This window comes from Myxocyprinus asiaticus, chromosome 39, assembly GCF_019703515.2.
Source record: "Myxocyprinus asiaticus isolate MX2 ecotype Aquarium Trade chromosome 39, UBuf_Myxa_2, whole genome shotgun sequence".
Classification (NCBI taxonomy): Eukaryota; Metazoa; Chordata; class Actinopteri; order Cypriniformes; family Catostomidae; genus Myxocyprinus; species Myxocyprinus asiaticus.
The window spans coordinates 13,146,694-13,268,589 of NC_059382.1; the positions used below are offsets into that span (position 1 = coordinate 13,146,694).

Consider the following 121,896-nt stretch of genomic DNA (forward strand, 5'->3'; position numbering starts at 1 on the left):
GAGGCCTTCCTCGGCATAGACGTGCTGGCACACAGCTGGTCCCCTGGCATTCGTAAATATGCGTTTTCCCCCAGTGAACCTGCTCGCACAGACCCTGTGCAAGGTCAGGGAGGACGAGGAGAAGGTCGTCCTGGTAAGCACCCTACTAGCCTGCCCAGACGTGGTGCTCGGACCTCACACTCCTCGCGACAGCTCCCCCCGGGCAAATTCCCCTGAGGAAGGACCTTCTTTCTCAGGGTAATGGAATCTATATCTTCCGCTAATTCATTTCCCTGCTGGCAAACTGCGTCTTCCTTGGGCAGAGCCCCTCTGCCCCAGTCTCCATGTTGTAGTAACTCCTCCCCCATTGGGCAGGATCTACCTTGAAGGCTCTCCACATGGTTGGAAAGACCATGTGATGTATTCTTCCACTTAAATATCCCCCCCTCTCTGGTGGCAAGTTGTGGTCTCCGCGGTGTCCTCCCCTTGGGAGGGACACCCCCTGACTAGACCTGGTGGCCCAGTCGGATAATCCCCCTTCTTTTTTAGGGAGTGGAAAAAGAGAAGGGGAAAGAGGCCACGACTGGGTTAAGCCTGTCTCTATCTCTGGGTAGTCGACTTGTCTCCAAAAAGGGCCGTTCGACACTCATAACTGTGTTGGGGGAGGTTACGTGTCGACTTGGTGTGCTGGCTATGAGGCACACAGCAAGTCTGCCCACCACACACTGCCAGTTCACGTAACACAGTTCAGCCTTGCGGCGTTTTGTATAGGGATCCCTAGTGTCACTACATCGACACCAGCGTCGAGTGAGTGACAGATAGGGAACGTCATGGTTACTGGTGTAACCTCCATTCCCTGATGGAGGGAACGAGATGTTGGTCCCTCCTTCCACAACGCTGAGCTACCCGCTGAAATGGCCGGACCTTATATCGGCTCCTCAGCATCAAACCTGAATGAGTGGTTGCATACCAGCTCCTTTTATACCCGTATGTTCGGGGGAGTGGCATGCAAATACCACTCGCCAATTTTCATTGGCCTTTTATCAAAGACCAGAGGTGTCTCGGGCTCCCAAGAGTGACCCCTAGTGTCACTACATCGACACCAACGTCTCGTTCCCTCCATCAGGGAACGGAGGTTACACCAGTAACCATGACGTTATAATATATCCCTATTCAAAGTTATACTTAAGAGTATAGTGCATTATAACACAAGCAACATCCAATTTTAATGCAGCAGAAGCTAATAAAGTTAATCGTATAAGTGCTGTCATGTAAAAGCAGCATAGTGTATGCAGTCAAAAGGCTTTATGAAATGATCATATTATAAGTGGTCTTTGCCTGCTTTAAGTTACAAAAGCAAAATCTTCTTATAAACAGCCATAACATAAACTTTTAACATACAATATATTACAAGTGGAAGTTACTTATAAAATAAGTCTCCAAAAAAGATTCACAAACAATAAAGTTTACTAAATAGAGTCCAGTATATAGTTTGATTTTTTAGATTTTTTTTATTCTTGGGTGTGTTTACATGTGTGATCAACATACATACGTTTCAGAAATATTTTAACCTTGTAGATTTACTAGTGTTTTTTCGTAATATCTCAAAATTTACATCGAATGGGTGTTATTTTGTATTTTGTGAATGTGTAATATATCTATAATTTCCAGCATGAGAATGTCTTATAACCACTTAAAAATATTATTGATGTTTATAATAAGACATTGCTTTTGTCACTTAAAACATACCTATTATATACAGTATATTACAAATATACAGTACACATAATACATTATAACTTCTGCAGATAAAATTGGATGTTGCTGGTGTTATAATGCATTATACTGTAAGGCAGTGGCTTTCAACCTTTTTTTGATGAACGCCCCCTTACTTCATTCCCTTACCCCAAATAATGAATATTAATTTATTCATTAAATATTGATTTAATAAATATGGGTTTATTGTTTTAACAGTGGTGTTTGTAACAAGACCATAGTAAACACATGGAAGCATGGATCTTCTTCACTACCATGGTTAGATGTAACATTATTTCTATAAAATAAATTATGGCATTTTTGTAACTATAAACAGTAGACCTACTCTAAACACATGTAAAAACAATAAATACAAAATATAAATTAAGTTGTAAAAATGTTTTATTATATTCCCTCACTTCCCTAATGTAGCATCAAAAATGACAAATTTAATAGAGCTGAAGTAGTGATATGATAATGTGTATTATGAATCTATTTCTGCCTAAAGTACAGTTAGTGTTACTAACAAATTCAAGGGTGGTGATGTAGAATTCTGTGCCGAATTCAAATGGTTTCTGCTTCTCGCACCTTGCTTCTCACTTATTCTCGCAAAGCTGCTCGAGCTCGAGCTTTAAGAGCTTTGCGCTCGCGCTGTTCTGTCCATTTTCCTTAAGCAAAAAGATGGCATCAATGACCCAGTGGGCGATCCTCTGTTTGGAGACAGCGCTTCCTTTCCTCTGTCCACCAAAGCAGACAAAGTGCTGCTCGGAGCTTCTAAGGCTCTGCGTGCAATCCAAATAGATGTGTAAAGCTCGCACCAGACACAGCAACGCCAAGGCTGGGTCTGCCTCCTCCTGGGGCAGCGCTTGCAGGTTCACCACCTGATCCCTAAAAGGGGTCGTGGGAACCTTGGGCACATAGCCCGGTCGGGGTCTCAGGATCACGTGAGAGTAACCCAGACCAAACTCCAGGCACGATTTGCTGACAGAGAACACCTGCAGGTCCCCTACCCTTTTGATGGAAGTGAGCACAGTCAGGAGGGCAGTTTTCAAAGAGAGTGCCTTAAGTTCAGCTGACTCCAAGGGCTCAAAGGGAGCTCCCTGTAGACCCCGAAGGACTACAGAGAGGTCCTACGAGGGGACGAGGTGCGGTCTGGAGGGATTCAACCTCCTAGCGCCTCTCAAGAACCTGATGATCAAGTCATGCTTCCCCAAGTACTTACCATCTACTGCATCGTGATGAGCCGAAATAGCGGCTACATACACCTTCAAGGTGGAGGGGGACAGCCACCCCTCCAGCCTCTCCTGCAGGAAGGAAAGCACCAATCTGACTGCGCATCTCTGGGGGTCTTAGTGTCGGGAAGAACACCACTTAGTGAACAGATGCCACTTCAAGGCATACAGGTGCCTCGTAGAGGGAGCCCTAGCCTGAGTGATCGTGTCTACCACCGCGGGTGGTAGGCCACTTAGGTCTTCTGCGTCCCGTCCAGGGGCCAGACGTGGAGATTCCAGAGGTCTGGTTGCGGGTGCCAGATGGTGCCCTGTCCCTGAGAAAGAAGCTCCTTCCTCAGGGGAATTCATCAGGGGGGGCTGTCGCGAGGAGCGTCTGGGTGGGCCCGTATGTTGCTACTAGGACAACCTGCTCCTCGTCCTCCCTGACCTTGCACAGGGTCTGTGAAAGTAGGCTCACTGGGGAAAATGCGTATTTGCAAAGTCCAGGGGGCCAGCTGTGTGCCAGCGCATCTATACCAAGGGGTGCCTCGGTCAGGGCGCACCAAAGAGGGCAGTGGGAGGATTCCCGGGAAGCAAACAGATCTACCTGTGCTCGACCGAATTGACTCCAAATCAGCTGGACCACCTGAGGGTGAAGTCTCCACTCTCCCCTGAGGGTAACCTGATGTGACAGCGTGTCCACTGCGGTGTTGAGGTCGCCCGGGATGTGAGTGGCTCGTAGCGACTTGAAGCACTGCTGACTCCAGAGGAGGAGATGGCGGGCGAGTTGTGACATGCAACGGGAGCATAGACCGCCTTGATGGTTGATGTACACTACCATCGCTGTGTTGTCCGTCTGGACCAACACGTGCTTGCCCTGGATCAACGGCCGGAACCTCTGCAGGACGAGCAGTACTGCCAACAACTCTAGGCAGTTGATGTGCCAACACAGCCACGGGCCAGTCCAGGAGCCGGCGGCTGTGTGCCATTTGCATCCGGCGCCCCAGCCCGTCTTGGAGGCATCTGTTGTAACCATGACGTGCATGGAGACCTGCTCTAGGGGAACCCATGCCCGTAGAAATGCAAGGTCGGTCCAAGGGCTGAAGAGGCAGCGACAGATCGGCATGATGGTCACACGATGTGTCCCGCCATGCCATGCCCATCTCAGGACTCGAGTCTGAAGCCAGTGTTGAAGCGTTCTCATATGCATCAACCCGAGTAGTGTGGCCGTCGCTGAGGATGCCATATGCCCCAGGAGCCTCTGAGAAAGTTTCAGTGGAACCGCTGTCCTCCGTCTGAACGCCTTCAGACAGTTCAGCACCAACTGCGCTCTCGTTCATGAGGCGTGCTGTCATCGAGACTGAGTTCAAGTCCAAACCGAGAAAAGAGATGCTCTGAACCGGGAAGAGCTTGCTCTTTTCCCAGTTGACCCGAAGCCCCAGTTGGCTTAGGTGCCGGAGCACGAGGTACCTGTGTGCGCACAGCAACTCTTGAGAGTGAGCTAGGATTAGCCAGTCATCAAGATAGTTGAGGATGCGGACACCCAATTCCCTTAGCGGGACAAGGGCTGCCTCTGCAACCTTCGTGAAGACACGAGGGGACAAGGACAGACCGAAGGGGAGGACCTTGTACTGGTACGCCTGGCCTTCAAAGGCAAACCGCAGGAAGGGTCTGTGTCGAAGTAAGACCAATACGTGGCAGTATGCGTCCTTCAGGTCTACTGCCTCGAACCAATCTTGATGCCGGACGCTCGTTAGAGTACATTTTTGCGTCAGTATCTTGGACGGGAGTCTGTGCAAAGCCCGGTTCAGTACTCACAGGTCCAGGATTGGTCACAACCCACCGCCTTTCTTTGGTATGATGAAGTAAGGGCTGTAGAACCCTTTCTTCATCTCGGCTGGAGGGACAGGCTCTATCGTGCCCTTGCGCAGAAGGGTAGCGATCTCTGGACGCAAGGTAGCGGCGTTCTCGCCTTCACCGAGCTGAAGCGGACTCCGCTGAACCTGGGCGGGCGCCTGGCGAACTGAATTGCGTAGCCGAGTCGGACGGTCCGGGTCAGCCATCGCGACGGGTTGGAAAGCGCGAGCCATGCGCCCAAACTCTGGGCGAGGGGGACCAAGGGAATGATCACGTTGGACGTACCGGCGGGTGGGGCCTCGCAGCAGGGTGGAGCTCGAGGTGCCACGTCGAGGGGACTCGAGCCCCATGGCCGTGCTGAGTCCAAGGACATCGAAGCACTTACTTGGCTCCTGCCGCACACCATAAGATTGGCTGAGGAGGGGGGAGGAGGAATCTCGTCCCCGTAGTCCACTGGAACCAATCCCGTGTGGGCGTGTTTGTGCCACAGCTGGGCGCACGGGGCAGGGGGTCCGCCGCTGGAGTGCCATACCTGCCAAAATGGGACAGTGGACAGTGGCTGTGACGATGGCCGTGCGCACTGGATATGTGACCCAGGAGACGAGGTTACCATTCTTTTGTCAGGCTTTTTTGTTACCGCAGCCTCCTGGGCATGCGGCGACAAAAGATTCTCCTCCTGGCCCTCCACCGGGGGATGGAGTGGTCTGTCACCCCTGGATCACTCGTCTCGGGGGCGCTTCGAAGCCTTCCTCAGGTTCTTAGCGGCTGGCCGTGAGATGGGTGGCGTCTGCTTCCTGCGGAGGACTCCACGCCGGAGCTGGGCCATGGGGGCGGGCTGCAGAAGAGCTGGTGTTGTTGCTGCAGGTGGTCACCCTTGGCGACGAGCAGACAGGGTGCGGGGTCTTAAGCTGCGTCGGGGCAGGATATGTTGTAAGGCCTCTGTCTGCTTCTTCACCGCCGAGAACTGCTGGATAAAGTCCTCGAAGGCATCACCAAACTGGCCATCCTGGGAAATGGGGCTGTCAAGGAACCGTGCCTTGTCTGCCTCTCCCATCTCGATCAAGTTGGGAGCACCGCAGGCCACAGTCATCAGGGATGATGTAAACCTACAGGCCCTGGACGGGAGCTTCGGGCGCCCGCACCAGGTGGCGGCACTCTGCGGACACAAGTGCACCGTGAGTGCCTTATCCACCTGGGGGATCACCGAATACCCCTGGCAGCTCCACCATCGAGGGTAGTGAGAGTGGTGGAGCTGAAAGACCGGGACTGGGCAGTAAAAGGTGCCTCCCACGATCTTGTCAGCTCCTCAAGCACTTTTGGGAAGAAAGGAACGGGGGGTGGGGTGTGGCCGTGGGTGGCGCCCCGAGCCCAGGAACTGATCGTCAAGCCACGAGGGTTCAGGGGAGAGTGGAGGGTTCCATTCTAGCCAGATGCTAGCGGCCGCCCGGGAAAGCGTGTCCATCATTTCCGCATCGGCGTGAGACTGGGCGACCGTTCCCGAAGGAGGAAGCCCAGCCGAAGCCTCTGCGTCAGACTGGATGAGCCCGCTCTCCGATGCTGCACTCGATAACTCACCGTCTTCCCGAGCTCCGAACGAGAAGTCGAACTCACGCTGAGACGAGCCGGTGGTCTCGTGTGAGAGCCCAATCAGGGCAAGCGAGCGTGCTGAGGAATGGGAGGTCCGTGGGGGATACCTGGTGGAGGTGGTCCCATTGATGTCCCCAAATCGCCCCCAGTGCTAACCGACGCGGCCTCAAACCCGTGGGTAGAAGGACCGGTGCGGGGAGCCGCTGGGGTGGATTGCTTTTTTACGAACACAAGCCGCGACCGCTACGTTGCCATGGTCATGTTCTCGCAATGAGGACATGACTCATCCACGAACTATGTCTCCACATGGGCAGTGCCCAGACATGTAAGACAGTGATCGTGGTCGTCAGAAGCGGAGAGATAACGACTGTAACCAGGAATAACACACAATCTTTAAAAAGACGTTCCGTGCGTGCCGCTCTTTTTGTGAATGAAAATATACTCTTTTAGAATATACTGTCTTATTTTCGCTCTGCCGAAGTGCCCAGGGGCGTTCTCTGCACTCTACAGGTGCAGAGGGGGAGAAGCCACTGAAATGCGCTGTAAATCCAGCAGTTCTGAGTTGCGTCTTTGGAGGGAATTGAATTCATTGCACTGAATACAACCGCTCAGCTCCGAAGAGAAAATCTGAATGAGTGGTTGCATACCAGCTACTTTTATACCCGTATGTCCGGGGGAGTGGCATGCAAATTCCACTCGCCAATTCTCATTGGCCTTTTTTCAAAAAAGCAGAGGTGTTTGGGGCTCCCAAGAGTGACCCCTAGTGTCACTACATCGACACAACTTCGAGTGAGTGACAGATAGGGAACTTTAATCGTACCACGAAAATATCGAAGTGCAGTTGTGAAGCCTTTAACTGAATGCAAGATTATCATTGAATCTCTTCATTAAACATAATATTATCATTAAATAATCTCTATCACTTGGGCAGCCGGCAAGAAATCTTCAATGGTAGAACCATGGCATTGTTCTTTCCCTGCTGTCCACGACCCATTCCGAATAGACCTGCGACCCACTTTTGGGTCACAACCCACCAGTTGAGAAACACTGACTTAATGCATGGAGAACAGTAACTGTCAGCAGATAAATGTGGAACTGATATCATTTTGCAACACATGAAAGACGTGTTAGAGTTGCAGTCACTGCGGGTCAGTAGTTTGAAATGATGCCACGTGGTTCATTTGCTCATCTTGTTGCCCTGGGATGTTTTGGAGGAAATCTAGGCCATGTCATCTGTGAACCCATCCTCTCCTGCTTCATAATTACCAAGTCAAACACACACTTGTGTGAGCCTTGCATCTACGCTAGCACAACCAACTATACACACCTACAATCAAAGAGTGAGAAAACATCAAGCAGACATCCTTGCCTCTTAGCTGTCCTCTTTGTTGCATCATCTCTTGGGTAGTTCTCTGCTTGAATTCTGAACAGTGACATCTGAAGCCCCGTAGATTCACAGCCATCAAAGCGAAGTGAATTTTAAACCATCCTTACTGCTGTTAAAGACCAGTAGAATGGTATTTTGCCATGTGAACAGTAAGAATAGAGGTAAATAATACACTGTAAAAATTAATGTTGGATCAATGGAACGATCCAGACAAAATAATGAAAGATACTTAATTTTTGTAGTTTTTTTGGTTACTGTAACTTTACTTACTATTCTAAAGTTCCAACAACTTACAACTGTCAGAAACACATGTAATGCATCTGCAGCTTTTCTATGATATATACAGTAAACAGGCTGGTGAGTTGGTCAGTGTTTTATCCCATGTGTGTTTGGGCAATGATTGTTAATGTGAAGTTGTAGTTTAAAACAGCAAGCACTTTACTAGAAAACATTCAATTAAGTTGAACATAATTTATGTTCTAAATGTATTCTGTTTAAATAATACTTAAAAAATTTGTAATCCAAGAAATACTTAAAATTAATTAACTTAATTGAAAGTTAGTAACTGTAAATTCATTTTAAATGTAATGTGTTACACAGATACAGTAACTAATTACTTTGTTGTCTAAACACACCTGACACTGGAACAATTTTTTAAGTAAATGAATTCAACTAAAAAAAGCCATGCAAACTGTTGCCTTCATTATTTTAAGTTCTATAAACACCATATTTTGTAAGTGTAACTCAAAAGTGGACAAAATGAAACCCTTTAAACTTCCCTTTGAACCTCACACAGCAATAAAACTGAATGATACAATTAAATGACAGCCTGAAATATAAAGCTTTTAATGGAGAGAGCAGCAGGATCAAAGATAATGCATTACACTGAGATTATATCACTTCATGATGTCACTGATGGAGGCTGCATTGGAAGCTTCCAGATAACACAAAGATATGAATGTGCTCTGACTGAGGGAGTGACGAAGTGGATTCTTTCTTTTGAGAGTTCAGGGCTATGATGGATAGCTCAGAAAATGCTTGTCTATACATTGAGCACAAAAGCATCTGCCACCATCTGAGCTTTTTTCAATCTGTGTAGGTGTTCTCTCGGATGGTGGGTTTTTAAGGATAAAGGAGCTTAAAGGTGCAATATGTAATATATTTACTGTACTAAAGCATAAAATTATCATAATATGTTATCAGAGATTTAGGAAACATGCTAAGTTGAAATACTGGCTTCTCTGAAAACAATGCTACAGCCAGTATATTCTACTTTGAAATGTCCATTCTGAGCCGGAATTTCTGTTTGTGTTTTGGCCTGTGTGATCCCGACCACTTCCCATTTCCCAATAGTATTTCGACACCCGAGGTTGCCAGATTTAAAACAAGTTAGCGGGCAAACACAGCATGCTGCAGCCATGGAAGCCAACAATACATCTAGCTAACATTGACAGAGTTATAAAAAATCCACATGAGCTGGTTTATAATTTGCAAACAATAAAAACATTGCAAACTTATACATTAGCTGATCAACTTACAGTGTAAGGCTTGTAGCTTGCCATTGTCAGTTTGCTCATTCCTGTTGCGTATCCTCATCCTGGCAACCCACGTGAGCTTTGAGTCTGGGGAGGAGGGGGCGGGGAAACAACTCTCTCCAATATTTTGAATTTGGACTGCAGGACCCATTTTAAATGCATGATGTTAATGTTACATATTGCTCCTTTAAGCAAGCAGGTGCTGACATAAACACTCAGTTATTGTTGCGGCTCATTTACAGATGCATCAGTCAGCCTTGGGCTGCAGATACTGTATAGGTTGTGGTCCAGATCATTGCCCCTTTGCCCTCCTGTGCAAAGGTGCCCCTCTGAAGAAAGTTATTTCATTTGCATAAATTAATTTTGCAAATGCTTTTTATCCACAGCGTCAAAGCGACTTATATTTTACGAATATTGCAACAAGGTCTGCATGATTTAATTTAATTTTTTTATGTAAATATGTGCTAGACATGTTGTGTCGCATCTCTGTTTTTGCAGGGCAGCTGATCAGGTGCAACGGGGAGTGGAGATGGGTCCTAGTGGGTCCATTGCTTGACATTTGTGCGGGTTAAAAATTGGCATTAAAGTGCACCTATTATAGTTTTTAAAAGTGCCTAATTTTGTTTTAAAGGTGTCATACAATAGATTTACATGCATCCAAGGTCAAAAAACACTTTAATTTGCTCATAATTGTTTTTTTTTTTTACTTTTTTCCCCGTATCAAAAACGACTCCTTCAATGATCCGTTCTAAAGGATTCATTCTAAACTCCTCCTTTCAGAGAGCCTACTCTGCTCTGATTAGTCAGATGTCCCAGTCTGTTGTGATTGGTCTACCGCTTACAGCGCGTGTCAGAAAGGAAACGGCCACTACCATATCCGAGTTTCAGCTCCGTCTGAAAAAATGTCTGTTTTACCTTACCAATTTGAGCCCAAATCCGATAGTGATACATCAGAATATCAACCCGAACCACCATCGCAAGCACGACGAGAACAGGACGTTTCTCTGTGGTAAGTTTATATGTAGTTTGACAATAACGTGAGTTAGCTGGTTAGCAGAGGCTAACAGCTAACAGGCCAACAGCGTGCACTGGCTGTACATGTAAACAGACCAGAGGTGGTTTTTTGTTACCAAATTACGTAGGTTAGTACAGGAAGTAAGTCTGGAATTACTAACGACTCATTTTAGGTGTTCAGAATCGGTTCTTTCTTTTGGGTGTCAATAACTCCATTTATCGTGGACTTTTTTGAAAACTTTGCTAGTTTTGATTTTTGAAACTTTGCAGGCTTTTTTACATTCACAAACAGCTATATAACACACTACATGAAAGGTAATATTTGAAAAAACATAATAGGTGCTCTTTAATTACTATTGACATTGCTATAGTGGGCCCAGATGCGTTAAAAACTTGCATTATTTTATGTTCATAAAGACCTTTCGTGTTTCAAAGTCATGAGTTTCAAATTTTTCATGAAAGTGGGTAGATAACAGAATTTTCAGTTTAAAGAAAATTATCTGGATGAGGTGCAACTTGATTGGACTGACCAAATTTAGATATGCAAATAGATGATTTCTGCCAAAGAGCAGAGCTCTGATGAGGGGAGACACAGGGTTCACCTGAGGGGAAACCAAACAGTGGAAACACATCATACGGGATTACCGAGGGGGGAATCACTACGTATGGAGCACTGAGCCCAAGTACATGGGCTCACCTGAAAAGGGGCATACCACGAGTACTGGGCCTGGCAGCGTCACTCCTCCACCGAGTTCGCCACCAAATAGTGCTTAAGGAATTAAAGAGGAGTCCAGTGTTCACCAGTTACGGGGAACTGTTGTGGACAAGATAGCGCACACTATCACATTATGTAAGGCTCTGTTCAAGGCACGCAGATCCAGGATTGGGCGCAACCCACCCACCCCCCACCCCCCCTTGGGCACGATAAAATTAGTGTTCTAAAAGCCCTTGTGTGACACGGCTAAGGGGACGGGTTCTATTGCTCCCTTCGCCAGAAGGGTGGCGACCTCCGCCCGAAGGACTGAGGCATCCTCGCCTCACACAGCGGTGGAGAGGATGCCACTGAACCTGGGTGGCGAACTGGATCGCGTAGCCGAGCCAAGCCGGCTCGTCCTGATGAGCCATCGTGATGGGCTGGAAAGCGCTAACCAGGCTTCCAGCCTTTGCGCTAACGGCACCAGGGGGACGATTGGATTTATCATGCCCGGGGTGGGTGGTTCGCGGCAGGACAGAGCAGACGCCCCACCGGGAGGATCGTCCAGGGGAGATGAGTTGCTCCGCTATCCCGCAATGGTGGCCGGCGGCTGGGGTGGGCGAGCGGCCTCAAGAATCACCATACTTACCTGTTTGCCAGCTTTCTTTCGACAGAAAACAAGAGAACACGAGATACTCGCGTCTCGCTCGCTGACCGGAAAGACTTTCAGCACCTGGCCGTCGCGGGTGTGAGGGCCGGAAGGGCCGAGCATTGGAGAATGACCCAGGGAATGAGGAAACTGCTCTTTTATTGACAATTTGGGTGCCGAAGCCCAGAAGGCATCCGCCGATGTTAAGAAACCCACCTCGTGCTGACCCAGGGGTGGGAGTGATTCGTCCGCTTCCAAAAGCAGAAGCCCATCCTCTGATGTTGCAACCGATAACTCATCCTCGTCATGAGCCCTGAACGAGACATTAAATCCATCCTGAGGCGGACCGCCTACCTCGCTTGTGAACTCTACCAGGCAGAACGAGCATGCTGGGGGCTGGGAGGTCCATGGGGATTAAGCCAGCAGAAACGCTTCCATTTCCACATCCAGATCGCCCGCGGCGCTCGCCGATGCAGCCACCTGAGTTTCAACGCAGGACGGACCAGGTCGGGAAGCAGCCGCAGTGGGTCTCTGCTTCACAAAGAAGGAAGAGAGCCACGACCGCAACATTTCATGGGCATGTTCTCGCAGTGAGAACATGACCCCTCCACGAAAGCTGCCTCGGCGTGCTGGCGACCCAAGCACTCGAGAGAGATCTCATGGCCGTCCAGTGGGGAGAGATAATGGCCGCACCCAGTAGCACAAAGGCGACAGTACATCTTTAAAAAGGCACCAATCGTTTGTGCGAGCTCTTTTAGAGAAAATATACTCTTTTGGAATATACTCTTTTAATACCTGTGGACTCAGCTGCTGAAGCACCCAGGGGAAGCACAACACTCGACCGTGCGAGGGTGACAGCTGATATGAGCCATAAATTCCAGCAGCAAGGAATCAGGTGATGGGACGAACACACACACACGTGCACTCGGCTCCGAAGAACAAGTCTGAATGAGCGGTGCACACCATCTCCTTTTATACCCGTATGTCCGGGGTGGAGAGTGGCATGCAAATTCCACTCGCCAATTTTCATTGGCCTTTTCTGAATAAAGCAAAGGTGATTGGGACTCTCAAGAGTGTACCCCTAGTGTCACTACATCGACACAATGTCGAGTGAGTGACAGACAGGGAACCATTAACAAGCTCTTAGACAAACATATGGAACATGTGTTATTAAATAATTTTACACTTATCTTCAATGCCCACATGAGTGTTCTCAATTAAAAAGAGTTTAAATTTGGTCAAATACAAAATAGTCTATCCAGCAGCCAAGTTGCTCTTACAAAAAAATAAATAAAAATAAATAATTGCTACAAATTGGATTCTGCAGTGCTATCAGTTTCATCCCATTAGTGCGTAATTACTTTGAATCCTTAGACTGTATGAATAACCATAGGTCTCATGGCAACAAGGTTATTCAACATTATCTTTGGAAAAATGCTATTTTAAAATAATACAGTTGAATTACAATAGAATTGCTAAGTTTTTTTAGCAATGCATGTTTGTTCAAGGTAGAACCTGAGTTTTAAAAGACATTTGTAAGCACCAGAATGTCTACAACCAAAAGGCGCCATTTCCGGTAAAAGTCAAAGTACTCTGCGAGAATCAACGTCATAGAACTCTCTCACAAAAGCTGAAATCTACACCTGAATATCACAATATGATAAATTGCAAATCACCTTGCTGCTCCCCCTTCTCTCTCCCCCTTCTCCCCTTCATCAGCTCTGGACCAAAACAAAAGTCACAAGATTTATATGTAAAAATATAACAAATACCATGAAAACAAAGAATGCAACTGTATGTGTTTGATATCATTTAAGAGGTCTCTGTGCGACTGGTATAGTGGTCTCTTTCCCATGTTGATAAAACTAATGGTAACAAAGTTATAAGGTCTTTGCCAAATACTGCATAATTTTGGAGGTGTCTCCCCCTCCTTGACCTACAATTGAAATGATCTCCTGTATGTTAACAAAGTTAAACCCCAGGAAGTCAAGAACCCATTCACCCCCAAATCCTCATTGTTCAAAGGATAATACCATTTGGTACACAATGTTTATTCTGTCTAGATATTTAAGGAAAGTTGGCATGAAGCTCTGGGGATCTGTAAGCAGATCTCCCATGCTGTACTGCTGCATGTAGTTTTGTCAGGTATGTTTCTTTGACTTGTCTTTTATTTTTAGTAATGCTTGTTTATTCTGATCATGTGAAATTGCCTTTGATTTGAATTTCTGCAACAATGTTTTATATCCTACCTGACAAATAAATTGTTATTATTTGATTTATTCTGAATTCCTCTGAAATCATTACTGGAGCTTTAATATAGGAGGAAGCCATTTAAAGACTCTCAGTTTGAATTTAAACCACTCAGGACAACCAGGTAGGACAACCACCTAGAACAACCGGGTAGGATTTGAATTTCATTAGACCAGGGTAGACCATACTGGAGCTTTAATATAGGAGAAACCACTCAGGACAACCGGGCAGGAGAAAGCCATTTAAAGACTCTCAGTCACTGCTCACCGCCCGTCTTAGCAAGTTGTATGTACGTGACTAAGCGGCAATATCGTCTGGTTATGAGACAAGCCAAACCAGACGATATTAGTTAACCCTACAACCGCTGACTAAGAACGGAACTGGCTATCCATTTTCGGGAGGTTTACGTAATTTAATAACGGCCGGTGTAAGTCTCCAAAGATCAAAAGGACAATGAATAGAAGAGGATTTAGAGTAATCAATAACCTAAAAATGTTAAATTAAAAGAATGATCAGAAATTAATTAGAGCTTAAATATAAATTAGAGGTCAACTTAAAATTGGAGTCAGATTAATATAAAATTGGAGTCAGATAAAGTGAATAACAGAATCAAATGTGTGAATTAACAATAATTCTTTACTTCAGTGCTCAGAAAAGACAGAACAACGCAGAGACCTTCAAGGGCAATTTATTGAAGTTCCACTCTGGAACGGATAGAAAATTATCCTTCTTTTTTTACACATTCCTGGTATATTTTTCTTCAGTCCTTTGAGTTGGAGGTGCATAGCTTTTTCTTCCCTGTTCTGGTGTGTTTCCAAGAAAGGAATTTGGGTTGTTCACATTATAGACTTGACAATAAGTCTCAGGAGATGTGAAAGGTTACAGGTTTGAAATTCTGCCCTGAGACAGAGTGTTGGATGTCTGTCCTCTAAAAACTGAGAGCCGAGAGCCAGTAGACTAAAAGGAAATTTGTTTAAACTTTATGAGAAAAACTGTGTCTATGTCAAACCAAAATGTCAAGCAATGAACAGCAATCATAGCCAACAAACACCTCAGTCTACAGCCTTTGGCTATAATCAAATTTCCCATACTGATTAGAGGAAATGATCCTCTCGACAGCATATCCATGGTCAGAAGTTCTTTAAAGTGTCTGTAAATTTTTTATCACATGGTTAATAGGGGAGAACCAACAGTGCTACTGATCAAAAAGACATCTTTTCGCAGTAACTGCCATAAAATCCATAAAAGCAGTAAATTTACAGGGGTTCTTGGCTCTCAGGTGAGTTCCACATTTGTGAACTTCATTATTTCAGATGATGTCTGCAATTGGGTCACACCTCTTATCACCCAAGATTTATCATGAATATGCATTAGGCCCATTTTCTCATGGTCAAGACTGTGTTGGGACACTGTCATTATTACCACCATTTTCTGCTCCACTGTTCACCACCTTCAAGGGTCAAAAGATGTCCCACTTTTCTCACATCAAATCAAACAGGCCTGATATCATCATATACATTTATATTTGTAATATAACAGTTATAGCAAAGTAATATCATAGTAATAACATAGTAATAGCATAGTACTAATGTTACCTCTAGATATCTTAGTGAAACAGTACTATTTTAACAAAATTTTTCAATTTCCTAAAGAAAATATGAGTAATGCTTGTCTCTGCAAATGCTGATGCCTCAGTACTAGGGTGTTTTGGCTGGTTGACTAGGAATTGCCATGTGGTTTGCTGGTGGTCTGAGTTTTTAGCGTTTTGCTATGCATTTCTAGGTGGCTTACTGGCCAAAGTAAAATGATCCACTAACCACTGTGATATTCTGTTCCCTAGATATGGCTTAGCTGCCCTGTGTCTTTGTAAGCTTTTTATGCCAGTTATATTGTTCTCTAGGTTAAGATTATAAGTCTGATCACTTAGAAAAAGTAATAGCACACCTCTCCCACATGAATATATATACAAATAAATAATATAAACATGAATAAAATAATAATAATAACAATTTATTATTTATTTTTGTTCAAAATATCTAAACACCATTAAAAAAATGACTTGAGAAGCAGAATGACATAAGATATTAAATCTTGTTTTCAGAGAAATCAAACAAAATTTAGTTGGGTTTATGCTTCAAACAAGAAAAACTGTTTGCCAATGTAGTACGAAAATTAAACTTGTTTTCACTCTGAATGTTTTTTGTTTTTTTTTACCATATCATTGGATTTTATAGTTAAAAACATAAACATTGCTAAATATAAATGTAAGAATGTTTAGATATTTTTTACTGGAAAACAAAAAAATAGATTTTTTATTTGTATGTTTTATTTGTATTTGTATTTTTTTTTTTTTTTTTGCAGTGCTGAAGTTCAGTTCTTTGGGTTAGGGTGTTTTCCTTGAGCAATAGAAATAGTGATGCTTGCCTTACCAAGCACCACTACAGCATGTTAAAATTCTAGTGCATTAATGCAAAATCTATTGCATTAAAGACATAATTTCCACACTGAAAACTATCACATGGTACTTGGCAACTCTTGAGAGGAGGTTTCCATAACAACACTGAGACCCTCTTTTCAAAGAAAGCCAGTAATTTCTCCAACAGAGTATGGATCCTTTGTCTCGTAAAACATTCAATCTGCAGACACTAGCAAGGATAATGCTGGTAGTATATGGTGCTTCCATTATTGCCTTTGCTGGCAGCAGTTTAAAATAAATCAAAAATTATAAAGAATACTTTATATTAAGGTACTGTTTTTTTTAAGTGTTATCAGCTTTTACAGAGCATAGTCAGTCATTGGCTCATATCTTTATAGAAATTCAGAAAATAATGGAACAAGACAGATTTTTATTTTCTAACCTTGTAAGACTACAAAAATACAACACTTATTATGGTGTGCTTTAACCACACCATACTTTATAAACATTTGTCTTTCCATTTGATTCTCTGGGAAATTTAGGGTCCTTTTGGGCAAACTAGCAGTTTGAATTCAGACAACATTCAGCCCCACCTAACGCTGTCAATATGCCGTTAATTTGACATTCATGTCTGGGTGGCCATTTTACCTCACTGTTCCAATTACTCTGTCTAGGCATAGGGACGCAGGGGAGAGGTCCTTATCAGCAGAGCCTGTGGGGGTGCTGAGCAGTGCAGTAATGAGTCACAGTGGAACTCAACCTCCTAACACCCCCCACCCACCCCTGACTGAGTAATGCTCTCAGTGTTGTTTTGGTTCCACCTGACTGGACTAATATGCTCTGACATATACCCAAGGCAGAGGTGGTGCGTAGGCCAAGGCATTAATGGTAGAATAAACATTCTGTGTTGTAATTGTGTAAGACCTTGTTATGTTTAAAACACATCAGGTTGAAAAGTGACAATTTTAAACACTGAAACAACTCATTACTGAGTGAGAGTAGTTTGGAGTTGTTCCTTTAGGTTTATACTGCCCTACAAAGCCAACATGCAGTAACTACACCAACACTGAAACTGAGAAAAATGGCTTCAAAGTTGATTGTCCAGGCAATTGTGGATTACACTGCAAAAAAGAAACAGTTATACAGTTTTTTAATTGTTTTCCAGTAACAATGTCTGTCTGAGAAATTTAACTAAATTTAATAAAGTTTATGTTTATAACAAGAAAAATAAAATTCTTCAAACTCTTGATTTAAAGGCAAAACAATTTTTTTCTTATCCCTTTGGCATATTTTTTCTTTATTTTTCTTTCTTATTTTAGGCATGAACCCCACAAAATGTCTATTTGATTTTTCTGAAAATACCACAAAACGTCATTCTGTCATTTTTTTTCTTGTTACTCAAAAAAATACAAAAAACGTTTTATTTTTGCAGTGTATAAAACCATCTCACTTAGTTCTCTCTAAATCTGAATGCAGTTGAGCCAAACCCATCTGTCAGGCCACATCCACACTAAATACGTTTTCGATTGAAAACTCAGTTTACCTTTATAATGAAATAATTTTCCAAAGTATGCGGTAGAAAATGTTATTGAAAGTCATAATTTTTAAAAATACTATTCCAGTGTGGACAAGTGATGTAAATGTAGTACAATCTATGTGTTTTCAAATTAAAGGTGTATTGGTGTGTCCTAACTCCTAAGAGACCCGATTTCTGCCATAATTTAATATATATATATATTTTTTCTCCCCAATTTGGAATGCCCAGTTCCCAATGCGCTCTAAGACCTTATGGTGACGTAATGTCTTGCCTTAATCCGGGTGGCAGAGGACAAATCTCATTTGCCTCAGCGTCTGAGACCGTCAATCTGTGCATCTTATCATGTGGCTTGTTGAGCGCGTTACCACGGAGACATAGCGCATGTGGAGGCTTCACGCTATTCTCTGCATCCACGCACAACTCACCACGCACCCCACCGTGAGCGAGAACCACATTATAGCGACCACGAGGAGGTTACCCCATTTGACTCTACCCTCCCTAGCAAGCGGTCCAATTTGGTTGCTTAGGAGACCTGGCTGGAGTCACTCAGCACGCCCTGGATTCGAACTCATGACTCCAGGGGTGGTAGTCAGTGTCTTTACTCGCTGAGTTACTCAGGCTCCTTATAATTTAATTTTGACCAAATGTGTAGTTACTGAAATTTAGAACAAAGGTTTTGTGATTGCCCAGCCAAATGTGGATAATAAGAGTCTCACTCTATTCTCGGTGAATCCGAGCATAATTGAGCCAAACCCATCTGTAATGAAGGCCATATCCAAACTAATACGTTTTTGGTGAAAAACCTTAGATTTTTGTTTGCTGACATCAGTATTTCGTAAACTAGATACTAGGTACTAGATATCATTTTTGAAATTCTCATTAAAGTGTCATTCCAGTGTGATTGAGAGGTGTAAACATACTAAAATCAATGCATTTTCAAACTAGGAGAAATTATTTCTGTCATAACTCAATTTTAACAAAATGTGTATTTACTGTGTTTTGCCTTGTAAATCCAGTGCATTGCAGACAGGATCAGGTATTATTGTTCCTTTAGCTCTATAGTTCACTCATCTTCAACTATATGATAAAACAATGGTAAATATCTCAGATATTTTATCGGCAAAGTGCACACATAGTAAGAGCCACGATGGAGGAGATAGGAATCTATTCCTCATAAATGCTGAGAGAAAAAGGATCTCAAGAAAAGTATTGATTTTCTCAGGCTGTGAGAATCCCACAAGTCACTCCGTTCACATGTCATCTCCAGCCTCACGTAATCACATATACTCATCAGCAGACATATGCTCATCAACAGAATCACATATGCAAATCAACACTAGCCACTGACCTTGAAATTGAAGCCAATGGCTGCAGTAATCATGTAATGGTTCCTGTTTGCTCGCACATAAGTACAAAATTGGGTTTTGTTTTTGTCCTCGAAACATGTATAACAATATAGAGAAATGCATGGATGACTGTCATTTTATCATATTTACTTATCTTGGCACAATGGACCTTAGTCTTGGTAGATGCTATATATATATATATACACATATATTGTGAAGAGGAGGAGGGTATGGCCGGGCTGTGAGGATGCATGCCCCATGTTGAGTTGCCCAATCAGCAGGAGAGAGATAAAGGAGGAGCCGGGGACGCCAGATAGAGAGAGAGAGAGACACACACACGCAGCAGTGTTCATGTGTGTGTGTTGTTATGTTTCAGTTAAGCGTTTTATGTTGTAATTAAAGTGTTGTTGATTGTTAATCTGGTTCCCGCTTCCTCCTTTCCCGACCGAACAGAGGTCCTTCACACTGGTGCCGAAACCCGGGATTGGAGGAAGACGCACTGTCAGAGAGCCCTCGCCGCTGATGGAGGATCATGACGCCGAGGAGAGGATTGGTACGATGTTACTGGAACGGTTCGCCAGGAGGCGGAGGAGCCGGCTGCCATCCGCCAGGAAGCAGAGGAGCCGCTGCCGTCTGCCAGGGGATGGAGGAGTCCATTGCCACAGAAGTGTGTGTGTGTGTGTGCACTTGTTTCTCCTATCACCAATAAAGTTCATTCTGATTCAGATTCTGATCAGAATCAGAATCAGAATGAGCTTTATTAGTGATAGGAGAAACAAGTGCACACAGAACATTACAGTGAGACACAGAATATAAAACAAGTTAGGAGTGTGGAGGATTTCTCCTGAAGTCCACTATCATCTCCACTGTTTTGAGCGTGTTCAGCTCAAGGTCGTTGTGACCGCACCAGACAGCCAGCTGTTCTTCTGTAAGCAGACTTGCCACCGTCACGAATGAGGCAGATGACCATGGCGTCATTGCAAACTTCTGGAACTTGACAGAGGGGTCCTTTGCAGTGCAGTCATTCATGTACAGGGAGAAAAGCAGTGGAGAGAGAAAGCATCCCTGAGGAGCACCAGTGCTATTAGTGAGGGTCCCAGATGTGAGTTCCCCAGTCTCACTAGTTGCTGCCTAATTTTCAGAAAACTGGTGATCCACCATCAGTTTGGTTGAGAGAAGATCAGGCATGAAAAAGTCCACTATATATATATATATATATATATATATATATATATATATACTTTTGTGCTCAAAAATTTGCATACCCTTGGAGAATTGGTAATATATGTACCATTTTAAAAGAAAACATGAGTGAGCAGGCAAAACACATTTCTTTTATTTCTTATGGGATTCATATTCAACTGTAGGTTATAACAGAATGGCACAATCATAAAACAAAACATGGCAAAAATGAAAAAAATGAAATGACCCCTGTTCAAAAGTCTGCATACCCTTAGTTCTTAATACTGTGTATTGCCCCCTTTAGCATCAATGACAGTGTGCAGTCTTTTGTAATAGTTGTCTATGAGGCACCAAATTCTTGCAGGTGGTATAGCTGCCCATTTATCTTGGCAAAATGCCTCCAGGTCATGCAAATTCTTTGGTCGTCTTGCATGAACCGCACGTTTGAGATCTCCCTAGAGTGGCTCGATGATATTAAGGTCAGGAGACTGTGATGGCCACTCCAGAACCTTCACCTTTTTCTGCTGTAACCACTGGAGGATCAACTTGGCCTTGTGCTTAGGGTCATTGTCATGCTGGAAAGTCCAAGAGCGTCCCATGCGCAGCTTTCGTGCAGAAGAATGCAAATTGTCTGCCAGTATTTTCTGATAACATGCTACATTCATCTTGCCATCGATTTTCACAAGATTCCCCGTACCTTTAGAGCTCACACACCCACAAAACATCAGTGAGCCACCACCATGCTTCACAGTGGGGATGGTATTTTTTTCACTATAGGTCTTGCTGACTTCTCTCCAAACATAGCGCTTATGGTTGTGACAATAAAGCTCTATTTTGGTCTCGTCACTCCAAATTACAGTGTGCCAGAAGCTGTGAGGCATGTCAAGGTGTTGTCAGGCATATTGTAACCGGGCTTTTTTGTGGCATTGGCACAGTAAAGGCTTCTTTCTGGCAACTCGACCATGCAGCTCATTTTTGTTCAAGTATCGTCGTATTGTGCTCCTTGAAACAACCACACCGTCTTTTTCCAGAGCAGCCTGTATTTCTCCTGAGGTTACCTGTGGGTTTTTCTTTGTATCCCGAACTATTCTTCTGGCAGTTGTGGCTGAAATCTTTCTTGGTCTACCTGACCTTGGCTTGGTATCAAGAGATACCCGAATTATTCATTTCTTAATAAGTGATTGAACAGTACTGACTGGCATTTTCAAGGCTTTGGATATCTTTTTATATCCTTTTCCGTCTTTATAAAGTTCCATTACCTTGTTACGCAGGTCTTTTGACAGTTCTATTCTGCTCCCCATGGCTCAGTATCTAGCCTGCTCAGTGCATCCATATGAGAGCTAACAAATTCATTGACTATTTATACACAGGCACTAATTGCAATTTAAAAGCCACAGGTGTGGGAAATTAACCTTTAATTGCCATTTAAACCTGTGTGTGTCACCTTGTGTGTTTGTAACAAGGCCAAACATTCAAGGGTATGTAAACTTTTGATCAGGGCCATTTGGGTGATTTCTGTTATCATTATGATTTAAAAAGGAGCCAAACAACTATGTGATAATAAATGACTTCATATGATCACTATCCTTAAATAAAAGTTTTTTCACATGATCAGTCATATTTTCAAATGACTGAAAGAACACTCTCCAGTTCTCTGCCTGTCCAGACCTAAAGAACAAAAATACAAAAATCAATTAATATCATGAAACTTTAGTCTTGATTTATATCAACATGACATCTAAGCTACAAGGGAGAGAATCCACTCTCATCAACCAAGGTTGAGCATCATTCAGAATGGACTGAGATAGAAGTTACTTACAGACATATCAAATAAAATTCAGAGCAAAATATTTACACATGTTATAGTTGTACATAACATAATTTATTTTAAATGGACGGGTCAAATAAAGTTGCTGGTATAACTGCAGTGCATCAAAATAAAAATTAAATAAAAAAACATGGTGTCCAACGAGTTGTGCCAGTTCGACCAGTGTATATTTGTAACCGGTCCTGCTCAACCCGCTCCGAGCGGGATTTGTACTGCCGTCAGCTGGCATGGGAGTCCGGCGTGCTAACGTGGAGGCTAAAGGCTACAGCCTCTAGCATAAATCATTAGTGCGCCTTTTGAGGCCAGGGGAGTGAGGTACCGCACAGCTATCATGTACCAGCTGGCTCCCGTTACAAATACAACAACATTTGTTCACAGACAAGTTAGTTTGGTTACTTAGTATTTCAAAACTTGTAAGTGCTTAATGTAATACTAAACAGAATGGCCATTATAACAAATGCTAGTATCCGTTTGAGAACGTAAACTTTATCGTTACAAAGCTACTCGTCAAAAATTACATGCAGATCTTCTTTGTGAAATTATGAATGTTTGAAAAAATTATTTTAAATGGCTAAAAGATGTTTTGTGTGATTTTTTGGTACTCACCTGATTCAGTCAAAAAGAGGTCACTTTGCTTCTGCTCCTCTCAAGGCTGAAGTGACGAGGAGTCGAATGCAGGCTCAACGTTCATGGGTGCATTTCCGTAAAGTACTAATTTTTATGTGATTGTATGAGTAAGTCCAATGCAGAGAAGACATCTTTTTTGATAATAGATCACTGAATAATGCCATAAATTTCCCCTCTAAATTGTATATGTGCAGGTTTGATATTTGGCCAGTTCTCATGCAGTTTAACAGTAAATTATGTAAATCTTTTTTTCCTAAAGAATACAGCTCAGTTTTACAGTAACATACTGTAAACAGTTTCTACAGTAAGGACAGTAAAATACAGACTAAGTAGTCTGCTGTAATGGGTTTACATTTCACATGACATATAAGCATCTGTTCGTATAAGAAAGATCAGGGCTTAGCTTGGATATCTTGGCTATTGAACATTTTGAATGCATTACAAGGGTCAAAGTATCCACATCTAGAAATCATCTTTGCTTTCATTCACTGAAAAAAGAAATAAATTTGACCCTTAGTAAATTGTTTATCAAATTTAGCTCTTTATATTCATTTAAATTATGATTTCTTTAAAGCAATAAAACTGTTGTTTTTAAATGTATTATCTTTTTTAACAGACTTATTTCAATTATTTGATGTCAATTCTAAAAAAACAAAAATTATTTCAGCTGAGCTGTGTTTGGGGAGTGGCCAAAGACTCTTGCACCCAAATTTTTAACTATGTGGGCCCGATTAATGTATGGAGCATACAGTATGTGGAGCGTAAAAAGTTGTTATTGGTTATTAATAAGGGTTTTAGATATGTTAACAGTTCTGTTTAATGTTTCCCATGCTATTTTGTGTTCAGTTATGGTGTTTTTTGAAGTAACCATCATGGAGATTAGTGTTCCTTCTAACTAAACTAAAACTGGTACTGATAAATTAGGTTCTGAGTTACTGATCATGTGGTCAAAGATAAAGCAGACACTATATCTCTCTTTATATGAGTTAATTTTTGACAACCAAGTTATTCTTTTGATAAAACATGACTTTGCTGCACAAATATTTTAGCCTATTTTTAAAATTAACAATTTTCAATTTCATAACAAAATTCAGTAATATTGATTGATGTCATATAGATTATGCAATTAAATCTGTGGAATTTTGTTTCGTACTTAAAATGTAATATTATTTTTTTTTATTATTATTTATTTATTTATTTTTTATGGGGTGGACTATGAACTAAAGTTGAAAAATACTGAATTAACTTTAAAAATAGTACACAAAATGTAATGCATGTATTTTATTTACGTAGAATGAACAATTATATTTTGTTGGATTTAACAACAAAATCTAATTTAGTTGATAATACTGTATTTATCTTAAATGTATATAAATCAATTTTGTACAACCATGTCATGAGGAATACATTTTTTCTTGATCTTCTGACATATAAGAGTTTATTGCACTATAAAACATACAGTACAGTAAGTTTCAGAACTTAAAACTTCCTCCCTAGTCCGAAAAGAGCATGTATTGATACCAAGCTGCAAAAACGGCTCGTTCTCTACTTATGTGGCTTCCCTATGTTACTGGGGGGGGCTTCATTAATGCATGACCACCTTTACAGCAAGAGACTGATGCCTCCTTTTACATCATCGCCTCTTTGGTCCACCCACTGGTGCCCAGTCAAAGTGAATTATGAGAGAGCTGGACACAGGTACAGCCATTCCTACACACCAAGGGACCATTGCTGTAGTTGTTATTTAATTAACAAAAATATTGCAATGTCGGGGAAGATTAAAAAATTCCTACACACCAAGGGACCATTGCTGTAGTTGTTATTTAATTAACAAAAATATTGCAATGTCGGGGAAGATTAAAAGATGTTGTGCCATTCCTGGCTGTGGAAATTTACCTCTGCATAGACTTCCGAAGGATGACAATGAGGAAAGATTCGCTAAAAGTATTTTGAACGAAGTTCCTGATCGATCAATGTGGGATTGCATGTTTTGTTTGGCATGTTTCTCTGTGGATAATTTTGAGAGCTATTATGATTCAGACTTTGCAAAGAAACTTATATTGAAAAACGGAGCAGTGCCAACTATACTGGACACAACAGTAATGTCTGTGAGAAACAAATGTAATACTATTGTTTTATTTGTCTGTGTTTGTGTTATATGTAAGGAATTGTATAGTAAGCAGTTTTCATCGCAAATAAAGCATGATAAGGACTCCAATGCAGAGAGGATCATGCTTATTACATGGTTACTTACCAAAGAAATGCATAATTGCTCATCCATCAGTCAGATGCACAGGTAGCTGTCTAAATCTGCTGGGCATTATTGCCTGCCGCACCTCCACCAGTGCCTTCAGTCATCCAGCTACAGGGCCATCAGCTGGCAGCCACCCATCACAGATGTTTCGCACCATTAATCCCAGAACATCTCCTGGTGGTGGGGCAGCATTTAGGGATGTCTCCCTGCCACCCTCCGCAGCTGGACAGTGGACATTTTGAATTCCTTCTAGTTCTTGCATCTCCATTATGACCTTCCTCCTTTACAGGTCATACAGTGAGAAACATATCAATATTTAAGTCCTATTTTACTATCATTCTCCATTTCACTTTCATATCCCTCTTCTTTTGTTTTTGGTGATTCACATTCTTTGTGCATATCACCACTTACTGGGAAGGGAAGAAAATTTATATTAAAAAAGTACTTAAATAGTGAGCTCTTTCTCAGCCAAACCTATCAGATTGCTTATGAAAATATAGATTTAACCACTGGAGTCTTATTGATTACTTCATGCTGCATGCAGGAGCGGATTATGACTAGCAAGGGCACCGGGGCCAAATTTCAGGGCCCTCACTAGTCATAATCCGCCCCCTGTGTGTAACAAAATAAAAAACTACTAATCAAATTCTTTCAAATATTCACACTGCTTTATTGCTTATGTTTAAAGGATATTTGCTGGAACTGTATATTACTAACTTTCACTTTTTTAAGGTACATCCAACAAACTCTGCAAAGTGTTCAGGCAGTTCTGGCTCATGCTGCTATATCTGTTCTTAATCATCTGAATTATGGGGTGCGTTCTATTCAGAAGTGATCATACCTATGCCCTATTCCCTTCAAAACTTCACCCTCCACTGTGACAGCTTTGGAGGGCTGAAAGGTTTGGGGCTCAAAAATAGTGGTTATTTTATTTGACTGGAAATTCTGTTTGGAACAACCATACAGATTGGCTACCATTATTTTTTACCACAGATATTATGGATAATATAGAAACTGTTGTATGTAATATAGAAACTGTAGGGCTCTTTGAAATAACTGAAATAATTGAAAAATAAATGCACACCTTAAAACGTCCGTCAACCAATCAGAATCAAGCATTCAACAGTATAAGGGAAAGTGTATATTTTAGGTTCTGTGACTCGTCACCATTTTTCCAATTTTTCATAATTTTAATCACCTTTTTGCTTTCACTAATTCATTTTAAATGATCTTACATTGTGACAAATACATGATAATTTATTTAGTTTCTCATTTGGTCATAAAAATGGCATGCAATTATAAAAGATATTTTAAATGTTATTTAAAACAGTCTTAGCCGGAGTAACATGTCACACCTAAGTGTTTATGTGTAAACTTCACAAAAATACTTCATGTCAACAAGCCATATAAAATTAAGGGAAAGACATACTGTAAACAAAAGTTATTCTATTTTTGCGTAAGTTATAGAATTATATTTATAATATTTAAATATTTATTTATAAGTTTTATTTTTATATATGTATATACATACTTCACTTTTTCTCAATCGAGAGAGAGGACTATTGTTTTTGTTCTGTGATGGATTAGTTTCACTGTGTTTTGTCACCTTCTCACACAAACTTTCACACAACACAGACCTTCATGTGTTATTCACACACCCAGAGAATTGGTATATACACAGAAATCGGCATTTCAGCAGGAGAGCAGAAAGGGGCCCATATCCAACCATGCTCACACTCACAGTCTTTCAGATGCATGTGGTTTGCCGTAATCAAAAGGAGAGTGGATTCAAGTTGACCCAATAAAACAGGCTCTAAACATTTCCCTCATTTGATTTAATAAGATATGCAATGTCCAGTCATGTAAAATGCATACTGAGTGCACCAAAAGTCTCTCTCCTGTCCTGCACTGTCTAGTCTGCTTGAAGAGCTTTGAACCCTGCATGAAGTCTGACTGAATTAATACTGAAGTTTGAAAGCCAAAGTGGATCCAGGAAGCATATGCCAATGAACTGTGTTTTTATGGGGGTAGATGAAGAGTTTTGAGTGGTCTTAAAGCATATGCAGACTCATCAGTTGATTTTTATTATATCCTAGCACCTATAACATTTGATTTGTCCACAGTTATTCCTTATTTTCCTTCATTTACCCTTTGCAGCTGCAGCATAAAAAAAATTAAATGTTAAAATTAGGGCTGTCAATCGAATTGAATTATTTACACGATGCGGATTAATCACAAAAATCACATATATAAATATTTGCTGAGAAAGGCCCTCCAATAACAATAATACATTTTATGTTTAATGCTTGAATAATTATAAATTGTATATTTAAATAATGATAAATATAATATACAGTATATATAAAAAAGTAAAAATTCAGATAATTAAAATGCATTACATTATTGTGGCAGAAGAGTAAAGCGTTTATAAGACAATCTAAAATGTGGCTTTAGAAGTCAATATATAATTTATTTCCATATTATTCAACTTAAGTGATGTCATTTGCCTTCAGGCCACAGCAATCCATTTTGCAATTGAATTCGTCAGTCTGTCCGAGATTGGAGCAATAAAGTAACAAGTGATAAAGAGACAAACAGACCAAAATGTAGAGGAACAGTTCAAAGGATTTATTTACAATAAATGTGAGCAGTCATTGTGGATGTTGAGGAATAGATTTGTGTAATCCTCCATTGATGCTTAGTGAGGTGCAGAACGACGCCCAGCAGGGTAGGGTGATCTAGCTCCCGACACGCAGGCAAAGACGAGGTATCCTCCGTCGAAACCCAGCTGACACACAGGGAACTGGAAGGCAACCACACACCCAACATGTGGGCAACCAACAGATACACGAGAAAGGACCAACTAGGCAAAGAGAGTAAGATTAGTTACTTCACACGAAACAACAGTCTAGCAAGACATTCAGTCTATACTGAACTACATTTAACATTAAATCAGACAGTCCAGCAAAGGATATGACACACGAGGGGATTAATATAGGCATGAACAAACAAGAGGCAGGTGCCGCTCACAGCTGAAAGTTGGCATGTTCAGCGTTCCCATGGAAACAAACAGGGTTCCCATAGAAACGCTGATTCTGCATGCCAGCGGCACCTGAAACACATGAGGGCAAAAACGTTAACAGGCTTGGAACAAAACAAACAGAACATGGAGCATAAGTGTCCAGATCCCGACACAGACCAAAACCGAACCAGACAGGAGGTCAGGATCCAGACACCATGCCCTAGACACGTAACACAAGACAGACATGGAATGATGATGCAACGGTCCTTGTCAGACAAGAACCCAACCTGACAAGGTGACAGGACCATGATACCATCGGAGAGTGCATGGCGGTAACTCACACATGGCAGTCACTAACAACCAGACCCATGCGCACACACAAAGAACATACACAAAACATGAGACAGACAGGGGACGATGATGCCATGGTTCCGTCAGACAGAAACCCAACCTGAAAAGGTGACAGGACCGTGATAGTACCCCCCCCCCCCCACACTCCAAAGGGACGCCTCCTGGTATCCCAAACAGGAACATAAAAAAAAAACACAAGACACACAAAACGAGGACTAACAAATAACAGAAAAAACAACAGAAATGGAGGGAAACCAGGGAGGGAGTTTAAGTAAAGGGGAGTTGTCCAGAGGCCTAGGAGGAGGCCTCAGGGCAGAGGCAGGGTCTGACAGCCTAGGAGGCATCATCAGGGCAGAGGGGACAGTGAGCTGGGCAGCAGCTGCTGGACAGGGTTCAGGGGGGAGTGGCTAAGGGGGCAGAGCCATGTACGGCTCAGGTGTGGGCACTGGTCGCGGTTGGGGAACCTGTGGATGCTGCCCGTGACATGGGAACGGCCTCCACAGCCGTGAGCACTGGCAGCTGCAACTGCGGAGCGTCCTCCATGGCTGTGGGCACAGACAGAGGCTGGGGAATGGCCTTTGTGGCCGTGAACACCGACAGAGACTGGGGAACGGCATCCATGGCCATGAGCACAGGTAGTGACAGGGAAGCAGCTTCCATGACAGTGAGCACTGGCAGTGACAGGGGAACAGCCTCCATGGCTGTGAAGACCGACATGGACTGGGGAACAGCCTCCGTGGCTGAGAAGACACGCAGTGACAGGGGAGCAACCTCTGTGGCTGTGAGCACAGGCAGTGACTGGGGAACATCTTCCGTGGCTGTGAGCACTGGCAGTGACAGGGGAACAGCCTCCATGGCTGTGAAGACCAACATGGACTGGGGAACAGCCTCTGTGGCTGTGAGCACACGCAGTGGCCAGGGAACGACCTCCATGGTCGTGGGCACTGGCAGGGGCTGGTAAATAGCTTCTGTGGATGTGAGCACAAGCAGTGACAAGGGAACGACCTCCGTGGTCATGAACACAGACAATGACAGGGGAACGACTTCCGTGGTCGTGGGCACCAGCAGGGACAGGTCGACGGTCTCCATGGCTGTGGGCACAGAGAGTGACAGGGGAATGAACTCCATGGTCAGGGGCACTGGCAGTGACAGGGAAACAACCTCTGTGGTCGTGAGCACAGGCAGTGACAAGGGAACAGCCTCCATGGCTGTGAGCACAGGCAGGGAAAAGGAATTGACCTCTGTGGCATGAGCACTGACAGCAGCAGTAGAACAGCCTCCGTTGCCATGGACACTGGCAGCATCAGGGGAACAGCCTCCATGGCCATGGGAGCTGGCAGCAGCAGGGGAACGGCATCCATGGACATGGATGCTAGCAGCGGCAGGGGGACATGGAGCATGAGTGTCCGGATCCCGACACAGACCAAAACCGAACCAGACAGGAAGTCAGGATCCAGACACCATGCCCTAGACACGAAACACAAGACAGACAGGGAACAATGAAGCCATGGTCCTTGTCAGACAAGAACCCAACCTGACAAGGTGACAGGACCGTGACACCACCGTAGAGCACACTGCGGTAATTCACACATGGCGGTCACTAACAACTGGACTCGTGCGCTCATACAAAGAACGTACACGAAACATGAAACAGACAGGGCAGGATGATGCCACTGTCCGGTCAGACAGAATCCCAACCTGACAAGGTGACAGGACCGTGACAAGCACTTTTGGAGCATCATGCTTTGGTTGCATCATGTCATAAACACCATGCTTTTAGGTTGCTGTGTCAAGTTAAAAATAGTTTGAAACTTAGAAAATCACATCTAGAGATCCCTACATTCAGAACGTGTTCTCATATTGTGCTGTCACATACTGTCAAGCATGCCTGAGTTTGGTTTGTTCTTTGTACAGCTGTCATTACGCTTACTGCCCCCTGCTGAAAACTGGTGGTAATTCAAGCTTGAATTGCTCCGATGTTAGGATTATTCTTAATTACGGTCCGGGGACATAATTAATTGTGTTCATATTTTTAAAGCGTTATTTTTAACATAATCTCATTGAATTAATATGGTAAATTGACAGCCCAAGTTAAATTACTCTCCTATCCCAGATTAATATCCAGAGATAAGTTTAAGGAAGCTTTAAAGGTTAGTTTTGCTGAAAAGTGTCAACACTGTGGTGCTATAAAAACATTGCTATGTTTGGTTGAGCCTGACACAGCCATTCTGAACCAACAAATGACATCCCGTATGTTTGGGGTGGGACTATCTGTTTATCCACCCAATGGAAAACAAGGGGAGTGTTTGAATACAACCATTTTATTTTATTTCCACTTGGTGACACTAGCGGGATATAAATTACACATATCACCTGTGAGGAACATCAGGAAAAATACTACACTGTTATTTTATGATGGAAACATGAGAAGAAGAGTATGTTCTTAAACTTCACCTCAGATCACAGCCTCTGCAGTAGAAGCTGTTTTGGCCTTAGTGTTAGGCCCTCATGGACAAGAAAAACCTCATGGCCTTCCTTGGTTTTCGCAGGTCATAAATATCTGACTGAAATGTGAGTCACTGAGTTGTTCATAATCAATGAATGCTATAAAAGCACAACTGAAATATTCATTACTGAAGTAGGAAGTATGAATACTGAAAAGATTTGTAGTAAGATTTTTTTCAATTATATTTCCAACTTCTCAGCACCAGGACCTAGTTTACAATAACTGAGTTCGTGCCTTAGTCTCAGTTACTATTGACTTTCATTGTTTGAAAAAAAGATGCCACAAAAGTGATTGGTGACTGAGGCTAATCTGTCTAACATCTGTTTTTGTTTTCCACGGAAGACAGGAAGTCATACAGGATTGGAACAACATGGTAAATGGTGACAGAATGCTAATTTGGCTGAACTATCTCTTTAATGTAAGAAAATTTGTTTAGGCTATGTCTCAATTGCTATCATTAATTTGTTTTATGTACACTACCGGTCAAAAGTTTTGAAACACTTGACTGAAATGTTTCTCATGATCTTAAAAATCTTTTGATCTGAAGGCATATGCTTAAATGTTTTAAATTAGTTTTGTAGACAAAAATATAATTGTGCCACCATATTAATTTATTGCATTATAAAACTAACATTTAATAAAAATTAAAAAAAAGTTTTTGAAATTGATGACTTGGAACAAATAATAAAGAAAAGCAGCCAATAAGTGCCCAACTTAGATGGAAACTCCTACAATACTGTTTAAAAAGCATCCCAGGTTGACACCTCAAGAAGTTGGTTGAGAAAATGTCAAGAGTACATGTCTGCAAATTCTAGGCAAAGGGTGACTACTTTGAAGATGCTAAAATATAACACAGTTTTGATTATTTTGGATTTTGTTTAGTCACAACATAATTCCCATAGTTCCATTTATGTTATTCCATAGTTTTGATGACTTTACTATTATTCTAAATGTGAAAAAAAAAAAAAAAAAAAAAAAAAAATATATATATATATATATATATATATATATATATATATATATATATATATATATATATATAATAAATAATGAGTAAGTGTCTCAAAACTTTTGACCGGTAGTGTATATATTGCCATTGTATCAGCCACCCTTCTCTCTACATATCTGTATCAGCATTGGCCATTAAAACACCCATAACAATAGACCTCTAGTTTTAATTACGTCTGGTTTGCCATTCAAACGCACATTATGGTATCAGTAAATGCTAAGTGCATGTGACATTGTCTGTTATGAGACAAATGGAGCCCATTCCCTCCCTCTTGGTGCCTCTGCTTAATGTGCCAATTTCATTCGGAGTGTCTTGATTTGTGACATTTACAAATCTATTCTAAAAATGTTACCTTCTTATTAGAGGCTTTTATTAACACTGGTGAAGAATGGCATGAGAAATGTCACATCATTTATCTATAATTGTATCAATTATTCAAAGCTGTTTTTTGCTTCTGGCACTTAAACTCGATCAAAAGGCTGTTGTGTGCAAGTGTGTTTGCGTGTGCATGGTCGATAAGGATTTCTCTGTTTGATCACTAATGTCTTTGGTCACAAATTCACCCAGATGTGCTTCAGATCAAATAGGAATTATTATGGTATCAGCATGTTTCTGCTGGATCTTAAAGCTGTCATTTTATGTGGCCAGCTACAATTTCTTGGCACAGCGGCCAGAAATCTGAACATATACTGTAAAATGTATAAAATAATGTTCCATGATATGAAATTAGACATTTCTAGAAGTGATGCCCCCCTCAGTTATGATGATTGCTAACTTTCAACAACCATGTGCAAGTGTTGACACATCTGGTAATGTCCCTAATTGCCAGCTGTCACTGTCACTGGGTGTTGGGGAATGCTGTGGGAGGGTGTTGGCAGTTTTAAGCAAAGCTTTCCACCATGGTGTCTCAACATGGAGCTTTCCCATTAACATTTCATCTACATGCTTTAAGCAATCAGTTACAGGTCCCCTGCCATGAGTGTCAGCCTCATTACATCAGAAACTTCCCAAGGAGTTCTTCATCCCTACTCCCGAGAGAACAACCAGCATTGGCCCAGTAATAATGATTAAACTGCCATCAAATGCCTGGCTGGACTCTCAAGCCCTACAACAGTAAAACTCACAGTGTTCAGCAATGGGTACTTTTTAGGCGTACTCGTGGAACAAGGAGAAAGAGAGAGTGTGAGCAGCTGGAAAAGAGGAATTTAATTTATGTTTCTGTAATAAATGGGTATTTCATGGTTCAAGTGAAGGCTGCTAATGCAGGGACGGGGTCTACTTGAAGGGTGACTATTTTAATTGAAGAAACAAATCCACTCCAGTATGCATTCAAGTGTGTGCTGTCAGACAGAAAACAAGACAAACACGGAGGTGAGCAGAGAGGGTGGTAGGGCTCAGTAATGAGAGTTTTATGCAGAAGAACTAATGTTCTGTCTGTGAGAAATATCTGCTTGCAGAGTTTCTAGGGATAATCCTGGCAAGAATGCATTTTCTTGCTGGTTCCCTCCCTGACAGCATCTACAACAAGAATCAGGACTCTTGGCAGGGAAAACTTGCATCTCAATAAATTAGAATGTCGTGGAAAAGTTCATTTATTTCAGTAATTCAACTCAAATTGTGAAACTCGTGTATTAAATAAATTCAGTGCACACAGACTGAAGTAGTTTAAGTCTTTGGTTCTTTTAATTGTGATGATTTTGGCTCACATTTAACAAAAACCCACCAATTCACTATCTCAAAAAATTAGAATATGGTGACATGCCAATCAGCTAATCAACTCAAAACACCTGCAAAAGTTTCCTGAGCCTTCAAAATGGTCTCTCAGTTTGGTTCACTAGGCTACACAATCATGGGGAAGACTGCTGATCTGACAGTTGTCCAGAAGACAATCATTGACACCCTTCACAAGGAGGGTAAGCCACAAACATTCATTGCCAAAGAAGCTGGCTGTTCACAGAGTGCTGTATCCAAGCATGTTAACAGAAAGTTGAGTGGAAGGAAAAAGTGTGGAAGAAAAAGATGCACAACCAACCGAGAGAACCGCAGCCTTATGATTGTCAAGCAAAATCGATTCAAGAATTTGGGTGAACTTCACAAGGAATGGACTGAGGCTGGGGTCAAGGCATCAAGAGCCACCACACACAGACATGTCAAGGAATTTGGCTACAGTTGTCGTATTCCTCTTGTCAAGCCACTCCTGAACCACAGACAACGTCAGAGGCATCTTACCTGGGCTAAGGAGAAGAAGAACTGGACTGTTGCCCAGTGTTCCAAAGTCCTCTTTTCAGATGAGAGCAAGTTTTGTATTTCATTTGGAAACCAAGGTCCTAGAGTCTGGAGGAAGGGTGGAGAAGCTCATAGCCCAAGTTGCTTGAAGTCCAGTGTTAAGTTTCCACAGTCTGTGATGATTTGGGGTGCAATGTCATCTGCTGGTGTTGGTCCATTGTGTTTTTTGAAAACCAAAGTCACTGCACCCGTTTAACAAGAAATTTTGGAGCACTTCATGCTTCCTTCTGCTGACCAGCTTTTTCAAGATGCTGATTTCATTTTCCAGCAGGATTTGGCACCTGCCCACACTGCCAAAAGCACCAAAAGTTGGTTAAATGACCATGGTGTTGGTGTGCTTGACTGGCCAGCAAACTCACCAGACCTGAACCCCATAGAGAATCTATGGGGTATTGTCAAGAGGAAAATGAGAAACAAGAGACCAAAAAATGCAGATGAGCTGAAGGCCACTGTCAAAGAAACCTGGGCTTCCATACCACCTCAGCAGTGCCACAAACTGATCATCTCCATGCCACGCCGAATTGAGGCAGTAATTAAAGCAAAAGGAGCCCCTACCAAGTATTGAGTACATATACAGTAAATGAACATACTTTCCAGAAGGCCAACAATTCACTAAAAATGTTTTTTTTTTATTGGTCTTATGATGTATTCTAATTTTTTGAGATAGTGAATTGGTGGGTTTTTGTTAAATGTGAGCCAAAATCATCACAATTAAAAGAACCAAAGACTTAAACTACTTCAGTCTGTGTGCATTGAATTTATTTAATACACGAGTTTCACAATTTGAGTTGAATTACTGAAATAAATGAACTTTTCCACGACATTCTAATTTGAGATGCACCTGTAGAAGCAGATATGGAGACAAAGATTTAATCTTAATTTTTAATAACATTTTTAATTTAAATTTTTTCATAACCATGGCTGCTTTATCTCTTACTGCCAAGCCCTTCATATAATCCAGTTTATTCAGCACAGCAGAAATATTGGAATTGTTTTCGATTTCTGGACATGGACTTAAGTCCTGCTGGAGAGATTGTTTGTGTAAGGTTTTGAGCAACTCCTTGTTGTGATTGCCTCTGGGCTGACATCGGTGAGGTCCAGATCCAGGCACCTGTCAAAGCATCTCTCAATATAACCAGCTGTTTGGAGGAAGTTGCCTGTCAACAATCTAAGATAAAACTGCACAGAAAAATGCACTAAGAATTGCTCTTCTGTTATCATTATTGCATGGACACAGATATATGAACTTAATCTTGAGAACTCAAGTCAAAACTCAAGTCATAAATAATTTTATAAATATAAATGTCTCAGTAGTAAGAACAAAATATTTAGGACCTTGTATTACCTTATATAAGCAAAACTTTTAGACAAAGTCAATGAAAGTACAAGCAGTTAGTGCTCTTGCATGCTTTTGATAAAGGAAATCTTTAGCTGGGCATTTGTTCAAATGCAAACCACAGAAAAGCTATTTAGTTTCATGTAAAAGTTAAGTCAAAACCAAAACTTATGTATGTTGTTAGTTATCACCAATTGGATCTGGGTTGATTGATCTGAATATATAATTAATGACTCTAACTTGGGCACACTTATCCTGTCAGGTGTGAGAGTAGAGAGGCGAGGACTCAAGTGCAGATTAAACGATGGGCTTTCATTAGAACCAAAAAATAAACAAAAACACAACAGGAACCACCCTGTAGGGGGAAAACAACATTCCACAGACACAGGAACTTGGTGGCAGGAACTTGGTGGCAAATGACAAGACACAAGAACACATGAAAACCAAACAAAACCTTGTGTTCACACAACATGACACAAAACATGAGTGTCAGAATTCAGCCACAAAGAGATATAAACAAAACCAACAGAAGTGGCTAAACCCTGACATATCTAGTTTAGAAACCATTTCTTTGCTCAAAGTCCACTTCATGCTAGTAAGAGACTCCCCCCCCACAAAAAAATACAGCTACATTAGAAATGGCCGTCAATAGAGAAAGATGCTTTTTCAGAACAGGATGGTGTAGATTCAGCATCTACTAACAGGGGCTAATAGTCCAAACCTTCACCCTTTGGGCCCAAATTGTGGTAATGCTCTCCAGAAGTAATGAGGTAGGTTCTTCCTTGAGGGAAATCATGTCACTTAAACAAACAATTTTTATGTAATTTTATTCACTGCTTTCCATCCTTTGCCCAAAACAGAACCATACCGCCAACACCAACAGATGCTTAAATTGTGTACAATCAATAAAGCATTCAAGTATTCAAGTTAGTACTCATTTGATGGAAGTGGTCCTGACTGAACTAGAGTTCTGTCAATTACTCATCCAGGCCTGTTGTCATCGGCCCATCACACAGGCTATTTTCAGCTCTCAGGACCACAGGCAGATGAGGAGCATGGAGGACTTTCTGTGACTCTCTGTAATTCAGAAGAAATGACTAGATATTTCTGTGCCACAGCACAGATGTAATAAATCTCAATGGGCAGCACAATCTAAATGGCAGAACTGGTTGGATAGACAAGTCTGGGCCAATAAAAATATACAACTGCAAAAGCTAGCCTTGTAGCATGATACAATGGCATTATGTATTGTGAATAACAGACTGACATACAAGAATGCATGAGGCATTGGACATTTGAAAGTGTTTTACAATGTCTGTCCATGTGAGATCCACTGCTTTCCAGTGACGACCTACAGCTGAAAAAATGACATGTAGAAAAAGCAGATGAAAATATTCCAGCTTAATATGCATAGACAAATGTAAGCAAGCCATTTGTAGGTTGATTTCCCAGAAAAGTGTAAACAATGTTGCTCTGGTGCACTTTCAGAAATTGCTTTGTTTGTTTGATTATCCAAATCAGCCAAACTGTGTAATTCTCGCTCATCTCTGGGACATATACAGTATATCCAAATATATATATATATATATATATATATATATATATATATATATATATATATACATTGTTGGGTTTAATGCATTACTAAATAATTAATTACTGTAATTAAATTACTTTTTCGTTGAAAAAAGTAAAGTACGGGATTACTCTTAATTTTTCAATAATGTTATTATAGTTACTTCTGATGTAATTGTGTTAAATACTGTATAGACTATATAACAATTCTATATAAAACAATAGTAAATTAAAAGTTTTAATTTAATGTCATGATAAAATATATTTTTAATTAAATGCAGCCCTCTTAAATTCTTTGGCCAGTTCATGAATAATTTTTTGATTTTATATGATTAATTTAAAAAAAATTAAAAGAACAATTTCATGTCTTTCCTTTTATTTTTCATCTGGTCGAGGTTGATAAGGGTTTTAGAATGTAATTAGTAATAAGTAATGCAATTACTTTTCAGACAGAGTAATTAGTACAGTAATCTAATTACACTGTAGAAGATGTAATTAGTAGTTAGTAATTAATTACTTTTTAGAGTAACTTACCCAACACTATATATATATATATATATATATATATATATATATAGCCAAAAACTTTTTCTTTTTAAAAGTATTTATTTATTTATCCATTTATTTTTTTTTTTTTAATTATCCTAATAAAGCAACATGTGGTCAGCATTTCAGAGTAAACAAACAGAACAATATTGTTCCCTATCTGTCACTCACTCGACGTTGTGTCGATGTAGTGACACTAGGCGTCACTCTTGGGAGCCCGAAACACCTCTGGTCTTTGATAAAAGGCCAATGAAAATGCTCATCTGCCCCAATCGGGCTTCCGGATGAGTCCACCGGCTCATCTCACGGCAAGTTCGACCTCTTGTTCAGAGCCCGCGAAGCTGATGGGCTCTTGAGCGCAGCATCGGAAAGCGGGCTCGTCCAGTCGGACGCAGAAGCCTCAGCTGGGCTCCCCCCTTCGGGGTCGATTGCCCAGTCACAGGCTGATGCAGAGATGATGGACATGCTTTCCCGGGCGGCCGTGAGCGTCGGGCTAGAGTGGAACCCTCTGCTCTCCCCTGAACCCTCGGGGCTCGATGATTGGTGCCTGGTCTCATGGCGCCGCTCAAAGCAGCCATGCCCTGCTCCAGTGCCTTTCTTCCAGGAAGTGCACGAGGGGCTGACAAAATTGTGGGAGGCACCTTTTACTACCCGGTCCCGATTTCTCAGTTCCCCCGCCCTCACTACCCTCAATGGCGGGGCAGCCAGGGGCTATACGGTGATTCCCCCGGTGGATAAGGCACTCGCGGTGCACCTATGCCTGCAGAGCGCCGCCACCTGGTGCGGACGCCCAAAGCTCGAGGGTAGTTACACCCCAGATCTGATGCAGGAGCTGCGCTCAGCGACCAACCTCGCTCTCTGAGCGACGAAGGTCACAGCACGATCTCTCGGGCGGACGATGTCCACATTAGTGGTCCAGGAGCACCACCTTTGGCTCAATCTGGTCGAGATGGGTGAGGCCGACAAGACACGGTTCCTTGCTGCCCCCATCACCCAGGCTGGCCTATTCAGCGACACCGTCGAGGACTTTGCCCAGCAGTTCTCGACGGTGAAGCAGCAGACGGAGGCTATCCGAAATATCCTGCCCCGGCGCAGCTCAAGATCCCGCACCCCGTCTGCTCATCGCCAAGGGCGTCCCCCTGTGGTGATTGCACCAGCTCCGCCGCAGCCTGCCCCTTCGGCCTGGCCCCAGCGTGGAGCCCACCGCAGGAAGCAGATGCCACCCGTCTGACGGCCGGCCGCCAAGAACCCACAAAGGTCGTCAAAGCGCCCCTGAGACGGGCGACCCAGGGTCGACGAAACCCACTGCATTGGAGCTGGTAGTAAGACCACTCCATGCCCTGGTGGAGGGCCGGGTGGAGAATCTTTTGTTGCCTTTTCATTTGATTTCACCGCATGCCCAAGTGGCTGCGGTACCCAACAGTTCAGCAAAAGAGTGGTTTCCTCCTTCCCTGGGTCACATACCCAGTGTGCACGATCATCTTCATGACCACCGTCCACCTTTTTTCCCTTGCAGGATTGGCGCTCCAGCGGCGGTCTCCCCACCCCTGCAGACTCAGCTGTGGCACAAATCCGCCCCCGATGTGACAGTCTCCACGGGTTGCGAGGACAGGCCTCTTCCTCCCCCGTCCCAGGCTGTTCCGGTTTGGTCACAAGGAGCCAGGTAAGTGCTTCAATGTCCCTAGACTCAGCACGGCCACGACATGGTGTGGCACCTCGAGCTCCGCCCCGCCACTCCGCCCCACCTGCCGGTACATCCGACGATGTTGTCCCTTTGGTCCCCCTTGTGCGGAATTTGGATGTGTGGCTTGCGCTTTCCATTCCATCACGATGGCTGGTCCAGACCATCCGACTCGGCTACGTGATTCAGTTCACCAGGCGTCCGCCCAGGTTCAGCGGTATCAACTTCACCTTGGTGAAGGACGAAAACTCTGCTACTTTGCACGCGGAGATCGCCACCCTCCTATGGAAGGGTGCGATAGAACCTGTCCCTCCGGCCGAGATGAAGAAGGGGTTTTACAGCCCCTACTTCATCGTACCCAAAAAAGGCGGTGGGTTGCAGCCAATCTTGGACCTGCAAGTACTGAACCGGGCTTTACACAGACTCCCGTTCAAGATGCTGACGCAAAAACGCATTCTGGCGAGCATCCGGCATCAAGATTGGTTCGCGGCGGTAGACCTGAAGGACGTGTACTTTCATGTCTCGATTCTACCTCGACACAGACCCTTCCTGCGGTTTGCATTCAAGGGTCGGGTGTATCAGTGCAAGGTCCTCCCTTTCGGCATGTCCTTGTCCCTTCGCGTCTTCACGAAGGTCGCAGAGGCAGCTCTTGCCCCGTTAAGGGAAGTGGGCATTCGCATTCTCAACTATCTCGATGATTGGCTAATCCTAGCTCACTCTCAGGCCATGTTGTGTGCACATAGGGACTTGGTGCTCTCGCACCTCAGCCGATTAGGGCTTCGGGTCAACTGGGAAAAGAGCAAGCTCCTCCCGGTTCAGAGCATCTCTCTTCTTGGTTTGGAGTTGGACTCAGTCTCATTGACAGCGCGCCTCACGAACGAGTGTGCACAGTCGGTGCTGGCCTGTTTGAATGTGTTCAAACAGAAAACAGCGGTTCCACTGAAACTCTTTCAGAGGCTCCTGGGGCATATGGCATCCTCAGCGGTGGCCACCCTGCTCGGGTTGTTGCAAATGAGACTGCTTCAGCACTGGCTTCAGACTCGAGTCCTGAGATGGGCATTGCGCCGCGGGACACATCGCATGGCCATCACGCCGGTCTGTCACCGTCTCACTTCCATCAAGAGGGTAGGAGACCTGCAAGCGTTCTCTGTCAGCGAAATGTGCCTGGAGTTCGGTCCGGGCTACTCTCACGTGATCTTGAGACCCCGACCGGGCTATGTGCCCAAGGTTCCCACGACTCCTTTTAGGGACCAGGTGGTGAACCTGTGAGTGCTGCCCCAGGAGGAGGCAGACCCAGCCCTGTCATTGCTGTGTCCGTTGCGCACTTTACGCATCTATTTGGATGGCACGCAGAGCTTTAGGATCTCTGAGCAGCACTTTGTCTGCTTTGGTGCAGAGCGGAAAGGAAGCGCTGTCTCCAAGCAGAGGATCGCCCACCGGCTCATTGACACCATAGCTATGGCATATCACGCCCAGGACGTGCTGCCCTCGGTAGGGCTACGAGCCCATTCTACCAGGGGTGTAGCGGCCTCCTGGGCCCTGGCCAGTGTTGCCTCTCTAACAGACATTTGCGGAGCAGCAGGCTGGGCAACACCCAACACTTTTGCAAGGTTCTATAACCTCCAGGTGGAACCGGTTTCATCCCAGGTAGTGGCACGCAATACAAGCAGATAAGCCCGGGATAGCCGGCCGGGTGTATCGCTTGCACATAGCGCCTTTCACCTCCTCTGAGCTGAAGACGTGCGCCATTAATTCCCAGTAGTGTTCACAAACTTTGTTCCCTGGCGACTTCCTCCGAGCCCTGTGGCAGTCGAGTTTTCAGAAAGACTCGCTGCTGGCCCAGTACACGTGCCAACTAAGAGCCCTGTTCTGGAGTAGGTGCTCCGCATGTGGCGGTTCCCTGTAAGGTAACCCCATGCGACGTATATCTCCGGCTAATTCGTTTCCCTGTTGGCAAACTGCGTCTTCCTTGGGCAGAGCCCCCTCTGCCACAGTCTCCACGTTTGTAGTAACTCCTCCCCCGTTGGGCAGGATCTACCATGAGACTTCTCCACATGGTCGGCAAGACCATGTGATGTATTTTCCACTTAAATATCCCCCCTCACTTAGGGCGAGGTGTGGTCTCTGCGGTGTCCTCCCCTTGGGAGGGACACCCCCCGACTAGACCTGGCGGCCCAGTTGGATAATCCCCCTTGTTTTTTAGGGAGTTTAAAAAAAGAAGGGGAAAAGAGGCCATGACTGGGTTAGCTTGTCTCTATCTTTTGGGTAGTCGACTTGTCCCCAAAGGGCCGTTCGACACTCATAACTATGTTGGGGGAGGTTACGTGTTGGCCTGGTGCGCTGGCTACGAAGCACATAGTTGTCTGCCTGTCACACACCACCAGTTCACGTAGCACAGTTCAGCCAGTTGCGGTGTTTTGTATAGGGACCCCTAGTGTCACTACATCGACACAACTTCGAGTGAGTGACAGATAGGGAACGTCCTGGTTACTTGTGTAACCTCCGTTCCCTGATGGAGGGAACGAGACGTTGTGTCCCTCCTGCCACAACACTGAACTACCCGCTGAAATGGCCGGACCTTGTCTCGGCTCCTCAGCATAAAACCTGAATGAGTGGTTGCATATCAGCTCCTTTTATACCCGTATGTCCGGGGGAGTGGCATGCAAATACCACTCGTAAATTTTCATTGTGTGTTTTGGGCTCCCAAGAGTGACCCCTAGTGTCACTACATCGACACAACATCTCGTTCCCTCCATCAGGGAATGGAGGTTACGCAAGTAACCAGGACGTTTTGTGAAATTTGTTTAGAAATGACATAACTGAAGACAACCAAGACTTTAATAAATTACTAGTATAGACTTCTTTGTTTTGTGTTATAAAATCATTATTTTTTTAAATCTACATTTTTTGCTCCACTTATGAATTGAATAAGTCCATTTAATATCAGTCTTTTGTCAAGTGCTAATATTGAACTCAATGATGAACGTCAAAACAATACACATTATTTATTAAAATTTAACATATTAGGGGCCAATCTTCTGTCCTTCCCATTTAATTGCTCAGAACTATTTGCTTTTTCTCAAAGCCAATCTAAAATCAGTTTAATAATAACTCTGTCCACGATTATCCATGGTGATGAAACAGGCTTTATAGAGCAATGTGTTAATATCTTTCAACACCTCTCACTTTTGATCCACAGTTGAGAGTCTGCAGCCCACGTTTTCTCTTATCCTATATCTGCTGATGTGTGTTTCATGTTTTTGTGTAAGAGTGGGTGTGTTCTGTCTTTATTGTTGCAGAAACGTCGCTCTTTGTACATCAAAAGCCCTGTTCCACTGTTAGCCCACACTCCACTGACACTTAAGAGTACACAGGAGGAGATGAGAGGAAGAGGAGGAGGGAGAGAAGGAAAAGAGAGCCGTCAGAATGGATGCGAGCCGTGAGAGTGGAGAAGCACCTGAGGGAGGATGGCTGGTGAGCACATCACTAGAACAATTTACACTCAGCATCTGATTTAAAAAGAAACACTAAAATAACAGAAAAGCTAAAGCCGGATATATCCTGCACTGAAAAAAAAATCCTGTTGTTTAAAAAAAAAAAAAAAACTGGCAGCTGTGGTTGCCAGAATAATTATGTTAAAAAAAAATATAGTAAAAATGTAAACAACTTTACAGAACAACCTGTAAATTTTACAGTTTAAAAATTTTGTAATTTACATGACCACCATGGCACTGTAAAAAAAAAAAAAAAAAAAAAAAAAAAGGGTCAAACTTGATATTAACCTTCTGAAACCTTCTGCTTTTTACTTTATAAGGTATTGTTAATCACTGTAAAAATTACAAAAAAGCACATGATGACATGAAGTTCACCAATAGTGGCTCTTCCAGGAGCAATGACTAATAAACATGTAGAGACAGTGCTCAGTGCTTCACATGTGTTACCCTATTGGTGTTTAGTGTTTGAGTGAGTGACTCACACAAACACTAAACACCAACAGGGTAACACATGTGAAATTTAAACAATGCAGTAAACATTAACTAAACTACATCAAATATAAAACAGAACACCCTAATGTATGTAACTGATATATATTAGAAAAAAAGAAGAAACATAACTATTCCCATAAAATATAATGAAATATATTGGGTCATGCAGGGAATTGTGGGAATGCCCGATTATTGTCACGAGGAGCGTGAGGTCCGAGAACCACGTCTGGGTAGGCCAGTAGGGTGCTACCAGGACGACCTGATCCTCGTCCTCCCTGACCTTGCACAGGGTCTGTGCAAGCAGGCTCACTGGGGGAAATGCATATTTGCATAGTCCAGGGGGCCAGCTGTGTGCCAGCGCATCTATACTGAGGGGTGCCTCGGTCAGGGCGTACCAGAGTGGGCAGTGGGAGGATTCTTGGGAGGGGAACAGGTCTACCTTTGCCTGCCCGAATTGACTCCAAATCAGCTGGACCACCTGAGGGTGGAGTCTCCACTCTCCCCTGAGGGTAACCTGTCGTGACAACACGTCCGCTGCAGTGCTGAGGTCACCCGGGATGTGAGTGGCTCGCAGCGACTTGAGGTGCTGCTGACTCCAGAGGAGGAGACGGCGGGTGAGTTGTGATGGCGGGTGAGTTGTGACATACAACGGAAGCGTAAATTACCTTGACGGTTGATGTATGCCACCGTTGCCATGTTGTCTCTCTGACCTAACACATGCTTCCCCTGGATCAACGGCCGGAACCTCCGCAGGGCGAGCAGAATTGCCAACAACTCGAGGCAGTTGATGTGCCAACGTAGCCACGGGCCCGTCCAGGACCAGCGGCTGCGTGCCCATTGCATACAGTGCCCCAGCCCGTTTTGGAGGCATCTGTCATAACCACGACGTGCCTGGAGACCTGCTCTAGGGGAACGCCTGCCCGTAGAAATGTGAGGTCGGTCCAAGGCAGTGACAGACTGGCGTGATGGCCACGTGATGTATCCCGTGGCGCCATGCCCATCTCGGGACTTGAGTCTGGAGCCAGCGCTGAAGTGGTCTCATATGCATCAACTCGAGCGGAGTGGCCACCGCTGAGGATTCCATATGCCCCAGGAGCCTCTGAAAAAGTTTCAGTGGAACCGCTGTTTTCTGTTTGAATGCCTTCAAACAGGTCAGCACTGACTGTGCGCGCCAGTTTGTGAGGCGTGCCATCAACGAGAATGAGTCCAACTCCAAACCAAGAAAAGAGATGCTCTGAACCGAGAGGAGCTTGCTCTTTTCTCAGTTGACCCGAAGCCCTAGTCAGCTGAGGTGCGAGAGCACCAGGTCCCTGTGTGCACACAACACATCCCAAGAGTGAGCTGGGATTAGCCAATCATCAAGATTGTTGAGGATGCGAGCCCCTTAATGGGGCAAGGGCTGCCTCTGCAAACTTTGTGAAGACACGAGGGGACAAGGACAGGCCGAAAGGGAGGATCTTGTACTGATACGCCCGACCCTCGAATGCAAACCGCAGGAAGGGTCTGTGTCGAGGTAGAATCGAGACGTGGAAGTATGCGTCCTTCAGGTCTACCGCCACGAACCAATCTTATATTTATATTATATTTATATTTTTATATTTATATATATATATCTTATATCTTGATGCCTGACGCTCGCTAGAATGCGTTTTTGCATCAGCATCTTGAACGGGAGTCTGTGTAGAGCCTGGTTCAGTACTCGCAGGTCCAAGATTGGCCGCAACCCACCACCTTTCTTTGGTACAATGAAGTAGGGGCTGTAAAACTCCGACTTCATCTCGGCCGGAGGGACAGGTTCTATCGCACCCTTCTGTAGGAGGGAAGCGATTTCTGCATGCAAGCTAGCAGCGTTCTCGCCCTTCACCGAGGTGAAGTGGACGCCGCTGAACCTGGGCGGACGCCTGGCGAACTGAATCGTGTAGCCGAGTTGGACGGTCCGGACCAGCCACCGCGACGGGTTGGAAAGCGCAAGCCACACGTCCATGCTCTGGGCGAGGGGATCAAAGGGGACAGTCTAGTCGGACGTACCTGCGGGTGGGGCCTCGTGGCAGGGCGGAGCCTGAGGTGCCACGCCGTGTCGTGGCCGTGCTGAGTTCAGGGACATCGAAGCACTTACCTGGCTCCTTGTGACCACCCCCAGAACAGTCTGGAATGGGGGAGGAAGAGGCCTGTCCTCGTGACCCGTGGAGACCTTCACATCGGGGGTGGATTTGTGCCACAGCTGGGCACGCAGGGGCGGGGAGACCGCCGCTGGAGCACCAAACTTGCCAAAATGGAATGGTGGACAGTGGTCATGATGACGGCCGTGCGCACCGGGTATGTGACCCAGGGAACAAGGAAACCGCTCTTGCTGAACTCTTGGGTATCACAGCAACTTTGGCATGCAGCGAAATTAAATGAAAAGGTAACAAAAAATTCTCCTCCCGGCCCTCCACTGGGGATGGAGTGGTCTGCTTACCAGCTCCAGAGCAGCGTGTTTCGTCGTCCCTGGGTCGCCCGTCTCAGGGGTGCTTCGAAGCCTTTCGTGGGTTCTTGGTGGCGGCCGTGAGATGGGTGGCATCTGCTTCCTGGGGTGGGCTCCACGCCGGGGCCGGGCCGTAGGGGCGGGCTGCGGCAGAGCCGGTGCAGTCACCACAGGGGGATGCCCTTGGCGACGAGCAGACGGGGTGTGGGATCTTGAGCCGCGCTGGGGCAGGATGTGCCGGATAGCCTCTTTCTGCTGCTTCAATGCTGAGAACTGCTGGGTAAAGTCCTCTACGGTGTCGCCGAACAGGCCAACCTGGGAAATGGGGGTGCCAAGGAACCGTGCCTTGTCCGCCTCTCCCATCTCGACCAAGTCTTAAGCCGCGCCGGGGCTGGATATGTTATAAGACCTCAGTCTGCTCCTTCACCGCCGAGAACTGCTGGGCACAGTCCTCTACGGCATCGCCAAACAGGCCAACCTGGGAAATGGGAGCGTCAAGGAACCGTGCCTTGTCTGCCCCTCCCATCTTGACCAAGTTGAGTCAAAGGTAGCGCTCCTGGACCACCAGGATTGACATAGCCTGCCCGAGAGACCGGAGGGCGAGGTCGGTTGCCGAGCACAGTTCCTGCATCAATCCCATGTCAGAACTACCCTCGTGCAGTTCTTTTAGCGCCTTGGCTTGGTGTACTTGCAGGAGAGCCATGGCGTGCAGGGCGGAGGCGGCTTGTCCAGTGGCACCACAGGCCACAGTCATCAGGGATGACGTAAACCTACAAGCCCTGGACGGGAGCTTCATGCGGCCACGCCAGGTGGCGGCGCTCTGTGGACACAAGTGCACTGCGAGCGCCTTATCCACCTGGGGGATCACCGAATACCCCCTGGCAGCTCCATCATCGAGGGTAGTGAGAGCGGGGGAGCTGAAATACTGGGACCGGGCAGTAAATGGTGCCTCCCACGATCTTGTCAGCTCCTCATGCACTTCCAGGAAGAAAGGAACGGGGGCGGGGCGTGGCCGTGGGCAGCACCCCGTGCCCAGGAACCGATCATTGAGCAGCGAGGGTTCAGGGGAGAGTGGAGGGTTCCACTCTAACCTGACGTTCGTGGCCGCTCGGGAAAGCATGTCCGTCATTTCTGCGTCGGCGTGAGACTGGGCGACCGTTCCCAAAGGAGGAAGCCCAGCCAAAGCCTCTGCGTCAGACTGGACGAGCCCGCTCTCCGATGCAGTGCTAGATAACTCATCGTCTTCCGGAGCTCCGAACGAGAAGTCGAACTCGCGCTGAGACGAGCCGGCGGTTTCGTGCGAGAGCCCGATTTGGGTAAGCGAGCGTGCTGGGGAATGGGAGGTCCGTGGGAGGATACTCGGCGGAGGTGGTCCCATTGATGTCCCCAAATCGCCCCCAGTGCTAACCAACGTGGCCTCAAACCCGTAGGTAGAAGGACCGGTGCGGGGAGCCGCACCACGACCTAACGTTGCCATGGTCATGTTCTCGCAATGAGGACATGACTCATCCACGAACGATGTCTCCGCGTGGGCAGTGCCCAGACAAGTAAGACAACGATCATGGCCGTCAGAAGCGGAGAGATATCGACCGCAACTAGGAATAACACACAAACGGAAAGGCATCTTTAAAAAGACTTTCCGTGTGTGCCGCTCTTTTAGAAAGAAAATATACTCTTTTTAGAATATACTCATTTAGTTGTTTCTGCCGAAGCGCCCAGGGGCGTTCTCTGCACTCTACGGGTGCAGAGGGGGAGAAGCCGCTGAAATGTGCCGTAGAATCCAGCAGATGAGGTGAATGAACTTCGCGGATCAATTCAGCTTCAATGAATAGAACCGCTCGGCTCCGAAGAGAAAATCTGAATGAATATCTCTGATATTTGTAAACGATAAGGTAATATTTAATTAAAGAAATTATGAGACATTCAATGTCTCTTCACAAATTTGGACAGTTTTTAAATATTTCTTGTTGCTTAGTACTCTCAAAGACATTATTGGTGAAGCAAAAATGTGTGTGTGAAAAACACTTTGTTGTAAAGTTGCGTCATTTCATAGACTTCAGTGTATTCTGCAGAGCTGACGCGAGTCATGTGAAAGACCCTTAACGCGTATAAATATCAGTCACTTTTTCACATTAATCATTGCTCTTCACAATCACAAAAGTGACCGATTATGGTTTCAAAACGGCAAATTTCTCTGAAAGGTTTGGATCCCTGAAATGATAATTTTTTTTTCATGCATTTATTTATTTTGTGGAATTTAATAATTTTCCACGGCACACCTGACAATCTTTCATGGCACACTAGTGTGCCGCGGCACAGTGGTTGGGAAACACTGGCATTAATAATACAGTATAAATGTCACAGAAGCCCATTGACAATATAAATTCAAAATGAAATCAAACTGTACCCTATTTACTCTCTTAATGCACAATCCTGATCTTTTTGTGCACAATTCTTCGGTGCATGTTATAAATAAATAAAAAGTTTGTCTTTGTAATCATTGATCAAAATGTCATGACTTGTTCTGAAACGACTTTCCTTTTCTGGCTGACCTCACCAATCACTCTTAATTTTTCACCCCTCCCCTCCAACCACCATGTAAAAAGTTTTGCCACTAAAATCGGTCTGTTCGTACAAAAAATCGAATCACTACCCCCAGTGGCCAAAGATGGAAGCTCCAGTTTCTGGGTGAAATGTCCACAGAGTGGTGCCAAACGCGAGTTGTATATTTAGTTGTAAATTATGTAATACAGTCAACAGGAATGCATATTCCTATTCTGGTGTGTAACGTCTCATTTTCACAATTCAAAACATAGCTGATGGATAAAATCAAGTACTGCCCTAAATTTTTTCACATTGATTATCCTTTTTCACTCAAATTATGGAAAGTTGTAAATGACTCTTCACGTTGACTTTAAGATATGGAGCCCTCTCCATGTCTGTGTAGAATATAGTAAATGTAATATAGTACATAAACCATTCAATGCCTCAAGAGATGTTTGAAAAACAGAATCTTCATATAAGTTGTATATATGCCACCTCTTTTCCATGATCTGTCAAGTCCCCAGACAAACCTCCGCTCATAACTGCCATCAAACATCAATAAAAGAACCTGTGTGAGTAACCCGCCAACCAAAAGCTGTTAAAAACATGACACCCTCCTTCTCAAAGCCACAGGCTGTGAATTTCAGTTATGATGGGGTCTTGACACTTAAAGAGAGACAGGGATTTAACTTTCTGCTTTGTCCCACCTAATCCCAGATTAATTGCACTCAAACAATATGAGAGGTCTGGATGAATACATACATCATATTTTCAGCAGTTTTTTTCCCTTGTGTGTGTGTCTGGTGTTTCTTGTGGAACAAAGCCTAGGCGATCATTGAAACAGCTTTGCTGAAATTGTGCCCGATGGGATTGAAGTATTTCTGAAAAGGTTTGGGTCTGTTGTTCGGACTGTGCTCTTTCTTTGCCTCCCAGGGCTATTGTTATTGGAAGGTGTTGAAGGGAGATAGGGGTCCATTGACAGACAGGAGCATGGTACAAATGCCATGTGGATGCACGGCAAACCCATGCGAAACTGAGCCGTGCCGTTCTCTTTCAGTCATACATCATACAGCTCCATCAAAAGTCTATTTCTCTGATTTCAGAACACTCATATCACTGGCCAGTACAGTACAAAAGAGGGTCTTTTGAAAAAGTGTATATGAATAATCTTTCAGTCTCAACCAGAATTTTGTCCTTGAGTGTTAGTGAGAACGTAATCCAAATAACAAATAAAGTATATAGATATGTTTAATATGTAGTATTTTTGTATAATTAGTGAAGCAAATAAGCAAAAATGCACAATGGCTCTTTTGAATTGTGTTTTATGGCATTTAACCACCAACTGTAAATGCAAAGGAAATTGTTTCACCAAGTCAGGCAACTGTTTTATTTGCTTCTTTGTTTAGATGTCTCCTAATTAGCTGGCTAATCAATGAAGAAGACATAAGAAGACTATAAAATAAATATAATGAATAATGAATTAATAAATTCATTAATAAATTAATAAAATTAAGATTTCTATTGCTTATTCTATTCTATTGTAATTGTATGCAAATGGAGATGACAAACTTAAATTAATTTGATCAATGAATTCCTTATGTGCATAGGCCATCAGAGAATTTGCTTACAAAAACATTGGTGGCTCAAGTTGCTATTTGATGAGAACATTATGAAAATGAAACTTTGTTCTAGGTAATCATATTACACTCTGCTTGCTGTTCTGCACTGGAACTGGATTCTCCACAGGCAGAACTAAATGGATTTGCAGAGACCTTAATAATCAGAAGACCGTTTTAATGTTTGGCTTAGATTTGCACATGGACAAGATTTTGTTGAGATGTGAACCAGTAAATGCAACTGATGTTGAATGGAAAAACAGTACACCTGGAACTAAAAACTCACACTGTGAAAATAGTATGTTTCAGTCTCACTGCTTAAGTTGTAAACATTTGTCACTAGCTGCATTTTCTGCACTGATTTTGGGGGTGAATCTGCAGAATTCTGCACAATAGATTTAAACATAAGATATGTTAAACATAGCTAAGAGCACTACACTCTAATTGACATCTGGAAGATAAGGGTTGATATTAAACATTTTTGGAATTAAAACTATATAATAAACACATTTTTGCTTATTCTTTTATAAATTTTAAAGCATGCAGCTTTCATGACCTCATATTAATTGATAGACTAATTGAAATTTATTTGTACTGTTAAAGACTCATTTGTTTAAAATGAACTTAATTTGAACTTTCAATAGTTTAAAAATTTGAATTTGAATTGGTTAAAAAAGCTGGGTGACAAATATGTAGCCAAAACAAGGTTACCACACCAGTGACACCATTGTACCTCAAACAGTGCTATTTTTTCTGAGTGTGAAGGAATGTGTTGAACTTTGTGAAGGATGGACATTCAAATTCTTCAGAAATATGCAGAGTTCTGCCGATGAAGATTATGTGTAATAGGAAAGGTTCACATTTGCTGACATTTTTTTACAAAAGCGACTAACAAGAAGGTTAATAAAGTCCATTAAGGTGACTCCAGGCAGGTCTCCTAAGCAACCAAATTGGCCCGGTTGTTAGGGAGGGTAGAGTCACGTTGGGTTAACCTCCTTGTGGTCACTATAATGTGGTCCTCACTCTCGGTGGGGTGCGTGGTGAGTTGTGCGTAGATGCCGTGGAGAATAGCGTGAAGCCTCCACACGTGCTATGTCTCCGCGGTAATGCGCTCAACAAGCCACGTGATAAGATGCGCAGATTGACGGTCTCAGACGCAGAGGCAACTGAGATTCGTCCTCCGCCACCTGGATTGAGGCGAGTCACTACGCCACCACGAGGACTTCGAGCGCATTGGGCATTCCAGACTGGGGAGAATAAATAAATAAAGTCCATTAAGTTCAGCTGTCAATACATCTTGGTCTCCTGTGTGAGTTGCCATTATATATCCAAATTGCCTCTTTTGCTAAAAAATATATATATATATAAAAAAACATGTTATCTCTCAGTGTTTTCATTGTTCTCTTTTGGGGTTTGCATTCTAATTAAAATGACTTCACCACCCTTGGAGAGTTTATCCTCTAATGCTGGTTTATTTTATGAGGAACACACCAAACAAAAAATGCATCCCCTGAGTGCAGTATCACACAATGCTGGTGAACAGTTATTCTCTTACAGTGTGAAACAGTGATGAAGTGCTAAACAAAATGGTTGAGAGAGGCATCATGGGTATGAAGAGAATTATGGCAATGCTTATCTTAACTTAATGAAAATGTAAATGATAGCACAAACAGTCCCTGAAATATTAATACGCTTATTGTTTGCTTCTAAATGTGACGTTGGGATTGTTTAATGTTTAAATTAGTGGTAGTGAATGTAGGGGTGCTCTAAACCCACTTTAAAAAATAAGCACCTGGGTTCCAACCAATTATTCTTGCAAACATAATAAGATAATTGCTCTCTTATAAATTTGTCATATCTGTGTTTATACAGTATGTCATTTTCATGAGCATGATGTGAGTGGATAATGGCAGTGTTAAGATTTCAGAAATGTTGGGTAAATTCCATTCGAATGTGAGCATCCCTGTGCCTTAACCTCTGCCAAAGGGCAGAGTCCTTTAAGTGAGTACTTTGAAGGGAGCAGGGCATTACTGGCTCATATGTGCATATTTGGAGCAACCTAGACAAAGTGATTTGTCCCTTTCACTTTATTTTAAAGAAATAGTTCTCCCAAAAATGTAAATTATGTCAACCTTTAACTCACTCTAATGTCATTCCAAATGTCGTTCCAAGCATGACATGAGTTTTGATAAGGTTTGCCAATGAGGTTTGATGTTATCAATGTCGCTGCCATATTGGATTCAGCGATAATTTGAAACAGAAGTGGCAGCCAACCACTCTGCTGCCATCAGGTGTCAACGTGGCAACCACCTCCTCCCCACAAACACCAGCAAATCTTCGTCTGATGGGGGGTAGGCTCCTCACCCCTGCCGTCTTCCCCGGCAGGATTTGATGGTTCTCTTAAATTTGCCCGGACCATCAGACGGGGGCTTACGCCAAAGAGACTTTACTATATTATTTTATTGTTCATTAATAAATTATTATTGCCTTTATGCTATGCTGTTCTGAGTTTTTCTGATAGAACTTTAATTATTGTCTGTTCATCATACAAAGAGATCGTATGCCTTCAGAAGACTTGAAATATGATGCAAGAGTTGAATTGACTTACTTTTATGACACTTTTGGGTGCTTTATTAAAAGTTAAAGAGAGTATCAATATCCTGCTATAAAATTGAATTCAGCCAACGTGGACTGGATTAAATTATCATTAACTTATCTCCTTTTGTGTTAGCAGAAAAAAGAAAGTCATGAGGGTGTGGAACAACATGAAGGTGAGTAAAAGGTAACAGAATATTCATTTTACGTGAAATATCCTTTTAACTGAAATGTTATCTTGATAATCTATCAACAAAAAATAATGTTGCATGAACTTCAATGAGCGCCTCATTGTGTCTTTAAATTAAAATGTATCTCATTGATTTAAAAAAGAGCAATTAACCATTTTAAAATCCCCGAAAAGTTATTAAATTAATTACCTCAGTTTTGAAAATGAATCGCAGGATGCAACATCAAGGATCACATGATTATAAACAGCATGGTTACTTCCTCGAAGTCCCTTTCTTTAAGGCCCTTTGCGTATGGATTCATACAACCCTAAAAGTAGCATCCCCTTCGCGCAGTGTACTTCGAGGGTGTAAAAATGCCATTTGGAATTTGCCCACTATAATGTTCCCTTTACAAACCTATTTAGCAATTAAGTGCCCACAACTCTCTTAGCATCTAGTGCTATCTGGTGTTAGAAAAAGTCCATGTAGCTTCCTACCCACAGTGATTTGGCAATCTTTTCCTCCTTCCATGCATTAGACTGCATTCATCAGCAACACAATCAATTTGCATGCAGTTTATCTTCCTACCCAGTCAAGTCAAGCATAGGAACCATGCAACACTATCCTTCTCATTGTCTCTCTCTCTTTTCAGAGAACTTTAAATCAAGACATCAAATTGCTCTGCATGTTTGCTGGGGCCCTGAAAGAGGCTGCCAGTGTAAACTGCTAGTCATCAGGATAGTCATCTGATCTCTTTTTCTATCCAAATGTTACCAAGGGAGTTTTCAGCATGAATGACGTAAATTCATTGTAAATAGGCCCCGATTCAGTTTGTGCCTTGCATCTAAATATGGTCATTAAGTTACATCTACAGTTTTTTCTCTCTCCTTTTTCTGCTTACTTGGCCACTGTTTATTGGTTTATTAAATTATTTTATTACGTGTGGATGCATGTCCTAGTGTGTTTTTTGCATATGTGCATTGGTATGTGAGTTACACACATCAGTGATTTTCATAATCATTAATTTACAACATCAGATTTATTTCTATTCTTGCTTCTCTCCACCACTGTTTATTTATTAATTCATTTATTATTTATTTTGCATCTGTGTGGGTTTATGTATGCATTGGTGTTGTGTAAATTACAAAGCCTACACAGGGAATAGGCCTAATGTTTTTTCAGAGCTGGTAAATATGTTGGTACTTCTTCAGAAACATATTTGTCTTACATTCCCAGACAACAGTCCATAAATCTAATTAGAGGGTCTATTGTGCTGTTAACAGTCGTCTGCAGTATCATGAATTGAGTATTCAACCTAAACTTCATCTGATATGGAATACACTGTGTGTGGACTAAAACTGTAAACAAGAATTTAAAAGAAAGGAAAACAAAAAATAATCTGTCAGTAATCTTCTCATTATACAGTATATCCATATTATGAGTGCAACACATTTCAAGCTTCACTAAATCTTAAAGAAAAAGCACACTCTCAGATACAGAATTTGTTGACTGTAAATAGGTAAATAGGTTTTCTATAACTTTTTACAAAATGTAGATTGAATATCGTCAATAGGCTGAAAATATTGAGATATCATTTTTGGAGCCATATTGCCACGTCCTAATCAGACAGCAAAATGCTCAAGGCCCCTCCCCCCCGTCGGATGGCAAAAGGTGGCCCCCGATTGGATGATTGCTTGGGGCCTTGGAAAGGGTAACCCCACCCCTGTTTAGGTTTACAAGTTGCTAATGTAATAAAGCAAATACAATGGTATTGTTAAGGCATAAATTGTTTTATTTCCATTTTGAACTTTTAAACAGTAATGTACTTTAAAGAATTATTGATTAATCCTAAAAAAAAAATCCCCCTTTTGCTTTGATGACAACATGAACTAGAGCGAGACTTGAGAAAGGAGTTTACATGGTCGATGTCAAAAATAGGCTTAAATATTTCTTCTTCATAACTTGTTTTGGATTTACATGAATCAGAATCCTTTATTTCCAGGTTTTAATAAACAATGCTTGATTTTCAATTTGGTCTCACACTTTTGGACCTCTCTGTAGCTGATTCCTTGAAAGAAGTGCGGCTGCTGATGCTCTGGTCCCGTTTCCATTCGGCGCATGCGCACACGGGCAGCGCTGTCTGACTTAAAAACAGCTGGGCTCTTACGTGCTTTCAGAGAGAGAGAGAGAGAGAGAGAGAGAGAGAGAGAGAGAGAGAGCGCGCAAAGGGGACACGGCAAGAATTTAGATAAGGATTACATCTGTTATAGTGGTTTCACAGCCATGCAAAATAAGAAAACGCCAGAGGATTAGTGACACACATCAAGTGGAGCGAAATAGCAAAACAGAATGAGAGCGCGAGATGCGGCTCGCCTCAGAGATGAAAGAGATGCTTGTTGCGACTGCTCATGTTTGTGAAGAATGCCTTAAAACCCGAGGAAATCCAAAGCTGTGCAATACATTCGCACCGCTCCTTTAAGATGCTTTAATTTGGTTAGTCTTCGCTTCTAAGAGGTTGTTGCAGAAGGTAAGATAATTCAAATGTATTTTTCAACAAATTTGTTAAATTGGTTAGTGTAAGTTGTTTTATTTAGCTTTTTTAAATTTTGTTTATTTGTCTATTTAGTTCTATACGTATTAAATGCGCTGAGAAGTTTATGTGGATTGTATAAAACGTCACTTTTATGCACCAATGTATCTGTCTGTTCTATATCATAGGGAGTTTTGTCTAAACCCCCCCCCCCAACACCAAAAAGAAAAGTGTTGATAACTGCTGTGCAAATGACTAATTGTTTTCTGCCTTTTGAAATTTCCAGAATTGCTTCCATTTTATTTTTATTTTTTTTAAAGAATGTTGTTTTTCTAAATCCAGACAATTTGTTCTTAGAATCAAGGATATGCCTGTTTTAATGTGATTTGTCAGTGTTTAAAAGCTCGTTCTTAGAAGTTAAATCATAGAATTATTGAGAAATATAATGATGATATTATTGAGGAATATAATGGTATATTGATTTTTAGAGCAATATATACAATACTTTTCCTTTAGACCATTGATTAACTTGTGCTGTTGCAGGATATGATTGTTATATTGCAATACATGGTCCCATCTTAAGTTATACAGTATATATAAATATAACGTGTTCAGTGGTATCTGAGCTGGAAAAAAAAACTTAATTATCTCAGCATATCTAATGAACTGCACTCACATGTGTCTTTTGAGTGTGGCCAGATGCCATAGATTTCATTAGCGTTTCCCTCTCCCATCCTTCATCATTATACCCTCACTTCTTTACAGCCATAGAAAAGGAATATGTCCAGACTGAGTGTTTATGAGTCAGTACTGAGCCTACATGTCTTACAGGGTTAATCAAGATCATTTAGTCACAGTTGACCTTTCAGCAGCATACATTTACTGCCTAGGGGGTAAACCGCCTCACCTTCACAGAGACATTTGTGGTAAAGAGTTGTATGCATACATAATCCTTTATGAGTGCATTGCATTACATCGGGGATGTCATTTAATTATTTTTGTAATTTCTCTTCCTGGTCTGAAAAAGAATGGTAGCTTGCTCTTAAAAGATAGAAATATTTATATAATATGCATATACTCTTAAAATACTAGCAGACATTTACATGTAAAAAAGCTCATAGGCATTTCAGCATGTGATTACATATCCGGCAACAAGGTCAAGACTATGAACATTAATGACAGCAAGATATGTTTTAAGTTGACAGCCTTAAATCATGTCTCGATGCATGTAGTTATCGTGGTATTAGTTTGATTATGGCCAGACTGGTTATAATCCAGACACCACTGTCTGCAGTGTTCTCCAACCTCACTAAAACCTATTCTAAATAATGAATGCATAGAGAGTGGTTGATTGTGCATCTGAAAAATCTCTCTTGCCATAGCACAGTTTGACAGGGACATTTTTCAGTTCCGTTTCCCATGGTTTCAAAAGACTGGCAGAATTCTTCTGAATAGACAGAATTTACTGTTTTGACCATGACCAATGATAATTAGTTCTGCCAATTTTGGAGTATCATTGAACTATGTTATAATCTTTATTTTGGAATGTCAAGTTATTAGTGGGGGTTTGGATGCTATTCGAATCCTGTAAATAATCGACACAACTTGGCATTTCTAAAAAGTTACAGCTATATTTATTGATTGTCTTATGAAGGACATGCTAGAAAGATTAAATGGTTTATGTACTGTATTACCAGGGTTAGTTCACCCTAAGATGAAAACTCTTTAGCTTAATCCCTTAAACTTTTCTCTTGGTTAAGGAAATAAAGGGGAATAAATGGTTGCGATTATGTTGCTTGTTACATCGAAGAACCAGACATCAGAGTCTGCACAGATAAAATAATTCACAGAAGATTTGTGATGAAAACCCGCTACATTACTCACTGCAGCAGCTGGAAAAAAGAAGAAATTGTACTCTAGAAATAATGAGCTACATTTTTTGGAATGCGATGTCATTCTCTAACATGCAATTAATGCTGATGAATTCTCCTGCAAAGTGCAGGGAAATAAAGCTGCAGTCTTGTCAGGTTGTTCCACTGAGGGCTACTGTATGTGTGTGTGTGTGTTGCGGTTTGCCAGGACTTGCTTTAATCTCCCAGAAGGGGCCACAGAATGATCACACTTACTTGTCTGTGGTCTGTGAGTGTTAAAGCTCTCCAGTGTCAGTAGCCCAGCTACACCGTTTTGAGCGCACATCCACTGCAGTTTAGTGGTCAATAAAACGGCATCCAGGGGCCAGCATTTGCCATCTTTTCAGCTGGCAATTATTGAGCGAATTTTAGTTATAGTGTCTTATTTATTGCCAGGCTATAAATATCCAAATGCAACACAAAGCATAAATAATCAAAGACAGACTGTTCCTAACCAAATTTTAATGCATAGTTTTAATTTATCTCCTTTTCTCTCATGCTACAGTAAATGTCTACAGACTGACTGGGACCCAGCAAAATGGAAGATGCTTGAAATGTGTCAGAAATAGGGATGCACCGATACCACTTTTTCTCTTCCGATCCGATATCAAAAATCTCAATATCGGCCAATACCAATCCCGATCCGATACCAGTGTTGTTTTTTTGCATAATCAGTTTAGAATATCTTTACATTATTGTGTGGAACTAATTGGGAGTACTCTTTAATATGTAAAGAAACACAAATGTCTAACTACACATTATTTCAATATAAATGTATAGCTAATTAAGAAAAACTTTATGGTTAACTTGTATACTGGATAATGTAGCAGCAAAATTAACAGTAATTCCAGTAAAAGTCATCAGTAGAATTTTTTTTTTCAACTTGTATCTGGACTTCAAATCTCTTTTTTGTTCAATTTAGTTGTAAGAAATCAGCTCACTTTTCATTCACACAGTTATTTTTTGGGACCCATTCAACTTAAACATTATTATAATTTGAGTTCTGATTACACGCACCTGCATATCATTAGTGGCTAATCAAGGACTGCATATATACCCCACTTTCACACACACTCTTTGTCTGTTTTCATCGATAGTATCTCTGAGACTCCACACCTTGCTACTATGTCAAACATACCTGTGTCTTCAACAGTTATCAATCTGTTCATCGTGTCTTATACCCTGTCTGGATATTACTCACCTGCTGTTTGCCACTCTGCTCAACTGGATTTACTCAAAATTTTTACATCACTGTTTCAATCATCTGTTCAATAAACCCTGCTACTGAGTTCATATCTCTGCTTCCGTGAGTCTCTCCGTTTAACACCTTTAACTTTTAAACCCTCACGCTTTTATTTTGACATTCTAAACTCTCCAGGAAGTCCTGTATGTGTCTGTTTGTAGGCAAGTTCACAGTAGTTTAATTCGCTTCTTATTCAAATTCTTGTAAAAAAAAAAAAAGCACCTCCAGTGCCATTCTAAATGCATATTATAAGTGAACCGAACTATTGAGCATCTACATCTGAGATGTTGTTCGTGAGTAGCGCTCAAATTTTGCGCACTGCGTGAAGTCTAAAAATAGGTGCGCGTGTGTGGGTGTAAACAGAGCAGCGCCATTCAATAATGCGCTGGAGCTGCGCGTGCATTTTATATATTTACTTATTAAACACAGCCTTTTTTGATTCACAGAGCTATTGCACATCTTCAGGTGGCTTTGAATAAAATGCACGAGTCATATGAACTACTTTAATTGTGTTTTAATGGTTCTTTTATGTCATTGTTTTAGCTTGACTGTAATGAACATGACTAACACACAGTATCAGATTTGGATCGGGCTCATCGGACCGATACCCAATCCGTTTAAAAACGTCAGTATCAGAGCCGATACTGATCCAAGTAGTCAGAAATAATGTCTACACTTACACTTGAATGCACTGATAGCAACTGCAGTCAATCTTACAACAGTCTTTGTGTGCTCTAACCAAAAGCTCAGTCGGATCAAAGAAAATTTCTGTCAGAATTAGGAACAAATAAGCATTTCAATTTATATGTAAGGTTTTCTACACTGCAGCGAAATCAATTCCTCCAGTGGGCGATCAATAGTTTGAGTAGGCTGTAAATAAAGTGACTGGCAATCACCTGCAGTTCAGCTCACAGCTAAAGGTTCCTCTTCCTTCAGAGGATTTGGATTAAGCATTAAGTGTGAATATGTGAAGCCTTGTGTTTTAAATCAGACACATCTTTGTTGAAATATTGGCAGACTTGATTGTTTGTTCTATTTGCATTCACTGAATAACATGCTGCTTGTATATTGGCTTTTTATTTTTATTGGCTCTTTAAATCAAAATTATGGGGAAAAAAGAAATCATTCTGATTGTGTTAATTTGTTATGACTAGTGCTGTGAATCAGTTACAGAATTTTAACTAATTAATTGCATTAATTTTTCTGTTATTAATCACAATTAATCGCAAATAAAATTATGGTACATGATGCATTACAACATTAAAAAATCATCCTAAATATATTAACTTTATACTTTATCTCAAAGAACTTGCAAGAAATTGGTTAGTAATCATTTATTTTTATTATTTAAATGTCTACATGTTTAAATGTACTTATTTATTTTTTGCAAATTTACACATTTTTATAGGTGTCTGTGTATACATGCCATAAAATCAGTGGACATGTAGGCTAATAATAATTTGGGCAAAATCTTCTGGACTTTTTTAATTAATGGGATCAACTTGGCAGATTCAATTCATATCAAACTTTATTGGCAAGAGAAACTTATTTGTACATTGCAAATGCATTATTAGACACTATACATACAGATATAAAACATATTGAAAGTTTAATATGCTTAAGTTTAATATCTCAAAACTATAATTTTCTCTTGCTGCTGTTCAGTCTCTACAAGTACACCTGGCACTAGCATGCTGAACGGTCTTTATCGCGCACACGCTGAGTCTCACTCGGACGGTTTCGCTTTTGAAACAGGTTTAGATGAAAGTCAGTGAGGGTGAGATACTGCAGCTTGCCCGTATTACTCGCCCGCTTGCGGATGCAGAATCTTCATTCTCCGTACAGTAAATGCGTCCCTTATTTATTTTGAACGGGACATGCGTCACACGCAATGAATAAGCATGCACTGCTTCACTGTTTCTGTGCGAGGATGTGCAGTTTAGTCAAGCGAGTACCTCCTGAAAATGTATATATGCCAATGTTAGCCACAGAAAGTGGAGACAAACATTGGTGAAGATTCGCCCATTGTACAAAAATGCCTGGGTTTGTTCCTGGCAGGCAGCAGATGCCCTAACCCCACCCCCACCCTAATTGGAGCCTGTAAGGCTGAGTAGCCTATAAGGAACAACTCGGTACAACTTTCTCCTATCATGTGAAGGTTTAGGAAGTAAAAAAAAAAGAAAGAAAGGATTTTTGCATTAATTGCATTATTATTATTTTTAACGCGTTAAGAACTTTACTCTCCCAGCCCTAGTTATGACCTCTCTTGGAAAGATTCCATGCACTATTATGAATTTACTGACAGACTGCCAATCAGTGAACTGCAGGAAACAACTCCTTGAATCAATTTGATTATTCAACCCTGGGGTTTGCAGTCTGTCATGCTCAGCAAGATTATTATCCTGAACATATGACAGAATATATGAAACACACATCACTATCAACAATTTTTTTAATTTCACTGCAGTATATGTCTGGAGAGAGGTAAAAAGGAATGTCTTAAATTGTGAAGATGGGGGTTCGCCTAAGAATAAATTGCGCCCACTGATAACATTGTTTTATTTGCACTAGCTATCTGCATTGTTTTAGCACCCTATACATTAAAGGAAATATGCAATTATGGTACAACCAGAGCCAACAAACCTTGCAGGACAGTTCTGAGTACTAAGTTTTGGAGGACACAGCAGACTCCCTATGGCATATTTTACTGGGACTGAACAGCATTACTCTGTCACTGTGATCCAAAAACCTGAATCAACGTTTTGAAATGCAGAAAGTGCACTCAACTGTGCATCTAGATATATGTTGGGTTATTATGCTCTTCTCATTATTTGAATGTCATTTAATGAATTATTGCTGCTATGATCAATAGAAAACCAAACATTGCTTTTTAATGAACTTCTGATTACCATCTGCTTTCCTTGAGTGGTAGTAGTGCAATGTTAATTGCACCAGGAAAATAGCACTGAGTTTTGTGAATAAGGTGGAATCTATAATAAGCCTGGTTTACCTAGAAAATAGTGTTTGCGCTGCAAAGGATGAACAACGTGGTCTCATGGTGAGTCATAAGAATTAGTACAAGATGATGAAATCTTAAGAATCAGACGAGTTGGCTCGAACAAAAACGTACAACTTTTACTTCCATTGAGGAAAATAAGCAAACCAACTGACAATGTTGTTATGATTTTTCCAAAGTCTAACTTCTTACCCAAACCTTAAACCTAACCATGATTTTAAAAGGAAAATGACAAGGAAAAGAAAACATCTGTGTTTGCAAGGAGATAAAAGAAGCATTTCACAGGTTATTGACGTACATCAGTCAAATGTATTGCATTAAAAATATGGAATAAGTAACCAATTTGTTCACTGATGCGGGCGAGTTTCGACATTTGATGAGAGTGCACACCGGCTTGGCGGTAGATGTACGCTACCGTCGCCATGTTGTCCGTCCGGACCAACACGTGCTTGCCCTGGATCAACGGCCGAAGCCTCCACAGGGCGAGCAATACTGCCAGCAACTCGAGGCAGTTGATGTGCCAGTGCAGTCACGGGCCAGTCCAAGGACCGAAGACTGCACGCCCGTTGCACACGGTGCCCCAGCCACGTTTGGAGGTGTCCGTCGTAACCACGACGTGCCTGGAGACCTGCTCTAGGGGAACCCCTGCCCGTAGAAACGCTAGGTCAGTCCAAGGGCTGAACAGACGGCAGCAGACCGGAGTGACGAGCACACGGTGTGCCCCATGGCGCCATGCCCATCTTGGGACTCCAGTCTGAAGCCAGTGCTGAAGTGGTCTCATATGCATCAACCCGAGCGGCGTGACCGCCACTGAGGACTCCATATGCCCCAGGAGCCTCTGAAATAGTTTCAGTGGGACCGCTGTTTTCCGTCTGAATGCTCCCAGACAGTTCAGCACCGACTGCGCACACTCGCTCGTGAGGCGCGCCATCATCGAGACTGAGTCTAACCCCAATGCCGAGAAAAGAGATGCTCTGAACCAGGGAGAGCTTTCTCTTTTCCCAGTTGACCCGAAGCCCCAACCGGCTGAGGTGCCTGAGCACCAGGTACCTGTGCGCACACAACAAGTCCCACGAGTGAGCTAGAATCAGCCAGTCATTGAGATAGTTGAGGATGCAAATGCCCACTTCCCTTAACGGGGCAAGGGCTGCCTCTGCGACTTTTGTGAAGGCGCAAGGTGACAGGGACAGACCGAAGGGGAGGACTTTGTACTGGTATGCCCAGCCCTCAAAAGCAAACCGTAGGAAAGGCCTGTGTTGAGGTAAAACCGAGACGTGGAAGTATGCATCCTTCAGGTCTACCGCCGCAAACCAATCTTGATGTCGAACTCTCGCTAAAATGCGTTTTTGCGTCAGCATCTTGAACGGGAGTCTGTGCAAGGCCCGGTTCAGAACTCGCAGGTCCAAGATTGGCCGCAACCCACTGCCTTTTTTGGGTACGATGAAGTAGGGACTGTAAAACCCCTTCCTCAACAGGCTCTCAATGTGATCTCCATGTGCAAGGCATCGTACCTTGTCAGCCTCCCTTGACTCGACCAGGTTGAGCCAAAGGTGGTGCACCTGGACCACCAGGGTGGACATCGCCTGCCCGAGAGACCGTGCCATGACCTTCGTTGCCTGGAGGGCGAGATCGGTCGCTGAGCGCAGCTCCTGCATCAATCCCAGGTCAGGACTACCCTCGTGCAGTTCATTGAGTGCCTTGGCTTGGTGCACTTGCAGGAGAGCCATGGCATGCAGGGCGGAGGCAGCCTGTCCAGAAGCACCATAGGCCTTAGCTGCCAGTGACGATGTAAGCCTACAGGCCCTGGACGGAAGCCTCGGGTGGCTCTGCCAGGTGGCAGCGCTCTGCGGGCACAAGTGCACAGCAACCACCTGATCCACCTGGGGAATCGCCGAGTACCCCCTGGCCGCCCCACCTTCAAGGGTAGTGAGAGCGGAGGATCCCACGAACCAGGTCCGGGCAGTAAAAGGTGCCCACCACGATTGCGTGAGCTCATCATGCATCTCCAGGATGAAAGGCACCGGAGCGGGGTGCGGCTGTGAGCGGCGCTCTGGGCCCAGAAACCAATCATCGAGCTGCGAGGGTTCAGGGGGAGCGGAGGATTCCTCTCCAGCCCGACACTCGCAGCCGCCCTGCGACTGGGCTACCGCACCCGAGGGTGGGATCCCAGCCGAGTCCTCCACGTCAGACTGGACGAGCCCGCTCTCCGATGCTACTATCGACAACTGATCCTTTTGCAAGCTCCGAATGAGATCGTGAACTGCCCTGAGACGAGCCCCCGGTCTCATCCCAGAACTTGACCGGGGCACACGAGCGTGCTAGGGAATGGGAGGTCCGTGGGGGGTTTCCTGGTGGAGAAGCTCCCATTGAGGACCCCAAATCGCCCCCAGTGCTAACCGTCTTTGCCTCATACCCGTAGGTAGAAGGACTGAGGCGGGGAGCCGCTGGGGTGGCTTTCCCTCTGACGAAATAAAGCTGCTACCGCAATGTTGCCATGGTCATATTCTCGCAATGAGGACACTAACCATCCACGAAAGATGTCTCCACGTGGGAAGCACCCAAACACGTGCGACAGCGATCGTGGCCGTCAGAAGCGGAGAGATAGCGACCGCAATCAGGAATAATACACAAACGAAAAGACATCTTGAAAAAGACGCTTCGTAAGTGCCACTATTTTAGTAGGAAAATGTACTCTTTGTGAGGAAAGAATATACTCTTTTAGCTGCTGAAACGCCGGTGCAGGAGGGGGAGAAACCGCTGTAATGCACCGTAAATCCAACAGCTTCACTGGATATTAGAGGTGAATGATCGGCAGAGTAATTCAGCTCGCCAAACACAACCGCTCGGCTCTGAAGAGAAAATCTGAATGAGTGGTTGCAAGCCAGCTCCTTTTATACCCGTATGTCCGGGGGAGTGGCATGCAAATTCCACTCGCCAATTCCCATTCCCCTTATCTCAAAGATTTTTTGTGTTTGGGGCTCCCAAGGGCGACCCCTAGTGTCACTACATCGACACAACATCGAGTGAGTGACAGATAGGGAACCTTGATTATCTTCTTCGCTTAGACATAATATTTACTGCTTACAAAGAAATAAGAAATGCTGTATTCAGTGGCACTAAAGACCTGCACAAAACAACCAAATGGTTAGAGATGGTGGCCAGATGCTTAGATGAGAAAAAAGAGCTTTCCAGCAACTGACCTCCAGGGTCAGTCCCATCAGCCTCTGAGATGGAAGTGTGGTTGCTCTCGTGTAAGTGAGATGATAACATGCTGGGAACGCAAATGAAGAGAAATGAGCACCAGTCTGGACCTAAAGCGTCCGCTTGCTGCTGTTCACAGATATCCATGAAGACTCAGCAGGATGATTTTACTATTGAGAGTTTTGCTGCATGCGCCACTAGACCAACAGCAAAATAAACAAATAAATAATACATCAAATGAAGTATGATAAAACATGCTTTTGGACATAAAGGGATAGTTATTTGAGTCGCTTGCTTACTTGTAGTCAGAGGTGTATGGTAACGAAGTACAAATATTTCATTACTGTACTTAAGTACAGTTTTTTTAATATTTGTACTTGAGTATAAATATTTCTTTGGACTTTTACTTTCACTTCACTATTTTGAAGAGAAAATTGATACTTTTACTCCGATAAATTTCTACAGACCCTTTTGTTACTTTTGCGACGGAACACCGCAAAAAAATAACAGCTGTACGTGCAAAAATGCATGCAGATCGGTGATAGTGATGTGTGATTCATTGAAAGAATCATTTGAGTCGAACCTTTTAAATTTGATTCCTTTGAACTGAAAAAAAGTATTCAAAAAGTGAATGATTCGTTTTGCGAATCACTGTTCTGTCATCTGTCTACACTGGGGAAGACAAGAAACTTCTCATGTGAGTTTAATTATTATAATATTTTGACTAATTAATTTGATAAGTTTAGGCTTAAATATTATGAAAGCTGTTAAAGTTATGCGCAATCAGTCTCCTGCCTTTCCAGGAGACTTGTTCATATAAAAGTAAATCACATGCATTTACATTTTACATTTAAACAAGGTATGATGTGTATGAATAATTACCAGCGCTTATGAAAATGCCCAACAATATTTATTTTTATATTTTATGAAGATGTGAATGGTCTTTGCCTAAAAAAAACTAGTTTTCTGGTGGTTGCAAAAGTGTTATATTTGCTTTGTAGCACATTCATGCTACAGTATGTGGAAACTAGGTTTTTCTGGATGGTTGTTAGGGCATTCTATGCAGTTGTCAAGGTGCTGTGTGTTTTGGCACATTGCTACAGTATATGGTTGCCGGGTTGTTACTAAGTTGTTTTCTATGTTTTTTGCACATTGCTCTGCAGTTGACAGGGTGTTCTAGGTGGTTGTCAGGTTGTTACTATGCTGTTGTTAAGTTGTTTTAACTGTGTCTCAGCACATTGCTATGCAGTTGCCAGGGTGTTCTGGGTGGTTGCTGGGTGGTTGCTTAGTGGCCCAAATGAAAAGAGCCCACCCCCACAAGTCTCTGTTCTGGTCACTAATATGACTCAACTCCCTCCTTCAATGTTCCAATTTTTATGGACTGTGGTGTTCATTTACATTCATCCCATAAATATGATAATTCTGATGTGACTTGAATGCGCCATTAAAGGGATAGTTCATTTAAAAATGAAAATTCTCTTCTAATTTTCTCACCCTCATTTGATCCAAGATATGTATGACTTTAATTATTTTTTTCTGCAGAACACAAACAAAAAAAATATTTTCAGAAGAACATCGCTGTTATGTAGGTCAATTTAATGTAAGTGAATGGTGGCCAGACCTTTGAAGCTCCAAAAAGCACATAAATGCAGCATAAGAGTAATCCATAAGACTCCACTGGTTTCACCAATGTCTTCTGAATGGATCCAATTGTTTTTTTGGTGAGAATAGACCAAAATATAACTGCTTTTTCGACTATAAATCTTGATAGATATCCTATAGTGCCCTCTAGGGCTCTGCGCATGCGTCAGGCACTAGAAAGTAAAATCAAGCTTGAAATCATGATCGTAGAGTGAAAATGCAAAAAAAGGTCTGCACTCTAAAAATACTTTTATTAGGTTCAAGCAGGAGATAAAAATAGTACAAACATTTCGGCTGTCTGCCTTTATCAGTGTAACAATTCACTTGTTCTCAATAGTTATATATATAAAAAAAAACAGTGAAAATGAGTTATTTATATAATTTGGTCTGTTCTCACCTAAACCCAGCTGAATCACTTCAGAGGACATTGGTTTAACCACTGTAGTAGTATGGATGACTTTATGCTCCCTTAATGTGCTTTTTGTAGCTTGAAATGTCTGGCCACCATTCACTTGCATTGAATTGAGCTATAGAGCTGAAATATTCTTCTAAAAATCTTTGTATGTGTTCTGCAGATGAAAGAAAGTCATGCACATCTGGGATAGCATGAGGGTGAGTAAACGATGAGCACCACTAATCAATTAAGTTGCCAGGGGTTTAATGAACTGTTCTGTGATTTATGCAATTTACTTGTACTTTTGATACTTAAGTAAATGTAATATCAGTTACTTTCATACTTTTACTTAAGTTGTTTTCTCATGAGCTACTTTTACTTGAGTCAATTTCCATGAAGGTATCTTTACTTTTCACAAATATGACAAATGGATACTTTATACAACACTGTTTGTAGTTGTCTATCCACATTAAGCTAAGAAGACAATATTATGAAGTATTTGATCACAAAAACAAATGACAAATGTCACCTTTAATGCCCTCTGAAATACAGTACACCCCCAAGATGTTAGACTTTCCTGATCAGAAAATGAAATGCCCTTGGCTCGGCATTATTATTCATAAATCCAATTGTTTCTGTTTGAAATTTTGTATAATTTACCAGCAGGCACACAATTGAGCAGAAAGATAAGACCGATTAATTATGTGCCCCACGTAACTCATTGCTATAACATTCATTAACAAACTTTGTGTAATGAGGACCATCCTGTAATTAACACAGCAACCTCCCTTGAGTAACGTTATTTAAATGTAATAACATTATATAAAAGTTAGTCAGGACTACCAAACACTGGGGTTTACAAATATGACAAGAAACCCATTTCTCCTAAACATTCCATGGCATCTCAAACTCATTTCAGTTTCAATTTTCAGAAGTGATTTTCAACTGAATGGATCTATAGTGAAAATTCTCTATGTGCAGTATTCAAAGCAGTGAAAGCGTTGTCCCTGTTGGAGCTTATTTCAGAGAACAGGTATTTTCATTTTATAGAGAATAGAAAAAAAAAATAAAAAATCAGCAAAGTGCCATATATAATAAATGATCCCATCACAAACCACAACATAACATGTTATAAAGGAGGGGTGTCAAACTCATTTTGCGTCGAAGGCCAAACTGGACATCTTGCGGCATCTTATGCAGGCCAACATGTTCATATATAGAGAGTCATTACATAAAATCTTGCTGTTCAGTAAGTGAGTGAGTTCATTCAGTGAAGGATTCGTCAGACTGATTCAAACCCATAACTGAGCTGATGAGTCGTTTGAAGTGATTCATTAAAAGAACCTGCTTGTAAGAGTCAATTGTTCGTTTGTTTTTGAGTGCAGCCAGTGAACACAATGCAAAAGAAAGACGTTTTGTTATTTCACTGTATTTTATTTGTATTCAGACTGCAAGCTCACAACTTGGGTAAAATTAAATTTTTTATGCAGTGGCATTAGAGATTCAGTTGCGACGCTTGGTGTGGAAAACACTGTAAGTCCAAATTTAACTTAGTCGAATTCCAACAGTATTGATATTTCATTATTAATTTATCACTTAACGTATCAATTTTTAAAAATGTAATCAATTGTTCAGTGCAGCTTTTACCTCCAATTTTTCTCATTGCACCTACAGTATATTGCCATAAGAGACTGGCAAGATATATATATATATATATATATATATATATATATATATATATATATAATGTGTACTGGTTTTTAGCACTTTCATTCTCTTTTGCTTTTTGTGCCGTATTATTGTTTAGTAATACACAGACATAATGGCTGAGGTAGGCTATGTCCTCATGAAATCAGAGACTCTCCCATCAGAATCCGAACACAAGTGGTCAAAAGAGACGACCAGGTGAAACTGATGTGTCTCGCTTGTTTACTTGTGATTGCATCTCCCAAAATGCATCTTAATACCAGGCGTACACAGGGCCTCAATCTGGGGCAAATGATCATGTAGTTGATACACTCAGTCTGCGATCAGTCCTGTAGTGTGTGCACCAGCACAATGAAAAACCTGACTGCAAGTTGAGTAGTGTGTGCTTGGCTTAAGGAAGAAGATTATGAATACATCATAGAGCTCTAATAAATGTGAATGTTTTGCAGCACTTTTTTTTCCTCAAATCATCGTTTGACACCCCTGTTATAAAGCAACATCAAACGTACACTACTCTTTTGCAAAAAAAAACTCCAAAAAATAGCTGGTAAGCTGAAGTAGCTTGCTTTTAATCTGGCTAACATTCAAAATGTTAAAGGGTATACGATCGTTAGCAAAAATGAACAAAAGCATGCACATCCAATGGCAAAAAAGCTCAATGTGGATGCCCGGCCAAATTGGTATCAGAAAAAGAGAGAAAAGTCAGCACACCACGGATTTTTTGCGAAAACGTTTTAGCACATCAAAATAAAGCTGATGGAAGCGCAAATTATTGTTAAAATTTCACAAGTGCCGACATAATATTGTTCTGTTTAACTCTAGCGCATAAACTCTATGTTGATACTTCAAATGTCACGAAAATCTGGTTTGGAAATACTTTTTGTCGAGAAAATTGCCATTAACGCAAAAATGTAGAGTCACATGACACGGGATTTTACCCCAATCGTTAGCCTGTGTTAATCATGACGACGGTATATATCCTTGAAAGCCAATTTATTGTACATGATTATGGATTGATCTTAACAGCATATAGATCCTATGCTACAAACATGACACTTCCAGGAGTGCCAATACAAATGTCTTGTATCATGCACATCGACAAGAGAACAAATTAATGGCCTCTGTTTGTGATTAATTTAATCGCGGTAGCCATCCATTTATTTATTTAAGTTGTTTTTCCACACCATTCAAAATAATAGATGGCAGTCATGGAATTAGCCCACAATAAAAAAAATAAATAAATACATAAATAAAAATATATTTTCTGTGCACAAAAATGTTTTAAATTAAAAATAAATACACAATACTAGGAGAAAAGCTTCAGTGTGCTTTTTTGGAACACTAACACAGCCCAATTCTATAAAATTATTGTTTGTAATTTGAAAAAATGCCGGCAAAATTCCCTGAATTAAATAAGGCTAAATAAATTACCAAACGAATAAAGCATTTCATTAAAAAAATACATTACCAAATGAAAAAAATAATATTGTTAGGCCTATATAATCGCTTTTTCTTTACACAAACTTAAATTAGCCTCAACCTTTTCTGTAGACAAAAAAAGTTGGCTGAATGACATTCTCAGAATGTTCTACACTTTTTTCAATACTAAACTATCAGAATTATTTGTCCAATGCTGCATTCACTTTCAGAAAACGAGCTTTTGAACATTTTAAAACTTTTAAATATTTTAAATCTAACCCTCTTTACCGTGGATCGCATTTGCTGAGCTTCTTCAGAAAATATAAATTGCATTATGATGCTAAAATTAATTTTAGATGACAATCAAGTTCAGTTGGTCGTTAAAAAATGTGTTGGACAAATATGCAGGATATAATGCAGTTGTGATGGCGATGCTTTAGATTAGATGATTGTACAAAATAGCCTATTGAATATCAGGAATGTATCATATGTAAACCCTGATATTACACCACATCAATTTTTCTTTAATAGCTGTGCACACAACATATACACATTGATGGATGGTCCTTATACTAAGTCTGAAAGTTTCCCCCACTACTTGCTGCAGGTTGCCAGCTTGAACAGGGCCATGATGATTCGCTTTCGGGTTGGAACTGGTGGCAACCTGATAGGCGCAACATCAGGACCAATATTACAGTCCTATCAGAAGGGCAACAGCTCCCTTTTGATTGCAATTCCTCCTCTTCTGATTGCATTTATTTGTGAAATTAAAATGACAGTAAGCGGTCTAATTTCAATGAATTGTCTCAATACTCTCCCCATTTTACCAAAACTTTGGAGGAAAAAAAATTAGGGACGTCTGGGAGGCAAAAGGTATACAATTAGGGATAAACACACATTTCTGTATGGAAACAGCTTAAGGGCAGATTTCTTTTGCGATAAACCAAAACATATGCGACAGAGTGTTTTTTTTAGGCATGACATCATTTATGCATTTTCACTTTGTCGATAACAGAATAGCGTGAAAAGTGGATGGAAAATAGGTTAATGTCACCTCCCCTACGAGGACACTTCACTGATTCTATACCTACATACTAAAGTGTGGAAACGAAATGTCTTAAAGCAGCAAAATGCTGTGCTACCGGACTCTTAGGATCTTGATGCTTAATAGCACTTCGATGTTCAGAGATACGGGTTTTAAGACGTCTACTGGATTTACCAGTATTACAAAGTCTACAAGGACAATGCAGCATGTAAATAACATTCACGGTCTTACAATAAATAATTCCTCTAATTTTAAAAGTCTTCCCAGTATGTGGATGTTTGAAAGTTGACATTGTTGACAGTCACTACATCGATAGATGCCAGAAGGCACATTACTCAAAAAATTAGATACTTTAGGAGTGGATAGGTCGCCTCTAACCAACATATTGCGTAAGTTGGCTGGTCTCTTATATACCAAACGAGGTGGTTTTTCAAAACATTTTTTAAGGTGGGGGTCACTGTCGACAATGGACCAGTGTTTCTGAATGATGCCTTCTATTTCTTTAGCCAGCAGTGACTATTGAATATAACAATTAACTCGTTGTTCCCTGTGTCACTCACTCAACGTTGTGTCGATGTAGGGTTTGATCTTGAGAGCCCCAATCACCTTAGCTTAAAAGAGAAAATACCAATGAGAATTGCCGAGTGGAATTTGCATGCCACTCTCCGCCTCCGGACATACGGGTATAAAAGGAGATGGCATGCACCACTCATTCAGATTTTTTCTTCAGAGCCGAATGCATGTATTATGTTTGTCCTCTCATCTTTCACTTACGCTGCTGGATTTTACGGCGCATATCAGCGGTCACCCTCGCACGGTCGAGTGTTGTGCTTCCCCTGGGCACTTCGGCGGCTGAGTCCGCGGGTGCTAAAAGAGTATATTCAAAAGAGTATATTTCCTTCTAAAAGAGCTCGCGCAAACGCTTGGCGTCTTTTTAAAGATGTTCTTCCGTGTTTGCACTACTGGATGTGGCCGTTATCTCTCTCCTCCGGACAGCCATGAAATCTGTCTCGAGTGCTTGGGGCGCCAGCATGCCGAAGCAGCTTTCGTGGAAGGGTTATGGTCTCATTACGAGAACATGCCATCTCAGCGTCCGCCTCACCCTGTGCTCTACCGCCCATGGGTGGGAGCTCAGAAGATTCGTCCGCTTCCGATAGCAGAAGCCCACCCTCTGATGCTGCGACCGAAAGCTCAAGACATTAACGCAGAAGTGCATCCTGGTGTCAATATGACATCAGGATTGGTTCGCGGCCATTGACCTGAAGGATGCATACTTTCACGCATCGATCCTTCCTCGACACAGACCCTTTCTATGGTTTTCGTTCGAGGGATGAGCATACCAGTACAAGGTCCTCCCCTTCGGACTGTCCCTGTCCCCTCGCATCTTTACCAAGGTCGCAGAGGCTGCCCTGGCCCCTCTGAGGGAGAAGGGCATTCACATTCTCAATAATCTCGACAACTGGCTAATCCTAGCTCACTCGCGATATCTATTGTGTGCGCACAGGGACCTTGTGCTTCAGCACCTCAACCGACTCGGGCTTCAGGTCAACTGGGAGAAAAGCAAGCTCTCCCCTGTGCAGAGCATCTCTTTTCTCGGTATGGAGTTGGACTCGGTCACTCTCAAGGCATGTCTTATGACCAAACGTGTTCAGTCAGTGCTGACCTGCTGGAAGACCTTCAGCCAGAAGGTAGCGGTGCCACTGAAACAACTTCAGAGGCTCCTGGGACATATGCCATCCTCGGCAGATGTTCTCCCCCTCGGGTTGATGTTCACCTCAGGTAGACCTGTTCACCTACCAAATGTTCTCTCACTGCCCCCTTTGGTACTCCCTGTCTGAGGCTCCCCTCTGCATGGGTGCCTTGGCGCACAGCTGGCCTCAGGTGCCGCGCAAGTATACATCTCCTCCAGTGAGCCTCATTGCACAGACTCTGTGCAAAGTCAGGGAGGACGAGCAGCAAATCCTGTTCATTGTGCCATACTGGCCCAACCGGACTTGGTTCTCGGATCTGATGCTCCTGGTAGTAGCACCTCCCTGGCGCATTCCCCTGAGGCAGGACCTTCTCATTCAGGGGAAGGGCATGCTCCGGCACCCGCGGCCAGACCTATGGAAACTCCACGTCTGGCTCCTGGACGAGACGCGGAAGACCTAGCGGGTCTTCCACCAGCGGTGGTAAGCACAATCACTCAGGCCTCTACGAGGTGGCTGTATGCCTTGAAGTGGCGTCTCTTCACAAACTGGTGTTCTTCCCATGGGGAAGAGATGCGCTGTCGGGTCTGTGCTGTCTTTCCTTCAGGAAGGGCTGAGGAGATGGCTGTCTCCCTCTACCCTGAATGTGTATGTGGCTGCCATAGCAGATTACCATGACACACTGGACAGGAGGCCCTCATGACAGCGCAACCTGATCAAGAGGTTCCTCAAGGGAGCAAGGAGGTTGAATCCTCCTAGACCACGCCTGATTCCCTATTGGGATCTCTCTGTGGTCCTGCCTGCCCTACAGAGAGCCCCCTTAGAACCCCTGGAGCCGGCCAAGCTCAGCACTTCGTCTCTGAAGATGGCCATCCTGGTGGTGCTCACTTCCATCACGAGGGTGGGGGACCTGCAGGCGCTCTCTGTTACCAGCGAATGCCTGGAGTTCGGGCCAGGACATTCTCATGTGATCTTGAGACCCCGGCCCAGTTATGTGCCCAAAGTTCCCACCACACCTTTTCAGGACCAGGTGGTGAACCTGCAAGTGCTCCCTTCAGATGAGGAAGACACGGCCTTGTCGTTCCTGTGTCCAGTTTGCGCCCTGCGAATCTATCTGGACCGCACGCAGAGCCTTAGGCACTCAGAGTAGCTCTTTGTCTGTTTTGGAGGACAGCAGAAGGGGAAAGCTGTCTCCAAGCAGAGGCTAGCCCATTGGATTGTGGATGCCATTTCTCTTACATACCTATCTCAGGACTTGCCGTGCCCCTTGGGAGTCCGGGCGCACTCCACAAGAGGTGTTGCATCCTCCTGGGCACTGGCAAGGGAGGCCTCACTAGCTGACATATGCAGAGCTGCGGGTTGGGCTACATCCAATAACTTTGCAAGGTTTTATAACCTATGCATAGACCTGGTTTCGACCCGAGTGTTACTTGGTAACAGCAGGTAGACCGGGCGGCTGGTTGGGTGTACTGCTTGCATTGCGCCTTTCCCCTTTTTCAAAGGTGATAATGTGCGCCTTTTTGTCCACAACTGTTCCCCATATCTGGTGAACCCCGGACACCTCTTTAATTCTTAAGCACTGTTCAGTAACGAATTCGGCGGAGGAGTAATGACACCAGGCCCAGTACTCATGTTATGCCCCTTTTCAGGTGAGCCCGTGTGCTTGGGCTCAGTGCTCCATGTGTGGTGATTCCTCCTTGGTAATCCCATATGATGAGTTTCCACTGTTCGGTTTCCCCTTAGGTGAACCCTGTGTTTCCCCTCGCCAGAGCTTTCTCTGCCTCGGCCACTGTGGCTGCATACCCTCTCTGTAGATAGGGTCCTCTGGTGGTATCATTCCATATGTGAATGTTGTTAAGTCCATGTGAGGTATTCTCCACATGTTAACCTCCCTCTGTTAGGATGTGGTCTTCGTAGGGCTCTCCTTCCTGGAGAGGGAAGAGCACTTCCCAGCGCTATTCTAGAAAGTGCTCAGCGGGAAATTGCTTAACAGCAAATCAGTAAAGGCACCGCCGGTAGCCTCCTCTCCCCCCCCAACGGGACTAGGGAGAACTCGCTGGAAGGTCATGACGTTGTTGAGCGCTCGCTGCGAGGCACGCAGCAGCTTGTCCATGTCCACTCTTCCGTACCTTGTGACACGGTTCAGCGCCTTCGGCATTTTCTATAGGAACCCCTAGTATCACTACATCGACACAACATCGAGTGAGTGACAGACAGGGAACATCTTGGTTACTAATGTAACCTCTGTTCCCTGATGGAGGGAACGAGACGTTGTGTCCCTCCTGCAGCGGTGCTGAACCAGCCGCTGACATGGCCTGGACTCTCTATCGGCTCCTCAGCATAAATCTGAATGAGTGGTGCACGCCATCTCCTTTTATACCTGTATGTCCAGGGGAGGAGAATGGCATGCAAATTCCACTCGCCAATTCTCATTGGCCTTTTCTATTTCAAGCAAAGGTGATTGGGGCTCTCAAGCTCGAACCCCTAGTGTCACTACATCGACACAATGTCTTGTTCCCTCCATCAGGGAGCAGAGGTTACATCAGTAACCAAGACGTTCTGTTTTTCTAGATTTTTTACGAGATATTCTTGTTGTGACATGTTTTTGAAATGATTCACAGTAGATGGAATCCACTCCTCAGTGTATGCTTGTTGTCTAATCCTATCTGACAGAATATCTGATTGATGCTGGTAGTCATCATCTCTACTACAGATCCTCCTGATACGGTTAAATTGAGAAATAGGTAAAGAACACTTCAATGGAACAGCATGGTAAGAAGACCCATGTAGTTACGTATTACGCTCAGTGGGTTTACGGTATAGACTTGTTTCAAGACCAGTTGTGGTATTGTTGACATATACGTCTAGAAAATTAATTCTGTCATGAAGGAACTCCATAGTACATTTTAATGCACTACTGCTATCATTAACAAGACCATGAAATTCCAGCAACTGGGACTTTGTACATATGAAAAAAAAAAAAATATCATCAATGTAACATTTCCACAATAAAATGAAATCTGAGAAAGGGTTACATTCTTGACTGTACAAAAATTGTTGTTCAAATAAACCACAGAATAGAGAGGCAAAACTAGGGGCCATTTTAGAACCCATGCTTACTCCAGGAACCTGTAAATAAAAATCATATCCAACAAGAAAATTATTATGTAACAGCCCCAATTTAATCACATCAAGTAGACATAAAGTGCTAGGAACCTTGCAAGACCGTTGATTTAAATAAAACTCTGCTGCTTTAAGGCCTCCTTCAAATGGAACATTTGTATAATGCGATTCAACGTCCATAGTCACTAAAAGAACTGGTGTGGCGGGCAATTGCACAGATCGAATTATATCGATAAAGTCCATAGTATCCCTATGATAAGGAAGAGACAAGAGGTTGAAGAAAAAATCAACAAAGGCAGAGATTTTCTCAGTTAAGGAGCCAATTTCCGCAACTATCGGCCTCCCAGGGGGAATGTCTGTATACATTTTGTGAATTTTAGGCAAAGTGTACAGAACTGGTGTGACAGGATGTTCAACACACAAATAATTAAACTATAATATAACTATAAAAATATAAATAAATTAATACTTGCATTTTGTTATTTGGCCCAACTCCAAAAAAATGTTTAATGAGTCAAGGACAGATGTTTTTAATCGAAGCACAGAATTACTCTTTAACTTCACATAAAAAGTTCTGTTAGAAAGTTTCTGAATCTCTAACTCTAGCCTGTAGATCTAGTATAACCACAGCTCCTCCTTTGTCTGCACTTTGGATAACTACAGACTTGTGTTTTTGAAGGGATTCCAGTTCGACCCGTTGCATTTCCATAAGATTGTGAGTCAATTTATTTTGTCTTTTGCACTTCAATATCAATGTGACATCATGTTCCAAAGAAAGGGAGTCCAGGCTGTATTTACATAGGGTGACCCTGAATGACTATCTACGAATGAAGAGAATTCCGCAGGGGTTTCAGACAGGGTTGGGGAGTAACGGAATACATGTAACAGGAATACATATTTAAAATACAAAATATAAGTAGCTGTATTCCACTACAGTTACAATTTAAATCATAGGTAATTAGAATAGTTACATTCAAAAAGTATTTTGATTACTGAAGAGATTACTTTGCATTTTATTGTCATTTGTTTCATTTAATATTTAGTCCTTTCAGATAGAAAACATGTATACATATAAATGATGCGATAAAGTGCATTTAAACAGCGGTGAAACACTTTCTTATGATGTGTTACATTCATACGAGCAGACAGAGAAGTAAGTTTGAAGTAAGTTTGGAGCAGAAGAAATAGAAATAATCCTTGTGTAAATTGTCAGCTTTGTGCTAAGCTAAAATGCAATTTCTAGCCATTTTACATGCACGTTACCAGGCACGATCATATTTTTTTAATCAAGAAAATTCACGTTAGATCATAATTAATTTTTTTGTAGTAAGACCTTTGATATTAGGGCAAAAATCATATTCTTGATTAAAAAAAAATTATTGTTTTCCTGTAAAAATATCTATAATTCCTTAAAACAACATCAATTTGATTTATCTTGTTTTAGAAGCAACACTGCATAAGATATTTAGGTTTTCAGAGAATGTATTTTTAACATGTGTATTTTGTCTTACTGTACTGGCAGACTTTTTATAGCCAAAACAACTGAAAAAAATCTACCAGTGCTGAAGAAGTAATCCAAAGTATTTAGAATACATTACCGACCTTGAGTAATCTAATGAAATACGTTACAAATTACATTTTACAGCATGTATTCTGCAATCTGTATTGGAATGCACTTCAAAAGTAACCCTACCAACCCTGGTTACAGATCATTTAAAGCCCCATCATCGGCAAAGACAACAAGAGCTTCTGCGATAAGTGGTGCATGATTTTGAATAAATGTGCATTTGATCTGAGGGCCCTGACAGTACAATAGGTGTCTACACAGCTCGGTCGAATTCGAGAGGTAATTGTGGAGGTTAAAACATGTCTGTCCTCTGAACATCCAGACAAGGTACAGTTTGACCTACTTCTAACGGAATGTAACCAATGGAATAGCAAACTGAAAAAGGACATTATTGCCTCCAAAAAGATACAATTTTATAGGGACACATCGGATTATGCCAATGGCAGGGTTTACTAATGGAGATTGGGGAAATCACACCATCCAACTCAGCAGTTAATTCGCGGCTGGGCCCGCAAACCACCACATCAGGTTGGCAGAAGAAATTTGACGGTCCAGTCTTCTTCGTAAGATTTGGATTCAGGTTCCAGTACCGTGTCTCAGCCCACATGTTTTTTTGAGGTAAGGCAACAGTCAGATACTTCTCGCCCAAGAAGAAATGCAGGACGGGCAAAAAGTGCTCCCACAAGAAATCAATATGTCACATGCAGAACCACCCAGAGGAATTCAATGTCATCAATCTCTCAAGTAGGTCTGTTTCAGAGGATTGTTTAACTGCTTTGAATAAAGGACTTTCTTTTGCACCAACTACCCTCTGTAAAGAGTTTGATACGTACACTAATATGCAAAAATTCATCCGTAATTTAAGACTGAGATAATTTTTTAGTGAGCACACCATTGTATACAGTAGTACCCAGAGGACATTTAACATTTCTTCACATGGCCTTATGAACTGTACAGTCCCAGGGAATTTTAGTAGAACTCTAACGGATGATAACACTTTGACTGTGCAACCTCGGACTCCGTTTAGAGTATATTCCACCTTTATTCCTCCTAAAAATAGAAACTCTTCTCTTGACACTTACTGTCAAATTGTGGAACGTGATGTCACATTGATATTGAAGTGCAAAAGACAAAATAAATTGACTCTCAAGTCCGTAGTTATCCAAAGTGCAGACAAAGGAGGAGCTGTGGTTATACTAGATCAACAGGCGTATGAGTTACAGATTCAAAAACAACTTTCTAACACAACTTTTTAATGAGAAGTTAATAAGTAATCCTGTGCTTCGATTTAAAACATCTGTACTTGACTCAAAACATTTTTTGGATTTGGACCAAATAACTAAAGCCAAGTTTGATTATATGTGCGTTGAACATACTGTCACACCAGTCTTGTACACTTTGCCTAAAATTCACAAAATGTATACAGACATTCCCCCTGGGAGGCCGATTGTTGCGGCAATTGGCTCCTTAGCTGAGAAAATCTCTGCCTTTGTTGATTTTTATCTTCAACCTCTTGTCTCTTCATTACCTTAGTACATTAGAGATACTATGGACTTTACTGAGTTTTATTTAAATCAATGATCTTGCAAGGATCCTAGCACATTATGTCTACTGGAGTGGTGGTGGCGTAGTGGATTAAAGCACTGAACTGGTAAGCAAAAGGTTGCTGGTTCAATCCCTACCACCATTGTGTCCTTGAGCAAGGCACTTAACTCCAGGTTGCTCCAGGGGGATTGGCACTGTAAATTGCTTTGGATTAAAGTGTCTGCCAAATGCATAAAAAACATTTGATAAAATTGGTGCTTTTACATAATAATTTTCTTTTCAGATCTGATTTTTATTTACAGGTTTATGTAGATAGTATGGGTTCTAAAATGGCCGCTAGTTTTGCCTCTCTGTTCTGTGGTTTATTTGAACAATTTGTGTACAGTCAAGAATGTAACCCTTCCTCAGATTTCATTTTATTGTGGAAACGTTACATTGATGATATTTGTTTTTTACTTGAATTTCATGGTCTAGTTAATGAAAGCAGTAGTGCATTAAAATTTGCTTTGGAGTTCCATCGTGATAGAATGAATTTTCTAGACGTATATGTCAACAATACCGCAACTGGTCTTGAAACAAGTCTATGCCGTAAACCCACTGACTGTAATACGTTACTACGTGGGTCTTCTTACCACCCTGTTCCATTGAAGCATTCTTTACCTATTTCTCAATTTAGCCGTATCAGGAGGATCTGTAGTAGAGATGATGACTACCAGCATCAATCAGATATTCTGTCAGATAGGTTTAGACAACAAGCCTACACTGTGGAGTGGATTCAATCTGCTGCAAATCATTTCAAAAACATGTCACAACAAGAATGTCTCGGAAAAAAATCTAGAAAAACAGAACAACGAGTTAATTGTTATATTCAGTATTCACAGTTGGCTAAAGAAAAAGAAGGCATCATTCAGAAACATTGGTACATTGTTGATGCTGACCCCACCTCAAAAAATGTTTTGAAAAACCACCTCGTTTGGTATATAAGAGACCAGCCAACTTACGCAATATGTTGGTCAGAGCCGATCTATCTACTCCTAAAGTATCAAATTTTTTGAGTAATGTGCCTTCTGGCAACTATCGATGTGGTGTTTGTCAACAATGTAATTTTAATTACAAAACACAAACTATCAAACACCCACATACTGGGAAGACTTTTAAAATTAGAGGAATTATTTCTTGTAAAACCATGAATGTTTACATGCGGCATTGTGCTTGAGGACTTTGTTATATTGATAAAACCAGTAGAAATCTTAAAACCTGTATCTCCGAACAGCAAAGTGCTATTAGGCATCAAGATCCTAAGAGTCGACATTCCGTTTCCACACTTTAGTATATAGGTATAGAATCAGTGGTGTCGTCATAGGGGAGGTGACATTAATAATTTGCTTTTAAGGTGTGAAGCCTGTTGAATTTGCACTATAGATAATGTAGCACCTAAAGGCCTGAATGAAGATTTTGACATTTGACCCTTTCTCTAACATGTATCTAACTTCATAAATATTTTTTTTTCTGTGCAATATAGTCTAGCTGTAATAAAAATAGTCTAAATATAGCTGCAAGCAGCAATGGTGGGCCCAAGCACCATGGGCCCATTTCCACCCTTAGGCTTTAGGAAAACAATGCAAGGTGGACACATGCATTTGGCATTTGACATATTCTAAACAATTTTGAAGCAATTTGCATAAATATAAGAGGACTATTATAAAGTCTGTCGTAAGAGCCACACTTCCTGCTGCCAGGTGATGACCATGATCCAAAATAGTCACATTCATGTGTTTAGTATCCAAAACTAAACATACATCTCGATTTTGATCTCAATCACACATTGCACACAGAAGATATGAGACACTTCCTGTTTCCCATTTTTCACCATTAATTTAATGCCACGCCATGGCAACACCTTCGACATATCAAAATCTGTTCGCAATTTAGCATCTTCAATGTCTTGGCATAATGTTGTCTAATGTGGTGATAGGCTCATGAATCACCTTGGAGGAGTATTTAAAATTTCAGAGACTGCAATATTCAAAAAATACAAAATGGCCGACTTCCTGTTGGGTGGACCTAAAGACAATAATTATGAAAGTTGTCCGTTTTGATGAGAACTATATATGTACCAATTTTGGTGACTGTAGGTGAAAATGGGGGTGCTACAGAGACCGTCTTACATACCCATTTTAAAGGGGACACTACAGAGCCCCCCCTACACGCCCATGCGTGAACTTTTGCCAAGAACTAATGGCCAACAACTCTGATATATGTGCAAATTTCATTACATTTTAAGCATGCCAAGTGCCTCAAAAATACCCAAATATGGGAAGAAAGGAAAAATAACAATTAATGTGTTGCCATGGCAACAGTATTTAAGATATCAAATATCCCTTTACAATTTTACATGAGCAGTGTCTTGATATTATTCTAAAGAATTTTGAAGCAATTAATGTAAACACAAAAGGGCTATTTCAAAGTCTGTTAAAAGTGAAATACTTGCCGCTGCCAGTTGGTGGCACTATGACCATGACCCATAATAGTCACATCAATGTGATCAGCCCTCATTACCAAACATACAGCTGAATTTTCATAAAAATAACACAATGCACACAGAAGATATAAGGCACTTCCTGTTTTCCATTTTTGCAATACATTTATTGCTTCGCCATGGCGACACTGTTCAAAATATCAATAATCCGTTCACAGTTTAGCATCTACAATGTCTTGGCATGATGTTGCACAAATTTGGTGCCAGTCACATGAATCCTTTAGGAGAAGTATTTAGAAGTTCAGAGCCTGCATTTTTCAGAAAATCCAAAATGTCCGCTTTCCTGTTTGGCAGAGCTAATTACTGTGATTATGAAAGTTGTTCGGCTTGATGAGAACTATATATGTACCAATTTTGATGACTGTAGGTGAAAGTGGGGGTGCTACAGTGCCCCCCTTACATGCCCATTTCAAGGGGCCACTACAGAGTCCCCCCTGCAACTCACTTCCCCGTCCTCCCCCCCCCCCCCCCGATGTGTGTGCACAATTTCAAGAGTTTTCAAGCTTGTTAAGTACCCCAAAAGTACAAAAAACCTTGAAAGCGATGATGGGCCCAAGCACCATGGGTCCATTTCCACCCCTTTGACTTTCGGAAAACAATGCATGATGGACACCGCAACAACTCAACATTCATGTAAACTTTTACTCTAATCATGCAATGCATAATAGATATATGCCACCATACCAGTTTGACTACTACACCATGTAATTTAATCCGTTGCCATGACAACACTATTAAATATATCAAGGATCCCTTCACAATTTTCCATCAGCAGCGTCTTGACATTATTCTAAACAATTTTGAAGTGATTTGGGTAAATGTAAGAGGACTATTTCAAAGTCTGTTTTAAGTGCCACACTTTCTGCTGCCAGAAATGTCTTGACATGATGTTGCACAAATTTGGTGCCAGTCACATGAATCCCCTTGGAGGCATATTTAAAGGTTCAGTGCTTGCGATTTTCAGAACATCTAAAATATCTGACTTCCTGTTGGGCAGAGCTAATGACTATAATTATGAAAGTTGTCTGGCTTGGTGAGAACTATATATGTCCCAAGTTTGGTGACTGTATGTGAAAATGGGGTGTTACAGAGGCCGTTTTACATGCCCATTTTAAAGGGGGGCTCTACAGCGTGAATGGTAGATCACAGCAAATACTATTTTCACTATGTGAAAAAAATAGAGAGTGGTGGATTAAGACAGTAAAGTAGGAGAAGATGCCATATTTACTGTCACTCTCTCAGCAGCTGCAATAGAAACCCCCATCACAGCTGAGGTAATTCGTTTAAAAAAAATAAAATTTAAAAATATTCCAGGGTAATATAACACAAAGCATAATATTATAAATTTACACTCAATATTTAAAAAAGTTTATAATTTTTGTAGCACCCCCTTGAAAATTGGTATGCAATATGGGCACTGTAGCACCCCCATTTTCACCTACAGACACCAAAATTAGTACATATATAGTTCTCATCAATCTGAACAACTTTCATACTCACAGTCAGTAGCTCCGCCAAACAGGAAGTCGGCCATTTTGGATTTTCTGAAAATCGCAGGCTCTGAACTTCTAAATACTCCTCCTAGGGGATTCATGTGACTGGCACCAAATTTGTGCAACATCATGCCAAGACATTGTTGATGCTAAATTGTGAATGTATTTTTGATATTTTGAATGGTGTCGCCATGGCAAAGCAATACATTTATGGCAAAAAAAGGAAAACAGGAAGTGCCTTATATCTTCTGTGTGCATTGTGTGATTTTAATGAAAATTCATCTGTATGTTTGGTAATGAGGGCTAATCACATTGATGCAGCTATTATGGGTCATGGACCCATAGCGCCACCAACTGGCAGCAGGAAGTATGTCACTTTTAACAGACTTTGAAATAGCCCTCTTGTGTTTACATGAATTGCTTCAAAATTCTTTAGAATAATATCAAGACACTGCTGATGTAAAATTGTATATATATATATATATATATATATATATATATATATATATATATATATATATATATATATATATATTAATTCAAAGTGCAAATTTATATAACTGGAATATATAAAAATATATGTTACTGAAAAAAAACGTTAAACCAACATATCAAATATCTATATATATATATATATATATATATATATATATATATATATATATATATATATATATATATATATATATATATATTATCATTATTAATACTATTCATTTTTGTTATCATTTCTGTTATCATGATTCACTATTATTATTTTATTATTATTTATGTATTTATTTTTCTCAGTTTGATTGTTTATTCTCTTAGTGCATGTTGAGGCATCACAACATTTTCTAGTGTTTATCTCTGATTAATCATGTGATATATATTGATTTATTGTTCCGGGGTACATAAGGGCTGAACTTTGAATGGTTTTATTGTCTGATGAAGAGCCGTGGGCTCGAAACGTCACCTTAGGTGAGAACATTAAAATAAATGTTTCTAATTTTGGAGCCGTGGTGTGCCGACTATACTATTGTTAGCTACAAAGAAGAATGAGAAAACAAAAGAAGTGGAACAGATATACAGTAATTATGATTTATGTAATTGGGCATTAACTTTTACATTAAGAATGAACAGAATAACGTTAATATTTGCTAATTGCAACAAAGAGCTGGTAACTGAACATAGGTACATTTCTTACAGCAAAAACACTGCATAAGTGTTACGTCATGTTCTCAATATGTGTATAGTTATTCAAAATGTCTTAGTGTGTTGAAATGTTTTTATATACAATATATATATATATATATATATATATATATATATATATATATATATATATATATATATATTATATTATATTATATTATATTATATTATATTACAGTATTTATTTTTGCGGTACTATGTGTTGCTTACTCAGTAGCATACTGGAATAAAATTCCTAAAAATGATTTAGACAAAATGAGATTTGGTATTGCCTGGTATTTTCATAAAAAAAAAAAAAAAGTGAAGAATGGAGGTAGTATGTGTTATTTTGATTTCCATCATTTATGCATGCTGCCTCTATTTTTTAAAGGATAGATTTGTTAGGAGCCACTCAGTGTACAAAAAGAGAGCAAAAAAATACCAGATGCTAGTCACTCACTGTTCATAGCTGAAGAATAATGAGCCCACAGGCTGATTGACATTCTCAGCCACCTCATAGTGATGGTTTTCCCTAGTGTTGGCAAGAACGCCTGCCCATGCATCTCAAACCTTTATGCAAATCTGGGTCTATTGCCAGCACAAGGCCAAACAAGAAGGGGTTAGGAGGTACATTGAAAAAAAAGCAAAAAAATAAAACATGGTTTAGTTCACTTTCAGGGAGCTTTTGAGCAAAGATTGCCAGATATCTCCCATAAAGATCTCCGCTCTCTTCAAGACCTGTAAGTTACAAGAATAAGAATTATGCCATTTTACCTTAAAGTATGAAGCAGTAACAGCAGAATGAATAAAAAATTAAAAAATGAATGAATAGAAAGAGACATATTATGTAAAACATAATGCAAATGGATGGATTTTCAGTTTTCACTCTTTGTCTGGGCCCAGAGTCTTAGTCTTACACACCATATCCACATTAATATTCATATGTAGTCTGGTGATTATACTTCTAATGCCTGATCAGTGTGTGGCTCAGTCTGTTTTCTTCCTCTGTGGCCCCAGTAGACATATAGTATTTTAGATGAAAAAGACTTGGAGAATATGTGGGGCACACAGTGGGCTCTGAGTTCAGTTATGTTCGTTACAAGGTTTGTTTTTCAAGTTTTTGCCACACAAAAGGGATTCTCATTGGAGTTGAAATAATGGGCTGAAAGTTGCATGGATCTCCAAAAAGTGCTGCAGATATACATACATACATATATATATATATATATATATAGGGGGAGATTCTGCCCCCCAATAATCAAAACAAACATGTCAATGATCAGTGGAAATGCTTATATATCTATACAAACACACACACACACACACACACACACACACACACACACTATATATATATATATATATATATATATATATATATATATATATATATATAAACACTGGCGGCCAAAAGATTGGAATAATGTACAGATTTTGCTCTTATGGAAATAAATTGGTACTTTTATTCACCAAAGTGGCATTCAGCTGAACACAATTTATAGTCAGGACATTAATAATGTGAAAAATTACTATTACAATTTGAAAAAAATGTTCAGAACTTCTTAAACTACTTCAAATATTTCTCATCAAAAAATCCTCCACGTGCAGCAATGACAGCTTTGCAGATCCTTGGCATTCTAGCTGTCAGTTTGTCCAGACACTCAGGTGACATTTCACCCCACCCTTCCTGTAGCACTTGCCATTAGGGGTGCACCGATCGATCGGCCACCGATCGAAATCGGCCGATCTTCATCTTATATCTGTGATTGGCGATCGGCCGATCGTGCCTAGATTTAGGGCCGATCTTTTTTGCAGCACGAAGGGAATCACACATACACTGCCCCTGTAATGAGCACTTGCTCAGTCCTTAAACGAATTAAAAACAACAAATAAACATGCAAATACAAATCTGAGTACACGTCATGTAACATGAGTCGTGACAGTCAGACGCACTGTGGATCAATAGACTGTTTGAGAGAGCATGAGCGCTTTTAGCTTCACTCTCTTTAAAATGAGCGCTCGCGTGTCAATCAAACATGCGCGCTCTCCAGGTGCTCTCAATATCTCATCATCAGTCACTCATCCCAGCACTATTCTGTGAGGACCCCAATTTAAATCAGATTAATGTTGGTCACAATACCACTAATATAACTGTTTAACTTTCAATGTCGGCACCACGTCTTCATGCATTTGCTGAATAATTAGTGATTTGTGTTACAGCAAAATGCCAAAGGCAGTAAACAAATTATAGATATTAATAATTTCTCACTGGAGCAGTTTTAGAGCTTGTAATGGATAAATTCTTTTTATATTTGAAAGTATCTGCTGTGTGTGATGCTCTCATGGATTTTACTGGTTGCCAGTATGTCACAATGACCTTTTGATATTGACAACAAAACTATACATAACTGTTTTCAATACAAATAAATGTTAGAAAGTCACAATTAATATAATTTCAATGTAATTTTGTTAACTTTATAAAAAGGTTTTATTTCTTTAACATTATTTAATGCATTAGGTATCATGAACAAACAATGAATAATATATTTTTTACAGCATTTATTAATCATAATGTTAGTTAATAAAAATACAATTGTTCATTGTTAGTTCATGTTAGTTCATAGTGCATTAACTAATACAACTTTTGATTTTAAAAATGTAATAGTATATGTTGTAACTAACATTAAGTTCATTAGTTTATGTTAACTTCATGTGAACTACAGTAATGTTATTAAATATTGTTAACAAATGGAACCTTTGTGTAAAGTGTTACCGTGATTTTACAGTGTGGAGTATAAACATATAACTGCACAATATAACTTGCAAAAGTGTGGCAAAGGGCACTAAAAAAAAAAAAAAAAAAAAACAGTATTGTATCGGTATCGGCCGATCTTAGTGTTAAAAAAACAGAGATTGGTATCGGCCTCAAATTTCCTGATCGGTTCACCACTACTTGCCATAGATGTGGCTGTCTTGTCAGGCACTTCTCACGCTCCTTACGGTCTAGCTGATCCCACAAATGCTCAGTGGGGTTAAGATCCATAACACTCTTTTCCAATTATCTGTTGTCCAGTGTCTGTGTTTCTTTGCCCACTCTAACATTTTCTTTTTGTTTTTCTGTTTCAAAAGTGGCTTTTTCTTTGCAATTCTTCCCATAAGGCCTGCACCCCTGAGTCTTCTCTTTACTGTTGTACATGAAACTGGTGTTGAGCGGGTAGAATTCAATAAAGCTGTCTGCTGAGGACATGTGAGGTGTCTATTTCTCATACTAAAGACTCTGGTGTACTTATCCTCTTGTTTAGTTGTTCATCTGGCCTTCCACATCTCTTTCTGTCCTTGTTAGAGCCAGTTGTCCTTTGTCTTTGAAGACTGTAGTGTACACCTTTGTATGAAATCTTCAGTTTTTTTGGGGGCAATTTCAAGCATTGCATAGCCTTCATTCCTCAAAACAATGACTGACTGATGAGTTTCTAGAGAAAGCTTTTCTAATATTGATCTTAAGACATGCCAGTCTATTGCATACTGTGGCAACTGTATGAAAAACAAACACAAAGACAATGTTAAGCTTCATTTAACGAACCAAATAGCGTAGATTCCGCCCCCCAGTAATCAAAACAAGCAAGTCAATGATCAATGGAAACGCTTATAAATTGTATATATATATATATATATATATATATATATATATATATATACTCGCTTGCCTCAACTGCACATTCTAACACAGAAACTGATTGTATGAATCAGTGCACGCTTATTAATTGCGCGAGACGCATGTCCCGTTCATAATAAACAATATTTATAGTACAGAGAATGAAGACTTTACCCACAAGCGGGTGAGAGATATGGGCAAGCTGCTGTATCTCTTCGCATCGCCCAGAAACGCTCTCTCACTTTCATCTAAACCAGTTTCAAAAGCGAAACCATCCGAGTGAGACCAGCTTGTGCGTAATAGAGACTGAAGGACCTGGCCGTTCAGCAAGATGCAGCCAGGTATACTAGCAGAAACAGAATGGCAGCCAGAGAAAATAAGAGTTTTGAGATTTTAGCATTTAGCATTCAATATGTTTTATATCTGTATGTATATTGTCTAATAATGCATTGGCAATGTACACTTAAGTTTCTCTTTCCAATAAAGTTTGATATGAATTGAATCTGCCCATTTGATCCTATTATTTAAAAAATTCCACTGGGAAAATGGCAAAATAATTTGCCCAAATTGCAATTACAACACATCCACTGATTTCTTGGCTTGTATACATACACTTGTATAAAAAATTAATACCTGTAAAAATGTGTTCAATTAACTTAAAAAAAAAAAAAAAAAAAAAATGACGTGCATATTTAAATAATTAAAATAAATGATGACTAACCAATTTCTTGCATGTTCTTCGTGACAAAGTATAAAGTAAATATATTTATGATGATTTTTAAAAACAAATTTGTAATATATCACGTACCATAATTTAATCACAATTAATTAGTTATTTTTTTATTGATTCACAGCCCTACATACAGTGTATGCATATATATATATGTATATATATATATATATATATATATATATATATATATATATATATATATATATATATATATATAATTGTGTGATAATATTATATTATTAGTATTTATATGAAAGTTGATAGGGGAGCTACGCTATTGGTCAATGTGCATTTAATAAACTGTATCTTTTTTCCTGGGCCAAAACAGTGAAAAGTTTCAATAGATTTTTTTTTGTTTTTTTTGTAGCCATTACCATTAGGTATATGGTTATGAAGAAAATTCATAACATACCCTGAGAAATATGCACTGGAGTAAAAAGTGACAACTAGCTCCAATCTACAGTATATTCTTAGAAGTTAATTATAAGAAATTGAATAAGTAAGTGACCAAACAATATGTGCTACTTATTTCAGAGTAGAAAAAAAAAAAAAGAAAAGAAATGCATTAATATCTTGATCTGGGTTATATTCCACATAAGATGATTTTGTAAAGTGTATTTGCTGTGTTTAAATGGTTTTGAGACTGGCACACTGGGCTTTACTCAGGCAGGAGTGCATCTTTAAAGAGAATAAATACACATTTGCAGATAGTGATGGTAGGTTTTGCGAAAAACCCTTATGTCGAGATGGTTTGGGCGTGTATTATGCTAATGACTAATTGCAGAAACACTTGCACGTAAGTAAGAACATTTGTAAGCAATTATTAGTGAATGAGACCCATTGTAATGATAACAATCATGAATTATAATTTCAAGAATGATTTACTCTGTCAACCCTAGCCACTAGGACACTACTGTGTACCCCTCTTACATTCTTCACAGCTGTAGAATGCTCATAAAGACAGACAGAAGCACAAGCTGGAAGTGTTTCTCCAGCCATCATTTCCTCCACTCCTCTTAACTGAGACATACTACCATAATAACTGCCACAAACTCTCTCTTTTTATCTCTGGCACTCTGGTCTATCCCTGAGAATAAAACAAAGGTGAAAGATGTGCTTCAAGATGTGCGTCTAACTGCATTCTACTTTCCCACCAGGTTCCCCGAAGTCTATGATCCGTTGAGTACATTCTGCCACAAGTACTTGTGTCATCAAGGGATGTAGTGCCACAGTCGAGTTTTTACCTAATCCTCTCGCAGCTAAACAGCAGGACATTTCGCTGTTCGGCAGGAATTTTTGAGCTCAAAGAGTTTTTAACCAGTATGTGAATAAAGAATCAGTGGTAGAGCTTTCTTGAGAATGAAACTCTTGGAATAGGTCTTTGCCATTTTTTGTTTTCTTGTTGGAACTATTGAAGCATGATACTGGAGAACCATAGTTGAGCTATTTCGAGCTATTCTGCAAGAAGGGCGATATGGCAAAGCCCTTCTACAGACTTCAACGTTTCTTGCGATGGACTCAGCTTCTCTTTTTGTTCCTCGGTGTAGCCTATATTATGGCAGGAAGTGTCCTTCTTCTCCAGAGACATGGGTTGGTGGTGTCACAACGTGGGATGAGCAGTTATTTCCCAATGCCATCTTTGCCATCTCCTCCCATGGCCCTGGAGGCCCCTGCCCTCCAGACTGGATATGGCTTGATGGGCCCTCGTCTTACAGTTAAGGGAATGAGATATGAAGAGAATGCTGGACCACAGTGGCTGATTTCACGAAATCAGGAGATCCGACACTTGAGGAGACGCTGGTTCCACAGTCTTATGTCTGAACAGGAAATGTCCCGAGTGGAGAAAGTGACTCCGAAGAGAAAAATCAGACACAAAGGTGAAGTGAAACTCCATTAAGTGAGCTCTGTGCTTTTCAGAATGACAAATAGGTTGTTCATGTTAATTGGTTTATTTTCTCAGTTATCTTCATTCCAAGCTGTGCTGCAGAGTCTTCCCATCTGTTTGCAAAGAAAAAGGTCACATTCTGAATTTCTGGTGTGATCATTATTTCTCTACTCAGGCGCATATGTTGGCTGCTTTCTGGACGATGCCAAGGATCGTGCCCTAAAAGGGATGGTCTTCTATGACTTTCGGAAAATGACCAGCACCTTGTGTCAGGACACCTGCATGGAAAGGTATCCAATTAGTATTCTATGCTCTCAGATAAAATACCTAGCCTTTTTTTATTGTGAAGCTACCAAAAAGCAGATGGACATTTGTTACCTGGAAGCTCCTCTCTGCTCATCAGAAATAATGAAACTGTGTTTAGGGAAAAGAACAAGCAGTGTGCATCCCTGTGCCAGCTGGCTTTGCTTATGCTGGGAATTGGATCAGGCTCAATTAAGGGAGCGCAGCTCTAGACCTTTACTCTGCTAATGTAGATGCCTGCTAGAAGAGAAAGATCTATCTGCAGGGCTAGAGTAAACAGTTTCTCCCATTTTAAGACTGGTAGATAATTGACCACCAGAGAACAAGTGTGAGGAAAGTTGGCCTCCTTTAATTACCCCCAGCATTTCAGAGCTTATTTAATTACTTGGGTGACATTTGCAATGTGTAGGGGTAATCTGAATAGTCTGTTGGAAAACATGAGTCTTACATGTGCTTGAGATGATCTTCTTTGTTCTTGCTTACATAGTGACTTCCCTTATGAAAAAGAAAAACATCTGAAAGCTGAAGCATGTAATTTCGGCGCTGTTAACGTCCCTGAATGGAATTGCAAAAATAATCCCTGTTTTTAAAGAGATTCCATAAAACTCACACCGTTTTATATTGGTTGTACAAACAGATAGTCCCACCCCAAACTACTGCTGGTTGAGCCAATGTTGTTGTTCAAGGCTGGACAAATTTTTTAAAGATGCTGATGCTGCTCTTTTTCCAATACTATGAAAGTGAATGGTGACTGAGACTCTCAGTTCCTAACATTCTTCCAACTATCTCTTTATGTGTTTAATGGAAGAAAGAAAGTCATAAAGGTTTGGAACAACATGAGGGTGAATACCGGCAAATGATGACAGATTTTTCATTTTTAAGCAAAGTGTCTTTTATCAAAGGATAGGTTTTCTTTTATACTATATGGCTGCTCAGGCAGAAACAGATCTGACATCCCAGCCCAGTATTATCAGCTTATAGAGAGGCGGTGGAGAGAAAATCTCCACCTCTTCTGTTTCTGCAGGTACATGCCTGCATTGCCTCAGACTGAGCGATTAATTCAGACTGCAGATTAACAGTGGGAATGTCCCTGGCTAGGTTGCCATGGTAGTGTCAGTGCCATGTTTCAGGCATCAGGGAAACAATTTTCAGAGGGGCTCTGGCTAATACCTGTTGAGCCTTACACCAACATGCTTGAATGGAACCGTGCTGCACCTTTATACAACATCCAAAAAAGTCAAGAGGGCTAGAGGATGGTGGAGTTGATGGAGGAGTTAGCCATCAGCTAGCTTGGTGTCAAAATAAAGAGGTCAAAGTTTGGCTGGTTAGCATGGTCCAGTTATCCCCTGGTGGTAGATGCCGTAACTACACCATCTGGTTCCAAAAAGCATCTTTCTCCTTTAACGACCATTCAGTAAATATATATTTAGATTATAAATATTTAGACAAAATAGTTCGATTATTATGTTATTTTTAGATTTATTATTCAGACAAAATAATTTTATTAAACATAGAAATGGCAAATATTTCATCATATTAAAGTGTTATAGTTTTGTAGGGCTTTAAAGGGATAGTCCTTTCAAACATGAAAATGATGTCTTCATTCACTCACCCTCATGTTGTTCAAAGTCAAAACTCTGTAAGATCATCTTATTGACAAAGATGACATGTAGATGTATGTAGGAGTTTCCTGGAAAAGCTTTTTACTGTGAGATTTAAGGCCAGGTGGCCTGGAATTGCACTTTGTGAAGCACTGCCACTACAAAGTGGATTAGGCTAGCACCGCAGGGCATGGAAAAGGAGAGACAGATGTTTGGCTCAGCAAGCTGGCCAATCATCAGCTGTTAACCCCCTGGGCTGACTCTGGCTCACAGGCTGGGATGGACAGAGAGATGCTGCAGGACTTTATCAGAATTCCTACTGGGTCTGAGCAGTATTCAAGTGTTTTAGTGTGAGTAACATTGTGCATGGGCTTTTCTTGGAGTCAGTGGGGAAAACTGGACTAACAGCCAGCTGTTTTGAGCCAGCCTTTATTTGACCTTCTGATGCCATTGTATCATCTGACATTCATATTGATGCAACAAGAATGTCTATATACTGTATAAAGTCAACATTATGGTATATGGAAGACTTCTTTATTATTCTAAGGAATAGTTCACCCCAAAAAGAAAATTATGTCATTCCAAACCCATAATTACATTCTTTCTTCTTTAGAAAATAAAATACTTTTTAGGGAGCCTCAGTCACCATTCACTTTCATTGAATGGAAAAAAGATGCAAAGAGAGTAGATGGTGACTGAGGCTACCATCCTTCCCAACATCTCTTTTGAATTTCATGGAAGAAAGAAACACATTTGGGTTTGGAACAATGTGAGGGTGAGTAAATGATGACAGAATTTTCATTTTTGAATTAACTATCCCTTTAAGTATTCATCAGTACAGTATGCTGCAATATGTTTACAAATGTGTTATTGAAGGTTATTCTATATGATTAACTTCATTAAATCAGTTTTATCAAGATAAATAATTACAATTTGTTTTTAAATGATTAAACATTGCATTAACATTTCTTTTATAATTTAAAATTTTTTAACATCATCTTGTATTAAGACATTGTATTAAATAGCTTTCACTATAAATGTTCCTGTTATTCATCCACAGTGTCTGCCTTTTTGTGAGTATAATTAGATTGCAAATGTTTTGTTTTACACAGTGGGTACCAGTTTGCTGGCCTTGAATATGGGTCCGAGTGTTACTGTGGCAACCGCATCACAAGCGCTCAGATAAAAGAGGAGGAGTGTAATTTGGACTGCAAAGGCAAGAAGGGGTCCATCTGTGGAGGTGTGTCCCGTCTGTCTGTATTCAAGGTGGAGGAGGTTCTTCCTGGCCAGCGGAGATGTGAGTGCTTGAAATAAGTTTCCCTTACCACAGAGCAGATCTACCCACTCCACAGTCACATGTCAATTATCTGCTTGTCAGATGTCATTTACAATCAATGTCACCCATGCTTACTGGGACATATGTCTTGCATGCAGCTTTACCAGCACATTGGAATGAAGACCAATTCACTTACCTAAAAATTCAAGAGAAAAGTTTTGACACACACAAATGCAAGTGTTTTAAGTGAAATGCCTGTATCTGGCACAGACAAGTCTAGTACTAAATCATGAGAATATGATGATTATCAAACACACACACACACACACACACACACACACAAATTATATGTTTTGATAATACATTTTCATTGTTATTGTGGGTAAAAAAATGTGGGTCACACTTTATATTAGGTGGCCTTAACTACTATGTACTAACATTAAATACATACAAGACTATGCATTCACTGTGTAACTACATGTTGTTCTGCAAAATGCCCACATTTGCTGCTACTGAGGTTGAGGTACGGGTAAGGTTTAAGAGTAAGTGTAGGGTTAGGGTTAGGATTAGGGGTTAGAGTTTTGGGGTAAGGGTTGAGTTAGGGTAAAGTTAACAGTGTAACTACAAATGTAATTAAACGCAAGTACTTTAAATGTAATTACAATGCAACAACATGTATGTACATATTAAATACATTGTATCAAATGGTTAAGTACAAAGTAGTTAAGGCCACCTAATTATAAAGTGGGTCCAAAAAGTGTTTAAAGTGTCTGAAACGCTGTGGCAGAAATCAGTAAAAAAAATAAAAAAATAAAAAATAAAAGTGGCATGCAACCACCTGCACACACACGAATGCACACATCTGCTTGTCCTACCTAGAGCTGCTTCTGCAGGTGATACATAGTCTGTCAGTGGAGCTTTGATATGGCCATATGTTTGAAACTTGTTCCTTCATCAGTCTCTTTCACATGCTGCTGGACCTCAGTGTTCTGACCTGATGTCCCTGTGCAGTTTAAGGCCAACTGGAGTCTTCCCAGCTCAGTACTCACAGACACAGCTATTAAACCTTGACCATATGTTCCATGCCCTAAATCGGAAATTCTTTCCATTTTACTAGATAATAATGAGAGGAAAGTGATAATAATGTTGAGAGGGATTTGTGAATTGTTCAGGCTGTTGGTTTTAAGATCTTAATGTGATGCAATTGGGACGTTATAAAGAGGTCTAAATTACTATTTTAAATGGCATGCTAAACTGCAAGAATTGTAAATCTGCCAGTTTAAAAGCAATAGTATTTATATTTTTGTTCAAATATGCAGTACATCATGTATGCATTTGCATATTATCAAATACACACTCTTCCAAATCATTTAATAATTCAATATTTTTTTTATTTTTATATATATACAGTGTACCTGTAAGAAAAATAAACTCTTAATAAACGCAAAAAAATTAATAAATAAATAAATAATTAAAAAAAGAGCTCAGTAGCTTACTATTGTATATACAGGTGCATCTCAATAAATTAGAATATCGTGGAAAAGTTCATTTATTTCAGTAATTCAACTCAAATTGTGAAACTCGTGTATTAAATAAATTCAATGCACACAGACTGAAGTAGTTTAAGTCTTTGGTTCTTTTAATTGTGATGATTTTGGCTCACATTTAACAAAAACCCACCAATTCACTATCTCAAAAAATTAGAATATGGTGACATGCCAATCAGCTAATCAACTCAAAACACCTGCAAAGGTTTCCTGAGCCTTCAAAATGGTCTCTCAGTTTGGTTCACTAGGCTACACAATCATGGGGAAGACTGCTGATCTGACAGTTGTCCAGAAGACAATCACTGACACCTTTCACAAGGAGGGTAAGCCACAAACATTCATTGCCAAAGAAGCTGGCTGTTCACAGAGTGCTGTATCCAAGCATGTTAACAGAAAGTTGAGTGGAAGGAAAAAGTGTGGAAGAAAAAGATGCACAACCAACCAAGAGAACCACAGCCTTATGATTGTCAAGCAAAATCGATTCAAGAATTTGGGTGAACTTCACAAGGAATGGACTGAGGCTGGGGTCAAGGCATCAAGAGCCACCACACACAGACGTGTCAAGGAATTTGGCTACAGTTGTCGTATTCCTCTTGTTAAGCCACTCCTGAACCACAGACAACGTCAGAGGCGTCTTACCTGGACTAAGGAGAAGAAGAACTGGACTGTTACCCAGTGGTCCAAAGTCCTCTTTTCAGATGAGAGCAAGTTTTGTATTTCATTTGGAAACCAAGGTCCTAGAGTCTGGAGGAAGGGTGGAGAAGCTCATAGCCCAAGTTGCTTGAAGTCCAGTGTTAAGTTTCCACAGTCTGTGATGATTTGGGGTGCAATGTCATCTGCTGGTGTTGGTCCATTGTGTTTTTTGAAAACCAAAGTCACTGCACCCGTTTACTAAGAAATTTTGGAGCACTTCATGCTTCCTTCTGCTGACCAGCTTTTTAAAGATGCTGATTTCATTTTCCAGCAGGATTTGGCACCTGCCCACACTGCCAAAAGCACCAAAAGTTGGTTAAATGACCATGGTGTTGGTGTGCTTGACTGGCCAGCAAACTCACCAGACCTGAACCCCATAGAGAATCTATGGGGTATTGTCAAGAGGAAAATGAGAAACAAGAGACCAAAAAATGCAGATGAGCTGAAGGCCACTGTCAAAGAAACCTGGGCTTCCATACCACCTCAGCAGTGCCACAAACTGATCACCTCCATGCCACGCCGAATTGAGGCAGTAATTAAAGCAAAAGGAGCCCCTACCAAGTATTGAGTACATATACAGTAAATGAACATACTTTCCAGAAGGCCAGCAATTCACTAAAAATGTTTTTTTTATTGGTCTTATGATGTATTCTAATTTTTTGAGATAGTGAATTGGTGGGTTTTTGTTAAATGTGAGCCAAAATCATCACAATCAAAAGAACCAAAGACTTAAACTACTTCAGTCTGTGTGCATTGAATTTATTTAATACACAAGTTTCACAATTTGAGTTGAATTACTGAAATAAATGAACTTTTCCACGACATTCTAATTTATTGAGATGCACCTGTATAGAGCCCAGGGATATTCAACAGGGGATCCATGACAGTACTGCAGTGATCTGCTAATTATTGTTTGATCTCAATCTAATCTTTGTGAAAAAATGAAAATATAAAACAAAGTTACAATATTAAGTTAACATCAACCAAAGATCAAGTTAAGAAGCTAAAGTTTGGTTAAATGTATCATTGTCTCTCCCTCATTAAAATGAAGTAAAATTGTGCAAATATATGATTCTGTACATAAGTAATGATTATTTTACTAGCTTTACAATGTAAGCATTATCAAATTACATAAATACAGTACATCAATGTAGTACTGTATGCATGTTATGGCTTACATTTATACAGTATGTGAACACACTTACGTTTATATAATATGTAAAAGAAGCCATGAGGAACAGATAGGTCCTTGGGTCCTTTGAATTCTTTTTCATATTCTTCAAAAGTATAATAATTTTTTGCACCTGTGTTAGTGACTGGTGAGTGGGTTTGGTGTAGTTGACCACTGATGTCTGCTAAGAAGTTCACAGACTCACCCGATGCCTGCAGTGCTTCTCTGAACTATAGGCTGTTTTAATAGTGATTTGTTTTATTCTTTTGTGCAGCTTTGTCTAATTTTCGGCCCTTACAAAGAATCATGTGATCCCTACAAAGCAAATGTAACTCTTTGCCTCCTCTGAGGCAAACAAAAGCACCAGGTTTCACAGAGTGCTTGTTTACTCTGGAGAGGTGACACTCTGTCATGAAGGCCTTGCACACACTAGCTAATGCAGCTGCAACTACCTTAATCACAGTATCCACACACATTTGGTGTTTGTCGATGAGGTAAATCTGTTTTTCTTCATTCAGCTGGGCTCACCTGAGATGGTGAGATCCTGAGATCATATGCACGCATATCTTATAGACGACACTGTTCTTGCAAAATATTGCATATATTCTTATTCCCAGATGACTAATAGAGAAGGAATAATGAGAACTCATCATATGCGTGTGAGCACCAAAGTGCCAAACGCCTTTTATTGGCTAAAGCCCCAAAGTGGCAAAGCTCCTTTTATTGTGTCTATTTTGTCTCATTGTGTCTAACGGCATTTCTTGTCATTTGTCACTCTGAGACATTTTAAAGGTCGCCCACCACAGTGGGTAGGTGAGCAAAATTACCCGCCGCTGCTCATGAAATATTCGGGTGGCGGGTGCTAATTTTCTACCCTGCTCGTGTGCTATATTCCAAATATTGTGAAGCCATATAATAGCTATGTGTGAGAAACAGACTTAAATTTAAGTTAATACTCACTGAAAATCTTGGCATTGACTCCCATAAATCTGTCTGATTTATGAACAAATCATTCTTTTGAGTCTGATGCTTTTGATGAACTGGTTGATCCAGTTCACAAAACCAGTCTGAATGATTTATTAACAAATCGTACAGATCTGGTTCTTAAGTTCAGCCAGTTGCAGCGGTTAACAGCTCTCTGGAGGGGAATGCAATTAGCTTCAGGCAATTATAGCATTTGTAACGGTTATTTTGCAATAGATATTTATTATGTATTTACAGTTATGTACACATATTTTAGGGCTGGGTATTGCTACAGATTTTTCTATTAGATTCCAATTCACAGGCTCTGGTTTCGATTCCGATTTTGATTCGATATCGATTCATTTGGGTATATTTTGGTTATAATGTCCATTTTGCTTACAAATAAAAGAAATTCTATCACAGCTCATTCTATCTCAGCCCATGCTGTTAATTATACAAGCACCTTCAAACTAGGTACAATTAAAAAAATAAAGAATATATATTTTATTATTCGTTTTTAATTTAATTTTTTTTTTTTTAATTGGTCACATTTGAAAAATGTTTAAATCCATGAATTCCATTCAAATAAATTGGATGTCTTGATGAATTTCATACATTATATTTCATGTATATTTTTTGTAACATGTTTATTGTTTACATGCATAATTTGTACTATTTACAAGTATTTACATTGATATGTTGAATGCATGCTAAATCTGTACTGTCTCTTTAAGAGTAATGGCATCATGTGTACGAGAGATGACAAGCATGGTTTCTTTAGTGTATCCGTGCTATGTGTGATTAGAATGAAATTTGTTTGATCAACAACTGGCAATAAAGAACAGAAAGGGAATTAAAAGACATTATTCAGTGACAAATGGATTGCATGGAGCTTGTCTTTGGACACACAAAGTGAGTCAAACCAGACATTTACTCTCATCAGGCAATGAAAGATTAGTGGGCATGCCGTCTTGAGGCAGAGACTAACCAGCCAGTTGCTAATCACAGACATTTTTATTGGCATAGCGTGAAATTTGGTTGCAAGTGATTTACTCTCATTGAGGGTTTCTGCATAGAGTAAAAGATCGATCGATGTGTAAGAATCGAGATCGTTTAAACAAAGAGACCAGAATGCATTGGAAAACAATATTTTTGCAAGTATACCACTGTAATGTTTCTATAGTGTGTGTATCTAATATCATAAGATGAGGGGGAGTTCTATATCAAAATGCCAAATTAAAGGAATAGTTCATATAGTTCACGTGCGCTCATGAGAAGGATGACATAAGCTCGTTGGTAAGGTCGTGCGTCACGTGGAGGAAGCGTGTCATTGTTTTTTTTATTATTAATATTTGGAAATAATTTTGTATTTTATATTGTTTTGAAATTGTTTTGTACTGTTTTGGTTTGTGAACGGTGCTTGGTCTGTGCTCTGTGCAAGTTTCTCTTGTAAACAATGACGCGCTTCCTGACTCCTCCTCCACGTGACACGTGACCTTACCAACGAGTTTACGTCATCCCTCTCATGAGCGCACGTCACAGAGATGTACGGAAGCGAACATTTGTAGTTAAAAAGTATATAAGTATTGTTTTGTTTTTCAAAATAATCAATCGTTTGGGTTCAGAAGAACTTTATTTGTCTACTGGAGACGTGTGGATTATTTTGATGCACCCTAAATGTGCATTGTGGACCATCAAAAAATGGAGTACATTCACTTGCATTGTTTAGAGGAGGAGGCCTGAAATGAAATCCTAAAAGTCTTAAATTCTGTTTTGATGAAGAAAAAAACTCAGATATATATATGGCCTGAGGGTGAGTAAATTATCAGCAAATTTTTATTTTTGGGTGAACTATTCCTTTAAGGCATTGTAAGTTGTTAGCAAATGTATTCCTCTCCTCAGATTAAAGAGAGAACCTGTTAAATGTAAAATCCAGCTGTGCCTGCAAGGGTTTTAGAAAAGTTGAAAAACCCAAGGGGAAAACATTTTCCATTTTCCATATTTGATAGCTTAGTTTCCTGTTTCTGTGGCTTCCTTGCTGTTTACTTATACAGCCTGGTTCCTTGAACTGTTTGAAGTTGCGTTATAGGTCTGAAAGTGTTTTTTACATTACACTTATTATTGATTCACTTCAACATTTCAGACCTTAAAGCAACAAAATTAGGGTCAGCACCATTAAATTGTCCCCTACACCATTTATGTTGTCAATCAGGAATATTCTTCATTTCTTCTCTGCCTTCAGACAGGAACGTGCGCTACCGGGGGTGCTTCAGAAAACCTGACAACACAACAGCAGCTTCCCTGGTCCATGTAGTCCAGCCCAACCTCACTTCCCATTGGTGCATTGAGACTTGCATGGATCAGGTCTGACTTGGTTCTCATCAGCTTTGCAACATACCAACTTTCATCTTCTCTGACTATGTCAGTACTAGATCAGTGGTTCTCAACTGGGTTTGCTTCAGGACTCAGTTTTCTTGAAAAAGATTAATAAAGTTTCAGAAATAAGGGAAAATCATGAAAGTTTATAGAAAATATATATTTTCTAGTTGTTCCCTGCTCTTTTATGAGCTAGATGTTGCTCTTGTGTAGAGTAAACATTGCTTGACTTGTCAGTGAATATTTCTTTTATGTGAATTATTTTCAGTGAATTAGTCAAAGCAGTTTATAAAGCAATCTGTAAGCTTTTTTATAAGCAAATCCATCTTAAAGGGTTAGTTCACCCAAAAATGAAAATTCCCTGTCTGTCACTCACTCAACGTTGTGTCGATGTAGTGACACTAGGGCTTCGCTCTTGAGAGCCCCAATCACCTTTGCTTTATTCAGAAAAGGCTAATGAAAATTGGCAAGTGGAATTTGCATGCCACTCTTTGCCCCGGACATACGGGTATAAAAGGAGATGGCGTGCACCACTCATTCAGACTTGTTCTTCAGAGCCGAGTGCATGTGTGTGTTCGTCCCATCACCTTGCTATCGCTGCTGGATTTTATGGTGCATATCAGTGGTCACCCTCGCACGGTCAAGTGTTGTGCTTTCCCTGGGCGCTTCGGCAGCTGAGTCCACAGGTGTAAAAAAAGAGTATATTTAAAAGAGTATATTTTGTCTAAAAGAGCTCGCACAAATGTAACGTCTGTGTAAGATCAGTGATGGCTAATTACACTTTGTTTGAAAAAAAAACCTTTTAGCCTTTTGACATTTGCATATAAATTACTGACCTGGCCTCCGCGTTTACATTTATATGGGTGCTAAATTGCAGATGGTCTTTATCACTATCAAAAGGATGCTAAAACAGGTCGCCTCTGGAGTGTCTCCATCAAGCTTCAAACACATTCCACAGAAAGGGGGGTGACCCCCCGTGCCAGGCACCAGAGCAGTTGTCTGTCTCCAGTAATTCCAATACATGTCACACACACACCTAAAGACATTTTCTCTATTTAGGCCATAGTAAGCAGTTATAAATGGATCTGCTATATGCATGTGTTGTATGTATATTCCCCTATTATATTAACTTGGTTAAAACCCTTTACTTGTATTAGTTAGACGTTAAACGCCTATATTCAAGTGTATGAGTGTATCTCTGCTTTAATATCGTCTGGAGGTTACCTTCTTGGTATCAAAATGATCTTCTCTTTATTTCTCACACCATAGTGGGTGACCCCCGTGCCAGGCACCAGAGCAGTTGTCTGTCTCCAGTAATTCCAATACACGTCACACACACACCTAAAGACATTTTCTCTATTTAGGCCATAGTAAGCAGTTATAAATGTATCTGCTATATGCATGTGTTGTATGTATATTCCCCTATCATATTAACTTAGTTAAACCCCTTTACTTGTATTAGTTAGACGTTAAATGCCTATATTCAAGTGTATGAGTGTATCTCTGCTTTAATATCGTCTGGAGGTTACCTTCTTGGTATCAAAATGATCTTCTCTTTATTTCTCACACAATAATGTACACCATGTGATCGTGAAATGTATCGAACAATTCTTATTATGTTTTGAATTAAAAGCTGCACTAGCGGTCCAGATCAGCAATAAAATGCGAATGGGCCATAAACGGAGACAAAGGATGTCTCTCCCGCTCAAAATGCATGCTTCTGATTGGCCACTCCACCCACAAAATGGGTGCGGCAATGAACTAGTAAAACTCCAGAACGCAGACTAATCATCGCTCAAAACTCTTCTTCTTGAGACCAACACACTCCAAAAACTCTCCTCTTGAGTTTAACCTTCTGGCAGTGTTTACCTTCAAGTAACTTTGTGGATTTCCTGTGGACTTCTTCAACTCACTCCTAAAGAAATCGTCGAGAACCTCGTCTACCGCATCAAGACTCTTATTCAGCAACAAACCAATGCAAGTAACCATTTACAACTGATTAGATGCGCGTTTAAGTTTGAACCCCTTTTAAGGTGAATTGTGCCTCTGATGATTCTCATTTAGGTTGTGGTTAACTGATGTGAAATACTGCCTTCTTTCTCTGCTCTTCTCTCTCCTTTCCTTACTTTCCTTCATTCTATATATGTATGTTTTGCTTAGTTTGTTTGTATGTTAGTTATAGTTTCATTTATTAAATCCCTTATATTCACAATTGATTGTCTCTGTGTTCCGCTCACAATTCAAAGTCACTGAATGTTGCTCCTTGCTACATGCTAAACTACTGCTAGCACTGTATAAGTAGGAAGGCTATTGTTCCTTGGCCAGGAAAGTAATCTTCCTAGAATTGATAAATAATTATATTGTCTGCTCGGTGGACGGACAGATCAAGTAATTGTAATATCGATTCTGCTACAGTTAATTCTAAGATCTAATCTAAAAATTTGTCATTAATTATAACCAGTTATAATTAATAATAAATAATTCCCTTTTTAAGCTAATTTGCTACACAAACGATTGGCATCTTTTTAAAGATGTCCTTTCGCCTTTGTGCTTCTGGGTGTGGCTGTTATCTCTCCCCACTGGATGGTCACAAAATCTGTCTCGAGTGCTTGGGTCGCCAGCACGCCGAGGCAGCTTTTGTGGATGGGTCATGTTTTCACTGTGAGAAATTGCCCATGAGAACGTTGCGGTCGCGACTCTCTTTCTTCTCTGTGAAGCAGAGAGCCACCGCAGCTGCTTCCCGACCCGGTCCATCCTGCGCTGAAACTCAGGCAGCTGGGTTGGCAAGCACCGTGGGCAATTTGGATGTGGATATGGGAGCTTCTCTGGCAGCTCAGTTCCCGCGGATCTCCCATCCCCCAGCACACTCGTTCTGCCCAGTAGAGTTCACGAGCGAGGCAGGCAGTCCACCTCAGGGTGGATTTAATGGGATGAAGATGAGTTATCGGTCGCAAAATCAGAGGGTGGACTCCTGCTTTCGGAAGTGGACAAGTCAACTGAGCTCCCGCTCTCGGGCGGTAGAGATTAGGACGAAGCGGACGTTGAGTTGGTAGCCATACTTGCCCGTGCGGCTGCGAACATCGGGCTTAAGTGGAGCCCTCCACCCTTCCCTGAGAGTTCGTGGCTGGATGATTGGTTTCTGGGCTCAGAGTGCGGCTCACGGCCCTGGTGCCTTTCTTCCCGGAAGTGCACAAGGAGCTCGCCCACTTTAACTACCCTCGACGGCGGGGCAGCCGAGGGATATGTGCCGCAGCGCAGCCACCTGGAGGAACCGACCAAGTTTTTTCATCGATAGTGGCGAAGGCTTACAATGCCGTGGGTCAGGCCGTCTCCGCCCTGCATGCCATGGCCATCCTGCAGCTTTACCAGGCCAAGCTTAAAGATCTGCACGAGGGTAGAACTGACCCAGGGCTCATGCAGGGACCGACCTCGTTTTATGAGTGACAAAAGTCACGGTGCGCGCCCTGGGTCAGACGATGTCCACTTTGGTGGTCCAAGAGCGACACCTGTGGCTCAACCTTGCGGAGATTCGTGGCACTGAGAAGGTCTGCTTTCTCAATGCGCCCGTCTCCCAAGGGGGGCTCTTTGGCGACACTGTCGAGGACTTCACCAAAATAGAAAATTAAAAAAAAGAGAAAAAAAGAAAATAACATCAGTTCTCGATGGTGAAGTAGCAGACGGAGGCTATTAAACACATCTTGCCGCGGCGTGACTCGGCCACCTACTGGCCTACAAAGTATCGCGCCCTGTCTGCCTCTCGCCAAGGCCCTTCTCCTGCGGTGTTGGCCCCGGCTCCCCCACCATCAGAGCCCAGGCGCCAGCTTCTGAGAGCATGATCCTCCTGCAGGAAGGTGGCACCACCTGCCTGTCAGCCGGCCACTAGGAACCCCAGACGGGCTTCGAGGCGGCCCTGGGACAGGCGACCCAGGGACGAGGTTGCTGACTCTGACTGGCCTGACCCAGGTAAGCGTACGGGCTCCACTCCCGCCCCTGGGCCAGCACGAGGTGAGTACCTTCACAACATCACCAGTGCCTTCTGGGCCTGGCACCCAGTTTATCAGTAAAAGAGCAGTGTTACGTTCTCCTGGGCACTGGCGAGGGGCACCTCTCTAGCAGACATATGCAGAGCAACAGGTTGGGCTTTCCCCAATACCTTTGCGAGGTTCTACAACCTGCGCATATAACCAGTTTTGACCCGAGTGTTATGGGGTGACAACAGGTAGAAAGGTGGTAATGTGCGCTATCTTGTCCACAACAGTTCTCTGCAACTGGTGAACACTGGGCGCCTCTTTAATTCTTTAAGCACTATTCGGTGGCGAACTTGGTGGAGGAGTAACGCCGCCAGGCCTAGTACTTGTGGTATGCCGCTTTTCAGGTGAGCCCATGTACTTGGGCTCAGTGCTCCATACATGGTGATTCCCCCCTCGGTAATCCCATATGATGCGTTTCCACTGTTCGATTTCCCCTCAGGTGAACCCTGTGTTTCCCCTTGTCGGAGCTCTGCTCTGCCTCAGCCACTGTTGCTGTGTACCCTCTCCGTAGATAGGGTCCTCCCCAGTGGTATCATTCCATATGTGAACTTCCCCATCGGTAATCCATGTGAGGTATTTTCCACATGTTAACCTCCCTCCGGTAGGATGTGATCTCCGTAGTGCTCTCCCTCCTGGAGAGGGAAGAGCACTTCCCCAGTACTATTCTAGCAGGTACTCAGTGGGAAATTGCTTAATAATAAGGAAAAGGCCACCACCTGTAGCCTCCTTGGGTAAGTGCCTCCTCCCACCCTTATCGGGACCAGGGAGACGTCTTACCTAACTTGCTGGAAGGTCACGATGTGGTCGAGCACTCACTGCGAGGCACGCAGCAGCCTGCCCTTGTCTGCTCCTCCGTACCTCGTGACATGGTTCAGCCCCTGTGGCATTTCTTATAGGAACCCCTAGTGTCACTACATCGACACAACGTCGAGTGAGTGGCAGACAGGAAACGTCTTGGTTACTGATGTAACCTCTGTTCCCTGATTGAGGGAACGAGACGTTGTGTCCCTCCTGCCACGGCACTGAACCGACCGCTGACATGGCCGGGACTCTCTCTCGGCTCCTCAGCACAACTCTGAATGAGTGGTGCATGCCATCTTCTTTTATACCCGTATGTCCGGGGCAGAGAGGGGCATGCAAATTCCACTCAACAATTTTCATTGGCCTTTTCTGAATAAAGCAAAGATGATTGGGGCTCTCAAGAGCGATCCCCTAGTGTCACTACATCAACACAACGTCTCATTCCCTCCATCAGGGAACAGAGGTTACATCAGTAACCAAGACGTTCTCTCATCATTTACTCACCTTCATGCTATCCCAGATGTGTATGACTTTCTTTCTTCTGCTGAACACAATCAAAGAATTTTAGAAGTATTTCTCAGCTCTTTAGGTCCATAAAATATAAGTGAATGAGTGACAAAATTTTGAAACTCCAAAATCCACATAAGGGCAAAATAAAAGTACTCCAGATGGTGGTTAAATCCATATATTCTGAAGCGATTTGATAGGTGTGGGTGAGAAACCGATCAATATTTAAGTCCTTTTTTTTTACTACAGATTCTCCTCCCTGCTCAGTCAATTTCCACTTTACTTTCACTTTCTCACTCTCCTTCTCCTGTTTTTTCACATCCTTCTTGCATATCCCCTAATGGGTGGGGAGGAACATTTATGACAAAAAATTAATTAAATATTGATCAGTTTCTCACCCACACCTATCATAATGTGTCTGAACACATGGATTTACTCACTGGAGTCATATGGATTACTTTTATGCTCATTTGATGTGGATTTTGGAGTTTCAACATTTTGGCACCCATTCATTTGCATTGTGAGGACCTACAGAGCAGAAATATTCTTCTAAATATTTTGTGTGTTCTGCAGATGAAAGAAAGCCATACACATCTGGGGTGGCATGAGGGTGAGTAAATCATGAGAGAATTTTTATTTTTGGGTGAATTATCCCTATAATCAAAATAAAAAAAAAAAATTAAAATAAAAATCTGTTTCAAGTAATCACAAATGCCTGGAAAGGTCATGGGAATCATTGTTCAAAAAAGGTGGGAACACTGTATATGGGACATGAAGTTGTGATCCAACACAGTTTTTTAAAAAGTTGTTTATTATATTACTTGCATTTAACATTGTATTTTCCCTGCTGTTCACAACACTAAGATCATATGTGTGACCCATGTTTAGGTTGAGATTGTTAACAGTTGAGAACCACTGTACTCAATTAATGTGGATTGGACATGCTCTGCTTTAGTTGTCGCTTTTTTAGGTGACCACCTGATATTTTTTAGCTTTGATTTTTCCCAACAATCTGCTTGATTAAACTTGAATGTGTCCCTATAGAGAATGAATTCACTCTGTAATCAATCCTCCATGTGGCTTCAGTGGCTTGATTGCAGAATAATTTGAGCCATCTCTATCAGATGGTCATGCTTTGTTGCATTCCAGCAACATGGTCAATTGATTTATCGTCGTCTTCAGCTGAGAAACTAATTGCATTGCTTGAAATGCTTTCAGTTAATGGAAACTCTAAATAATTGTAATTTAATATATGGATAGAGAGAGACTGGTGTCATCCTTACTCATGCACATGTTTATTGGGGCGGTTGACAAATAAACTCTAGATGGACATTAACATTTAGGTTAAAATTTATTTATTTGTAAAAGGGAAAGTGAATGATTTAAGATGTTGTATAGCTGTTAAAAAAATATGTTTTTTCACCACTTTTAAACTACTAGTTTATTTCAGTGCTGTGAATTAAAACATATTCCTTATTCTCCCATGTCAGGAGTTTCCTCTGGCTATGATCAGGAAGCCAGACTGTTACTGCGGCTATGCCACACCTCACTTCACTCTTCAAGATTCAGTGAAAGAGCATCTCTGTGCTCTGGACAACAACAGTCTGTCTATCAGGAGTTCCCAGAAGCTCTTTCTCCAGGTCTACCAGACACCTGTTCAAGGTAAGACTGCAACTTTGTGGATACATTCTCACTGGTATTTATAATTGCCATGATGCTCATATTTCCTGTCTCGGTCAGTTTTAACTAAAAGTACCTGTTCTAGTTTTAAAAAGGGTACCTGTTTCTTCCATTATACAATTTAAAGAATCTTTAACCTTTTTTCTCTGGTAGGTCACGAACATATCTGTGAGTGAATATCTTTTTTGTTATTTGGCAATGGTAACCATTAAAGCAGCACATAGTATCTCAAGGGCACCCACTTGTCTGTAAAGTTCTGAGGATGTTACAGTGCATGCTTGAAAAGTAATAGCCAATATTCAGATTCTGCTGTTGGTGAAATAAAGTAAATTTCTTGCACAGCTGATTATCTATGGGCATATTTGGTAGCTAACTAGTCAAGATCCCCACTGAGTGCTTTCCTCACATAAACTATAACTGTACCTTGAGTGTAAGTTGATTCTGTAAAATTCTTAAATACGTAGATATTGTTTATCATTTTATTTTCCCTCTGTGGTCCACTTATAATGTTAATCAAGGTGTCTTGCACCAAAAACTTAATTACTTGTCCATTTTCTACCCTGTCTCTAGCCATAAACAGACCTTTTTTTGCCACTACACCTTTATGACTTATTCATCTCTTAGATTGGCTAACCTCTGCATGTGAAATGAAAAAAAAAAATATTTACTTACAAGTTGATTACTGTTGAGTTCAATGTAGTTGTCACTGCCCCTTCTTTCAAAAACAGCCTCTTTGCAAAGCTGACATTACATTTTAGTAGGTTCACAAAACAATATGTGCTTGAATGTGCTGAACAAACTGTTATGGTCGCACTGACGTGATCATAGTGACCTTTAAGATTAAAACCTAAAATTAAACCTCAGCCACTCTTTAATAATATTGGGAACCTTAGGAAGGTTATGCAGAATTGCAGGTGCTACACACAACAAAAAACAGCAAAACAAAGAGCAGTGAAATGTTGTTTTTGTTTTTTTCCAATATATGACCCCTTTAAAAGTATTTTATTAGATGTTATCAATGAGTAGATACTAGGAATGTCTCAAAATATCGATAAATTGATTATTGATCTGAACTTTTTTTGTTGATAGGTTTTGAGGCATCAATATATTGACATTAGCCAGATTTTAAATTAGAAGCCTAATTTGCGTGCTTTTCAATTCACTGTCAGTTGGCCTTTCGTTTAATGTAGTCTGGCGTAATAACCATGATTTGGGTAGAATTTAATAGAAAACTATGACGCTGCAGAATTTTAACGAGCCCCCAAGTGTTAGCTGGGTGCCACCGACAGAGGCTGAGCGGCAGCGGTGGTGTGCATACCTTTTATAGAAAATAATTGTTTCTATTTTTAGAATATGCCATGTCATCCTCCAGACGCGTCTGGTGTGGGATTCCCTGTACGTTACCCTGCCGCTCACATTTTTAGTTGAGAAATATGTATGAAGAGACAAAAACTACAGTGCAACGATTAGCTCTATTTATTTGTGAAAACAAGTTATAGAATATATATTCTATATATATTTCTATAATATTTTATTCTATATATATTAATCATCTGGAAAATTGTCGATGCATGAAAAGGGCCATCGATCACAAGCATAGTAGATACAAATGAGTTGATATTGGCTGAAAATAACAGTTAGGTTTGTGTGTATTTTTTTTGTATAAGTGGCTAAAAAACAATTGGAATCCCTTTTTTTTTTAAGACTCCAGATGCACAGAGAAGAAGTTTCTACCGGAGAAGTCAAGCTCACTGGTGGCTTTATCAAGTTTTCCTGGTGCTGGCAACACCTGGGTGAGGCACCTGATTGAGCTCGCAACAGGCTACTACACTGGCAGTTACTACTTTGATGGCACCCTCTACAACAGAGGTAATGCTATTGCCATTCAATCTGTGAAAATAAATCTTGTCATTTTAGAAGCTCATATACATCAATGCTGGTGGCAAAAATGTCCCACAAATCCAGCCACTCAGAAAGATAATAATGCCTGGACATTTGATGAGACGAGATTATCATCATGGCTGTCTCTTTTAACGAGGTCTTCAGTTCTGCTGACACACCACAATTATTCTGTGCCCTTCTGTCACAGGGCTATATGGCTATATGAAGCACCAGCACTTTTCCTGGTGGCCTGGTTGTCTTTTGGGTTTACTGTGGAAAATAAATGTATATGCAATTTAAATATACAAATATTCAAAGGGAGGCAAAATGCAACAGATCCTTTTATACGCAGGTGATATATGCTACATTCTGCAGAGCAGGTTTTGGTGCCCTGCTACTTGGTTTATATGAAAGTGAAGTGTATCATCTGGTATTTGAACCTGGGTCTGCATATTTCATTGCTAATTTCTTACCCTTTGACCACATAAACAGTTAACACTATTTATATTTTTCTATTTATTGTTTAATTCAGTTGTGCTTTCAATGTACAAACAGCTATTTAAGACATATTAAAGTTAACTGAAAATCAGTATACTGTATATCAGTTAGATAATACAGTAGGCCATACTTTGTATTATTATATTCATATAGTATGTGATACAAACAGTGGGTGTTTACATGTTCCATCCCAAGCTATCCTACTAATGAAAACTGGGCATTTCACCAAAGTTTAATTTGCCACCACATTTTATGGCATTAATTGCTTTACTAACCACATACTGCATGCAAAACATTTGAAATTGTGCCCATGTCAAAATCTAATTGCATGCATGTCTATGTCAGTAGCAGAGCCTCTATCAAGGAATTTATGTGAAATGACTCACCCCATTTCTCAGCCTTTCAAATCCATAAATCTATATGTCATTTCTTTTTTCAATGCTGCTATATGAGATGTGCATTTAACGGGCACGGCTGACCTTCTGTTCTCTTTCAAATGCCAAACTTTATCGAGCATATTTTTTCCATCACTAAAGAACTTGACCTGCCTGGAAAGTCACAGTGTCTTTTCAGATCTATCACAGAGTCTGAATGTGTTTAGGAAGCAATGTGTTTATAGCCTGCTATCTTTTTTAGCATCGCTTAGCTATCTGCACATCGTACCCCCCCCCCCACATAATTCTCTTATCGCGATTCATCTGTGTGCATTTTTCCGCATGCATCCGCTTTCTATTTTTATCGTGATTAAACTGCGTGCATTTTACAGCGCGCACCCGTTTTCTCCTCTGTGTTACACGGATTATTGCATCAATCTCAAAGCACCCTTTATCAAGAACGACCATAACAACAAACAATTGCGTGAGGGATTCACATCGACCTCAAAACCTCGCCACTCGGGAACAACCAACAACAACAAACAATTGCGGTAAATCATGGCATCCGCTCATGTTATTGTTTCCTGCATTACATGCCACATGTTTACTATAGCTTCTTCTGTCAACAGTGAGGGATTTACATGTGATAAATGTAAGGAATTAGTCAGGCTGACGGAGAAGATTTATGAGTTAGAGTCACGCATCCGAATGCTAGTGGAGGTCAGTGAGAAAGAGAAGCCGGTAGATACTGTTTCAGTTGCAGGTAGTACAGCAAGCAACACACACACTTTGGTTGCAGCTGTAGAGCCCCTGCAGCAGGGCGTTTGGGTGATATCTCGGCGGCATACTTGCTCAGCAAAGCGACACCACTCTCCCGTTCCTGTTAGGGTTTCCACTCTATTCTCCCCACTCAGTGATGCACCCACTGAGAATCACGTTGAAAGTGCCCTGGTTATAGAAAATTCAATTGTAAGGAGCATGGAAATAGAGACTCCAGCCACTATTGTTAAATACATTTCAGGGGCTTGGGTGTCTGACATCAGATAAAATTTACAAGTGCTGGCTAATGCTAAACATAGACTTTCTAAAACTGTTATTCCTGTTGTCACTAACGATGTCCGGTCCAGAGATCACTAGAGATAATTTTAAAGAGGTGTGTGAACTTGCAAAAACTATGTCAGACACTGTAATATGCTCTGGCCCCCTCCCTGCTTGTTGTGGTGACAAGGTTTATAGTAGATTAGTGTCACTGAATGGCTGGATGTCTGAGTGGTGTCCAGAAAATAGCATAGGATTTATAGACAATTGGAAGAGTTTTTGTGGTAGACCTGACCTGCTAAATAGAGATGGACTCCATCCCTTCAGGGAAGGTGCCACTCTCCTCTCTAGTAATTTGGCTCATAGACTTAATAGTGATAGTATTTGAATAACTGGGGCTCAGGTCAGGACGTAGACAAACTGGCTAATCCGAACGTCTGCTAGCTGCCTTGAGATGTCACACAGGTCACAAAAACTACAACACATAGAGACTGTATAACCTAGATATCATATAAAGAATGTGTCTGTTCCTAGAACTACCAAACACAAAACTCTCACTAAATAATTTCGAAAAAAATTTGATTAAGTTAAAACTTGAAAATAACAACAAAAAAAAAAGATAAATATAATATAAAGGTAGGACTATTAAACTTTCAACCTGATCTCTTTCAACCAAAAAATGAATTGTAAATGAAAATGTGAATACTGTACTGTGGATAGAGCTTTAATTGATGCTGTCTTAAACATTCACATAGATAATGAAAATGCGATTAGCATTTATCGATATTCTCAACTCTCTTGGAGTCAGACAAAATGTGACAGGATCAACTTATCGCCATAATCATATGCTAGATTTAATTCTGTTGTATGGAGTTGATGTTGATACTATAGAAATTCTTCTGCAGAGCGATGACATCACAGATCATTACCTCGTCTCTTGTATGCTGTGATCAACTAATATTATTCAATCTACACCATGCTATCGTTCAGGTAGACCCATTCTTTCAACCACTAAATATAGCTTTACTAATAATCTTCCAGATCTATCTCATATACTCAGTAAGCCACAAAGTCTAGAAAAACTTGATGTAATAACAGAAAATTAAAATACAGTCTTCTCTAACACTCTTGATAGTGTCGCTCCCCTTCGTTTAAAGCAAATTAAAGAAAAAAGCCCTGCACCATGGTACAATGATCACACTCATGCTATCAAGAGAGCAGCTCGGAAAATGGAGCGCAAGTGGAAGAATGCAAAATTAGAGGTATTTCGCGGTGCATGAAAGGGTAGTGTCTGTAGCTACAGACAGGCACTAAAAGTTGCCAGGTCAGCATATTTGAGCAAACTCATAGAAAATAACCTGCGTTTCTCTTCTAGTGCTTTTAGATCTTGGTGCTGCCTTCAACACCATAGAATCACGACATTCTCTTGAATAAGCTTGAGAATTATGTTGGCATTTGTGGACTTGCATTAGAATGGTTTAGGTCCTGTTTAGCAGACCGCTACCACTTTGTCTATGTGTCACGTATTCCCTGTGTTTGCATTGACTTTTATGTTGAAATTCTTGTTTAGTTCCTGTTTCCTGTTAGTTTTTGTAGTCCTTTGTAGTTTCATTTTATGAATGGTTTTCCCCTGATTGTTTCCACAGTTGTTCCCTTGTTTGCCCCTGTGTATTTAAGCCCTTGTTTTTCCTTGTTTCCTCTGTCAGTGTTTGCATGTATTATGCCTTACTCTGTACGTTTGTTCCCCGTATTTTGTTTCTTTATGTTCTGAGTTATCTGGTTTTCTTTTGTTTATTAAAGATGCTGCATTTAGATCCTCCATTCTTTCCTGACTCATTACAGAAAGACTGATCCTCCGAAATGGATCTAGCAGCGTGCTTTGTCCAGTTGAGCTAAGCAAACTTACCAATTAGAGAATACTCTCGTCTGATTTGCACACAGGATTTACCGATTCCCGCTTGAAGTCCTTGTATCAGATCAGCCTCATAGCTCACAAGTGGAGGGAATTGCCGGAGACTGGTGATTACACGTGGGAGGAATATGTGGAGTTAATTTTAGAGACATTCGCTTCAGAGGAACCTCCTCTCTCAACCCCGGTTCCGGTTTCCGAGTCTTCTACGCCTCAGCCTGCTCCATACCATGTCACAGCCAAACCTCAGCATGCTATATACTATGTCACAGCCAAACCTCAGCCTGCTCCATGCCATGTCACAGCCAAACCTCGGCCTGCTCCATGCCATGTCACAGTAACGCTTCAGCCTGCTCCAGACCATGTCACGGTCAAATCTCAGCCTGTTCCACACCATGCCACAGCTACACCTGAGTCTGCTCCACACCATATCACCACCAAGTTTAAGTCTACTCCACGCCATACCACAGCCCAGCCTCCCACGGCCCTTGTTTCCAAGTTAAATTATCCACCACTTATGTTGGTGTGTAGGGTCACGAAGACCCTTCCTCACAGCTTGTCAGTACTCACACCTGCCACGGCCAACAAGCCAACACCCACACCTGCCATGGCCAATGAGCTAGAAGCCTCATCCGTCCCAGAGCTAGCGTTGCCAGCCTCGCCTGTCCCAGAGCCTGCGTTGTCAGCCTCGTCCGTCCCAGAGCCAGCATTGCCAGCCTCGTCCATCCCAGAGCCTGCATTGCCAGCCTCGTCCGTCCCACAGCCAGCGTTGCCAGCCTCGTCCATCCCAGAGCCAGCATTGTCAACTTCAGCTATCCGGAGGAGGAGGAGGAGAAGAAAGGCTTCTAGTCCCAAGTCTCTTCCCGTGTACACGACCATGGAGGTCGTTTCCCAGTCTCTGCCCATGTTCACGACCACAGTGGTCGTTCCTGTGTCTCCGCCCATGCCCACGACTACGGAGGTCGTTCCCAAGTCTCTTCCCATGTACACAACCATGGAAGTCATTCCGAGTCTCCGCCCATGCCCACGACCACAGAGGTCGTTCCCGAGTCTCTGCCATGCTCATGACCACAGAGGTCGTCTCCGAGTCTCTGCCAGTGTTCACGACCACAGAGGTCATTCCTGAGTCTCTGCCCATGCTCACAAACACAGTAGTCGTCTCCGAGTCTCTGCTCATGCCCACGACCACAGAGGTAATTCCCGAGTCTCTGCCCGCTCCCCCAGAGACTATTCCTCCAGTGGCTCTGCCTGCTTCTCCAGAGACTATTCCCCCAGCGGCTCCGCCCGCTTCTCCAGAGAATATTCCCCCAGCGGCTCCGCCCGCTTCTCCAGAGACTATTCCCCCAGCGGCTCCACCCGCTTCTCCAGAGACTATTCCCCCAGCGGCTCCGCCCGCTTCTCCAGAGACTATTCCCCCAGTGGCTCTGCCCGATTTACCAGTAACTCTTCCTACAGCCAAACCCAGTCCCTGTCCTGTGGCATTCTCCCAGCCCTCCTGACCCTGTCTAGACCCTGCGGCCACCTACCAGGCCTCCTGATCCAGTTCCTACCCGGAGGTGGTCTTCTGGATCTCCTGGTTGCCCACCTGATCTGCTCTGGTTGCCTTGGTCTTCTGGCCATCTACCTGATCTGCTCTGGTCTTCTGAGTCTCCTGGCTGTCCGCCTGGTCTGCTCTGGTCTTCTGAGTCTCCTGGAAATCCGCCTGTTCTGCTCTGGTCTTCTGGGTCTCCTGGCCATCCGCCTGATCTGCTCTGGTCTCCTTGGTCTCAGGGCCGTCTGCCTAATCTGCTCTGGTCTCCTTGGTCTCCTGGCCGTCCGCCTGACCTGCTCTGGTCTCCTTGGTCTCCTGGCTGTCCGCCTGATCTGCTCTGGTCTCCTTGGTCCCCTGGCTGTCCGCCTGATCTGCTCTGGTCTCCTTGGTCTCCTGGCTGTCCGCCTGATCTGCTCTGGTCTCCTTGGTCTCCTGGCTGTCCGCCTGATCTGCTCTGGTCTCCTTGGTCTTCTGGCCTTTCACCTGATCTGCTCTGGTCTTCTGGGTCTCCTGGCCGCCCACCTGATCTGCTCTGGTCTCCTTTGTTTCCTGGCCATCCACCTGATTGGCTCTGGTCTCTTTGGTCTCCTGGCTGTCCACCTGATCTGCTCTGGTCTTCTTGGTCTCCTGGCCATCTGCCTGATCGGCTCTGGTCTCCTTGGTCTCCTGGCGTCCACCTGATCTGCTCTGGTCTTCTGGGTCTCCTGGCTGCCCACCTGATCTGCTCTGGTCTCCTTGGTCTCCTGGCCATCCACCTGATCGGCTCTGGTCTCCTTGGTCTCCTGGCCGCCCACCTGATCTGCTCTGGTTGCCTTGTTCCTCTGCCCCCTTGCCCCTTGTGCCCCCCTGAACTGCCGGTTTCCCCTTTTCCCCCACACCCCATGGACAATATTTTTTTATTTTTATTTTTTTTTTTTAGAGTGTCTGGAATCCACTCTTAAAAGGGGGGCTCTGTCACGTATTCCCTGTGTTTGCATTGACTTTTATGTTGAAATTCTTGTTTAGTTCCTGTTTCCTGTTAGTTTTTGTAGTCCTTTGTAGTTTCATTTTATGATTGGTTTTCCCCTGATTGTTTCCACAGGTGTTCCTTGTTCCCTTGTTTACCCCTGTGTATATAAGCCCTTGTTTTTCCTTGTTTCCTCTGTCAGTCTTTGCATGTATTATGCCTTACTCTGTATGTTTGTACCCCGTGTTTTGTTTCTTTATGTTCTTTATGAGTTAGCTGGTTTTCTTTTGTTTATTAAAGATGCTGCATTTAGATCCTCCATTCTCTCCTGACTTGTTACACTATGTAAACTAGGAATTGTCAAATCAAGCAAAAGTTAATTATGGAATGCCACAGGGATCAGTTTTAGGGCCTCTGCTTTTCTCCTTATATATGCTTCCCCTGGGAGATATTATCAGGAAACGTGGAATAAGTTTCCACTGTTATGCCGACGATATCCAACTTTATATTTCTTTGAAACCCGACAAAAAATTTCACAACTCTCCAAATTAGCAGAGTGTATCAATGAAATCAAAGATTGGATGGCCAGAAATATCATTCTACTCAATTCTGACAAAACAGAGGTACTTATTATTGGACTAAAAACCTCTAAAAATAAGCCACTAAAATATAATTTGACTTTTGATGGATGTACTGTTACATCGTCTTCTATAGCAAAGAACTTAGGTGTTATATTTGATACCAATCTGTCATTTGAAAATCAAATTTCCAATGTTTGTCGAACAGCATTCTTCCACCTCTAAGTTGCTAAGTTACGACACATACTCTCTGTTGCTGATGCCGAAAAACTAATTCATGCATCCATGACCTCAAGACTAGATTATTGTAATGCATTACTGTAAGGATGTCCAGCAAGTTCAATAAATAAACTTCAATTGGTTCAAAATGCAGCAGCCAAAGTGCTGTCTTGAACCAAGAAATATGATCATATTAGCCCCATTTTATCATCGTTACATTGGCTACCTGTTAAATTTCGTATTAATTTTTACATTTTGTTAACTACGTACAAAGCTTTGAATGGTATAGCTCCGCAGTACTTAAATGACCTTTTACCATGCTATATTCCATCACGTTCATTACGATCACAAAATTCTGGCCTGTTAATAGTTCCAAAAATATCAAAATCCACAAATTTCCTATTTGGCTCCTAAACTATGGAATAATCTCCCTAACACTGTTCGGGATGCAGACACACACACTGAGTTTAAGTCTAGACTAAAGACTCTTAGCTAGGCTTACACCTAATTTATCCATCAACTCACAATTAGGCTGCTTTAATTAGGTCTGCCGGAACCAGAAACATTTATCATGATCTATAACTCAAAATTGAATGGCATCTACGCTAATATTATTCTATTTGTATTCCTGTCTCAACCTCGGGATTCCTATTCTGAAGTCACCAGAACCGGCCAGATCCAGCTTCGTTCTTGCTTGGTGTCGGACTCCACTACTACATGTCTATGAGTGATGACGATTAAATGCAGCCAGTGCCTACCAGACATCACTTCCGTCTATTACGATGGACTTCAGAGGATGAATTGATGCCAATTCCAACCATAAGACATGGGATACTTCATATGCCACTGCCTGAACCCTGGACTTAGGATAGACCTCACCGAAATGACCGGCTGGTTGAACTGCGATTCACCTCACTCATCTCTGCCTGCATCACCTTGGTCTAATGATGGACTACACTCCTGAAATGAAATACATAGACTATCAATTAACTGCGAACAAAAGCCTTCATCAGCCAACTAACAAAGGACAATGCATTTATGTAAACTTCTGCAGTTAATCCAGGATGGACTTCAAAGTCATTAGTCATTAATCTTACAGTTCTTACAAAATCTTTGTTTAAACACTGGCCCTTAACACTTACATAGTTTACTCATTTTAAACCATGACATGCACTGCACATAAATAAGTAATATTGGCATTATGTTCATGCTGTTAGCCAGAGGGGAACTGGCCCCCACAGTGAGCCTAGTTTCTCCCAAGGTTATTTCTCTCCATTAACCAACATCTTATGGAGTTTTGTGTTCCTTGCCACTGTTGCCTTCGGTTTGCTCACTGGGGTTCTAAATACAATTATTATTTAATTATTTATTTTTATACAAAATGTACAATCATATTTAATCAAACTACACAATGAAGACTTTATAGTTATTACAGTTTCATTTTCTGTTAGTGCATGATTTTCTGTAAAGCTGCTTTGAAATGATGTGTATTGTGAAAAGCGCTATACAAATAAAAATGACTTGACTTGACTGAGGGGGGTCTTGGTGCCCATGCTTGGTGTAACAGCATTGTTTGATGCAGGTTTTGGAATTTATTTTTTCGGATTTAGAGGTGGCTCTGTGTGGTTGCCATATGCGATTGACTGTATATTCTCCTTCCAACTGTGCAGGCTTCAAGGGTGAGAAAGATTACTGGAAAAGTGGACGAACCATCTGCGTGAAGACTCACGAGAGCGGCCAGCGGGATATAGAGATGTATGACTCAGCAATCCTGTTGATAAGAAACCCCTATCGCTCGCTCATGGCTGAGTTCAACCGCAAATGCGCTGGGCATCTCGGTTACGCTTCTGATCAGCATTGGAAGAGCAAAGGTATTATGACCGCATTCTAAGTTAAGCTGTGCATGGTTCCTGACTTACAAGCATAAAAATGAGAAAACAGACTCTATTAAATGACACACTGCATTATCTTGATGAAAATGCACAATCATACAACTAATCATGTAGTTTTAAAACGATTCCTTTTTACAGTGCTTGCAAGGCCCTCAATCCATCCATCCATCCATTATGTAAATCCTGTATCTAATTCTTCTCTCCAATCTTCTTCTTGTCTCCCATCCTAGAATGGCCAGAATTTGTGGGTAGTTATGCCTCCTGGTGGGCTTCACACATATTGGACTGGCTGCATTATGGAAAGAGACTGCTGGTGGTGCATTATGAGGAGTTGCAAGAGTCACTGGTGCCCACATTGCAATCCATCACTTCTTTCCTCAATGCCAGTGTGAGTGAAGAACGCCTCCTCTGTGCTGAGTGCAACAAGGATGGCCACTTTAAACGCTCAGGTGCACGACAGCCTACTTTTGACCCCTTTACCCCAGATATGAAACGGTTGATTGATGGTTATATCAGCGCTGTGGACCAGGCTCTCAAAGCCAACAACCACACCGGCTTGCCACAGGAGTACCTTCCAAGATGACAAGCCCAGAACTACTGCAGCACTCATGGGTTTATCATTCATGGCCCAATGCCTAAACTATGATGTCTAGGACAATCAACCATTGGAGATATTTTGAATCTTCTGAAAATGTAATTCCTCCCAAAGTGTGGTGGAAAATAATGGCATTTAATGCTGTACATTACATGGTGCATTTGTGATAATTTAATGGCGGTTTGTCTGTAGGTCAGTTAGTAAAGGGGCATAGAGTAGTACTTCAACATGTTGAACTACTGTGATGAATAATTAGTAAACATTAAATGTGACAATGGCAAACTTGAACTCTAAACGAACATCTCTTGTTGGAGGCAAAATTAAATTTGTTTAAGACTTTTTTTATGTATATGGGAGGAACTTAAAGTCAACATGAAACAGTTTTTTGATTCATTTTTCTTAATGTGTCATATTTTTTTCATAATGTGTCATATTTTTGAGTGCTTTAGAGTTCAACAAGAAAATGTCAGCCAGGACTTGGTTTTATCCACCGGGATTGTGAAAAGTGAGTGTTTACGTAACAGAATGGAGCCAAGCAGTTGGAAAGGAAAAGGTTGGGAAAATAACAGGGATTGGTGATGTCAACCAAAAAGAAAAGTCGTTTCAGAAGTTATAACATTTTGATAAAAAGCATACATTTTTTTCTTTAGAAAACTTGCAGTGTTTAATTTTTTACAGTAAGACCAGGAACATGCATTAAAAAAGTAAACAGGGTCAGTTTTGATTTAAGTGCTTAATTGCTACACTTCAACTACAATTCTACAATAATTCTACAATAACAGATGTAATTTCTAATTAATTAATGACATGGTTAGATTAGTTAGATGATGATAGATTTCTTGGAAACGTTAGCGTTAACAACAATAAATGTTAGAATAACAACATTACCATTTTACTACAACATTACCAGATTTTAACTATATATAAAACGCAGAAGCCGTTTGTTATGGCTTGAGAGTTTCAGACCATTTACAAGGCTAATAAACACCAGGATGTTTGTAACTATAACAGATGGTAAACATAATACCCAGTTCTGGAAAATGACATGCAGTAGCAGAATGAATAAACCACATTTCCATTGTAAACCTTCACCGAAGACTTGTAAACTATGAAGAATGACACAGCAAACAGCTTTAGCATACATCAAAGTCAAATGGATGATGATTGCCCCCATCCTGCTAGCTTCTTTCAAACATGTTGAGGAAGCTTTCAGCTGGACTAGACAAGACTTTCCTCCAAGAGCTGATTAGCATGCCGTCAGCATGCTGCAGATGTGTCTGGATTAAGCACTGGTATAATACTACTTTAAACACTGCTGAACTGGGATCAGCTGCAGATTTAGACAATGTCACTGTAGCGCTCAGTGGCAGGATTCCCACTGGGATCTACATTATTCAAAGATGCACAAAAGATCTATCAGTTAGTATAATTTATCACAGGCAAATAAAAATTTCTTGACAAGGTTAAGAAATTCCATCTTTCTGTTGTAATTACAGTGCTTACAAGGCAAGTATTGATATTCCTTTTCTTTTTATTCTTCTGTCATTTAGCCCGAACCAATTAAAGAAACTGTCTCGGACCAAATGTTGTTCCAGTTCAGAAAATTGGTCTGATTGATTCATTCACAAATTGGACTAATCCAGTTCTTGAGTTCTTACTGACTGACTCATTGATCACAGTTTTGTAACTGTTAGGGTGTACTCACACTAGGCCCGGTTGCCTTGTACCGTGCCCAAGCACGATTGTCCCCCCTCTCCACTCCTCCGTTGGCCTGCACTCACATTGCACTTAACATTCCGGACCTGAGCATGCTTACGTCATTACGATGCAACTTTTTGTTTTGAAGAAAACAGGAAGAAAAGCAGGCTTGCACAGCACAATGGAGTCCATCATTGTAATGTTACTTACTTTGTGGCGCGGTGACACACGGCCCTCTCACATGCCTAATTTTCGACAGCATCGTACCACTGGAATTTATACTTTTCATCTGATGAGCTGCCAGATTTACGGAGTGCATCAGATACTGAACCTGCAGTTTTTTCAGCTTGTCACATCATTGCTCAATGGTTCTCTGGTATCCACGAGCACAAAGATAATTCTTGGAGTTCTTGTGTGTTCTTGTGTGTTGTATCCAGTTGTTCCTGTATACTCTGGTCTGCCCAAATTTCCAGTAAACACTGCACCTCTGCCGTAGACCAAAGTGATCCCTTTGCCCAGTTGCATCAATGACGTCATGTTTCGAGTTCCGTGCTCGGTCACGGTTAGCGATCACACTAGTCAAACGAACTGGACTTTGGGAGTCAAACGTGCTCGGACACGGTACAAATCGCCTAGTGTGAGTACACCCTTAAACAGCAGACAAACTGTCCATAATATAAGATCACTGTAGTCATATACCTGTATATGCTATATATTTTGGAGGTTTTGTTAGCCTTTTTAAAAATTGAAGATTAAAGTTTGAAAATCCACTGACTTTGATAGAATGTTCAGCATTCAAATTGTAACAGTTATGATGAATATAAATTCAGATTGGTCTGCTATGTTACATCTTTTTGCTTGCATCTGTTTAGCCATCAATAGGCATCTTTACACTGCAAGGATGATTGCAAAGATGATGCATTAGTGTTGATTAAATTTACAATGAATTCAGCAATTCATTTGCACAGGACCAAAGCCTAAAACCTGAGCTTACCTAAAACTTGCATCACTATTCATTTGCTCCCTTGCATGCACTGGTATTTCTTTAAGGAATGCAAATTTAATGTTTGAGTTTGATCCGCCAGTTCTCATGTTTACTTTATCATTTATTTACTTTCTGAATAAGTTGTTAATACATTTGTTTGGCAATCATATTTCTACTGTGTATATATATATATATATATATATATATATATATATATATATATATATATATATATATATATATATACACACACACACACACACACACACACACACACACACACTGGCAGCCAAAAGTTTGTAATAATGTACAGATTTTGCTCTTATGGAAAGAAATTGCTAATTTTATTCACCAAAGTAAATAGTCAGGACATTAGTAACATGAAAAATTACTATTAAAATTTGAAAAAAACAACTTCTTAAAGTACTTCAAAGATTTCTCATCAAAAAATCCTCCACGTGCAGCAATAACAGCTTTGCAGGTCCTTGGCATTCTAGCTGTCAG

At 41.4% G+C, this 121,896-nt stretch overlaps 1 protein-coding gene across 1 annotated transcript; it reads left to right on the plus strand.

Annotated features, from left to right (window-relative positions):
* Positions 1–55,039: 55,039 nt before the first annotated feature.
* Positions 55,040–121,484, plus strand: LOC127429783 (WSC domain-containing protein 1-like). The gene is made up of 9 exons (XM_051678977.1): positions 55,040–55,322; positions 89,572–90,291; positions 90,475–90,589; positions 93,316–93,500; positions 100,096–100,217; positions 107,059–107,230; positions 108,953–109,117; positions 117,893–118,093; positions 118,345–121,484. Exons 2-9 carry the CDS (start codon positions 89,889–89,891, stop codon positions 118,695–118,697), a joined length of 1,716 nt encoding a protein of 571 aa, XP_051534937.1. The 5' UTR covers positions 55,040–55,322; positions 89,572–89,888; the 3' UTR covers positions 118,698–121,484.
* The last annotated feature ends 412 nt before the right edge of the window (positions 121,485–121,896 follow it).

Excerpts from the sequence above, each read along its gene's own strand:
- LOC127429783 (XM_051678977.1), top strand. The coding sequence starts at position 89,889 with ATGGCAAAGCCCTTCTACAGACTTCAACGTTTCTTGCGATGGACTCAG. Across the intron at positions 90,292-90,474 it reads GAGAAAAATCAGACACAAAG|GCGCATATGTTGGCTGCTTT; the intron begins GTGAAGTGAAAC and ends TTCTCTACTCAG. Across the intron at positions 107,231-108,952 it reads CTACCAGACACCTGTTCAAG|ACTCCAGATGCACAGAGAAG; the intron begins GTAAGACTGCAA and ends TTTTTTTTTAAG.